Source organism: Dryobates pubescens, chromosome 5 (genome assembly GCF_014839835.1).
Source record: "Dryobates pubescens isolate bDryPub1 chromosome 5, bDryPub1.pri, whole genome shotgun sequence".
NCBI classification, from domain to species: Eukaryota; Metazoa; Chordata; class Aves; order Piciformes; family Picidae; genus Dryobates; species Dryobates pubescens.
Genome location: NC_071616.1, coordinates 22,898,217 through 23,042,395, shown reverse-complemented (window position 1 = coordinate 23,042,395; position 144,179 = coordinate 22,898,217). Strand labels below are relative to the sequence as shown.

General features: G+C 38.6%; 3 protein-coding genes across 7 annotated transcripts; 2 read left to right on the top strand and 1 right to left on the bottom strand.

Annotated features, from left to right (window-relative positions):
- Positions 1 to 6,571: 6,571 nt before the first annotated feature.
- RD3L (RD3 like) lies at positions 6,572 to 10,166 on the bottom strand. 4 transcript variants are annotated; one of them, XM_054162208.1, is made up of 4 exons: positions 9,801 to 10,166; positions 8,813 to 8,904; positions 7,856 to 8,156; positions 6,572 to 6,982 (listed from the first exon to the last, which is right to left on the bottom strand). In XM_054162208.1, the coding sequence occupies exons 1-4, from the start codon at positions 9,890 to 9,892 to the stop codon at positions 6,685 to 6,687; spliced, it is 783 nt and encodes a 260-aa protein (XP_054018183.1). In that variant the 5' UTR covers positions 9,893 to 10,166; the 3' UTR covers positions 6,572 to 6,684. The 4 variants fall into 4 exon arrangements, with proteins under 4 accessions (XP_054018183.1, XP_009903110.1, XP_054018184.1 ...); XM_009904808.2 differs by having other exon boundaries at positions 8,813 to 8,901; XM_054162209.1 differs by lacking the exon at positions 9,801 to 10,166 and adding an exon at positions 9,136 to 9,323.
- A 17,049-nt stretch (positions 10,167 to 27,215) lies between these two features.
- TDRD9 (tudor domain containing 9) lies at positions 27,216 to 71,544 on the top strand. The gene is made up of 34 exons (XM_054161777.1): positions 27,216 to 27,309; positions 27,861 to 28,082; positions 28,344 to 28,466; positions 29,318 to 29,398; positions 32,899 to 33,063; positions 37,767 to 37,870; positions 39,298 to 39,356; positions 42,259 to 42,313; positions 42,448 to 42,532; positions 43,193 to 43,250; positions 43,849 to 43,953; positions 45,105 to 45,202; positions 45,566 to 45,697; positions 46,395 to 46,557; positions 46,645 to 46,708; positions 47,213 to 47,276; positions 49,318 to 49,362; positions 50,305 to 50,358; positions 52,942 to 53,058; positions 53,619 to 53,726; positions 55,094 to 55,194; positions 55,929 to 56,096; positions 57,269 to 57,380; positions 58,722 to 58,934; positions 60,691 to 60,780; positions 62,693 to 62,953; positions 63,416 to 63,565; positions 64,522 to 64,592; positions 64,920 to 65,029; positions 65,196 to 65,292; positions 65,922 to 66,060; positions 67,109 to 67,218; positions 70,042 to 70,114; positions 71,383 to 71,544. The coding sequence occupies exons 1-34, from the start codon at positions 27,253 to 27,255 to the stop codon at positions 71,476 to 71,478; spliced, it is 3,750 nt and encodes a 1,249-aa protein (XP_054017752.1). The 5' UTR covers positions 27,216 to 27,252; the 3' UTR covers positions 71,479 to 71,544.
- Positions 71,545 to 87,242: 15,698 nt separating this feature from the next.
- ASPG (asparaginase) lies at positions 87,243 to 134,603 on the top strand. 2 transcript variants are annotated; one of them, XM_054161776.1, is made up of 16 exons: positions 87,243 to 87,275; positions 92,868 to 92,997; positions 96,463 to 96,574; positions 99,245 to 99,370; positions 100,797 to 100,880; positions 101,947 to 102,073; positions 108,175 to 108,287; positions 109,807 to 109,992; positions 112,597 to 112,710; positions 115,778 to 115,897; positions 117,148 to 117,243; positions 118,124 to 118,287; positions 124,029 to 124,115; positions 130,560 to 130,659; positions 130,946 to 131,004; positions 133,610 to 134,603. In XM_054161776.1, the coding sequence occupies exons 1-15, from the start codon at positions 87,260 to 87,262 to the stop codon at positions 130,997 to 130,999; spliced, it is 1,629 nt and encodes a 542-aa protein (XP_054017751.1). In that variant the 5' UTR covers positions 87,243 to 87,259; the 3' UTR covers positions 131,000 to 131,004; positions 133,610 to 134,603. The 2 variants fall into 2 exon arrangements, with proteins under 2 accessions (XP_054017751.1, XP_054017750.1); XM_054161775.1 differs by lacking the exon at positions 87,243 to 87,275 and adding an exon at positions 87,791 to 88,011.
- Positions 134,604 to 144,179: the final 9,576 nt, after the last annotated feature.

Sequence of the window (144,179 nt, the reverse complement as noted above, 5' to 3'; positions counted from 1 at the left end):
TACAGAAAGAGTGATTGCACATTGGAATGGGCTGCCTGGGGAGGTGGTGGAGTCGCCATCACTGGAGGTTTTTAGGAGAAGACTTGACAGGGTGCTTGGTGCTGTGGGTTAGTTGCTTGGGCGGTGTTGGATTGGTTGATGGGTTGGACGCGATGATCTTGAAGGTCTCTTCCAACCTGGTTTATTCTATGTATATGTTCTATGTATATGTATATACATATACAAATACATATATATAACACATGAAAGGTGGTTGTAGACAGGAAGGGATTGGTCTCTTCTCCCAGGCAACCAGCACCAGAACAAGGGGACACAGTCTCAAGCTGTGCCAGGGGAGGTTTAGACTCGAGGTGAGGAAAAAGTTCTTCACTGAGTCATTCGTCATTGGAATGGGCTGCCCAGGGAGGTGGTGGAGTCGCCGTCCCTGGAGGTGTTCAAGGGGAGATTGGACATGGCACTTGGTGCCATGGTCTAGTTGTGAGGTCTGTTGGGACAGGTTGGACTTGATGATCCTTGGGGTCTCTTCCAACCTTGGTTATACTGTGATACTTTGATACTGTGAAAGTCTTTTTCACTATTAGTTGGAATTACAATCTAGACTGTGTACCCTGAGGGTTGTTTTTTTGTTCTTTTCCTCTATCATGTATAGCATTATGTACCACTGTGTTTCAGGAGCTCTCTTAAAGGGTGTGCTGGCCTCTGAGGAAAAAAAAATAACATTTTGCCTAATGTCTTCAGAGGAGATATTTTTCAAGATTAGCAGAGACTGTTCAAGCCACCTGTTCCTGTTCTTGCTTTAAGGAAGAGACAAAAGTGGCACATCAAAATACCTATATACTCTCATCCTTTAGTGTAAGATTGCTGCCACTACCAAGCTCTGGATCTCTGAGAGCTGCTGGGTTTTCTGCAAGTAGGTAAAACTTCACAGACGTGACTGGACAGATTTTTATGGTTGTTTTTTTTTAAGGTTATTTTTGATGCAAGTGTAATTTCTAAACCCAATATGTATGAGATACCTGGGACTTTTCAGTCTTTATTTTGGTGCCAGTAAAATTTCAGTAGCACTTGGGAAGGGTTTGACAAAAGATTCTGGAATCCATCACAGTGTTAAAACACCCAAATGTAAATAATTAAATTATGAAGATTCATCAAGTCTTGTGTGCCTAGGCAGAGGAAGGTCTTTATCTTTTGGGTAGAGATGCCTCTTTCCATTCAAAAGCCTTAGCAGATAACTGCTTTCTGGGGTTTGCTAGTTGTGTTAACAGAGTGAAGTTATTTCTGCAGGTGTGGTGGTGTTGCCTTTTTTTTTCCTTTTGTGTTCTTTGAGATCTGTGAAAGAGGGAGAAGGGATATGTGTCCTGAATAGCCACATACGTGAGTGTGGACAGATTTTTTTTTTGTCCTTAGATGCATATAAAATATTTTCAGCATCAATGATGGATGCAATTGTGTGCCACTGCAAAATGAAAAGAACCTTTATAAGAAGGAGATGTGGGCCCAGGTGAACCTCATGAGGTTCAACAAGAGAAAGTGCAGGCTTCTGCACCTGAGCTGGAAGAATCCTCACTATCAATGCAGACTAGGGGATGAGGTGATAGCAGCCCTGTGGAAAAGGACTTGGAGATGCTGATGGACAAGAAGATGGACATGAGCTGACAGTGTGCACTTGCAGGCCAATTGCATCCTGCGCTGCCTCAAAAGATGTGTGGCCAGCAGATCGAGAGAGGTGATTCTGCCACTTTGCTCTGGTGAGACCTCACCTGGAGTACTACATCAAGGTCTGGAACTCTCAATACAGGAAGGACATGGACCTGACTGAGCAGATCCAGAGGAGGGACACGAAGATGATCAGGGGGCTGGAGCACCTCTGCTACAATGACAGGATGAGGGAGCTGGGATTGGTCAGCCTGGAGAAGAGGAGCTCCAGGGAGACCCGATAGCAGCCTTCCAGTACCTGAAGGAGGCGTACGAGAAGGATGGAGAGAAACTGTTTACAAAGGCCTGTAGTGATAGGACAAGGGGCAATGGCGTCAAACTAGGTAAGAGTAGATTTAGATTGGTTGTTAGGAACAAGTTCTTTAGCATGAGGCTAGTGAGACACTGGAACAGGTTGCCCAGGGAGGTGGCTGGGGCCTCGTCCCTGGAGATACTCGAGGTGATGTTCAACAGGGCTCTGGGCAGCCTGGTGTAGTTGAGGATATCCATGCTGACTACAGGGGTTGTTGGACTAGATGACCTTCAGAGGTCTATTCTACCCAGATCTTTCTATAATTCTAAGGTAAGTTTGCTTAGCTTTGTTTGGTTTCCCATATGTGTTTCTGTTTCACAGTTCTAGGAATGTGCTTACATTTACAGTGTTTTTGCAAAAATTGAAGAATCTTGAGGAGATTTAATTTTATTAAGACTTTTTTTTTTATTTTTTAATGTTATGTTACATACTGTTGTCTTAAAGTTTGAAGAGCTGAAACCAAAATAATTTCTCTGCTATTGTTGAGGCTGCTTTGACATCATGCTCAATATTCCCTACAAAACTTAGGAAATATAAACCCCAAATGATTACCACTTTTTCAGTTGTGTCTTTGTATTTATTTCAAGCTAGATAGACAATTATTGATGGGGACTCTCTACTACTTTTTCTAAATTTATTTGTAAGAATGTGTATGATTAGCAATTTAGTATTAATGGTAATTACAGGTGTGTTACTAAGCACAAGTTTTGTGTAATAACTCAATGTTTTACAAAAATATTACTGGAACTGCTTAATAAGATCTAAAAGCTTCACATCTCTCCTAAAAGACATACAGAATGTGTTTCATTACCAATAATACCTCATTTCCCAAGGCTTTTAAGATTATCCTCTTATCTGAACTGCTTCTAGATAGCAGCTTTAGTAATTGAACTTATTAGGGGAATGTAATAGTTCTCAGAAGTTGTGGTTGAAATTTTCATCCTTAAATAGCTTGTTGATTAACTTTTAAATTCCTCTGTTTATATTTAACTGAATTAAGAAAAACATAGACCCTTAAATCCTTCCTTATTATCAGAGCAGTTGTGGTCCCCATTAAAATATTTAAAGGCTTAAGTGTGGAAAAGCTGGTTATTCTCTTGTATTTCTTCCATTTCAAGGTGTATCTTTCACCAAGTTAGCCTTTTTTTTGTAATCAGATGGCTGTCTAAAGATATTGTGTGCTATTTGTTCTGCCTGACAACTATGCTGGTGGGAGATGTTGCCCTTCCAAATTATTACCACTTGTCTTGATGTCTCTGGAGCGGGTTTTTTTGGCTTCTTGCCTATGTCAAAGAATATCAGCTGGGTTAGTGAAAGGAACAATATAGTTTCAGATTACTGCATGCAAATCATGTAGGCCATAAATAAAAAGTGCTTGACAAAACAGACTAATCTTCAGGAGGGTAATGGTGACTGGCCTACAGCCATGTTATTGCTATCTGATACAGCTGAAATCTACATGAAAGCTAAATTCCAGAAAATGGATCATCTTAGTTGACAAACAGGTACAGATTCTCTTATAGCATGTTGTGGTAAAACCAACAGATTTCTTTTGAAATACTTCAACTTTTACAGTTTGTCTTGGTCTTACATTTTACTTTTTCTATGCTTTTCTTTTTAAGTAGAGAGGAAGTACATGATATTATCCTCAGATATAAGTGCTTGCATTCTGTAAAATATAAAAATTCATGTGATTTTAAAAATGGGACTCTGAGCATCCCAATGTAGTTGGGGATGTCCCTGCTTACTGCAGGGGAGTTGGACTAGATGACCCCTAGAGGTCCCTTCCAAACCAGTGCATTCTATGATTCTATGAAAATGGAGGGCATATTTTTACCCTTTGGATAATTTTTTTTCCCCCTGCAGTTCCCACTTAACCCAGCTCTCCTTTCCCCCAAGTGTGAGCACTAGAACAAGGTACTTATTACCAGTTTCAGCAATAAAATATGCATATGAAAGTATCTGAGCCTTTCTGTGTGCTTCCTTAACATCTCATTAGATCTAACTTAGAATTGGCTATGATGCCTAGATGCATTTTTTAACTTGTTCAGCCACTGCTTTTTAGTGTATGTTGCAGTTGGTAGCCCATGTCTCTGGACTTGAAAGATTTCATTCACTTTTATTAAAGTGAAATTGAAGTGAAATTTATGAAGAGTGGGTAGGTTGTATCTGTGGTCATCTTGTGGGGTTGGTTTGGGGTTGTTTGGTTTTTTTTCCTGCTTATTATTGATGTTTGTAAAAGTAGGCAGACCTTGTATACTGGTCTGCCATTTTCTGTAAACTACAATTTGAAACCTAATTTTTCAGTGCTTTTCTCACCTATTTTACAACAGAGAACTGTGAGGATAATATTTTACTAATTTATGTGACTTGCCATTTAAGGAATCATGCACTTTTGGCCAAATACCAGCATTGTGGATATTACTTTTCAATGTAATGCTGATTTTGCTAACACCTATTAATACATATGCTCAGTACTTGTATCTTTTCCATAGGAAAGAAAGGGACTTGAAGTTTAACTCTTTGGGGGAGCTTTACCTATATCTATATTTTGGTCTGGATGTTTTAGATTGTTTTAGAACTATATGAAAAGAATCTGATGCTCTTTCTTCTGCCTCAGTAGAGCAGAGTAAGCTGAGATCAGCACTTCTGTTATTTATTCACAATGGCACAAAAGGAGGACAAAGTTTATACCATCTCTGAGGGCAGATATGAATTGCACAGAATCACAGAATTGTCGTGGTTGGAAGGGACCTCAAGGATCACCTAGGTCCAACCCCCCTGCCATGGGCAGAGATACTTTCCACTAGATCAGGTTGCCCAGAGCCGCATTCAGCCTGGCCTTAAAAACCTTCAGAGATAGGGCCTCCACCACCTCCTTAGACAACCCTTTCCAGTATCTCTCCACCCTTATGGTGAAGAAATTCTTCCTAATGTCTAATATAAATCTCCCCCTCTATAGCTTGCATCCACTCCCCCTAGTCCTATCACTACCTGACATCCTAAAAAGTCCTTTGCCAGCGTTCTTGTAGGCCCCTTTCAGATACTGGAAGGCCATGATAAGGTCTCCTAGGAGCTTTCTCTGAACTGAACAACTCAGTCTCTCAGCATGTCCTTACAGGTGCTCCAGCACTCTGATCATCCTCTTGGCCCTTCTCTGAATTTGCATATAGTTGCAAGGTTTTGTGTATTTTGTTTATGGAAAGTGGAGGGTGAACTGCCAGTTTTTATTGTTCTAAACCTGATTCACTCTAGTTCACTAGTGCTTTGTCAGGTGTATGCAACAGTGCTGATTGTTTTACCTTCTCTGAATATTATGTTCCACTCTTCTTCATGATGAAGTTTTCCAAAGGCTTTTTACAATAGTAGTTTTTTCTTTTATGAAAATTTTGTGCCATTTGTTTCACCTAATTTGTGTTACATCAGTAATATTTTCTTTTGTGGATGGGGTCTACAGCTGTGGAGCACAAGGAAATGTTTTTCAGTTGTATGTTACCAAATTCAAGAAATCTGAATGTTGTCTCCACTGTTTGAAGAAAATCAGAGGAGCAGTTTTCCTCCTTGTTTGCAAAATAGTGCATATTGTGAATTGGGCGATGTGAATCTTGTCTGGTTTTTATGATGTAGCAGACAGGTTAAATGGAAATTTGGAGATGGGAGATGTTACATAAGACACAAAATTTTGTGGCATAGTGATGGGAGTCCAATTGGAAGTGTAGCAAACTGAGTTCTGGCATATGTTTTCATTGATTTTCTGCTCTAATTGTCTTCTCTGACCATGACTGCTATGTATCCAATCAGTCATGTAAAACTTGCTATGAACTCAGTGATAGATGCTGGCAACTGAAAAACACAGATTTTTGTTAAAATTGCCACCTCTTGCTTTGGAAACAAGTTGTTGACTCTTTTGCTTTCCTAGAAAAGTACTGCCTGTTTTGAATTAAATGTTTTAAGTTTAATGTAGAGTCTGGGTTTCAATCAGCAAACACAGCTATTTGAAATAAAATAATTCATTATTTTCATGAAGAATAGAGAGCTATTTGTTAAATGCTATTAAATATAAAAAGTTTTGATATAGTTTTTACCCTTCACGAGACTTCAGCACGTGCAGAGTACAATTCCAAAAAAATACAGAACCAGTACATGCAACATGTTATATCTTCTGACATTTCATTTTATGACTGACTTTTGAAGTTAAATAACTATTCAGCTCCAAAAAAAGTATTTAACAGTTTATTTGTTCTAATATTATATTAAACCATTTATCTTATACAATGTAAAGTTCCTAGAGAGCCTAAAAGCTATGTGACAAATACAGAAGTTTTTGCCTAACGCTTTATGGATTAATGCTATTTCAAAATGCGGAAAACCGTCTTTTCTTATTTAAATACATCAATATATATATTACTAAAAATAAAATGCTTTGGAGATTTTCAGAAACATCTACATTTTTGGCCAAAAGGTGCCTTCAAACACAACATCTTTAAGGATCTATAGAGATAAAAGGAGAGTTCATATTTTAAGCTTGTTTATTGCATACTAGCTATAATCAAGGATTTTAATTTCTTGGAAAGAAGGAAAGCGTGTCACATGTTTTATTCCTATTTTTGTGGATGGCAATCACAGGAAAGGAATGCAAGCAGCTACATAGCTTTTAGAAAGAAAGACAAGCCAACTTAACTTGAAGGGTAGTAATAGGGTAGGTTCCAGATTCTATGAGAGAAGGTGGGAAACATGCTTTGTGTGGTTTTGTCAACGTAGCTTGAAACTGTGGGGATTTCGTCTTTGTCTGATTTGTTAGAACTGTTTCCATGCAGGCTGCAATGTTCAGAGCAATTTGTATTCCATGCATCTACCAGTGAGTCTTGCTGGTTTCGTCTCTCAATGGTAGTAAGAAAATCTTGTAACACTTGCTTGAATATGTAGACTATTTCCCAAGGTAAAACATCATTTTCTGCCAAAACTTCACGAAATCTAGAAACAAAAATGAAAATCTAATCGTCAGTATTGAAAATTCTTCTGTTTCCCCTCTGGTCTTTTGAGAGAAATGGAAGAAGGAGGAAATTACTACGTTCTGGTATCATTTATTCCTTGTTGCCACATTTCCCTAAAAGACTGAGAGGAAAAGAGCTCCAACAATGCACTGGATGTAGTCCAGCTATTATAAGGATTGAAAGCTACTGTTATTGGGCATGCTTGTGCTTTGCTTTTTTTGGTTGTTTGTTGGTTTTTTTTTTTCCCCTCTTCCCTGGCCCATCTGGGTTACTTGATTTAAACTGACTTTGCCCTTAGGTATGTTCTGGGCTTTAAAAGGCATGTAGGCATATTCTGTCGTTGTTATGTGTCCCTAGAAAATGTATTTAATACGCACTTGGACATAGGAGAATTTTTCTTCACAAAATATGGATATGGTTGGTTGTTTTTTAAAAAACCAAGATTTTGTTGAGGTTTTTTTGTGGGGGGGTTTCTGTTTCTTTTCACTGATATTTTGGACATGAAGCAGGGTTTCTGCATAACTATTGCATTAGTGTTTTAATTTGCTTTTAGTTATGAGGTTACTATTTAATAAATATTTGGGATAAATAACAGAAAAAAAAATCAAATTATTTATAAGTTACATGTTTAAGCATGTGATACTTCCCTTGTTTAGGATTAGACCAGGAAAACTCAGATTAAAACTTCCTTCAATAAAGCAAAGACTTAATTTCTGTAAGACCTGTGAAAATGTGTTCCAATTCCTGATCCTTGTAACTTTAGAAGAAATAGCAGAGCCAAATATAAACTTGGATTAGGTAAAAGAAACATCCTACTTCAGATAGAATACTCAAAGCGAAATATGAAAGTTACCTGCTGAGAACAGTTCCTGTTTGGCAAGGCTGGATTTGTGAACACAGAACTTCCAGCTGCCGTTGCTCTGTTGCTGGAATGGTTGCTTGAGGGTTTTGGTTCTTCAGCCAGTTATAATCCATGCCAGTCTTCTGGACTTTTTGTTCATTTTCAATCTCTTGTATTAACCTTTCACGCTCTTTCAGGTGCCATTTCAATTCCCTCAGTAGGGTTTTTGTAACTACTTCTGATCCAGGGTATCTTGTAGATTTGTAGGGATCATTTTTTGACCATTTCATCCAGCTGAAAAGTGGCATTTTAGCTGTGAGAGAAAAAAAAAACAACAACAAACCTTATTTCTGTAATTTCTGTCTGTACACTTATACTTCCTTCTTAGCAACTGAATGTCTAAGGCAAACTATTAATGAACCTAAACTGCTTTTCAGTATGATATAAATAGTTGTAAGTGCCAAACTATAATGAAATCTGGCAATATTTTCCATCTGTTTCCTGAGTTATTATAACTGAGTAAAGTTTATAACGCTTCAAAATGCATATCTGTTATCTTGTAAACATCTATAGTCTTATTATGCTAGTATATATGGTTTTTAAAAAGCCCACAAGTAAAAACCAAAAAACCCTACAACAACCACACCTCTTCCCAGAGAAAAAACAACACCCCCCAAAAAAAACCCCCACACCCCAACAAGACTAAGCAAACAAACAAAAAAAACCCCAACACCCCCCCCCCCCCCAACCCCTCACCTTCCAAAATTTTAAGTTACCTGTACATTTAAAAAGTGATTAAATAAGTGCTGGAACTTTGTATGATCTATTTTTTTCAACTTCTGTACCAGTTTTGATTTTAAATTATCTTTTTACATAACCTGAAAACAGAAATCTCATGGAATAGGCTTTTAAAGGTTACAAATCACACAGACACAAGCAGACAAATTGGAATAAGATAACATAAATTACCTTTGCAGTTGTTTGTGAACACTGTTATTTCAGGTGACTTTGCTTGAAGGTCTCTTATTGTAGCATATCCTGTTCCCAGGCTGTTACTACTGCTGGAAGAAAATAAGGATTTTTTTTCTGTTTTGCTTTCTTTTTTCTTTTTTTTTCTTTTTCATTTACTCAAACTGTGCTTAGAAAAATGACTTTCTGTACTGAATATGACAGGTTAAGCTTTTCTGCTTTTAAAGTTCTTTTTCATCCTCTGTACCAGAGAAAAGTGGTAATCCATTTAACCTAAGATGGTCTCTCAGATACTTTCTACCAAGTCCATTAAGATCTCCTACCTTTGAACCGAGTTCTGCCGATGGCAGCAATTTACAAAAAGATGGTAACAATTTCAAATGCTTGTTGCTAAATCCATCCAAAGGTATTGGTGATAGTGAGATGAATAATGATAGTCTGAAGCAACTACAGACGTGCTTCTAGCTAAAGTTAAGGCTGTCGTATGATGTGATGCTTGGCTGTGCATAGCTGTAGGTCACAGTTTAGAGCTGTGTTTTTTATGACTGTAGAGTGCTAAAAATAACTATGTTGCTTTTATCAAACTTTGAGGCCATTGAGATGCTGGAAGACTTTTCTCCCATTAAAGGGAGATCAGGCTGTTCTATTGTCATTTTTAAACAGTTAAAAATAGTCTTATCTAGTAAAGATCATCTAAAACCTTTGTCAAGTGAGCCTTGACAGAAAAGAGCTATTTGACAGTTGCTCAGGATTCTGTTGCTATATTAAATACCTTTTCTAGATGAATTCCATCAGTCTCATGGCACTATATTTTTTCATTACTGTGCATAGCTGTTAGCATTTTTAATTAATGTTTATATATGTTTGAAGAAGCCAGTCTGTAACACCTACCATGTAAGACACATTAATCTAATTAAAGGAGTAGAGTGATAAGGAGATGCAAATTGAGGTCAAATGGATCTAAATAGCCCCAAATTGTAAGTCTTACCGTAGACTTTGCTCCTCTCTCAACTGGCTGTCAGTTGCCTGCTCTGTCTTTCCTTGATGAGTATTTTGAGCATATCCATTTTTAAGATTCATTTACAGAGACGGCACTGTGCACACTAAAGGTCGATGAAGCAGCCATTTTCCGTTCCAGTTATCTGGTCTCTTCCTATTAACCTAAACAGTAGGCAAGGTATATGAAATGCTTTCTCTTCTGCTTGCTCTTGTTTTAATGACTGTCTTTGCTCCTGTAAGTATTTTTCATTCCTACTTCTTTGCTTCTACTGGTTTGTTGAACTGTTGGGAGAACAAAGGTTCTGTAAATTTGTTCTAGATGTCATGCAACATAAAGATGACTTGTGTGGCTGTTATTAAAGCTGATACTACTTATACATTGTAAAAATTCAAATGTCATCATTAATCCTCTTCAACTGGAAGGTTTTCACATTGCATTGTATGTGGTACTAAGAAAAAGGAAGGGACCTAGGTTTATCATGACAGAACTGTCCTGACAGATTTTCAGATGAAATTAAAATGCTCCTTGCCACCTCCTTTGCAGCACAGTTAACATGTCAACACTTTTCCCCCCTCTGTATCAAATCTGCAAGTAAGCTGCTGTACAGCATAACCCCATTGTAGTGTCTTTGCAAATTAGTGATGCTTACTGGAAGGTGTGCAGATTAATTAAAGCTACAACAGTTTGGGTTTATTGCACCTATCTTTGTGTCATCAGATTTTGTCAGGTAGGATGCTGAGAATGGTGTTTCCATTGATGGGTGAAGAGTAAAGCTGAAAATTTGTATTGCTACTACTTTTTAATATATTTCAGATCTCTGTGATCAGGAAGAAATGGCTGTTCATGTGAGACTGGTATTAGGAACTGGAATTTAAATATAGAGTAGTATGTTATGCAGTTGCTAGCCAGTGGTTAATCTGAGAAGCTTTGTGGAGTGTACAATTCCATGCAGCTATCCCTGAAGAGGCTCATGGTTCTGCAGTTCTGTGTCAGGATGGAAGTTCTGACTTTCTGGTAATGGGTCTGTTCCCTGAAGACATTGCTGAGTGTGTCTTTATTAGTTTTAGGCAGTTTCTAAAACTACAAAGATAAAATTGCAAATGGTGTGAAGCCTTTACTACTTACCTTTAGATTTTTATTTTTTTTTCTTCCCCCCTCCTCTCTTTTGTGTTTGTTGACTCATTCTGGGGGGAAAATGTTTTATTTTCTTACCATTTATCTAGCAATCTTGTGTTTTCATTCAGTCAGTAAATATAGATAACTTGGAGATGCTGTGGCTTTAAATGTGATTTGTGGTCATAAGCTTCTGAACTTGTCTTTGACATTTTCTCTCTTTACTCACTTGTGGAAATTTTAGAAAATGTAGTCCTAGCACTTTCACTTTCTTAGTGTAACATACCAAACCCATATATTTATAGTTTCACTTTCTCTTTTTTGAATTTTTCTTTTCTGGTATTGGTGACTAAACCAGGTTATACTACTTGAGCGAGACCATAACGTGAGTTATGTAATGTTGAGTAATTTTTGTCTTTTTTTTTTCTCATTTATTTTGCCACTTTAGGAGAGCAGTTGTTAGCTAATTGATTTTTTTTCTCTGTAGATTAATCCTCGTTGGTTTTGTGTGTAATGTAGAATGTAGAGTGAAGATTCTTGGAAGTTTTTTTTAAGCTTTCTTTCAACCTCCATTTCCTTTGTTTTCCTGATTTCTGAGACAAGAAATGTAATGAATTCCTAATGCATCTCACATTTCTATAACTTAATTTTCTTTGAACTGTAGTGAGCATCTCCTTTTATGTATGTAAATCAGGAGTATCCTTGTTCTGTAGCGTATTTTGGACTTTGTTTCTGGTGCTGTTCCAAAATTGAACTCGGGGAGCAGAAAGAGTTGCTGAAGTCAAAATGCAGATTTCCTTTCATAAATCAATTCAGACAGTTTTAGTGGTCTTTCCTTTCTTGCTATGGCAGGTCCAGGTTCTTCAGCAAAGAACCTTATTCCAAAACAATAGGCTTACAAGAGCACATGATAATTGAATATTAATAGGATAAATAAGGAAATAAGGGTGGCAGCTAGTGGATAAAATGAGATCTCTATCCTTGCTATCTCAGTGATAGTGTATTTTTTTCCCTGTTCACTTATTGGTACAAAAAAACCCCTAATGTATTCCAAAGTGTACATGTCTTCCTCTTTCTCCTGTATTCATTATTCTCTATCCAACCCCAAGTAAATGGGAGGTTCACATCAAACAGGTCTTGCTTTTGAACTAATTGTCATTTCTGCTGGTTTCTCTCTAGGAGTCTGCATAACCTGGTGTGTGGAGATGTTAGATGATGGGAGGAGAAGAGAGAAATATCTAATTCTTTGTTTTTCTTAAGATGTTTTCTAGATGGTACCTTTTCTAGAAACTCCATTAGCAATAACCAAATGGTTGTATTGCACTGTGTGCATGACTTCCACTGCAGATTACTCTAGCTGTGCAAATGAAACATGAGCCACAGAAATTAAGGAAGTGGAACATCTTCATGTGGAAGGGCTGAGGGAGCTGGGTCTCTTCAGATTGGACAAGTGGAGACTGAGAGGTGACCATATTGATGTTTATACATATGTGAATGGTAAGTGTCTGGAAAGTGAAGCCAGGCTCTTCCCTGTGGTTCCCAATCATAGGACAACAGGTGCAAGCTGGAGCATAGAAGGTTCCGCATCAACACAAGGAAAAACTTCTCCACTGTAAGGATGATAGAACAGTGAACTGGCTGCCTGGAGAGATTGTGGAGTCTTCTGCTTTGGAGACATTTAAAACCCACCTGGATGCATTCCTGTGTGACTTACTCTAGGTAATCCTGCTCTGGCAGGATTGGGGGGTTGGACTAGGTGATCTTTCAAGTTCCCATCCAGCCCCTAACATTCAGTGGTTCTGTGATTCTCGGAAGCCTTTGTCTGAAATAGTGGTAGAAATGGAGACCCATGGAAAATTTCTAATTGTGTGGCCATGCAGCTAGATGTATTGACTTGAGTCTCATGTGCCTTCAGACCAGATGAATAATAAATGCTTCAATTTGGCTGAATAGAGCTGGCATTCTAAAAGAGTGGTTTGCATGGTAGAGCTTATGTATAAGGTTGTTAAATGCTTACATCAATATGGATGAGCAATGACAACCACACATGAAACGATGAAGCAATCTCAATGCATCTCTAGCAGTGACTGGTTTGTGGTGAGGACTTGTTGTGGGTTATGATGGATGTATGTGGTTTCCCTGTGGCTTGTAGCTGTGCTGTTTACAGGACGTTTGGCTTAGAAATACAGAAGTGAGGAATCGTTAAAGTAACTTAACTTCCAGTAGTTATGTGAGTGCGCAAAGTAAGCATGATTTGCATGAAATTACTCTAGAATAGATTAATAAGGAAAGGTGTGGGGTTTTTCCCTACTGGCTTCAGTAAACATAGCCATAGCCTCTAATTTAGCAGGTGATTCTTAAAATGACTGACTCCCTGGAGAATGAGCATGCCTTGCTTCATGTTGTAAAACAGTTCCTACTGAGGCCTTATGTTCTGTTTATTATTTTCATTCAACTTTAAAATAAATAAAATATGAGACACTGTTCAGTTATTAGGAGGCATTCTGTTACTAGCTCTTCAAAGAGAAAAGAGTCTGGTGTGGTACTAGTACATGTCATCCTTAAATAATTCCTCTTACGATGGTACTGCATCCATGGTGGCAGTTACATTCTGGGTGTGTTTTGTAGTGAATTGCACCTAAACCCAGCATTTCTCCTTAGCTTCAGAGTGGTTTTGTTTAGCCACGTGCAGCTTGGGGTGAAGGTGGGAAAGTGCAGTTCATGGCACTAATCTTTAACCTGAAAACGACTGGTACTCAAAATGTCTCATCTATTCTAAGGAATCCCTCTTTTACCTCTTCCTGTTTGACATCACAGTTGTGAGGGGAAGCTTGGTGATTAAGGTAATCTGGAAGTAAATAACCGAAGTGAGGCTGCAAGGATTAAGGATTTATTTCAAAAGCAAGTAATACTTCTGTTTAAGTTCTTTAGGGTCAAAACTTTGACTCTCTGCTTGTGAGATACAAAACTCTTACGGTTTTGTATTGTTACCAGCTGCTAGGAGTCCTCAGCTCTGTTGAAGGCACAGCCCAACTAGGGAGTAAGAATATTTATGTGTACTTGTGATGTAAGTATAACCACAACATGGGTAAATAGCTGAAACTTACCACAGGGAAATAGAATGAGTCGGTGTGAGCTGCAAGTTGTGCTGCATATACCTGGAATTTAGCTTTCATCATAAAATAGCAAAACGTAACTCCTCAGGAGTACTTGAAAAGTAACAGGTGGCTTTGTGGATGTTTCCAGGATGGCAGAAAAGAAGTGGAAGAGTAAAAGCAAGAAAAGCTGGAGTTGAGAGAAAAACTGTTGAAAGAGTGGAAGGAGAGAGAGAAAACAAAGAAAGTGGTGCAAAAGCTGTTACACATCACTTCCCACAGGCAGACCAATGCCTAACCAAACAGTAGATGGCAAGCCGAACTGAACACCCCTCTCCCACTTTTCTATTTTTGTTACTCAACATGACAGTATATGGCATGGAATATCTCTTTGGTTAGTTGAGGTTGTGCCTCCTCCTCTTGTACACCCTCAGCACTGTTCACTTGGGGGTGTACAGTGTGAGAAATGAAAAAGGCCTTGCTGCTGTGCAAATGCTGCTCACAGCAGTAACTAAAAGATTTGTGGGTTTGATCTATTGCTTTGGTCACAAAACTAAAACCAGCATTGCAGAGCTACCATGAAGAAAATTAACTCTCTCCCAGGCAGACCTAGAGTAGTTTTGTAGAAAGGTTACCAATGCTGCCAGTCAGCTGAGAAAAGCAAGATTTAATTTTTCTGGCTATTCATAGATAGCGTGTTGGATGATATGATTCCATTCATAAATGCAGCTCCACTTTGGATTTAATGATCAACTTTGCAGAGCATTTTTCTTCTGATTTGATAGAATAACTTGCTTAGCTCTTTTAAGCTGCAGACAGATGGTGAGTCTGTGTGCTCTGATTGCTTCAGACAGCTTTTGACTACGGCCTTTGTTTTTTAACAACTATGAACAAAAATTGCCATGAGCCTACACGAGAGTCCCCTCAGTAAGATTCTCTGTTTAGTCCTTTGCTGTGACAGCTAACAGCAGTAATAATTCTCTTTTAAGTGCTGACTGAAAGTTGTGTAAGTTATCGTATTACTGTTGCTCTCTGATGGATAAAATTAGGACAGTTTGTAGCATTAATGTTTCTGGTGCTGGGGGCGCTTCACTGATAGGCAGGGGAGTTACAGGTGTCAGTTTAAAATTGAGGGGATCTTGCATTTGAAAGGCATTGTGGAGAGGTTGGTGCTGGTCTTTTTCATGGATAATTAGCGATAGAACAAGAGGGAACAGCCTCAAGCTGCAACAGGTTATGTTTAGACTGGACATCAGGAAAAAAATTTTCACAGAAAGAGTGGTCAGATGTTGGAATGGGCTGCCCAGGGGGGTGGTTGAGTTACCAGCCCTGGGTGTGTTAAAAGATTGTTTAGATGTGGTGCTTTGGGATATGGTTTAGGGGCGAACTTTGTAGAGTAGGGTTCTTGGTTGGGCTTGATGATCCCAAGGGGTCTTTTTCAGCCTTGAATGTTTCTGTGATTCTGTGAATATTAGTCTTCATGGGCATTTTTTAAATTTAGTAGTCTCCTACTTGCATTCCATTTTATTTGGAGATTTATTTAAACTGGATTTTACCAAGCTGATAACCAAATGCATTTATCTGGTTTGGTTTGGTTGGTTTTTTTTTTTGGTTGGTTGGTTGTGGGGTTTTTCTTTTGCTTTTGTTACAGGGTAGTATTTGACTTTTTAAAATTCAGCCAAGTTCATAATCTTTTTGATTAGAGGGAAGGGATGAATTTTGAAGTTTGATTTTTGAAGTTTTAAAGAGTGTAGATGCTTTGTGATGTTGCTAGAGGATCAGAAACAGTACTTGACAGAGGAACTGTGCTTTTGGTTCAAGGTAATGAACAACCGTACTAATTTACAAAATTAACTGTTTCATGTGTGCTAGAGACATAGTCGCTTTGTCACCATCTGCCACAAGTTAATAGCTGCCCTCTTCCAAACCATCCCTATTTGAGCTGCGGCTCATTTCCAAGAGGAGCCAAATTCCTTGAAGCTCAGCATTTCAGTCTGGTCTCCGCCATAGATAGTAAATGCAAGGATTTGGGCTTTCATCCTGACATTTGTGGTTGGTTTTTTTCTTGGATTTTACCTTTGGGTACTGTGAAAAATGGAAGGTTGTACAGAGCTGTTGGTTTGGTAGTTAATACATATTTCTGAGATGTTCAGTTTGCATAGCATATCCAAATGTTTGCATTTGAGATTTTCAGGATTTTGTGAAGCAGTTTTAATGTGCTCCCTTTCTCCTCCCTATTCCCAGCTGTTTTAAAACAGGAGCTCTTAATAACTACTGTGAGGAAGAGTTGTGCAAGCCTTTAAGATGCCTATATATGAAAACTTTAGCACTAAATTTAGCTAATTATGTCTTAAAACAGTTCTCTTGAGTGGAACAAACAAAGCACCTCATCAGTTCTTAGAGTTGTATAATAGTCTGTAAATCACTTAAAAATTTGTATTTAGTTAATAGGTTTCACTTACTCTGAATTTAATTTATCATCTTATTTATGACTGAAACTTTTTTTAACAGTACATTATTTCATTAAAGTTATTATATTTCTGCAGGTAAGACCAGTTTTCTAAAAGTACAGAGTGCCAGCTGCCAGTTAAAAGAAATTTTTAGTATGCCCTTCAGTAAACCCAGTGGAAGGTTATGTACTGTCATGGCAAATGTTCAGTTATGTAAAGTGTCACATTATTTTAATTTCAGAAAAGAGGCTTTGAAACAGTCTACTGTATGTAGCATACTAAAACTGTACAGCAAAATATTGGTCTGTATGCTGTAAACCTAAATACTTTTCCAAGTGATTCTCCACCCCCACCCCCACCCCAGATCTCTTCAGTAGGTGAACAGCTTGCGTGTGTGGTAGAAGCCATAACTTAGGGCAGTCTTTTTCTTGTGAACTGTGAAATGAGTGTCCATAGTTTTCTGTTCAACTCCCAGTCCCAGGTGAACAGGGATTTTGTCAGATGCAGCAGAGCATAAATAAGCAAAAGTACATCTATAACAGCTTTTATAAACGCAGCCATAGAACACTTTGATTTTTCATTTGCTTATCTCTAAGATGGAAACATTCTTAAATTTATATGGCCTTGAATAGAAGCTTTTCCCCTGGAATTAAATAATTGAAACGTATCTGAAAGTGGATAAGAATGCATCTTAATCCTTGGAATTGTGTTACGTACTGGACTATTTTCTTTATACATTCAGATTTGCTGCTCTTAATTATTCCCTGGAAATAAATAAGATTGTGTGACTCTGTTCAATTAATAAGGTTTTTTATAAACAGACATGGACTGTGTTCAGTATATGCTTTGGCATGGTAGTGCATGATACTGAAAAGAGCCAAACAAATTGCATCTCACCACTATGGTTAAGATGGGCAATTAACTACATTCTATTTTATGACTTAAGTGTACGCAAAGATGCTTTGGTAAATATTTCAAATGCGAGCACTTTCTGAGTGTACTCTGTTACGATAGCCTTGTTGGCTTACTAGAGGTCATTCTATAGCTTGAAGAAAAGGAAGACCTTTCTGTAGCTGAACTGTTTTAAAGAAAGGTGTCCTCACTGCATTTGAAAGCATTTACAAACACAAGTGTCAGACGTTTCCCTTTTAGTAATTTCTGTGAAATGACAGCTGTATTGTATTTTGTTTGACACTGAATTTCCCTTTAAACTTAAATAAGAAAGGCTTAAAGATTTTTGTCCCAAATGCTCAAAATTATTTTAAGTAATGTCATGTATCTAGATCAGTCACACTTCAGAAAAATGTTACATCATGGTAAAGAATAAGGAAGGCGTCCCATAAGATAATGTTAATTCTCCTCTGAACAGAGGCATGCTGTCTTCTACATTTTGTTTGTACAGAAAGCCTCTTACTGGCCACTTGTCAGTCTCAAAGTTCCCATGTCTGCAATTACTGAGAGTATTTTTCAAAATAGGTAGGTCTGGAGAAGTGTACACCTTCAAAGGTAGCCAACAAGTTAGGTTTTACAGATGTTGGGACATGATTTTGTGTGGCTTTGTCCATTTAGAATGAACATAGTATCATATGTTTGCAGGTTCAACCACAGAAATCTGGATTGCTTTTGAGAATAAAACATTTTCTTAGTCTTTTTAAAGTGAGATGGAAAGAATTAAAACCAGAACATCTGAAGTTTCCTGTATTTCCTTAAACCAATAACTTTAACTTTTCAGTAACTCAGTAACTCTTTCTGCTGCCTCATAAGTTGGTGGAATTCTGAATGTTTCATATATGCAGTTGAAAATCTGTTTGCCAATGTTGTACAGTATTGGGGGGGTCAAAAGACCCAGGGCAGCCTAAAAGTAGATGAGTGCCAAGGCTGGAATCTGGAAAGCCTAACAACATGCTATATAGCAAGACAGGTGTCCTGAAATGTGAGTTTTTACTCTGTCAGAAAGAATAGAAATGGAGAAGAGATAACTGATGCATTAGACACACACTTCATTAACAGTCCAGAAAAGTCCCTTTATTACTGTTGTCCTTTTCTAGTCTGCAGTGGATTTGAGCTTTCTGAATCTTCTCATTCCTCTGCTATCAGCAAATCAGAAAAATGTTCCAGCCCTTTGTGTTTGTCCAGGTATATTTGGAATGATACTTCCTCCTGTTGGCTTATCAAAGATTACTTGCTTGTGTTGTTCTGATGACTTGGGAGAATGCCAAAGGGCTTTGTAATGATTTCCCCCCCCCCCGTTTGACTTCAAAAGCTTACAGAATGTTATCTTTTTAATTTTATTAAAGCAGCAAAGCTCAGCATTTAAAAAACTGAGAAATTATGTAATGAATGTTGTTTGTTCATTTCATATGACTGTGTGCAATTTTCCAATTGCATATGATTTTCCCCAAGACCAAAGCCTGATTTGGTACATTAAGTGAGCAATGTTCATACTTAATGACTGGCTATTAAATATTTTTTTGTTCATTGTGTAGCCTGAAGTATATTTACTGAATGCTATCTGAAGACAGAAAACCTATATTCTGAAAGAAAACACCTGGATATTTAAACAAAAAAATACTGTATTCTCACAAGTCACTGAAAGCATACTGTCCTTTTTCACCTGCAGCTGTGCAGGCACACGTTGAAAGCATGTACATACTTTTGTGAACCTCTTGAAATGCTTAATACTCCATCTCCCAGGAGCATTTGGTTGAATATATATCCTATTACATAAAACTTTCTTGGCCACTTCAGCTGCAACTTTAGTATTGATGGTTCTGCAAGATCCTTGCAGCAAAGGAGGAAGATAGTTCTACGTTACTCTTATCTTCTACTCTCAGTGGAAGTTTTTTATTGAAGTGGTTGGTTTGTTACCGCTTAAGGCAGTTAATAGCTCGATTAATACCTGCTCCTGCATGAAAGCATTTACTGTCATAATCAGGTGGTTTTTTTTCCTGGGGGAAATTGTACTTACTGCATAACTACATTTTGTTGTCAGAATGTATGTCCTGTGCACTTGGTAAGACTGGTCGTATGGAAATGAAGAATACCTGGTTATACCACTGAAATCTGTTGCATACAGTGTTGCCAAATGGAGATTGTGTGGTCAAGCTTCATTATGTTACTTTCAATTACTGAATGCTTGTCTTTGATGCCCTCATTATATTTTGGGGTTTTACTTGTGTTTAATGTACATTCAGTGGAATAATCTGCTCCACAAACGGTCTGACATGATGTGTATGAACTTTTCTGAATTGTACCTTGGATTCAGGCCTATCATGGAGTGTTCCTTCTCCCACCTGTTCTAGAAGTTAATTGCTAAAGTGTCGTAGTCTGCTTTGTGGAAGTGGGTCCCATAGAGATTGTGCAGAGATGGGTGCATCCTGTTGAACTCTGCATTGAGGGAAAATTGCCTTAGCTTTATAACTGAAATACTGTTAAAATCGGATAAGAAGCCACATCTTGGTGATAAATAACTGGTGTTTGCTGTAGGAGGAAATAATGACTGGATGAGTAGTCTCTAGCAGAGCCAAGCTGGCACAAAGATAGTCTTGTCATAGAGGGTGGGTCCTCTGTGGCATCAGGATACTGTCAATTACTCTATGATGAGAGCTGTATGATAGTGCCATGTTAAAAATCTCTTCTTTTTCAGATCAATTGTTTTTTGAGTTACTTTAGGTTATTACATAGATCAAGAAATAAACACAGTTGCATTGTGAACTTAATGTATAATGCTCTTATTCCCAGAAATAACCATGACTTAGATTAGGAAGCATTTATGGATTTGTCATTTCTTTCCTCTTCAGGCTACCTATCACAGAGAGTGTTAGAACTGAATATGCTGAAGAGTGCAGACAAACTGCAGAGACACAAGAGCTTGCTGCTGTTGGAAATGATCAGCATGTCAATAAACCAGGTTAATGAAAATAAACGTGTGTGCGTATGCACACTTTTTTTTGTGTTCCTGTTACAAACTCCAATAAACCTGTCCTTTTCTTCCCTGTGGTCTTTTCTCCCATCTCCTTCCCTAAACAAACCACAAACCCCTCCCCTGTGTTTCTTGTTTTTTTTTAGTGCTGTATGTGCATTTGTTTGCTTTGTATAAAGCAAAAGTAAATGCCTTAGTTTCTGGACACCAGTGTGTAATGCTGTTGCATAGATACGTGTACATACATCTTGTTTATTGTATTGATAAATGTAGATACGTGATTGAAATGTATCTGCAAGTAAATAACACCACTTATTGTATTCATGTCTTTCTCCATTCTGTTTTCCTATTTTCTGTCCATGTTCTTTCTGTGTATAGTTGTTTTGAAATGCCTTTAGAGATAATTTGATTGCACTTCTTTCCTAGGAGCTCTGGTAAAAGCAGTATAAGGCTGACGCACTTGTCAGGACTGCTCAGCTTCAAACTCTTGCTGTGCCTCTTAATTTCCAAATCTATTATTGTAGCTCATCTCCCAGGAAAGGGACATTTTGGTGTTTTGTTTGTTCTGTTGTTCTCTGTAATACCTGTTGTATCCCTTTGTTTATATGCCAAAATTTGACAAATTGAGAGATTTTTCTAGAAATTAATTCAATGCTTCTGCAAATTATGTGACCTCTGGAGCTTGGGTAAGTGATGAAGCTGTTCGTTTGGCCTGTCATCAGCTGTGAGAGACAGTAGGTGCAGTTGTCCAGCTGCAAATCTGTCCCAACCACAAAATACTGTCTCTTGTTCACTTGGCATTGTAAAATTTGTAGGAGAGGAGGGGAAGTATTGAATGGTGAAAATGGGGCAGCAAAGGGATTGGAAGAAGCTTTGAATGTTGTAGTGCAAGAATGTGGTGTTTCATAGTTTTTAATGTGCTTTACTAGCAAATGAAGGACAAACGCAGGTTGACTGAAATACCCTTGGTAATGATTAATGCAAGGAATTATTGTAGATCATTTAATGTTCTTCATCTATCAAATGAGAGTTCTACCTGAGGTAGGCCAGCAACTTCGTTTAGCAGCACTGGTGGTCTGTTAATTTTGAAAGGAACCGATGCTAGCAGTGTTCCTCTTGTAAAGAAACAGGGTTATAACTCAGGCTTCTTAGGCAGTATTTTCACATAGTCATCCCAGTTCTTTATTTTATAAATACATAATGCTTGTCTATGAAATTTATACCGTCTAATATTTATTCTTCCCTTTCAGTTGTATCTTAATAACAACATCTTAAATACTTAAATATCAGCATGTGCATTAATCCATTAGATGCTTTTTTCTGTCCTTTTCCCTGCCTCCGGCCCCTCCTACTCTTTGTCTGTGTTGTGGTGTGTAGTCTCAGTTGATTGAGGAGCTGTTCATGCAGTGTTCATGCCTGCCTTCTCTGGCTATCATTCTACTCTGAGCTGTGAGGATCTCTGATCAGACTGGGTAGTGACAGGGCTGCAAAATTCCTACTGCATTCTTGAGACCAAGCTGCTAAATCTAAATATAGAATAACACAAAAACTTCAGAAAATCCTGATTCTTGCTGGTATTAACTTTGACTTACAGATGCAGGAATATTATGTTAGGACAATATAATAAAGAAGCTCAGTGAGTGAACTTGAGATTTGTAATGTTTATTTTATAGATTGTAAATATATATGTTGTTAATGAGACTGCTGTTCTCAAATGGTAATGTGTTCATCATGCAGATTTCAAGAGCTCTAAGAACTAGTTCTGACTCTCAGCTGTATCAGTCTGGAAGGGCATGTTCTATTTAAGAATAAGCACATTGTCATAAGCGATCAAGGATTTAGCTAGACTGGGCCCTACCACTCTAGCTGTGTTGAGTACAAACGTAGTCAAGCGATAAGCTGCTCAACATGGAAATGAGAAACTGATTTGCCCTGAAGGTGTCAGAATTGAAATGCCTTCTGTTGCTTCTTTCTTTCATTCTTTCTGAATTGCTCTTGTAACTGTAGATGCCATCTTCTATATGAATTTTCAGCCTGTTTTAAATCTTGCAGAGTTAGTGAAACTGTTGTGGTGTTTGCTTGTACCTTGGTGTTTTATGAAGTTCTGTTGAGTTTCTATTTTGTGCTTTCCAATGTTTTTGAATCAGTATAAACTTGTATACTGACAGGATACACAGAACTGCCAAATCTGCTTCTCTGCTGAGAAAAGAAATCATCTGGGAACTGCATTAAGAATTCTGACTTCTGCATAACATGGTAGAAATGATACTGCTGTGAATAGAAAAAGTGATTAAATAAAAGCAGGAGAAAATTCTTTGTCACAACTGTTACTAGTGCCTTATCATTTCTTCCCTGGCCCATCAGGCTAGTTTATCAATTGGTACTAGCTGTTTCAGATTCAGAATTACACCTTTGATTCAGTGAGGTCACAGCATGTTGTGCAGCGGGAAACCTTCCAGAGCTATGCCTATGGGACATTTGCCTACTTTAAGCATCCTATGGAGAACAAATAGCACCACTACCCCCAAAATCTGGCTATTCTAAACTGTTTGCACTAAGAGTTTTAAGTAAACTTCTAAAGTCCTTAATAAATTATCATCATCTTTTTTTCTTTTTTTAAGGATGCTTCTATAATTATTTTTATGAAACTTCTATCTTTATTATTTTCACAAAATTAAAAGGGTCTCTTCTAGGTATCTTCTGGATCTTAGGTGAAGTAATTGCTTACAGAGAGGAAGAAATTTAAATGTTCCTTCTGGTTAGGTTTCTGACATATAAAAAAAATTAAGTTACAGAGTTCCTTAAATGTTTTGGATTCAAAACATGCATACAAGGAAAATTAATCATAGCACAGATCTTCATCTCAAAACATTTTGTATTCAACATATTTGCAAGCTGAGGATTGCAATGGAGAACAGAAGCCTCATGAGCAAAGACTAATTACTTGTGGCATTTTCCTAGGAATTTTAATGTCACCTACAGGCATCCCTCAGCAGTCAACACAGGACACAAAACTGTAATCTGTTTTCTCCAGTCTCGAAGGATAATAACATTTTCCAGGGTTTGGATTAAGCTCTTCAGGGCACAATCAACAGCAACTCTGTGTACTTTGCATTATGACTGAAGTAGCATGACTTATCTGAAGTCCTTGTGCTTTGTGAGTCAGTGTAGGAACCTGTTTCCAGTGCCTTTCCTTTCCCATGAACTTGCTTGCTAATGTAATTACTTTGTGTGTTTGTAGCTCAGCAGAATTATCAGTGGCATAGTAAACATCTTGTCTGACTCACCTAACAAGTACTTTCAAGTCCCATTTTAATTTGTTTAGTGGTATATTTAGGGAAGTTATGGATGCCCCCCTCTGGTAAGTGTTCAAGGCCAGGTTGGACAGGGCCTTGTGCAACCAGGGCTAGCAGAAGCTGTCCCTGCCCATGGCAGGGGGTTTGGAATTAGATGATCTTTAAGGTCTCTTCCAACCCAAACCATTCTATGAATTTGTTTCTATATACCAATGTCCAGCTGTACAGTCTTTTCTGCCTGAACTGGTGAATATAAAAATCTGTTCATGTGTTAAAGGATCTTTTCGGATTCAATTCATGCAACAGGTACCATAAGGAATACATCTGCTGTGTGGGCTACAATAACTGAGATACTGGAAAATTGCTCCTTCCTTGGGCAGTAGACTCTTATAGTCATGGCAGTCAATACATCTCCACAGAACTTCAGTAAGAGAAAAGGAAGTGAGCAGGCAAATTCATCATTCCCATAACTGAATTTTCACTTTCTTTTTGCACTGACTGAATAGAGATGTTTATATAAATATAAATGGATCCACATTAATGCTTCTTGTATACAGAAATACTTTGCTTGTCATGAAATAACGTTTGTGGGCAGTTGCATGCTACCTCAGTTTACTATTTTCAGGTTGGACGTTGCATTCTCTATATCATAGAATCATGGAATGGCTTATATTGCAAGGTACCTTCAAGATCATCTACTCCAACCTCCCTGCCATGGGCAGGGTTGCCTCTCAACTAGACTCAGAGGCTCTAGTCCTCATTCAATCTGGCCTTGTATGTCAGAATCCAAGACAAGCTCGGTGCTTACAGAGGTGCACATCTGTTGGCTTTGTTGTCCCAGTCTTAATAATGTTTTCCTGAAAGTGTAAGCTATTGAAAATTGTGCCTTACTTGCTGATAACTCCCTAGTTCTGTAGCTCTTTGAATCTGCAGATGCCTCTGTATTGGTAGAAGTTATCTCTTTTTCTTGAGACCAATTCTCATTTTAGGATCTCTTACATAGATGTTAAACAAAAAAAAAGTAATTAAAAATCCATCACCAAAACTAAAACCAAACAAGAACTTAAGGTAATTACATTGTGTGATATAGAGTCTGCAGCTGAATGTTTATTTAAATTAGTTAAATAACCTTGGAACTTTCATGAGGGTGTGTATTTAAGTATTCTGTAGCAAGTCTTCATTGTTCAGTACATCTTTAATTTAAAAAAAAAAAAAAAAAAAAAAAAAAGTGGGGGCCAGCTAAGTTTAAGGTCTTTTACCCAAATTCCCAATCCCAGTTTTGTTTTCACTAATGATCATACCAAATTTCAGGAAAAGTTTATATCTTCATTCTGTTAGCAGCCCTTACCATGGCTGTTTGGGTTGTGTCAATGTTCATTTGAAGATGCCAGTTTACTCTGAGGCCCAAGAATATACTGTTTGCTCTAGACTGATGTCTCACAGTTATCATGCTGCTAGCTCCCCGGACAAACTCAGTAAGAGCAAAAAAAAAACTAAGTTGTACAGTTCTTAGTACTTGCAGCATCTACTAAATAGTTATGTGACTAACAGTTCTCAAACTCTCCATATTGATGGTGGCTAAATATTAGATGACTGTTTACTTTTTAATAATTTTTTTCCCCAAATTCATGTGCTTAGGAGAAGGTAAGATAGTGCTGTTAGGGAACTGTCATATAAAAAGCAAGATTAAAGCAAATGTTGCATTTAATCAATGAAAAAATGAGATGTACTAAACTGATTAAATTGTTGTGATTATTTAGCAAATACATGAATACCGATCGTTGTTTCTACTGTGTTCCTTTGTGTTTTTACAGTGAAATTCTTTCAGTCAGTGGTTTGTTACTAATACACTGGGCTTCTACTGAGAGAAGGTGAATGTGAATCCTACTATTTAAAATGCTTCTTTCTATAAGCACTGTTATAGAATTGCTGCTGTCTTCTGTTGATTCCTTGTAACACGTTTCAAAATTGTGGTCATTACATGGAAAACCTGGTAGGAGTGGAAGGCTGCGTTGCTTTATCACCAGTGTGCTGGCACCAATGTCTTTTCTTCCAGCACTGGTCAAATCATGCAGACCTACTGATGTCTCAGTAGTGACATGTTTGTGCCACAGGGAAGCGCGTCAGCCTTTGCACAGCGTTGCTGTGACAGAATGCTACGTATGAATATTGCTGTGGAATATATTTAGAAACTTGTGCAAAAGTATTTTAAAGAACACAGTAAATATTTTCAAAGGATGCTGTTACTATTTTCTGGTTTGTATGTGTTTAGCAGAACTAAGTAAACCATTGTGATCACCTATTAACTTTTGCATTATGCAGAACTGAGGTAAAAGAAGCTTTATTTTTGAAGACTGGGTTTAGAGCTTTATGAAACTGTCATAATGAATTGTCCAGCTCTTGGAGGTTTCTTTAATGTGGAAATGCATCCTTTTGATTTCCTTGAGGAAAGGAAAGTTTGAGGGGTTGGAGCGTGTTGAAGTAGAGTACAGAGACAAAAGAAGCTGTTCTGCTAGCTTCTCCTTCACCGCTGTTTGAGATTGTCTGAAAAGGTTACTAACAAAGGAAGCTCTAACTGTGCAGTCATGTGTCTAGACTATAGCCTTTATTTTACAGTAAATACTGCCTTTGCAAACAAAATACCAGATTTCTTGCCCACTGCTCTATGTATTTCTTAGGGAAATAGTATGACATAAAAGTGAAGTCTTAAGTTTTTATTATCTGTATGCAAATAAGTAAATTTTACTGTAGTACCTGGTGAAACCCATTTGAAATAGCATTTCCACTTTTGATTTCAGTATAGTTGGGTTTTTCAGCCAAATTGGTAATAAATTAAAGTATTGTCCTGGTTTGCTGTTATACACCTGCCTCTACACTTTTTCAGTCTCTCTTGCTTTCCGTGGTCAAACTGGCAGCAGGCTGCTGAGCAGATATTCCTGGTAGCACTGCAAATGTTGTCCTGTGTTACCCAGTTGTAATAGTGACTAAATCCTTCCACAAGACTGCAGAGTCTAGTATCATATTGGAAGGTCATCATGATACTTGCCAGACTTGTAATTGCCAAGTGGTAGAAAACTGGTCTTCCCATCAAATTATAGGTTACTTACTTTGTACAATAGACTTTTGAAAGAAACAACCCATGGATGCTTGAATACAGCACATCTTTTCAGTATTGTTGAAAAACTTCTTGGGAACGAGTAGATTTGGCAGTTGTAATGCAAATAGTGCAAAAATACTGTTGCTTAACCCAGAGAATTTGTATCCAGAATTGTGTATGTCCTTGACACTGACAGTAGCTTATATGCAGAAGCAATGTTTTTCAAAGCTGTTGTCAGTAGGAAAGCAGCTGCACAAACACAGAAAATTTCTTCAGTCTACTAGTATTAAAAGGTATTCATTGTATTAATACTCATAAGTATGTGGCTCAAATTTGAGAAAAGCTAGATTTCAAATACTGTGATCATGTTCTTCTGCTGGTCTTTCCCTTTCTCTGTTGAAATAACTTACTTATTTTTATGCCTAGATACTGTGTTGTCTCAGTGTGAATCAAGTGATTATACTTCTATGCCAATAACTTGCCCTAAATGTGTGGATATGCCTATAGCCAAACACAGGCAAGAGGTAATTCTGTTGCACTTTTATCTCATTAGGGAACAAAGCTGAAAATATTTTGTTTTGTACTTTGTGTGGTTTTGTTTGTTTTGTTTTGGGTCGGTTTTTCAATGTGTGTGGTTTTTTTTGTTTGGGTTGGGGTTTTTTTATTGGTTGGTTTGTTGTTGGTTTTGTTTGTGGTTTGTTGTTTCTTTGTGTTTTTTGGTTTTTTTTTTTTCAGAAGGAAACTTCTGTTCCTGTTTTAAGCATGGTCCAAAACCTGTGTTTATTATGCAAAACCATTGTATAAAAAAAATCTTAGAGAAAGAAACAGTACTTTTATACTTTCTCTTTACAGGTATTTATGTAGAATACGTGAGGAAGTGCATGCCTATGTTCTTTTCTGTGATGTTGTAATGTGTTTTAGGAGTCCAGTTATCTACAGATGCTTAGGAGATGATGTAGCAGTGTTTTACAGAGGTTTGATATGTGGACTATAAGCTATTGTTATTTCAAATCCATTTGAAATCTGGTTTGAGTTGTTCTGCAGACTTATGAGTTTTCTTGAAAAATTGTTTCAGATAGTGTCTCTGATAGAAAGTAATTCAGTTACAATTGTACAAGGAGCAACTGGCAGTGGTAAGAGCACGCAGATTCCACAGTATGTTTTGGATGACTGTATTCAGCGTTCTATCTACTGCAACATCGCTGTTGCCCAGCCTCGGAAAATTGGTGCCAGCAGCATTGCCAGGTGGATTAGCAAGGAGCGATCCTGGATGCTGGGTGGATTTGTAGGATACCAGGTATAAGAAAATTTTAAATGGTATTAAAAAAATATATTAAAGTACTGTATCTTCTTACTTGATGACTTTCAAGTGTATCTAGTGTGCTGAACAAATGACATCTCTGGGCTTTAGGAACATGTTTGTACAGAAGCTTTTACAGGTCTGAGTGAATAATTTTTGATGGGTTTACACTATATTTTATTTTGGAGTTTTCAGATGCATCTCCCTGTAGTTATATTTAATGTGTTCCCATCTATAACAGTTTTCTTAATGTATTAGGTAGGTTTGGAGAACGTTTCCACAAAGGATACAAGGTTGTTGTATGTGACAACTGGAGTTCTTCTTCAGAAAATAGTTTTTGCCAGAAGCCTAGCTGAATTCACGCACATTTTCATTGATGAAGTAAGTTGGTGGAAATAAGTTTCAATATTATATTCATAAAACTTTCTTCTCTTTGTCATGCTAGAGAAAGAAAAACGCGCACGTCTTTCTTGTAAAGATGCTTTGTGTAAGTCATCTAAGCTAAAATTTCTTGAAATAGGCTTGGTCCAGTGATCCTTTAAGGAACAAAATTTAGAGCTGAAAGTTTGGGGAGTGTTTTTGAGACTGCTTAGTTTTTGTGTGTGTCTCAACAGGTTTTGTGAGTTACACCATGTGGATTTCAAAAATATATCTGTCTAGGCCTTACTGGGAAGAAGCAGCTAGTTTTTACTTACTTGGCTATTACTGGCCTTAGAAAAGACTTCATTCTTCAGGGATGTCCTGAAAAATAAAATAGCCTTTGAAAATTAGCTGTCTTCTGTCCAAGATTAACAATCTACTCATGTGGGTTCATTACTGCTGCTACTTCACTAAAAAGCTGAAGAAAAAAGACTTGTAGGTTTTTTTGTAATTTGTGTATTTTTACATGTTCATATGCTTATTTTTGTGATAAGCAGTATTCAGTGCTGAGCAGATGTGGAACCGTGAATGTAAAAGTTCTTCACAGAAAGAGTGATTGTCCATTGGAATGTGCTGCCCAGGGAGTGGTGGAGTCACCATCACTGGAGGTGTTTAAGAAGAGAATGGATGGGGTGCTTGGTGCCATGGTTTAGTTGATTAGGTGGTGTTGGGTGGTAGGTTGGCTGTGTTTTCTTCTGTGAAAATGCAGAAAATGTATTGTTGTTCCAAGTTATAAAACCACAACATTAAACTGAATAGCAAAGGATGAATACATGCATTAATGAAATTGAAATTGTGGATAATGTCTTCAGGTGCATGAGCGTACTGAAGAAATGGATTTCTTGCTCTTGGTGATTCGTAAACTGTTGCATGCAAATCCACAGTCTGTAAAGGTAAGTTCAAAGTATATTCTGGTACTTTTTTAATGCAAGAATAATTTTTTATGTGTTTTTGATCTAGAAAGAGCATGTTTTAAAGAACTGGCCATACATGTGGCATTACTTTTACTAAAATATTACTTGGTTTGCCATTCCTCATAAGCAAGTAAGCTACAGGGCATTCTTTTCCTGGCTGCTATAATGTGTTCTGAGAGATGTTTTTTCCCTCATGTTAAAACGCATTAGTTTCTAAAGTCTGCTTAGGGCTAAAAAATGTGAGATGGATATTTGACTAGAATTACATATTGTGTATTGAGGGCAGTGCTTATCCTTGGTTAAGCATGACATACTTAGTCATAGTGGTCTCTAGGTAATGAACTCTTGAGTGGTACAAAATTAAATGCAATTGATAGAGTAAGGCTGACAGTATATTTTTGTGCAGCTGTTTGGGACTGCTGAAACTTTGAGACTCTCTAAGTGCTTCAGTTAATTGTTTGATTAGTGTGAACTGTTTCTAGTCAAAGCAGACATAACTTGAGTCTATGATGACTGATTTTGTTGCTATTAGAAGGTAATCTGTGTTCTTCCCTACAGTCAACCACATTGATTCAAACTCAGATAACTTAGTCTTTAGATCTTCCTAGCATGTTCTCACTGAAAGTACCCTTCCAGTTGGCATAGGTCCCGACTGTAAACTTCACATCTTTTCCTCCCTTTTCTTGCTGATAAGAAGGCCACTTGTACTTAAATTCAGACACAGTACTGTGAAACTATTCAGGCTTTCTTGGCTTTGCCTACTGAGAATACCAAATAATCTGATGATAATCATTTTGGTAAGATTTTATCCATGATGCTGATTATCTGTTTGGCATCAGTTTCAAGAATCCATACAGGTCCTGTCATTTCTGTTAAACAAAAAAAACCCACAAAAAAACCCAACCAAGAAACAAAAAATTAAAATTCTTTTATAGGTTCCTGAAAGTTTTGTTTTGTTTTTCTATTATTCTGATTAGATCTCTCAAAATTGTCACTGGAAGACATTATCTGCTTTGTATCCTTCTCTGCAGTTTTTTCTTCATATGATGGTTTCATATAGTATAAATCTGAGGCAGTGTTACATCTGAAAGAGGAGTGAGTTTCTCTTTGAGTATTTTGTTTTATGATGTTTTATCAGCAGAACAGATAATTCTGTTTAAATCTGTACACCAAGCCCAGTGTCTACACCTCCATCAATTTTCATCCCCTTCTGAAAAACCATAAGGGAAGGGAGCTTTGTTCATGTGGTAAATTAATTTAGAAATTGCACAGTTCTGTTCCCATCTCCTCTATACTGATGAAACAGATTCCAGTGCAGACATGATTGACTGTTGTATGGTTGATCTTGATGATATAGACTTGCTGCTACAGTCACAGAAAACCTGTGATTTTAAGAATGGCTGTATTTGGTTGGACCAAACAGGATAAGAATAGTAACATTTCCAAGTTCTAGCAAATTGCTATTCAAGGACAAGGCAAGAAGTTGTTACTGTACATATTTTTGGTATTATCTAGTGGGGCTTTAGACATATCCACACTGCACAAGTGGTTTTCAACTGCTTCATCTTGAAGAGCTGTCTACTTTGATTACACTGTGTTCCTCTGCTATATTGGTCATACACGCTTGCTGAATTTTTGATTCAGGAGTAGAGCACATTTTTTATAGGATGTGACCATTCAGACACACTGTTAGGAACCTATGGTTTTTCCTTCCAGTGTGGAAGGACTCTGTGTACATTATGGCCTGGAAATTATGAAGATTGTCTAGAAGAGGTAATTTAATATTCCTTGCCTCTAACTGCAAATATGATAATTTAGATGGGATTTTGTTTCAGTAGCATACAAGCAGGGTTAGCCTATTTTCCTAGCATAGGTGAGCCATGAGGCAGTTCATGCTGTAGTGAAACAGGTTTTGTATAATATTTGGAGAATTACGTCCCTTCAGATTTCCCTTCCTACCCCTCCCCTCTTTTCAGGATCAGATGAAATACAGTATCACAGTAACTAAGGTTGGAAGAGACCCCAAGGATCATCAAGTCCAACCTGTTCCAACAGACCTCACAACTAGACCATGGCACCAAGTGCCACGTCCAATCTCCCCTTGAACACCTCCAGGGACGGCGACTCCACCACCTCCCTGGGCAGCCCATTCCAATGACGAATGACTCTCTTGGTGAAGAACTTTTTCCTCACCTCGAGTCTAAACCTCCCCTGGCACAGCTTGAGACTGTGTCCCCTTGTTCTGGTGCTGGTTGCCTGGGAGAAGAGACCAATCCCTTCCTGTCTACAACCACCTTTCAGGTAGTTGTAGAGGGCAATGAGGTCACCTCTGATCCTTCTCTTCTCCAGGCTAATCTGACTTAATCTGTCTTAATCTGACTTAATCTGTCTTCTCCATGTATTCCTTCAGATGGGCTTTGGAGGTGAGCACATCGGTGCAATGCTCACATCATTAGCTTGCCCACCTATCACTTCATTGAGAGGACACTCTATTTCACTGCATCTTTGTCTTGAGTGTTGATGTCTTTATGTCATTCTACTTTTAGATTTATGCAATGTGTTAGAACAGCAACAGAAGACAGACCATATCCTGGTTTATTGCTTAGCGTGGTTGAGGAACCTGATGATAAAGAAGCTGAACATGACACAGTTCATTGTAACTCCTTGGCTCTTCATTCTTTTTCAAGCTGAAGCTGTGTTTTTCTAGCTGGCTGTGCTAAGTGGTGGGAATAAATTCCAAATAGAGGTGTTACAGGATAAATAGTCATCGCCACTAAGTTACGTCATTCCTCTTTGCCTTATTCTGCATGTATCATGTTGTATAACCAGGGAGAAAACAGCAAAGCTGTAAGTTCTGAATTTCCTAGTAAATGAAAGTAAAGATGTCATCGTGGAGCAAATACAATTTCTTTCCTTCTGTTTAGATAAATACAGGTCAGGAGTATTGGCAGAATCAGCAGAGTGAGGATCTCGGTGTGATCCTTGAGTTTTAAGTTGCAGAAGTTAATTGAAACTGAGAGGAAAAACTTACTGACATATTTCAAAATCATCATAGTAATGTTTTTAAGGCTTTTTATCAATACAGTTACTGCTCTTATAGGAGTAAGCTCATCTTGATAGACTTAAAGGCACTGTCTAATTTAACTCTTCAGTAGAACAGTTGAAAATACTTGGTATACTTCCTCAAGCTACATAGTACTCAAAAGAAGAGTATGATATATTTGCAGCTTGAGCTTTTACCACAGGAAAGTTTTTCATGTTGTCTGCCTTTGACATCTAGCCTCAAATGTACTCATACAAGCGCTTACCTTTTGCCACATGCTGCATAGGCAATCTTAAGATTTGTCTTAAATGTGCATAGGCTACATACCTGTAGAAATCAAAATTAGATCATTTTAGCATAAAGTGGAAATTTCAAAATAGTGTGGCATTTTCTGTTAAAAATAATGTTTTACATCTATTTTGCAATTTTTTAACAGGTAATACTGATGTCAGCTTCCATCAACTGTAAAGAATTTGCTGATTACTTTGCGCTTCCCCTTTCTAATGGTCTGAATCCAGCCTATGTATTTAAGGTGGAAGGCAAACCTTACACAATTGAAGAATATTATCTTGATGATTTGAAACACATTGTTCATTTCAAGGTATGGAAAATATAACTGTATTTCTGTTCCTATACTAAGAAAGAAATAGACAATTGAAAGCTGAGTAATAAAGTTACAAATAACCGATTATACATTACTGTTCTAGAAAAGAATTAATATATGATGATAAAACAGTCTCCTTACCAGCAGCCTTGTTGGTTTTTTTTTGTTTTTTTTTTATGTAATAGAAATGGAATGTAAAGGGCCGGGAATCTAAGTAGTATGTGACATTTTCTTTGGTAGTTTGTATGTAAGATGAACAATGTAAAAGTCTGTGCAGAAAGTAACATGAGGGTTTATACATCTCTTTGATTACCAACTCAGGGAATATTTCCTGGGTTACTTTGTGTTGCTGTTATACATGAGAGGCTGAAAGAGCCTCAGGAGTAGCCACATAGGCAATTGTGGCAAATATGTAATTTTGAGTTACTAAATATGTTAGATATTCACCAAATCTTTGTCAGCCACTTAAGAGCCATTATGGCTGCACTGAAGAATTGCTGCTCTAATGCCTAAGGAGGGCAATGAAGTCTGAAGACTCATTTGCTTTGTCAATTCTTGTCTTACAAACTGTGCAGTATGTTTTTTGTAGAGCTCCTGACATACTATTGTACAGCATGTATCTGCATAGTCAATGGATAAGGAATGGATAAGTAAGTTCAAATTTATCTGTGTTTTTTTCAGTAGAAGTTGAATTTACACAACTGTGTGAGAATTGACTTGAGTGCCTGAGCTCCTCCAATATTACCATCCAAGGCAATGTAAACAAAGTAGAACAAATACACTCAGGCCTTAATAGTGACCAGCATTCTAAAAATAACAGAGGCATGAGACTAATTGTTGGTCAGTTTTGATAATTCAGAACACTGTTGTAATGTTAAGTCCGTGAAGAAAATCAGGAACATAATCTTATTATTTAGCTTTCACCTATGAATTCTGCCAAAACTGAATGAGAGGAATAAAAGAAACAGGTAGTTTGTGGGAAACTCGGAATAAAACAACTGCTAATGCTGTACACAGCACAGCGTTGGTTAGGCCTCAACACAGGCAAGCTAAAATAAAAAGTTGTCAGCCACTGAAGTTCTTTCAAATGCATACAACAGTTGACCTGTCAGTTTTCATACTTTGGTATGTCAGCTCAGAGGGATAACAGAGAGCAGATTATATAAGATACGATTTTTTTAAAAGAAACTTTTGGTGATAGGTGACAACAAAAAGATTACTAAGAAATTCAGTGAGAAGTCTACTTCAGTCAAGCTGCATTTGTCATATCAGTGCTTTGAGCTGAATGTCAGCTGCCACACCTTTCACCTTGGAGATCACAGAACAAAGGGAACTGCTTTCAGTGCTTATGCCTTTTTGTATTTTCTTTTCTCTGTGTATATGAGCATTTAGCTTTGTTTTTATACTTTTATGTTGTTTTTATCTATTTCTTTATGTTGCATTGTCCTAATCATAGCCATTCTGTTATTCAGTAGGAGAAGACTCTGGTTGTCCAAGCAGTTACTTTTACCTTGGGGCAATAATAGAAGCACATAAGTGCCCCTGAAGTGTTTTTGTTTTGTTGTCTTTTTCTTTAATATATGGGGAAAAGAGAAGATGTTGAATTAGAAAGCAGTGATGTTTGGTCTTGCATCATATTTGTTACAGTCCTATGTGTTGAGATGTTCTCTGAATAGTAGCTTTATTTTAAAAAATACTTAAAAGCATGGAAGGTCAAAGAAGATTGTGTAACACATAAACAAAAATGAAAGGAAAGCCTGAATGTTAAGGCAGTTAATGAGTTAACACTGCCATATGGAAGTAGAGGCACATCTTTCATCATGCTCAAATCAAAATCAGTGAGATAACTGCCTGAGATACAGGCTTCAGGCTTTAGTTTTTTTTTTTGCCAATAAAAGCCTGTAAAATTCACAAAAATACAGAAGCTAAAAAAAAAAAAGGCAAACAGTCTGTACTTTTTATACCCTCTAAGCCCCAAAGAATCAGTGAGAGACAGGTGTTGATTAAAAATGCAAGAAAGCTGTATCTATAGACAAACACAAAACTCTGTGTAAATGGTTACCTATTACTGTAATGCAGTATTGGAGATATTAATTGAAAATTAACTGTATAGTTAATTCTGTGAGCAGATTTAAAATGTAACCAGTTAGGGGGTGTTAGTCTTTGGCACTAAATCTGTGAAATCACATATTTCTACTTCATACCTAAGGCAAAAAGAAGAGTCCCATTTTTGGCTTGCAAATACAAAAATTCCTTCACATCCTGGAACTGAAGTCAGAGTCCTTATGAAAAGTAGCAAACTCCTGTCAAAAGCTGTTTCAATTGTGTTGTGTTGTTTCAGTCAGCTCTGATGGGGCTTTTGGATTTGCCTTTTATCACATGGTTACTTTTTAATAGGAGCAGCCTTGTATTAAGGAATACTAAAGGTACAATTGATAACAAAATTGAAAAGAGAGATTTAAGAGTTAAGCAGAGATAAAAACACAAAAAAATTCTGTTAAAGCACAGAAAAGATAAATTCCTTACAATATCACATGTACTGGGGGGAGAAAAGCACTGCTGCTTGTCTGTACTTTCTCATGGACTAGTCAGGCTTCATTGGAAAAACATTATAGTGGGTGTGAAATGCAATTAAGAAGCACTGGGATTGACAGAGTTGTACGCTTGAAAGGTCTGCCTGGCTATTTGATTCAAGGGGGTCACAAAAGTGGAAAGAATATTACCAAGAATTTACAGATCACTTGATTATCCAAGCTATCATTTACCCAGAAGAAAGTAGGAAATTTTTCTCAATATTTTCAGAAACCAAATGTGCAGATACTAATCCATCCTAGGGTTGACATGTTGTAAAGTTACACATCGGTTGTTAAGAATTGAAAAGACAAGGACTGAGGTTGCAATAGCGAAAACTGGTGTAAATCAGTGTTTCCACAAATGGGTGCTAGCAGTAGTGCTTTTGTGATTGTCATGTGTTCCCTCAGAAGGGGAAATGAGTAGAAAAACAAATAACTACATTTTAATAGCTAATTTAGATACATCTGTATTAGTCAAATCTATACATTTGCAGGCGAGATTTTGGATTAGATGAAAGCTCCCTTGGCACTGGACCTTGAATTTCAATGTTGTGTCCAGTGCTGGAGCTGGGAAAGAAGCAAATGAAAGGGCATTTTTACTCTCTCTGCCTTTTCTCCCAAGAGCACCTTGGGACAGTGACAGGTTAGAGCCAAAACTGTTTGGGTTTAGTTTGGTTGGTTTAGTAGTTGGGGTTTTTTTAGATTATAATAGCTCTCTCCATCTCACATTCTTGAATAGGTTTATAGGTAGCAGTAATACTTTGTTCTGACTTTCGTTTTGTTTTGTTAGATAGGTAGGTCTTTTTGCAACAAAGTCTCTTCGTTCTTTTGGTCATTGAAGTAGTCAAAATACCTGTTTCAACTGATCTTAAAACCTGATAAAAACTGTAGGTATATTGTCAGTCCCCAACAGTTTCCCCAGCATGACAAACCAAGTATCCCTTGGCTTCAAGAGTTCTTTTACATCAAAAGCTGGCATGTATGATGGCTAGAAACTTAGGCAAGACCTGAGTCACTTCAGAGTGAGGGGCAGTTTTTTACAGTGTTGCTTTAACACCTTGCAGTCTTAGAAGGACCTTTCTCGTTCTGAGGTCGTGTTTGCCTTTCAGCAGTATTACATTGGAAGGTAACTATTTCCCTGTGATCTAAGTAGCTGGTACAGGTGATTCTTTACTTTCAAACAATACACCATCTGCTTGTATACAGAATTTGTAGTCCTCGGATGAATAGGTTTGCTTGTTGTCATACTAGATTTTTGTCTCACTTCAGACAGGTGAAGGTTACATTATATGCGTGATACTCTTATCAGTACACATATAATGCATTCCGACTTTATCACTATATCCTTTTTTATTAGCTTTATTACTTACCAAAAACTTGTGCAGAATCCTCATTTTCTTATACGTAACTGTGTTTGATTACATATGTAGTCTTAATTTTATGCTTGATTAAAATAAGTGCAAATCTCTGTGAAATGGAGACAGTTGATAAGTATCTTCCTACATGATTAAGTTCCTGTCTTTACTCTGAAGATTTGATGGCTTGCGTTATTTAAATATGAAAACCCCAGTTTTGTGACAGAACGCTAGGAAAAAAGTGTTGACAGAATCATGATTATATTATGTCCAATAGAACCATAATTGCTTGACAGAATATGACCTAAATGACGAGATCTGTAAAATGCAAAAACAATCTAAATGAGAGGTACATGATTTCTTTGGCAATCAGGTAGAGACCTGCCTTATAGCACCTGTGCAAAGTAACGTGTCTGCTTCTACAAATTCCCCTCCTTGTCATCCTGTTCCCATGGGTCATGATTAGTCTCATGTGCTTAACACTTACGGATAAGGAGTATGTCCTGCAAATGTTAGGGAGTGGAGTAAGTGCTAGTGCTTATCTTATGCAATTAAATATCAGAAGTATTTCTTTAGCATTAGAATGGTAGGGATGCTTGAAGGAAAATTTTGTTTAGAAGGTAACAAATGCTCCGCATAATTACTTCTTTGAACAGCTTCTGTACTGGATCAGTTTTAATCAAAAAGCAATTGACCAACTGACACACATAGGTGATCTACAGTCTTTTGTCAGTTATACTGTGATAACTTTAATACTTTCTTCTGCCCACAGCTTCCTTCTCAAAAAGTTGAGGAACCAGTGATAGCAATGGCAATGTATGAAGCAGCAGTGTCTTTGATTGAGTCATTTGATGAGTTAGAGATGAAGAGCAATAAGTAAGATGTAGTTCAATATTTGCAAAGTTGTTCTTTGGGGAAATTATACTAATGACGGAACAGCAGCAGATTGTGATTATAATTTACTGGTAACTTCATTTTATATGCATCATTCAAGCCAGCCATGTCATATGGAAACTATTAGATACTTTGGTGCAAACCAGAGCTGAATATTATTTATAGGAAGAATGAAACTAGGGCTACTATTTTGTATTGTAGTAGAAAATATACAGTAAGCCATGGAAAAAAGAATACTATCAAGGCATTAATTTTCACTGGCTAATGCTTAACTTTCTTTTGAGATAAGTAAATACTGATTTATGTTATTTTCTGTGTTTTTTAAGTGTAAGTTTAGTAACTGAAAACAAAGTTGCTTCTACAACTTTGGTCTGATACTGAGTCCATATTTAGTATAGGGATGCCTTATTTTTCTCCTATTTAATCTAACAATTTCTAAATGTATGATGAAAAAACAGTTTTGTATTAGTGTAGTATTACATAAACTTTGAAATTTCAAGTAAGCTGTACTTAAGTGCCCCTGAGCAATTGTCAACTGAACCACAGAAGTACAAGTTTTCATGGAGGTACATAAATAAAAATTTTTGGCACTAACTTTTTTTATAATATATAGCAACTTCTGAGCTTTTTTCTTTTGATTACTTCAGATAGGCAATTTTAGTGTAGTTTAGAATAGTCAAACTACCTTTTACTAATAAGCTACCTTTTGTAAAACAAGGTATTAGCATTTAAGCTTTCAAATAATAAAATGGCTATTATGACCATCCATTGTTAAGTACCTTTCATTAAAAAATAAAATCTTTCTATTATATAGTTTGAGAGTAGAGTTTTCAAACACCTGAAAAAAAAGTTTACATCACGAATGATTACAGCAACAACAAAAATCTATATTACATCCTACGCTATGTTATGGTGATTTTAACTTCTTGACTCATAACATTAATTGAAGTTGTCCCCCTTTAAGTTTGCAGTGACCTGTAGTTTTTGATTATGGCTAGCTTTTTATACATACAACATGGGGTTTTTTTAAAGGTATCTAGTGATATATTTAGAATGTAAGAATATTACATACACTTGAAAAATTGCTGAATTAAGTTTGCATAGAATTTTACAGTAGAATACTGTATTGTAATTTTAAGAACTTTGGCAACCTAGTTTTGATTTATTTCATTGCTAAATAAGAATGCTTCTGTTTTGATATAATCTTGGAAGACAATGCTAAAGCAATGTTTATGTACCCTGTTTTTCAGAAAGTGTAATTGCAAATAATGTTTTGAATTTCTTCAGGAGTTCTCAATATTACAAGTTATAAAAAAAATGTGCAGTTTTGTTTGTCCTTTCAGAATAAAATATCTGGTGGTAATAAAGTAGACTGAGGTAAAACTAATGAAATTGCTTATTCTTATTAGGGAGGAAAAAAAATTGACCGTTATATCAGAACGGGGAAGTGTGCTAGTGTTTTTACCAGGTGAGTATACATCTTAACTTTCTTTTTCCTTGATTGTTGTCTAATGAACTTTGAAGGTTGATTTGTCTATTTGGGCTCAAAAATATACTCCACTTGCAGGGCAGCTTTCAGTGGGGAGTGCTCTCTGCCCCCTGAAATGCATTTACAGCTGCCTTTCTTGGAGCTACCCTCTTTATAAAATCGGTGGTTAGAAGGCATTTCTCCATCCTTGTCACTGTAAAACCCATTCCAGTTTGCCATTAATGAAGTAGGGAGACTATCTCTGTTGCCTCCAGCCTCTCATATTGGTGTTTGTGCTTTCAGACTGCCTCAAGCCTTCCAAGTCTTCATTTCAGGACACAATTACTCTTTTGCACTTTTGGTCCTAAATCTTTTCTTATCTTTAACTTTGAAGAGCTAGTGTTTTTTGTTGGCTGGTTGGTTGGGTTTTTTCCTTGGTGGTGGTTTTGTTTGGTTTTGGGGTTTTGTGTTTTGTTTGTTTTAGTTTCTTGAGTGGTTTGCTGTGGTTTGATTTGTTTGGTTGAGTGGGGTTTTTTAATCTGTGCTGCTATCCTGTCGTAGTTTGGGCTGGGTGCCCTCTGCTACAGGGGTGTTTCCTGTGTCCAGAAGTCCATCCCAGTGGGTGGACTCAGGAAATTAGGTATTTCTACCATAATCCCTTGCACCACTATAAATTTTGCGGTGGGGTCTGGCACTTCCTCTTTCCTTCCCTCTCCGAGACTTGGTAACTGGGGGAGAGATCTCCTGGCCATGGGCCTGATTGGGCCCAAGGCCACAGGGGGCTGGGCAGTCTCAGGCCTGGCCAGCTGAGACTAGCCCAGCAGAGGGAGGGGGAAGAAGGAGCCCTGGGGGTTTTGGATGCACCCTCAGGTGGGAATGAGATGCCTCTGGGTTTGCTTTGGGATCTTTGTCACTGCGCTTTGGGTTTTCTGTAACATTCACTGCTCTCTATTTAAACTCTCCACTACTTTTGCAATCAGTTTGTCTGAGTCGTTATTTCTGCCTGTGGTGGGGAGGGGATCTGCCCCAACCCATTACATATCCCCTACAGTTTATAACTACAATTGATAAAATTGAACTTACTTTTACTTTGGTGCATTTAGTAACCTGTCTTTTTGAATGAGCTGACACTCAGGTTTGGAGGAGTTTTTTGTTTGTTCATATTTTGGCATTGGTCTGGTTTACAACCGGATGTTCAAGACCGATCTTGAACATAGTATTAGCTAATGCTTCTTGAAATTTTCTTCACAAACAGTCTTGAGACAGAAATGGAGAAAAGTGGAAGAGTGGCCTTAGTTAGCAAGAAGGCAGATGAGACAGATTTGGGTAAAAATAACCTCTATGTTTAGGATGCTGATTTTGAGATGCTTAAGTTTTTTGAGTGCTTACGATTATATAGCATTTTGTATACTGCAAATAACATTGCTATTGACATTTCAAGCTGAGTAGGCATTAGCAACCAGAAAGAGTAGTGTTGTGCTGAGGAGTACCATTAAGTGGTTTTGCCAGCTGTATCAGTAAGTAATCACTAGACTGATTAGTAATTGCTATTAATATTGGTTATGCAGAGTCTGCTTCTACCAATCATGGATTAAGCTTCTTTTAATTGTTTTAAAACATAAATTGGGTTTAAGCCTTGATGTCTTAGTTACATAAATGTATGCATGGCAGGGAGGAAGCATTGTACAGAGGTAGTTGAGCAATACCTAGTGGGGATCAAGTAGTTCTGGCAGACTGCATCCAAACAGACCATATGATGGTGTTCTTATTTCCTCTGTATCTTTTAATTACATACTCTAGTTCATGAACAGGCAATTTTTAATATATTAATGTTAAAAGCAGTACTGTGTTTCTGTTTCCCAGTCTGTATGGTTTTGTCTGTAGTCCTGAAAATATTTTTCTTAGGGCTTTGTTAATCCCTTCATTATTCTGCTAGCCGTTAGGTTTTTATTCAGCCAGTTATTTGCAATCTCAAGTGCTCTTACTTCACCTGAGCTGTGTAAAGTAGGCTTTCCTGGCTGTGGTCTTCAGGTATTAATGGCATTACTTTTCCCTGTAGTGGCTTCACATGAAGGACATCTCTGAAACTTTCAGTTTTCCCTCTGATTACACCCTACTTCCCATTCCCCCTGCCTCCTTCAATTCACCTGTTCTCCTCCCAACTCTGACTTGTGTTATCTCCCTTACCTGTAGTGACTTCCCTTCATTTTCCAGTTTCAGTCTTTCTGACTCCATGTTCCCCTGCAGTTGCATTTTCAAGTCAACCTTGTTTCCACATAAACATAAGGAAAACCTTTTGCATTAAGCATGACAGAGCACTGGAACAGGCTGCCCAGAGAGGCTGTGGTGTCTCCCTGAAGGAGACATTCAAAGCCTTTCAATAAGAAGTAAATGAGGTCTCTCTGAAAGGTGGTAGTATTCAGAAAGACACAAAAAATTGCTCAGTCATGAGATATCCTGTGGAAGACATGGCTGAGGCAGAAATAGCTAATCTTTTTAAATGTCTAAAATTTTTTTTTTGTCCTTGGCACTGCTTTTGGAAACAGCTTGTTTTGGCTGAAATATCCAAATTTATCTTAAAGCAGATATTGAACATCTGGTCAGTATTGTCAGTCATATGAAACTGAAGCAAGGGCTAATAGTGCCACTCAGACAGGGCCTTTATATTTAATATTGCCACTGTAGTAAGTGTTAAAATTATGCGCAATGACTCTTGAAAAATAGACTCAGTATTTCAATGACTCATTACTACCTTTACTATTTAACTCTTCTGCTGATTTATTATCTATGTTGAAAAGGAGGTAATAATGAAAGTCAATTAAGAACTTAAGTAGATGTGAGAATTGGTTTTAGGATTGGTAGTGATCACTAAAAAGAGAACTCTTCATTTCTTCTTCCCTAGGTTTGAATGAAATAAGCTACATGCATTCGCATCTCTCAAATATGTTTAACAAGAGGTAAGTTTAACCACATCTGTTTCTGTTCAATTAAGCTTCAGCTTTGTGTTCTAAGCACATAATATGATTAAGCACAAAGGTGTAATTAATGTTTATATTCTTGCATCAGTAAATACTTAATATATTATTTTCAGGTGGCAAGTGTATCCTCTTCACTCATGTGTGACATTAGAGGAACAAAGTAATGTATTTTTGCCTACAGTGCCTGGCTACAGAAAAGTAAGTACTGTTGAATCATTTCTAAGCATGTGAAATCTTTTGCTGGAGTAATAATAGCAAATAGTAATGTATATAAATTAATATTAATTGTGCCAACTCAAACCACTATGTGAGGGCAAAGCATGTTTGATGTTTTTCAAGATGTGGACTGATTGCCTTTCTTACTGGGCTGTTGCTTTGACTGCTGTTCAGAGCTCAAAAGAAACATTATAACATACTGCATTACATTGTTTTTATCTTTCAGAATAAGGTGTCTATTCTTGGCACTGCATGACAGCAGTATGGTGCTGGTGACACTGCATGTCAAAGTCCCCCTAGTTTGGGGGTATCTCACCTGCTTTGTACTCCACATTTTGTCTAATGTCTTGTTTTTCTTTATCGCTGCTGACAGGGTGATGTTTTGTTGTGACAAAGGCATAAGAAGATACTTCCATTTTTCCTCTATGTTGTCATATACTATACTACTTTATTATGCCTTTTGGACCTTAAGAGAACAAAATACAAGTTTTCTGCTGTACTGCTCATTTTTTTAGTATTTAGAGCAGAAATAGTATGTTGCCATTATGTTTATATTTCTTCATAGCAAGTTGGTTCTTTTCATGTAGAAATATTTTTTTCTTTATTCATTTTTTTTTCTCTTCTATTTCCTTCAAAATGCAGGTTATTCTGTCTACAAACATAGCTGAGAGCTCTGTAACAGTACCTGATGTTAAATATGGTAAGTCATCTAAATCTTCTATTCTACACACTGCATATGTAATGTTTTCCTTACTTGTGCTGGGCTAAATATCTGTATTTCACCATTTCAAAAAGCATTGCTGTTGGAGTTTAATTCTGACAGTTGTCAAGTTCATTCTTTTACAACAGAGAATTAAATCTGAATGTACAAATAAATACTAGAGCTAGTGTTTGGGGTATTGGGGTATCTTCAGGGGGATAACTTTACATACCATAACATGCAGAATCAGACCTCACATCACAAGTACCTTAAGCTTTTTATTCACATTCTGGCTATATTTTGAAATAATTGCATTAGATTAAAAGAATTCTGGTACAGAACATCTAAATTTGAAATTATTGCCTTTTAATACTTGTAACTTACTCTATTTATAGTATTTATACTAAAATCTATTTGCAGTTCTTTTTGTATTCGTAATATCCTGAGTCTGAATGTTTAGAAATCTAATGTTCTCTTGGTTTTCAAATAATTGAAACTTTCTTTTTCTGGTAGCACAAAATAAACCAGTATTTTTTCCCATTACCATGAGGATAAACTGTTTTGCAGCAGTCTTCTTTTTTTGTTGTTTTCATCTTAGTGATAGATTTCTGCTTAATGAGAACTTTGGTTTGTGATGAGGAAACTAATTATCGAAGCTTGAGACTTTGCTGGGCATCCAAAACAAACTGTAATCAAAGAAAAGGTAAGATGATAATTTGTTATGGAAAGGAATTTTAGAAGCTAACCTTCATGGAGAATTCTGTGTTGCTTTTCATTTTACTAACAGTGAAAAGCACAGATTTTTGCCAATTATTTTGCCATTATTTTATAAAAAATTGTAATTCTTTACCTTGTCAGGATATTAAAATGCAATTAAATGACTATGCCTTAATGTTTTCTTTTGATCAAGTATTTTTACAGAGGAATATTTTGTATTGAAAAATACTTGAAGTGCACAAACCATAGAAACCTACAGGGATTCTTTGTTACTCAGCAATCTTTTCTTGTATTATTGGCCATTTTAAAAAATGGGGGGTGGGTACTGCTAGGTATCTATTAAGTGCTTCTGAATTTCAACAGTAAAAGAAACTTCCATGTGTATTTATTGCTCTTGTATCATTTGAAATATCAACAGCCTGCCAGTATTTGCAGCACACAGTTAAGTAAAATTTCATACCGGCTCTACTAATAAGACAGTAGTCTTAAATATCAACATCTTTTAGTTTCCATTCAGAAGAATAAATTAGGATGATACAAAAATACTCTACTTTTTAAACATTACAAAGACTTCACAATTACAGCCTGCAGTAGGTTGACCTTGGCTGAATGCCACATGCCTACCCAAGCAGCTCTAGAACTCCCCTCCTCAACTGGGACAGAAGGGGAAAACTGGTGATGAAAGGCTCCTAAATAAAGACAAGGACAGGGAGATCGTTCAGCAATTGCCATCACAGGCAAAACAGACTGTCTTAGGGAAATTAATTGAACTTACTACCAATCACATCAGAGTAGGATAATGAGAAATAAAGCTGAATCTTTAAATACTTTCCCCTCCACATTTCCCTTCTTTGGCTCAACTTGGCTCCCACTTCTCTACCTCCTCTCTCTGAGCAATACAGGGTGGATGGGAAATGAGGGTTGTGGTCAGTTCATCACATGTTTTCTCTGCTACTCCTTCCTCCGCAGGGGAACTCCTCACATTCTTCCCCTGCTCCAAGAGCAAAATAATGGTCAGCCTGCAACATCAGCTGTTGTGTGCTGCTTAGCTGCCCAGAAGGCTTGTAGGTGGATGGGTTTTGAACAGCCTGAAGCTTGTTCCTTTTATAAATTGGTGATTTATTGTTTTATGTGAAGGTCGTGCTGGACGTGTTTCCCAAGGGTATTGTTACAGGCTTGTATACAAGGACTTCTGGACAAACTTTATTCCAGAGAAGCCAATACCTGAGATACTGGTAAGCCTTTTGGGGAACATGTTGTTTGATGCATGCAGCCACAGCAGAGCCATTTTACCTTACCTTCTCTGATGACAGTGTACAGTTTGAATAATTATTAGTAACTCTAATACTGAAGGAGACTCATGTTGTTAAATAATTGACAAAGACCATTCCACATAGTTTTCTTCATAGAAAGAGATGTATTATTACACTAAAATGGATACAGATTAGAAATATGCAATCTGTTAAAAGAAAAACAGAAAAATCCTCAATTACACAAAATTTATTCCAGGCTTTACAGAATTGTAGACTTAAACTTTTTTTCATATTCAGCATGCTTCCCGTGTGGGAAAAATAACAGTGACACTATCTTTACTTCAGCGTTGTCCATTGGGAGCTACAGTCTTAAAAATAAAAATGCTTGATATGGGAGGACCAAAAGATTTGCTGTTGACAGCTCTTTCCCCACCAGCTGTACATGATATTGAACGTACCATACTTCAGCTGAAAGAGGTAGGCATTCTTTTCGCGTTAAGGTAATAAAAATGTACAGTAGAAGTGATTATCTTTGTATTTAGGATAGTAGTATCCTTAGCTGGGATACCAAACAGGAGCTGTGTCTGAAGAATATTTTTTCACATTTGAATGTTGTTTGGATACTGTCCTCTTCAGCATAATTTGTGCAGCTATTTCATTACAACAAGATTACAATTTCATCAGGGAATAATGATACTGTTTGTGAACTAATATCTGTGATGAGACAGAATTGGAAAAAAACATGAGAACTTGAACTCCATAGGTGAAATTGTTTATTAATAAGTAGCAAAATCTTACATTTCGCCTAATAATGCCTAGGGAGCACCCTGATGATCCCTTTGTGATCTTGGTGAGGAAGTTGGTGATCATGCTTTTCAGTTAGAAAGTTTGTATGGGGGTGAGCATTCACTGTGTTAAACTTCTCCAAAGTGTGTAAGAAATGGTAATTTTATCATTTGTAGCTTGCTTTTTATATTAAGTGTATGCACTGGGAGCTTTGGTTTCAAAATACTAAGCTTTTAAAATTGATTCAAGAACTTCAACTTAATTACAGTTTTGATACTAATTGATGTTGCTTTGAGATAATTGCTTGCTTCTTGTCTGTTTTGTCACAAACAACGGGTGTTATCTACTTTGTCAGCTTTCACAAGTGAATCCATTTCAATTTCTTTAGCTGGGAGCATTAACCACCTGTGTGCAAACTGAAGAAAATCCATATGATGGTGAGCTGACTTTCCTTGGAAAGGTATTGGCACACTTGCCAGTGGACCTGCATCTTGGAAAACTGATAGTCCTTGGGCACGTGTTCGGGTGTTTAGAAGAATGTCTTATTATAGGTAACTGAAAGAAAAACATATTTGCAAAGAAAAGTTCTGGCAAGTGATTTGCAGGGTTTCATTTTGATACTTTTTTTCTTCTTGTAGCTGCAGCCCTTTCTTTGCGGAATTTTTTTGCTGTGCCTTTCAAACACCACATCGATGGATACAGGTATAACCCTAGGTGTTTTACAACTTCCTGACTAAATATGGGGGCAGAGGGCTGATCTGACCACTAAATATAGTTTTCCGTATCACAAGTCTTAATTTTTGGTTGAAGTGCCAAGCAGTGCAAAAGGAGGCATTTCCAGGGCAGCTGACGTACTGATACCTGGTTTTATGTCAACCAACTAGTATCACTGAGCTAACTCATCCTTTTTTGGACTACAAGATCTGATTCTTCATTTTTGCCCTTCTGATGTGAATATGGCTGTTAGTGTTATTTTTTTTTTTTAATGTAAGATGGTTTTGGGTTGTTTTTTTTCAATCCTACTCATCTTCCCTTCAGTAAGGAGATGTGAATAAGAACGAGTAATTATAGTAAACATATTAACCTTATATATTGAAGTCCTGGAAGGTGGTTAGAAGTGTAGCATTCTGAGCTGTATAACATATTCAAGAAATAAGGGGAAAAAAAGTAAAATTGGTTGATAGTTCTTTTCATTTCTATTCCCAGGAACAAACTGTTTTTTGCTGAGAATTGTAAGAGTGACTGTGTTGCGATTGTGAATGCATTTAAGGTAAGTCATTTTTCTGGCATATCTTCCTGTGAAATCTGATAGATTGAGGCAGAGCATCTCAGCTTTGTGGGATCAGTGCAGTGTTTGTGCTTTGAAATTGTTAAAAGCTTCACATCACTCCTATTGTAGTGATACTTTTTGAAGGCGGTGTCCCACTCTCTGATACTGCTAGTTCTGATTGTCTCTATGTAGTAACCAAAAATAAAATTCCAGAGACTCAGTGCTGTTGTTAGCTCCCTTTTAACCAAGGGCTGTTTGGACCTGTAAATTCTAGTAGAAAGTGAGTTTGGTGTCCTTTCTCCAGACTTCATAGCACTGACTTGATAATTTTTTTATTTTTTTTGGTCCAAATGTGATTTTTGTGTACTCTTGGCTGGTAGTAATCCAGTACCATGGACAGTAGTCAGCCTCTGTTCCAGGTGGAGCTGGTATAGCACACAAAGATTTCTTCTGGAGGAACTTGCTCTTGAGACTCCAGTGTTTTAGTTATGAATGATCTGACATGTTCTGTAATCTTCTGGAGACTCTGAAATATTCAGATCCAGGTTGAATTTTTTCCATTTTGTGTGTGTTGGCCTTTTTCCCTTTGGTGAAAGCAGGCTCCTCTTTTCTGTACTCATGTCATCATTTTTACGGCATATTAGCAGGCTTGGGTATGGAAGTGGTGGATGTCAAAAGCAGTATTTAAAATCAGTACATAGAAAGCCTTGATCAAAGTAAGGACCTGCAGTCTGGTGCTTCAACTATATTAATATTGTCCTAAGTAAGCTAAACAATTGTACTATGAGGTGGCTTGCTGTCAAACTACAAGTGGATTTTGCAGGCAGCTGTCACAGATTTGCTGCCTAATAGTGAGATTATCTTCATTAACATTCTGAGTGTGTTAATTTCTCTACCAGAGAGAGACATCCTTGTTGGAACTGTGTCTGAATCACTCAGTTCACTTTTGTCTCAAAGCAAGGAGAAAAGAGGTTCTGAAGGTAGCCTGCTTTATTACAGCATCAAATCATTTAAGTTGTTCATTTTATTTATGAATGTTTGCATGTGCTTTAATAATCAGGCTGTCTCCTCTCAGAAACCTAGAGGCATAGCCTGTTGTATGTTGCTGTGTTATCAGGTAGTTATCGTACCTCTCCCAGCACAAATTAGGGCTTAGTCTTTTAAAGCCTTGAAACATAAAATCCTCAGTTGGCTTTTGGAGTGCACCAAGATCCAGAATCTCTAAGCTACATCCAGAAATTCAGTGACCTAAATGCTATTTTTCCAATTTAGTTGCAGGAGCTGATGGCAAGTTTGAGGCAGTATATGCAATTACAATTAATCCAATAGTGCTTAAACTGCTTTTCAGTCTGTAGATGCATGCCTCTAAGCTGACTTGAAGGCAGAGTGGTTATCTTCCTACAGCAATTTCTTGTTCTTTAGCATGTTGTGATACAACATTTATAACCCTGCCACACTTTCAGGTCTCAAGTAACACATTCTTAGAATCACATTTTGCAGCCACTCCACTTTGTCTACTCACATATGAGCAAAGGAAAACCTGGAGTTCTTGCCCACTCTCAACAAAATTTAGTAAGGCTACTCGTTAGAGTGAGAAGTACTTATCTGCATAGGAACCAACCAGGCAAGCCTTATTTTAGACTATAATCACTAAATAATAAAGGATCGAAAGGAGCTCAGGTGGTCTGTAATCAGGTCTCCAGCACAGAGCAGGTATAGCCATGAAGGTCTGTCAAGGTTTCTAGGTTTTATAGACAAAACCCTCAGAAATCTGATCTAAATTGGCCCTGCTGTGCAGGACATAAGTACAGTTGAAGTCTCCTCCAACCTAAATTACTGTGATTCAGATTTCATTGCACTCTCTTATGCTTAAATGTTTATAGTCTGGGTTAGCCCCAGGTTTTTAAATGGGTGTTACAAAATTATCTACAGTGTAAGTATGGAGGAAACTCTGTAGTGTTAAATGCAACATTAATATTTGTAATAAGTATTACTAAAGCACTACAATTTGTGCCTGAATACCACACCACTTCTTTCTTAGGCATGGCAGGCCTGCAGACAAAGAGGAGAGCTGAAAAATCCTAAGGTTAGTTAAACTTTTTTTCTGTTAAAGGTTTTCCATTAAATGTTGGATTCCATCGCTGGAGTGGTTTGTATGCTTAGTAAGAAATTTTTGCTAGCAATCTTTCTCTGTAATAGTTAGGATTTAAGATTCTTCATAAGTAAATGGGCTTTGGGAGAACATGAATCTTTGAATCCAGTGCTGAGAATCTGAAGGCAATCCTATGTAGTCCCTTTCACATATGAATCAACAGTGGCCAGAGAGTTTGAAACCAAATCTGAAAAGGGAAAGTGAGTTGTAGTTGAAAGAAATATTTTTAATATGTGTGTCTTTTTTTCCTCCCAAAGAAACACACAAATCTCCCTATCCCTCCCAAAAATCCCCCAGACCCTGAAAGATGGAAGATACTGTGTGTGCATCAGTCACAACCCCTCCCAGTAGTATGCACACAACAATTGCCTGCAGTCTTCTGTTTGTCTGTATAAGATAAATGCTTTTTTTATTTCTCTGCTTTTTTCAGAGCTTACTATGCCTTATGAACACCAGTGCATAATATACACTGGATTATGATGAGTAGGTCAGAATCTGTCTGATAAGGTTATGCATCCAGATAAACAAGTCTGATCTTTTTGGAAAAAATGTCCATCTTTAAGCAGATTCTGTAGTAACACCACACAGTAGGTGGGCTTGTGGGTTTATATGAAAAATTCAGATGACTCATAGCTGCGCTGCTGGTAATCAGAGTGTAGTTTATTAGTCAAATGTGTAATTGGCTTGTATTTTCATACATGTCACAACATTAGATTGATAGGAGTGCAAAGGAAGATGTGAAATGAGATCAAATTCTTCAATCACTCTATATAGTTATTATTTGTGTCCACACAAACAACGAGAGAAAGCTTGCTAGCACATGAAGAAACAAGTTTCTGACAATTTTTCATTCACATTTTTCACTTTCTTTTCCAGAGAGAGCTTGAGTGGGGTCGATTGAATTATATTCATATCAAGAGGATCAGAGAGGTATGCTGCAATAGAAAATAAATTTTTATGAGCAGAAAGATTTAACTTCCCATATTTTCTACTTCTTTTATTTTTAAGATCTTGGGTAAACCTCTTGTATTATTACATATTTATATAGAGATGCATATTTTCTTCATGCATTTTTGTATTTTGTTTGTTTGGAGAAGGAGGGGTAGTACTATTAATTATTTGCCAATACAATTTCAGGCAGAAACTTTATTACCTGTGGCCATAGTGAACACTTGGGTAGTATTTCCCCCTCTTTTCTCTCAAGTAGTTGCAGAGACCCCATTTATATATGGTTTCAAAAAACAGGAAAGAAATTAGGAAAGTAACTGTAATACTAACCAAGCCAGATGTCCATTCTTCAGAAGAATGGATGTTATATAGCCATTTATGCATTAATAAGGCCAAATACTCAGATCTAAGAGACATGGACTCTAAGTAGCTAATTGACTCTGCAGCAGGACCTTGACAGGCTGGACAGATGGGCAGAGTCCAATGGCATGAGATTTAACACTTCTAAGTGCTGGGTTCTACACATTGGCCACGAACAACCCCCTGCAGTGCTACAGGCTGGGGTCAGAGTGGCTGGAGAGAGGCCAGGCAGAAAGGGACCTGAGGGTACTGGTTGATAGTAGGCTGAACATGAGCCAGCAGTGTGCTCAGGTGGCCAAGAAGCATTGTGGCCTATATCAGGAATAGTGTGACCAGCAGGAGCAGGGAAGTCATTGTGCCCCTGTACCCAGTACTGGTTAGGCCACACCTTGAGTACTGTGTCCAGTTCTGGGCCCCTCAGTTTAGGAAACATGTTGACTTGCTGGAATGTGTCCAGAGAAGGGCAACAAAAGCTGTTGAGGGGTTTGGATTACAAACCCTATGAGGAGAGACTGAGGGAGCTGGGGTTGCTTAGTCTGGAGAGGAGGAGGCTCAGGGGAGACCTTACTGCTGTCTGCAACTCCTTGAAGGGAGGTTGTAGCCAGGTGGGGGTTGGTCTCTTCTCCCAGGCAGCCAGCACCAGAACAAGAGGACACAGTCTCAAGCTGTGCCAGGGGAGGTTTAAGCTGGATGTTAGGAAGAAGTTCTTCACAGAAAGAGTGATTGGCCATTGGAATGGGCTGCCCAGGGAGGTGGTGGAGTCACCATCAGTGGAAGTGTTTAGGAAGAGACTGGAGAAGGCACTTGGTGCCATGGTTTAGTTGATTAGATGGTGTTGGGTGATAGGTTGGACTTGATGATCTTGAAGGTCTTTTCTAACCTGGTTAATTCTATTCTATTGACACCATGGAGAGATGGCTCTTGGTAAAGCCTGTAGATGTGCTGCCTTGAGTATTATTTTAGCTCAGAAACAGAGGTTGAAAGCAGACTGCTGACTTTTAGATAAACAGGGTGGTTTTTTGTTTGTTTTTTAACATAAACAATGTGGAATTGAGAGGCTGAGGGAGTTGGGATTGTTTAGCCTGGAGAAGAGAAGGATCAGGGGTGACCTCATTGCCCTCTGCAACTACCTGGAAGGTGGTTGTAGACAGGAAGGGGTTGGTCTCTTCTCCCAGGCAACCAGCACCAGAACAAGGGGACACAGTCTCAAGCTGTGCCAGGGGAGGTTTAGACTCGAGGTGAGGAAAAAGTTCTTCACCGAGCGAGTCGTTCGCCATTGGAATGGGCTCCCCAGGGAGGTGGTGGAGTCGCCGTCCCTGGAGGTGTTCAAGGGGAGATTGGACGTGGCACTTGGTGCCATGGTCTAGTTGTGAGGTCTGTTGGAACAGGTTGGACTTGATGATCCTTGGGGTCTCTTCCAACCTTGGTTATACTGTGATACTGTGAATTAAATTCTTGACTGTTTAACATACTTTTAATATTTTTTGGAAGAGACCTCTGGTATTTGCTAGTTTTGTAGGTCCCTTAAATATGCTGGCTCTAGTGTGACTGCTCTCTCTTGTTACATAACTTTCATTCTATACTTAGGGTCAATGTATCATAGTATCAGTCAGGGTTGGAAGGGACCACGAGGATCATCTAGTTCCAACCCCCCTGCCATGGGCAGGGACATCCCACACTGGATCAGGCTGGTCCGAGCCTCATCCAGCCTGGTCTTAAACACCTCCAGGGATGGGGCCTCAACCACCTCCCTGGACAACCCATTACAGGGCTTCACCACTCTCATGGTGAAGAACTTCCTCCTCACATCCAGCCTGAATCTCCCCACCTCCAGCTTCATTCTGTTCCCCCTAGTTCTATCACTACCTGATATCCTGAGAAGTCCCTCCCCAGCCTTCTTGTAGGCCCCCTTCAGATACTGGAAGGCCACAATTAGGTCACCTTGGAGCCTTCTCTTCTCCAGACTGAACAGTCCCAACTCCTTCAGTCTGTCCTCATAGGAGAGGTGCTCCAGCCCTCTGACCATCCTCATGGCCCTTCTCTGGACACGTTCCAGCATGTCCATATCCCTCTTGTAATAGGGGCTCCAGAACTGGCCACAGGAGGGGAGTTTGCATACTTTTTTAGACTTCTACAAACAGCTTTTGTTTTGATTTATGGACAGTTTGGATCTGTTCAATGTGTAACTTAAAGTTCAAATTTCAGGTGTCAGAGTTATTTCACAATTTGAAAGTGCGAGTCAAAGCATTTAACATGTATGTTAATACTCAACCGTCTGCTGTGGATCAGGAATTTGTATACAAACAGCGCTTCATTTTGCAGGTAATGCTTTGTTGACTTTTCAGGGGAAACCAATACTTGCAATAGTTATAACTGGATTTTCATACACTAGTATTGATGATCTAGTACACTCATGTTTCAAAATTCTCAGTAGATTTTCAGATTGCAGATGAAAAAAAAACTTGTTTTGGACAACTTGGAAGGATAATTAATGATACTTTTAGCGGTTCAGAATTTACACTAAGCTGGTCCCTTGTCTGTTACTTTACTTCTGACAGTTCATCAAAACAATCCCAGGTCAGAGTGAGCTTAATTCAACAGTGTATCTAGACTAATCTTTGTCAAAGACTAATAATTAAAGTTTTCATAGAGCAAGTCTACATAGAGCTGAGCTGATGTAAAATTGTTCCAGAAATTGAATTCTTTTCATGAAAGGATATTTTTAAGGGTCCCCATTATTCAACATTAAGCTTGCAATTACAGTAATCCCTGGAAAGAGACAGGAAAACAAGTCTTCATATGAAAATCTCTTGGTATTTCTTTATGTTGCTAGTGTATCTTTTTGCAAGAAAACAAATAACAAACATTTGTGTTGACTTCAGGTTGTAATAGCTGGTGCTTTCTATCCGAACTACTTTACTTTTGGAAGATGTGACAAAGAAATTGCTATGAAGAACCTTGCTGGCAAAGATCCGAAAACCACTGTCATGGTATGTTAAGAAGGTGAATGACTAATAAAGAATCAAGTAGTAAAGATATGTAGTGTTTGGGTGGTATATTTAAGTTTTGTTCTGTCTTGGGCAAGAACAGAAATACTTACCTCCTCTGATCCTCACTTGGTAAGTTGTCTTCTCTTCTATCTCCCTTTCTTTAGCAAAACAAATATTGTGTGGGTGGGCAGTTTTAGAAGAATTGCTAGAGATCTGCCCCTGTGCCATTTTTGCTAGTCTTCCACAGGCCAACAAATTTCATAGAACTAATAAAAGGTTTAAAAAATAACACAGGACTATCAAGGATACCTTTTAATGAGTATTTATGAATTGCGCTATTGCAACATTGTTACTGCTTTGCCATCTACTTGATAGTGCACATATGCTTGTTGCTTTTAGGCTGCTCTAGTATTGTGCTCTGCTTACTTTTTACCTTCTTTGGAATTTTTTTTTTTCAGTCAGGGTAAGTGCAAGTTCAAAATGGCTATGCTGATTTTGCAAAATAGTACACAACCTAAACGAGGAAAATGTTTGGTCTATCTGAATTAGGTATAACACTGTGAAATAACCATGACTTATGCTTAAAAAAACAGACCTACAAACCAGTGGGCCTCAAAGAATAGACTTTTATTGGCACAAGAAAATAATTCAGTGAGAAGGTAGGAGAGGAACTCATAAAAGCTCACTGAAAAGGACAGGAATTTTTTTGTGCGCTTTTCTGATTACCCAAGACACAGGCTAGCTCTGTACTGAAGGAGACACTGGCATGGTAATACATGGACACAAACACATTTATGTATGTTTTTAGCATACTATTTAAAGTTATTGAAGCAAAATTTCATGCTAGATGCAATCTTGTGGCATGAAGATAAGATTAAACTGCTAACTTTAAGGACCTATTTACTTTCAATGTATGTAACAATCTTTTCATATATCAACTGCTTGTTATCTTGAAGGAAAAAGTAACTGCAATATTTTCATCAGTGTCAGTGGTCTTCTTGGGCACAAGTGTTGCAAGTTCCTCAAGCTCTCAATATGAGAGACTGTTCTCACAGCTGTTACGGTGTGTATAGTTCCTAATGGTGTGTGACAAGGATGTAAAAAGTCCTCTGACTACTTTTATCCTGACCTGGGTCTCATTAGTCTACTCCATGTAAGAGCACCTTGTAGGAAGACCAGGAGGTTGCTCTGTCTGTCATCCTTAAGAAGCATGTACCCATCCATAACCATTCTGCAGGTGTGCAAGCTGTTGTGCCTTAACTCGGTAATTCACTATTGCAGCTTAGGTGAAGGAGGGAGGAAGCTATTTAGGTGAACTGAATGTGTATAATTGAATGTATCTAAATTTAACTGATTTTTCTTAACAGTTGAGGAATATTCCTCCATATGGATATCTATACCATAAACAGTTGCAATCACTGTTTAGACAATGTGGGCAGGTAAAATCTATTGCCTATGATGGATCAAAGTAAGTATAAAATATTTTTAAGTATCCAGCCTTCCTCATGCTCTCAGTTATGAATGTGGTAATCAATTTCCTTCTTTGTCAGGGATGCACTGACAAAATGATTTATTTATTCTCAACACTTCTAATTTCCTTCTAATGTCTAGAGTAAAAAAGGTGATTTTGAAGTTTGATGTGCATTGGTTGGAATAACATTAGCTAAACTAGCTGAGTTAGAGACTGCCTTCTGTTTTGTCTCTTCTGTTGGCTAACAGTGGACCTTACTTGCAGCTGATTTGTCTGTATTTCTGACTTGTACAGATGAGCTAAATTCAGTATATAGTCAGATGGTTATGCACAACATGCACACAACTGGCTATTTCAGCAAATTGTCTGGCCAACTCAGGGCTACAACTGTCCAAACTTAATTCATGTAGCCCTTCTTATGCCTTTTCCAATCTTTAATTCTTTTCTCATGTATGTTTTTGCAGCCTTCCTATTTGTACTAAATATGCGTAGTAAATCTGGTATGTGCTTGTGAGAATGTTAGAAAGTTGTCTTCCAGCTAGCATGACAAAGTTTTAAGGTGCATGAGAGCAGTAGACAAAACCTGTAAGGAACCTGAGTTTTGCTGTTTGCTGGACTGACAAGATAGAGACAGAGAGAAGAAATTATGGGCTTTGTGGGGATTTTCATTGGGTTTTGATTCCTTGTCAAGTATTTGTTGCAGTTTTATTTGGTGGGGTTTTTTGGAACAGGGCTTTTGTGGAGTTTTCTCGTGACCCCATGGAGGGCTTTAAGATTCTTCCTGCAGTGTACCTGTCAGTCAAGATGTCACAACTGAAAATTCCTCTGGAGCTGGATGTTCATTTTCCAGAGGATATTGGAAGGCAAATGCAAGATGGGACAGGTGTGAAGTATCAAAGGTAATTGTATGGCATATGGAAAATGGGTTTCTTTGCAGTGAAATGAGGTTTGCTGGATTCAGTGGGAATTTCCTTGGAAGTGTCACCAAGGAGGACATTTTAAGTTCAAAGAACAGGTGTGTAAACTTCATATAAGCAGAATGTTTTTGCAAGACTTGAAGTAATGTGATTGTGCTAAGTATTTATTTATTATTTAATGATGTTTTAAGAGAACTCTGTGTCTGCACTGGGGGGTTGTAAGGTTCTAGGCCATGCCATTTGCCTTTGGTACATTGAATATAGGTGCTCAAATGTATTTCCATTTGTGCTAGAGACAATGTGGGAATTGCTAGTACCAAAATAAATAAGGGGTGGCATTTGGGGATATAAAAGAAAGGGGAAAATGGGGAGACATATAACAAAATACGGTGGAGTGTGTGTAGTGCGTTTCTCTTGTCTGCACCTGCTCTTGCTAGAAAAATCTGACTTGTGTGTTTCTTAAATATTACATGCTATCTGTGATTCTCTGCTTCAGGTCATACAAGTAACTTGCTAAAATGATAATCTGCCTAACTTCTGATGGATCTGCAGTCATTTTAATATTTTAAAATAAGAAATCTAAAATACGGAGGCAGGAGTGGAGTGGAAAGGTTAAAGTGCCCGTGAATATGTCAGTTTAAGTTGATGGTTTTTAATTTGTAATAAAAAGTTAGCAGTTTCACTGTGCCCAGAACAACACAGTCTTTGTGAAAATTAATTTTTGAGAGGAATCCTTCTCGGCTGAAAGACTAATTTGAATTCTCAGCTTTTCTCAAGAGTATTTTATATCTAAAAAGAAGATAGATTTTGTGCTGTAGTGTACTCAGTTTATGTAAGGGGAAAAAAAGCTTAGAAAGCATACCTTCTCAAAAGTCCTCACTATCAATTCCCTGGATTTCTAGTAAGTCAATGTCACAGTTTCATCTTGGTGTTTTATCTTCCTGTATTTGGTCATACTAAGATTCAAACTGTCTCTGTAGTATTTTTGTTCTGCATGGTCATTTTACATTCAAATTGATTTCATCTATTTGTAAACAGAGTCAGTAAGTGTGTAAATGTGCCCTAGGGACACCTTGAGAAGCAAATGAAAACAAACTTTTGAGTTTTTACTCGTAAGTGAAGCGTTTAGCATGTTTATTCTGCAAACTTCTTAGAGTAAATGTGGACTATCAGAAGAAGACAGTGGAGCCTGTGGAAGTTTCATTTGGTACTTTACAGCAGTCAAAGATGATCCCAGATCACCTTCTGTCTATCAAGATAACAGAGGTAAGAATGTCCTACATCTAAAGCAGGTCATGGCTAATAATTGGTACTTGGATAACATTGTAGACATGATCCTGCAAGCTTAACTGTGAAGAATGGGGACTAATAATGTTTTTAGCATAGAGTGATCTTTAAAAGGTGTGGAGAACATTGGTATAATTTGTAGTGTAGTTCTTTGTTAAACAGCTTGTGGCAAATTTCAGACATTTAAATATATTTGCACTTGGCAAAATTTGTGGGATTTGCTAGCAGTAGATGTTAGTTGGAAGTAGACAAAGAGGATTAATGGGAAAGGTAAAATATTTGTGTACACTATAGAAAAGGAGAATTAGTAGGTACTTGGGCCATTTGCCTGGTTATTATTGATTGGTAGTTTTCTTCAGCAACTATAGGCATGAAAGATTAGATGAAGTTATGGTACTGCATGCTCACTGGGAAAAATATTGCATGTACAAATGATGCTGTGTTGGGGGGAACTATCTGTATATATAAATATTTCTGAATTCTCAAGCTGAGAGTTTGTATGCCTTGTATTAACTGTCATCTGAACAAATTAAGTAATAGCAAGCAATATACATGCTCCTGAAATAATACTAATGAGAAAATACAAACCACTGAGCCAGTGGAAAGTATAGGCTGCAGTGTTAAAACAGCTCTTGATAGTGATGCATTTAGCAAGTGCAGAAAATAGCTTCTTTTTGTTCAGCGAGTCTCTCGGACCAAATTTATGCATGGATTTGATTTAGACACATTCCAGTCACGTAACTCTCTATGCTACTCCTGTTTAATACTAAAGATTCTTTTTTTATTATGAACATTTGTTACAGCATCAGAAATGTATTATATGAGATCAGTAAGGCGCTTGAAAAGACTACTTATTTTATTCAGTTGTGTTTAAATAGTAGTGTGTTCTTGTCAGTTTCTTAAAGGATGGCTAATCCAAGTGGTATATATGCTGATTTGTTGATAGATGTTGCCGCTCCTGCATTACTAAGAGAAGTGCTCTCAATCTGTATGCATCTGTCTAATCAACTGTTTTCTGAATGTTAATTTGTTTTAGAAACATATAGGCAGTCTTTCCTTAATTTTCTGTGTTTTAGTAATGCTTATATCAGGATTTGTTTAGATTGAAAGTGCATTGCAGTTGCACAGCAAATAAACATTTTCAAATCGCATCTAATTACGAGGGAGAAATGCTCACTGCATTATTGCAGTATGAGAACACTCCTATGTCTGTCAGAAGTAGGAGTGCTTTCATTTATTTTGCTTAGATATGTTTTATATGTGATGCAGAAGAATGAAATATGAAATCTGATTTTTATCTTAATTATTTTATACTTCAAGATAGTGGAAGTTGGACACTTCTGGGGTTACAGGATCAATGAGAAAAATAGGAAAGCACTCCAGGATCTAACTGCTGAAATTAACTACCAGAACCTGATGGATTTACCAGTGTCTCCACATCCGGAGTTGGTTTGTCTGGCTCCATTCACTGCTGCAGAAAATGGAGGATACTATAGAGCTCGTATTCTGTGTGTTTGCGGAGATTTTGCTGAGGTACAGTAATATGTTATGTCATACTGAATTGATAGGATGTAATTGAGTTAACAATCTTGAAGCCGTGCTTTTGTTTTTTGACTTTACAAAGCACTATGTTCATGATTCTAAATATTCCATCAAAGAAATACATAGAATTAGAACTGAAGATCAGTAAACATCAGTAGAATGTTGCCAGAAATGATGTATGAAGGTGGTTTTTTCCCCCAGAGCATAGGAATATTTTAGTACTAAATTGAGAAACTATTGTTGATACGCTAAAGACTTGTGTGCTGAAGCAGACCGAAGCAAACTAAAGACTGAAACCTCCAGTAACACTGAAAACGTGGTAAGGAATGCTGAGATCAGAGTCCAGTGTTGCATTGCTGGCACCAGCCCTATCACTTTCTCTTCATAAATATATTAAGATCTATTTGAGTAGTAAGTTTCTTGCCCTCACTGTATTGGCAGTTTTTAGTAATTCGTGACCAGTTTGCCTAAGCTTCTTGTTCTGCCAGTGGTTCTTCATCTCATTTACATTTTTTTTTCTTCTTTTATTCCCCTTCATTTTTTTGTCTTCTTGCATTTTATTTTGCTGATAGAAGCATGTTGTTCTCTGTTGTCTGTACCACACTGACTTTCTGTTCACCTGGTCTTCATCTATTTTGTTTTGACCTCCGTTTTAAGCAGCAGAATTATGCATGCTTCCATATTTAGAGCTGTGCCTTTGCTTATGCAGTGACGCTAGTATTGCCCTTCCAGCAATGTTTCTCCTCTGCATTCAAAAATACTTCATGTGGTACATGCTACATTTGCCTTTTCACAGCTTTTTTGCATGAATGACCTCCTGTCATCTTATACTCAGTTCTTTCTCCTTGATAAATTTAATTAGAATTGATAAATAATAATGGAATATTTTTAGAAGAAATGGTTAAAAATTCCAAAGGATATGATTTTATTTTTTTTTAACTTCATACCATTTTGTTTTCTCTGTTCATGTTGAGTTCTTATGTCCATTCAATGTGATCTTTTTATACCAGTATTTATGTTGCTGAGTTCCTACATTATCAGCAAATTTGTGGGCATGTTTTGACTTTCTGTGTGGGGATCAGTAAGAAAAATTAATGGCACTGTTCAAAATTGGTATTCATTTCTCAGTCTCACTGTTCTTTTCAGCAGTTACCCACAGATTTTGTTATTGTAATATTTGCCTTTGCACAGCACATTCCCCACCTTGAATATCTTGTTTTCTGAACGTAGCTGGTGTCACTTCTATAGAGGAAATACTGAACACTGTCATCCATTTAAAATCATGGAAAATTAGTGAATAATAGTGCTAATCTCATAACCTTCTCTTTGATCCATGTTAATATCTGCTTATCTAAAAGCAATTATTAGGTAGTATCACTCACTTAAGAAATAAGTTTGTATAGATTTAATTGCAGGGGAAGAATTAGAACTTTTCAGAGAAATTTCTTTTCTGTATTTAGCAGATTATTTGTGTTATCAATGGATGTTTAAGCCAAGTCATCAAATAATATGCATGATAAGTTTTGACCTATTATATTTCTATTATTCTTGAGATTATTTCATTTGTGTGTTTTGCAGACTGAATTTGCTGCCAATTCACTTAAGATTGTGTTGTACTATAATTGTTAAATTGTTGCTTTGCTTCCCCCAAGAGTGACACTTCTAATGTTGTGGAGTCTCTGCAGATGCTCTTGGTTTTTGCATTTATTTGTTTTGGTTGGTTTGGTTGGTGTTTTTCTTTCCCCAGGTTTTTTATGTGGATTATGGCAATAGATCAAAAGTGCCCTTAAAGAATTTAAAAGAGATTCCCAGCCATCTTCGAGAGCTTCCCTTCCAGGTAGGTGATGCTATTTACTGCTGTTTAATAGGTATTTTCATGTCTTGTCTGGCTAACAGAGGAGCACTTCAAAGCATGATGCTTTTCAGAATAATAATGAAGTAACATCTATTTTGTTAATAGGAGTACCTACTAATCACCTTCACTAATAGGTGGATATGTTTTCTACAGATGTGTACACACAGAGCAATAATTCTCAGTGCAACTGAATTGCATTGCATTTAATTGCAGGAAAAGTTATCTTCCTTGTGTTTTCAGGGATACTTGCAAGAGAAGGTTAAAAAAAGAAAGAAAAGAAAGCCTGGATTTGCTACCTGACCAGCTATAAAAACCATCATTGTTTGTATTCTTTTGTTTGTTTTTAGCTGCATATTTGAGCTAGTCCTGTTTCTGTGGGGTCAACATAGTGGGATCTTCCTTCCCACCTGTAATCACAGTAATAGTAGCAGTAGAGAGGAAATTGCTCTAACAGCTGCCTTTTGATGCTTGTTGCTTTTGGTTATCAGTTTCTTTGTGATCTATCAGTTGTATGCGAAGTAGAACACAGGAGAATGTTGTTCTGGTTCTGCTATTGCTTGCTTATATGGAAAGCTCAGGAGTAACAGAGCAATAGGTCAGCTTTGCTTCAGTTTAACAAAGCTCTGAGCAAATGATAGAGGTTTATAGAGCCTAGAAAACAGCCCAGAGATGAGAAACTATCAGTGAGTACTTTAATCTAGTGTTGAGCTTAGTATCTCTTCCTGCCTGCAAGGCACACGTCTCCATGGGCAAATACCTTGCATACAGTTACTGTGCAGAGTGATTGCTCCATCAAAGCTCCTGCTCTCCTACACTATAGTTACAGGACAAATATGTAGGAGATGCTGGACATAAATTTAACAAAGCTAGAAGTCTCTGGTTTTGCCTTGTGCTGCTTTGCTGTTCTTTGAACTACTTACTGGCTTTATGTGGATCTTTTCAGACAGAATTGTCTCGATAATTAAACAGTGATCTGTAACATAAATCTGAGGGTCTTTTAAAATATCTTTTCAGAAAAAATACTCTAGAGCTGTATTTACAAATAAAATAGCTAAGGCTTAAAGTGAAATTCTGCTTTCCAGGCCTCATTCAGATTTTTTAAAAGTTAATTAAAACAGATCTATCATACTAACTTTATTCTGAGGCTTTTAATGATGAAAATGAGAAGTAAACAAGCAGAAATATGGGTTTATTTATGTTTTCTAACTATTATGTCTTCACAGGGTTAATTTTATTTGTTTTTCTTTTATAATTGCTTTTGTAAAATAAAATTAGTTTTGGCAAGAGGCATCCTTTTTTGGTTGGGGGCGGGGGGTGGTTTGTTGTGGAGATTTTCTTTGTTTCGGATTTACTAAAGGGAAGTGTTATTTTCACCTCAGGCCTAATCTTTTAATGGCCAATTTTAATGACTGGCTAGAAAAAAACTTTAGTTTTTGTTGTAAATTTATTCAAAGGCATTATTACATATAGTGAGAACTTAATTAACTCTTGCCTGCCAGGGACAGGATAGCTGCAGTGGTCTGGGCACATTTTCCGTTACCTTAGTCGAACAGAACCATTGATTGTAAAGATTTTTCCAGAGAAGACATCTCTACACTCCAAAGATTTTCATGTGGATTGTGAATTAATACTGAATTATCTTTTATTTGTGCTGTTTCCCTTGATTCATCAGCAACTATCTACAACATCAAACAATATGAGCTGTAATGTGTAACTGTGTTAGCAGTAACTGAATTGGAATTAGGCCAGTAGCTTTACAGCAGTCTTAGGAATGAACATAAGCCACTGCAATAATTAAGTCATTTATCATTATTAATTCAAACAGTTTGAGAAAAAACATTTTCATTCTGATTCTTTACTCAGGTAAGCATTGTTTTCAATGTTCTTCCTCTAGGCTTTAGAATTCAAGATATGCAAGATGCGTCCATCTGCAAAATCTCTTGTGTGTGGGGAATGGTGGAGTTACAGTGCTAGCCAGAGATTTGCCTCACTAGTAAATGGCTATACTCTTCTAGCCAAGGTGCATTCATTTGTGCATGGTGTCCTGCATGTGGATGTTTTTCATCACTCAAAGTTCAAAGAGCTTGTGAATATTCGAGATGTGCTTATTGAAGAATGTTATGCTGAACTAGCAGTAGAATCATGTGAATCACAAGTACGTATTGAGTAAGCTGCTTCTACTCTCCTTCGACTAATGTATTTCAGCTCAGACTGTCCTGAGAAGTTGAGCTCTAGTCTTCACTGATGCCATGGGATTTGGCAAGATTAAAACTTGAATGGGACAATAGGTTTCTGTGTTGTGTTATAATTCATATTGAGCTGTTGGACAAAAGCATTGCTGCTTTGAAACATCTTTTGAAAGAGATGTTTTCCAGGAGATGATTCCATCAATTGGACTGCTACGCTAGTCTTTGAAATGTTGAAAAAATGTAACCGTTTCACAGTTTTAACTGTCTTCCATTTTTATGTTCTATATAATCTGAAAGGTGATAAGAGCATTGGGTTTTGGAGTCATATGCAGCCATGCATGTTCTTTTAGTAGGACCTCAAGTTTGTAAAATTTTTGACAAACATATCAGCTGTGCCATGGCTTTAATGCTCTTCCATTACTACATAGCAAAGCCACGATTCGCTTGAGAGTTTTTCTTTGGACCAAGTAACAAAAGAAGAGAATGTGGCTGTACCTTCAAGAGAGAACAAAAAGAATCTCATTGAGAGATTGCTAAACTGTTTTTCTGACAATCAATGCAAAGTGCCAACCCATAAGGTAACTCTGTTTTGATATGTTGCTACACACCTCTGCTTCTCATGTTACAATGGAGATAATGCCTTTCATAGTGCATTCTACTTTCTATTGGTAGAAAGCCATGTGACCATCATTACAGGCATCTGTTGCAGCTTTTTAAAAGTTTTGAATTATAGCCTAAGAGCTAATTGAACCAACTTGTCTAACATCCTAAAGCAGCACTTTGAACCACTGCAGAATGAAGGTGAAGCTGAGATGAATTCAGTATCCACACCATGGTAGTCTTCATTATATGAGCTGCAGCAAAAAGCTGGATTTACAATCCTATTGATTTTTCATGAAATGTGAACATTTTGGTTTTACTACACATAGTGGTTTGTTCTTCCTCAGCTGGTGATAGGTAAGCAGCTAGGATAGGTGGTGCAGTGGGCTCTCCAGCAACTGGTACTAATGGAGTGAGTGTTTCTTCTGCTGCCAATTCCAAACTCAGAATTTATTCATACTTACACATTTTGAGATACCTAGTCACATCTAAACTGGAATGTTCTGCATTCTAGTTACATGTTTATCCTCATCTACATTGTAATTGTTCTCATTTCAGATTTTATGAATTTCCAGATTTTGAAGCACCTAATCATGTTCAGTTTACCCACAGGAGTAGTCCTGTTTAACTACTCAGTTACATACATTTTAATGTTTTCATGGTTAAATACCCTCCTCATGTGAACAAAAATAACCTACTTTGTTAGATGCTCTATGAAGTCTGAACTTATGGTTGTTTTTAAGCGAGATGAAGTTGGAAAACCCCTGCACCTGTGAAAATACAGTATCTTTATTTAGGTGCCTCAACAAGCAAGGGTAGCTTCAGATGCAAAATGAAAATACTGTTTATCAATTCATTGTTACTCAGCACATGTTGAAGTGTGGAGAGATCCAGGTGCTGGCTCCTTAGAATATAATTTGTTCTCTTTTTGAAGGTGACAGTCTTTGGCCCCTTCACTCCTTATGAGGTGAAATGCTACACTATGACAAGAGTGTCCCAGTTCAGGTAGGAGAAGACTTCTACTGTGAAGTATAGGCATGTTCTCAAGTATTATTTTTGATAAATAAGAAAAACTCATCCTAGTTCTCTTACAGATTTTTACAGAATTTGTATTCATTGAAAAAGCTAAATTGCATTCATATGCATGCTACTGCTATGTAAAATGTCAAGAATAATTTTATTAAAGTTACTTACAAACATTATGTAACTACTATAGGCAGTGTTACATGGTATTCAGGTAATGTTCAGCCAGTAACTGCTATTTATTGAGATTTCATTGTTTTACATGTTTGTACAGTTTTCTAATGTTGAAAATATTTATTTCCTCCTCAGAATGGTTTTGATACAAAAGGAAAGCATAAACTCTGTTGTTGTCTGTGATGCTCCAGAAGATCCCTTTCAGCAGTTGTTGGTTGCTGCTTCTGTATCAGCAAATACAACTGGTAATGCTTAATAAAAACGTCTGGTCAGTTTCTCTAGGCTTTTGGTTTTATATGAATAGCTTTACAAGCTAAAGATGCCACTGTAGTTCTATACTACATCTTGTTGAGGTTTCATTTCCATTAGTTACTCCTTAGATTTTATTTTTTTCTTTTCTTTTTGTGGCAGGATCTACTGTGATTTTAGAGGAAACATCTTTAATGCCTCCTATTCCTGGCCTGCTTGCACTCCTCAGTATGCTGTTTGCTCCTGCTATAGAGCTCAGGTATCATACATTTAAAAAAGTGGTGGTTCTTTTCTTTTATTTGAGACTCTTGAAAATTGATGATAGAATTTTATTTTTATCTTCTTAAGTTCTTGATTTTCTTAATTTAAGTTCTCTTTCTGTTCATGTAATTCTAGTATAGTAGTACCTAAGGTAACTTGTTTCCTGAACTTCTGAATTGATGCTGCAGGCTATATGCTCATTATAAGGCAATATACTTCCTGAAAATCATGCTGAAAGCCTAGAAAGATAAACTGTAGAATCTGGCATGTTTGAAATCTATATGAGGAGAGAAACCTGAATAAATTTTGTAAAAATTGAATTCTGAATTGCTTTAAGTTCTGCACCTATAGACTGTCACTTTAACATAGTGAAGCTAGCTTTTACTTTTGCATGTGTATGGTTTTCTTAAGTTTTGTGATGGTATGTTTTCATAACCAGAACTTCAGTTGTGCTTTGTCACTATATTTAAAAAACAGTTTAATTAGGTGTAAATGCCTCTGAATGTTTTTTAGTTTCTTTAAAACACCTGTATCTTGGTTGGCATGGCTTAGACCATTCCTTTAAGTCTGTCTATATGTGTGTTTAATTTCAGCATTTCTAGGCAAGGCTCTTTTTTCTTCATACAGGGTTGATAAAAGTGGAAAGCATTTTACTGGTGTTCTGTGTGGCTTGGGTTGGAGTCAAACTTGTGGGGCTCCACTATTTCCAGAAAATGACATGGAACTGACATTTGATGTGCATTTTGGAATGGAAGATATATCAGAGGTAAAACATGCACAAGAATTTTCACCATGTTACGAAATAAGTAGAATCCAGTGTGTCAGAGCTTGTCATTTTTTAAGAGTTAGTATAACTCATTTTAAGCTGTGGTTTTGTTGCTTGATTTGTTGAAATTTTTTTTTAGTGTACTACCTGTTTATGGCTTTGGATTCTTATCGGAGGAAAGAGAGTTACTCCTCCATACACTTTGAAAAAAATAAAATACTGTAGAACAATAGTTTGTACACCTTCCAAAACAACAGCATCAGTTTTGCCCTAGTCAGTTTTTACTAGTCAGCCTAGCATTACTGCTTTGCAATTTTCAGTTGGATTTTACATCTCTAAGCTGTCTGTATCAAGCTGCTTCTCTCACAGCAGATTAACTACACAAACAATGAAACTCCCTACATTCGTCATTTACAGCCTTTCTGCAACTTGTAGACAAAAATCTGCCAGAGGCAAGTAAGTACATACACTGTTGTGCAGAACAGTAAGCTATGTTTGACCTGTGCTTCAGACAGTGAAAGACTGTACATGCCTTCATTAGTTCTTTGTACAGAGCAGGTACATTAGGTAATGACTAGTCATTTCTAGAGGCTTTTAAAGGACACAGTGGACATGCTGGTAAACTTACTGTGAGCTGTTGTTTGCTGAAAACACTGATTTGGTGTATGTGATGTCTGTATTCATGACACTTTAGCCTTGGTAACACCAAGCTGTTGTGCGTATGAAAATTATGGACAGATACGGGTCCTCAAAGCTTTTACAGAAGGAATTGCATGTTGGAAATAATCAAGGCAAGTGGGAGCCTCTGGTTTATGGCATATCTGAGTAACCTTGAAGACTGTGATAACAAATGGCTGAGCATAATATCTTTGAGCAGCTGGAGGAAGAAGCACTTCTAAAGCTTCAGATAATTTTTTGCTTATGTTAACAATATTCCGTTTGAAGTTTGGTGGCATGGGTGCTATAATCGCCTTCATGCCAGTATAATATAATCCAAAACTAGTGCTGATTTAGAGTGCCTTGTATTCTGTCACTGGTATTTTTACAGATAAACATCCTAAGGACAGCCATTAATAAGCTGCTCTGTGAATGTGCAGTGTGTTCTGGACAAGAGATAATGACACAGCTGCAGGAGAACGTTCGTCAGAAACTTCTGTGGTAATAATTTGGTAGAAATAAGATCTTCTGTTTCACAGTCTCAGCAAAACCAAAATAAATGATTGCTTGAAGCATAGCTTAGATTAGGCTTTGGGGAAATAATATATGTTCTCATTTAATGATGCATTTAATTTACTTTGTTTATTTATAAAGCAGTATACTCAACAACTTTAGACTTCTTGTGGAAACACTGGTTCTTCAAGGAAGCCTGATTGCTTAAGAGTCATAAAACCTAGATTGTAAAACCTGTTGTACGGGATACCAGTTCTGATGTATCTTTGCTTTGTGTGCCCAGGACAAACCTAATAATGTCCTATGGCATGGAAGTGCAGAAAGATTTATATTATTATTTTTTCCTGTACATTAAATTTAAATTGTGTGTTGCTTTTCCTCCCTCAACAGCCTTGTGTAGTAGGATAGGTGTTGGCCAAGTTAATGGCTAGAAGTTACAGGTTAATTTATTACCTGCTTTTTTTCCAGTAGGCCTCCCTGCTTCTTGTGGAGTGCTTCTGAAAGAAGTATTGTGGATCAGTGCAGCCAGTCTTGAGAATTTTTTCAGCTTGTGGTGTGTGGGAAGTGTTTAGGGGAGCTCATTTAGTATAGTATTCCTGTAACAGCTCCTTCTAATGTCTGCCACTTCTGAGTATGCTGTGAAAAATCTTCTCCTGCATGTAAATGTGCTTTAGTGCTGTCTGCATCAGCAGTAGACGTTTCCCATCCTGACCTGGCTCTGTACTGAGCAGATTTAAGAAAGAGCTCTGGCTCGGTGTGAATTGAGTTGCGTTATGCCCTCAAATATTTGCCTCCTCTGTGAGATGTGCCATTTCTGGCAAATAGAGCTTTTCTAAAGTAACTTTATCCCAAAGTGAGGCACTTCCTCATACTGATAAAGATCAGATGCCTTTAAGTTCAGCAGCCCTTCCTCTACACTATCAGATGGATTATCAGTGAGTGGCTGTGTTGGTGCCAGCTGGAGTTGAATTGTGACACTTGTTTCTGAACATACATGTTCAGTTAATTTCCCCCCTGCCTTCCCCCCCCCCCCCCCCCTTCTACCATTCCCATCTATGGGGGGGCAGGAAATTACACTGCTTTTAGTTGAAAGCAAGTACCTATACTTCTAATTTCCAAAGCTCAAAAGGAAATTTGATGTGGAGTATTTCATAGTTTAACATGCATCAGGGAAGTCAGCCTTAACCTTTTGAGGGCACTGGAAATGAAGTTAAGAGCATAAACAACTGCCAGATGTGGAGATACCTAATATGTTGTCTGACCAGCAGACATTTTGGATATGATGAGGGAGCAGAGTGATTACTTTTGGTTTGTGTGTTACATTGTGCATGCTGCCAGTGTGTCAGCAGCTTCCAGCTGCAGTGGGTTGTGTGTGCTTCCAGAAGCAGTAGTACAGCTTCACAAAGGCTGCAGCTCAGAGATGTATGCTGCTTGTCCTTTCAACTTAAGAAGCATGAGGGCAGACTGACAGCAAGCTGAATACATTTCCTGTCTAGAAGATTTTTGGTAAAATACCAGCTGTGGAGCATGCTGCTGATGCAATATTTAATTTCCTGTTTATATCAAAATACCTCGGGCCAGTTGGTGTATGCATTGCTTTTGGACACTGCCATGTAGTGCCATGCTTAAACTTCAAAAACGAACAGTTTGCTTGTGATTCATACTGTAACAAGTGTAGGGAGGAGTCAAGGAAAGTAGAGAGAAGCCAAACCACAAAGCATTTTTGAAGGGGACTGTGACAATAATGGGAGCTTATGCTTGGACATCAACACTTAGATGCTGGATTCAAGGCACAAAAATGTCACTGCTGTTTCTTTAGATATGTGAACACTTGGCTGCTGTTCTGGCTCCTTTTTTAGTTGATGGTTCAGACAGCTCCAGCCAGTTGTGAGGGGAAGGAGCAGCCAGCATAGGTCTTCAGTGTTGGTATGTTCCCCTGTGCAGTCAGTGCCAACTGTCTGACTTTGTCATTCTCATCACTCTTCTCTGCTGCTTTTTCTTAAGGATTTTATACCTTTTTGGAGTAGAGCGAATTGGAATCTTTGTGCTTTTACTGATTCTGCTTCAGTGATCCTACAGATAGTTTTTACTCTTCAACCTTTTTGAAGTAGTAGTAGTTTGGTTATTGTCATGATGTCTTCTGTTCCTTTGTGTAAAATATTTTTTCATTTTGAATACTTTTTTTTTCCTTGATTGTACTTTGTTTTATGTCTTGGAAAAATACTGACCTTTTATTAGCAAGAGTAAATATGTAAAAAATTTATCCTGAACAGTCTTACGTAATTTTTTTTTTTCCATTTTTCAAAAGCTCATTTTATTTACAACATGTCACCACTACTTACGACTAAAATCAGTGTTTGAAAAACACATCTAGACAGAATTAATTAAAGTCTACTACTGTTGTACTTGGTACAGCTTGAGGAAATAACTGGAGCAGACAGACAATCTATAGTAATTGAGTTGTCATGCAAAACAAAATACTCTAAAAATAACTATATTATACATTCTAGTGCATAAACTTATGAAATAAAAGAGAGTTTACTTTGTAAATTAAAAATACCTGAAGCGTTATTTTCTTTGTAAGAAAATACATTCTGGCATGCTTAATGTCTCTGAAAATTTGTATTTTGGCTTCCTGCATTAGAGGGGCAAAGTACAGAGAAGCGAACAAATCTGATTAACAGGGGAATTCAAGATTCCCTTCAGTACAGACACCTTGTAAATGCAGAGTTGTATCTAATATAATCATTCTTTTGTCTTTATAATTAATCAAATAGTGTGTTTCTGAAGACTTTTTTGATGTAATTTCAGTTTAATCTGCAAACCAAAGCCTCGAGATAGAATTGTTCCTACATGGTATGAGAAGCCATATGCATGGAATCAGGTAAGAGCACAGAGAAAAAAATATTTTTCCTTAAGAAGCATAGTTCAAGATCCACAATACAGTTAGTTAAGTGCTCAAAGGGAAAGGTTCCTTTGTAGGGATATCTTTTTTAAGAGTATTGAATTTTCAAATACTGACAGCATTTTAGAGTCAAATTTAAGACATAAGAACTATTGTGTGTACATTTGTCTCTATTAATACTTTTGTAGTCTGCTCAGTTTGGATGTTTTGTTTAATTTTGTGTGTATATGAATGTTTAGGCTTTTCAAACAGAACACTTCATGATTTTTAAGGGTGAGAGAGACTGTAAAGGCAACTTTTGTTGGATGTTAAAATTTCGTATTCTTTCTGTTAAACAGCCATGGCCTAAACAAAAGACTGATACACTTGCCTTGTTTAGAATTTACCTGAATGCAGTGCATTTCAGTTTTGGTTTGGGTTGCTGTGCCTTCAGGTAGCTTTTCCCTTTTAAAGAGGCAGAAACGTGGCTTGCTTTAGAATGGATGTGGTGGAATCAGATAAGAGGCAAATTTTCTTGAAACCCAGGAAGGGTTCACAAAGCTGAAAAGTTTAGCTTCCTACTCTGAAAATTTTGTCTGTCTTTCTGTAAGAAATTCTGTAGGCTAATAATTTCCTCATGTAGCTGTGCATTTTCTTAAGTAACAGGGGCTGAGGAATTACTGGTTGCAGGAGTAACATTTCTACGTGCACCCCTCCTGTGCTTCTTCCCCTACAATCCCAAGTCATACAAGTTGAGGGGTACTGCTCTCCTTGAAAAGATTGACAACAGTAACCAAGCACCAAGGGCATGTATTTCTAGTTGACATTCACCAAGGGATTAGGGTGTGTTTTGGTATACTGCCTGAAGACAAAATGTTTCTATTTTCATGTTTCAAATTCAGTTATCCTTGGTAGTATGAAGATAATCTCCCATTCAGTTATATTGGTGCTTCTATAGCAAGTTAATGAATAGACCTTGGATCAGAATTTTCCCCACTGCATCTGAAGAATCTCAGGACATTTTTCTTACATAATCCCATAAAATACTACCTATAGTGCTTTGGAATTGGTTGTAGAATAGTATTCTGACTCAATGAAACCATGAGGTAGAACATTTTTGTAGTGCTTGACATGTGGGGCATGGAACTGAAAATTTCTGTATGATTTGAAACTCTCAAAACTCTTGAAGACTCTCTTCCTTAACTATGTTATATAGGAAAACATTCTTAAGTATGTGTTCTGAATTTCATCTTACTTCTTTTGATTAGGTGGATTCTCAGCATCTTATTGACCAGTCCAAAATGCAGTCTGAAAAAGGAAATGGTCTTTATCAGCTACATAAGCTTGTTGTATTGAATGTTTAAGTACTTCCAGAAGTCTTTCACAGGATGAAGTATTGCAACTAGTCTAAAAAATAGTTCTGTCTTCTGTGTAACTGTTGGACACTTGTTTTGCAGGACTGTTCCTTAAGATTAGGGTGAGGATACTAAACTACAGGTTGGAATATTTTAATCTTTTTTGCAGAAGGTTAAGGTTTGCTGACCTTGCACAGGGAGAGTTTATGTATAAAACAAACTAATGTAAAGCAGTTTTTGTTTCAATAATACTTCTGTGCAGGCTTACCACAATGTATGGGAAAGGCAAAGCAAATCTAGGTTTAGTTCATTGCCTGCCTAAAAGCATATAAGTCATGGAGTGTGATTATTTTTTTTTTTTAAACACCCTCCCCCCACCCCTTAACTGTGAGTTGCATTTTCCTGCTTAGTTTTGCCACTGCATTTTGAAAAAGCCATACAATAAAGGCGTTTGGGGGTGTTTATTAACTAAAAACTAGAAGTGAAAGGAAACTGATGATCTAGATTGTTCTGATCCGAACTATAACTTCATATACTGGATACAAATTTTTATTAAATTTTCATACAGCAAAATGTAATAAATGCCTTTTTTTCCCCCTTCATTTATGGCAGAAGAATATTTTTCAGTTAGTGATTCATGGCACCTTTGTTTCATCCTTTCCTGTTATATTTGCCCATGAAATCTTTATTCCTAAAATTTAGGTCATCGGTTTCAGAATAAAATGCAGAAGTTAAATAAATTGTGTTTGCCTCTTCTGTTGTGCAATCATGCTTAGTAAAAGCTAAATTTAGTTATTAATGGTATGTGGTTGCATTCATGAAATACATGAATACAAACACAGTATATGAAAACATACCAATCTGTTCTTGTTCACTCAGTGTTTTGAAGATCATGTAATATGCAGTCATCCTCTGAAGAATGGAGAGAATCACAAAAATGCAGTAGATTTAGAAGAAAAAATGGGGATGATTGAAGTGAGAAATTATTTTGAGCCATATATAACCAGAGAGCCAACCATATAATAGGCAATTTCTGTGGCTTATTCTAAGCATTACTTCCTTAGATCCATTTTACTGATTACAATTTACTAATTGTGAATTAGAAAACATCATATAGTGAGATAGGTTTGATAGAAGAATTGCATCTCAGGTGGCTTAGCAAGCAGTACATCTCAGCTGAGTGTTGTATGCAAATAAGTGTTGCAGTGAAACAGGCAGAATGTCAGGTCTTTGCTTTGCCTGCAAGACAAGGTAACTTGGCAGCACCAGAAGGCATGACCGTGCAACTGAAGGGATTCTCCTCTTAGGTCGGGAGGATTAGAATGGTCCTGTGTCCTGGTGCGTTTGTGGGCATGTGCTGCCATCTGCTGAGCAGTTACTGATGTGCTGCTGCTTCACCTTGGAAGGTCTCTACTGCATGTTGAGATGTTCTCCAGTGGTGCATGTCATAATGAAACGGAATGATTCTTGCTGATGTCCTTAGGATGAGAGGAATAGGGAATGCTAACTAACACCCCACCTGCAGACCAATAACCCATAACCTGCCATTGGTCAATTGAGCAATGAGAACTGTATTAGCTCTCAATAGCTCCCAGTTTTGTTCTGCACTTGTAGATGAGATACCTGGTGGGTTATCCTTGAAGGAAGCAGAGCATCTTACAAGTTAGCCTTGCTGGCATGAAAATGTAGAACTAAAATTTTAAGCTGCAGCAGTTGTATTTTATGGTTTAATTTGGGTTTCAAAGAACATTACAAAGTTGCTTAAACAAGTTTGAGGTAGACAGCTGCAGGTTTTCTCCCTTCAAGGTTAATAATATGCAGCTCAGGAGAAAAAAAGTATTGTAAAAGAGCAGTTGGTGTGTTGCTATATATCCACTCCCAGGGGTTACTTCCATAAGAAAAAGGTCTGCTCCCCAGGATTGCTTTTATCTCCAGGCATTCATCAGCATCTATCAGAATGAGATTTAACTTACTATAGTTTATTAGTGATCATCCACATTTATGTATTTCTTCCACCACTGAGTGCAAGGTAGAAATATTTGAATCCATAAAGGGTCAGATGGGTGCTTCTGAAGTCTGAAAACCTGCATTCACTGTTGTACATCGTTTCCCCCACAGCTACAATAAAATTAAGTAGCAGTTCTCAATCAAAAGGAATTTTTTGGCATTGTGTATAATTGATTTTGGAATTTGCTGCCACAGGCTGCGCTCAAAACCAAATATAGAAACAAATACAAAAAGGAACTGGAATTCCAGGGAAAGCAGATCCTTAATAGCTGTTAAAACAAACTGAGAAACTCAACTTCCTACCCTATTGAATTTCAGAACCTGAGAAAATATACTGAAAGAATGCCTATTCTTGCCCTTTCCAAGGTATTTCCTTTTGGTATATACAAGGGTGGAGAGTATTGTGTATGCATCCTTTTAAAGATGCTGCAACAACATCAGACTAATAATCTGTGAAACATTCTGGAATCACTAACAGCAGATTTGCCATAGCATGGATGTTTACTAGAAGGAGATGTGATTCAACAAAGTCTACATTCAAGAGAGCTGTTCAGGATATGTATATAGCCTGTGCTTCTTGCTTGTTTTCTGCTGTCTCATAACTCTTCTTCTACAGGACGCTATTAATAGGAGGTGCTGATAATAGAACAGAATTGTTTAGGTTGGAAAATAACCTTTTAAGACCATCCAGTCCAACTGTAAATCTAAGACTGCAAAGTCCATCACTAAACCACATCCATAAGCACCACATCTACACACCTTTTCACTACTTCCATAGATGGTGACTCAGCCACTTTCCTGGGCAGGCTGCTCCAGTGCTTGGCAACCCTTTGAAGAAGTTTTTCCTAATTTCCAGTGTAAACCTCCCCTCCTTCAAATCTTATGTAGGAAGTGTAGAACTTCCAGGGTGCAGGTGTACCATGCTGCTGTATGTATGCCTGGCCAAAAGGATTCCAACTAGAGCCTAAGGTGAATTCATCTCAGTAGCTAGGTGTGATTATGGACAAGTAATAACTTCCAAAAAAAATTCTACTTCATTTGTGATCAATGACTTCTTGTTTCTTTTATAAATTAATATCTGAAAAGAACTTCAATAAATTAATGTGAGCTAATAATAGATTTGGAAAGGACCCCAGAGTTTCTGGTTTACACCGAAATCTTTCATTTTGCCTAGAGTACTACTTATTATGGTTACTTGGGGATGAGATGAATTAAACAAGATTTACAGAAGACTTGCCAAATGATTCTTGAGATCGTTAAATCATAAAAAGGATAGTGTCAAAAAACAATAGAACATGTGAAATGCAACACCTTTTGCAACTACAGGTCAAAAAATGCACTTTCTGAAATCTGTGACTCTGGAGGAAGTTTGAGAATCCTAAAGTGGAGTGTTCTGTATCTGCTAGAATTTATGACCTATGATGATCATAGTGAGAGTGTCACACAGTGATCTGGAATTTGTTTGGCTGAACCAACTTTAGTCTTCATTTGAGGTGTGTCATTCTTGCCCCAAGAGAAAATGATGATACTATTATTCTTCAATGACAAGAAAATGTTTATAATCTTTTTGAGTTCTTTTAAGCTATTCTGAACAGTAGTAGCTTAATGAACAGTGTTGGGTCAGCCCAAGTCAGCTGAAGATGGACCCAGGTGCAGTACAAATGCAAGAGGCAGTGAGCACAAACTGAAACACAGGAGGTCCCACTTAAACACCAGGAAACATCACTGTGATTGAGCAGTGGCACCTGTTGCTCACAGAGGCTGTGGAGGTGTCATTCCTGGAGGTAGTCAAAAGCCATCTGGATGTAGTCTTAATTACACAGGAGATTTGAGATCATCTCCAGAGGTCCTTCCAAACTCAGCCTTTCTGTGGAGGCTTTTCTAAAAGCGGATGTAGAAAAGGATGAAGCCAGTTGTGATCCATTGTCTGAGAAATGAGTGCCTGTAAAGAGAGAAACTGTTTTTTAAAAACAAGCAGGGCTAGTGCTTCCAGTAGTTAAATGCCAGTTGAAGACTGAGATATCCAAGAGGACCAAAGTATCATAAGATGTGCTTCTGAATTTATTTGAAGTAAATTTCTGTGGCTCTGCCCCTAATGAAGAAGGGAACTCTGATAACTATGTATGTGTGTTTTACATAGCCTGTTGCTGCGCTCTCCGACTTGGGGTATGCAGGTCACCCTAGAGTAGCATAATGACCTTTTGTGGTCTTACAATTCTGATTTTGTTAACTAGTATTGATGAAGGTGATAGGCTCTTCATTCCTGCTGAATGATCGATCTTAGACATGTCTTTAAAATAACTTGAGAGAACAGGACAATGTTAAAGGCCTTTTTTCTGTAAATGCCTGCGAGCACTAACAGCCTCTCCAGTTCAAAAGTTCTTCTTTATTCCAGTCCCATAAATCACTAATCCACATAAAAATAAAATGTACAAGACAAGCCCCACCCCTAAAGAGAAGGGAATAAGAGAACTGAAGATCAGGTCTAGTACTACCTCAGAACACTTGGCTATTTTGGCCAAGTCTCCTATTGTCACGTTACATGAATCAAGCAGTAGTGCATATTCTAAAATTGCACAGATAATCCATCTTGGTTTTAGAAAGACTATAAAGAACAAAAGTATGTAATAATAATAAAAATATCTACTGTAAACTGTAGTCACTGAGCTACTTCTTACAGCAGATAATATGGCCCTAAGACATAATCTCCCCCTAGAATTAATCAGGATGGAAAAGACCTTTGAGATGGAGTCCAACCTATCATCCAACACTAATCAACTAAACCATGGCACCAAGCGCCCCATCCAGTCTCTTCCTAAACATCTCCAGTGATGGTGACTCCACCACCTCCCTGGGCAGCCCATTCCAATGGCCACTCTTTCTATGAAGACCTTCTTCCTAACATCCAGTCTAAACCTCCCCTGGCACAGCTTGAGACTGTGTCCTCTTGTTCTGGTGCTGGTTGCCTGGGAGAAGAGACCAACCCCCACCTGGCTACAACCTCCCTTCAGGGAGTTATAGACAGCAATAATGTCTCCCCTGAGCCACCTCCTCCTCTCCAGGCTAAGCAACCCCAGCTCTACCTCAGTTCAAATAAATTGAAAAACAATAACTTGAAACCTGGCAGCAATAAAGACAATAGAATAGAATAAGACCAGGTTGGAAGAGACCTTCAAGATCATCACGTCCAACCCATCAACCAATCCAACCCACCTAAACAACTAACCCATGGCACCAAGCACCCCATCAAGTCTCCTCTTGAAAACCTCCAATGATAGTGACTCCACCACCTCCCAGGCAGCTCATTCCTTACATGTCAGTATGAAATTCATAGCAGCATCAGTGAATTCTTTCAAAAGGATGACACAAAGTTTTGAGTTGAACTTGCTGGTTTGCATGCAGACAGAGAAAATATGCAGGAAGTCCTTGCCGTTCTGATTCTAGTCTATGGTACAAAGGTTTACAGCCCAGCATTTCAAAACATCCATCTCTAGAAGCGTTTTGCTATAATTTAGAAGTTTCGCCCCAAAGCACCCATTGAGCAAGTCTAAAATCTTGCTTCCAGAAGCACTTCAGTCTTTTATGGAAGCTTGTAAGTATCATGGACTGTGCTTCCCTGTGTAGATTCCTCATCCTCTATCATTCACATTTTGGGGGGGTGGAGGTCAACACTAACATACTACCTTCAGTAACTTCTAATTTTGGGACTTGCTATCAGCAGCAATCACTTTGGGAATTTCCCCAGTGTATTTTCTACTTTCTTATCCTCTGTTTCATAAATAAAATCTGAGAACTATCTATTCCTTAGAGCACATGTAAAATAGTCTCCCAACTTAACTGGTGATTGGGCAGGAGGAGTTGCTTACGCATGGTTGCTATCCAAATCAAGTAAAAGTAGTCCAAGAAAGAGCTAACATTTTAAGTTAGAAGAGGAACTCCCTACAGCTATTTTCTATGATCTCTTGCAACATGCACTGTGGAAGATACTCTCCATATCAAGAATTCTAATCTAATCTTGCCTACTTTCCTGTCTTTTTAGTGTGGATTTTCTGTCCTTACTAAAAAGATAGACCCCAAAAAGCCTGAGAGATACACATGCATCCTTTGTGCCATTCATTTACTGATTATGCAGTCTAGGTTTTCACTACTAACAGGCAAAAAAAAAAAAGCTTTGTAAATGTTGAATTATTGCTGATGGCTGCACTGATTCTTTCTTAAAACACAAGTATCCAGGGAGCAAGTTACCCCTGGGTCTTTTTTTCCTCTGTTGAGGATGAAAATGAGAGAAGTGAAAGATTCAAAACCCTCTGTGGAGTTCATGAAGATCAAATACAGGAGGACAAAAGAAAATCATCACAGTGATGTGTGTGTGGAGCAACTGGGGCTCATCACTCTGACTGGCAGGAGAGAGGAGACAAATTCGTAAGTGTTGTATGAGAAGGATGTGAACTAACCCAGCAGTGAAAGAAGAAATTGTGACTGCAGTGTTTTTGAGAAGAAAGCATTCTCTGCAATTTTTGGAGAGTAAGAGGAGATAGGTGCCTGCATCTGGAGTATACTGTTTACCTTTCTCCTTCCCCTAAAGTTTCAACTCCACTTCTCTCTGTCCCCAGGTGACCCACGGGGACGGAGGGACTTGCTTGGGAGAAGTGAAAGCTATAAGCCCTCAGGAAGGCACCTGGTGCATGCAGCTCACTTCTGCCCTGCTTACCTCAACTTGTTCTGCGCTCTGCCCCTTCTGAAAAAGCCCCCAGGTGCCCCATTAGCATAAGAGAGAGCCAAGAGCTCATGCCAAAAAAGAGCTGCCAGAACCTCCTCATCATGAGGATGTGAAATTACTAAATGAGTGAGTACCCTCCCTTGATGGGGGGTACTTCTGAGAGGGTCTGTTACACAGAACGGAAGAGCCCCCTTCAGCAGAGGCAGTGACCACTGTACTTTCTGCTTCCCCAAAGGATTTGTCATAGCTTCTACCAGACTAGACATTTCTGGAGCTTGAATGAAACATTAGGAGCATCAGAGAAGAGATGACCACCTAACCATGGGGCTGTGGTCAGTGCCTAAGGAAAGAGCAATCTACCGTTCTACGGATTGACCTGATAATTTCAGAGGTTCCCTCAACATCTCTTTGGAGGTATCTTTCTCCTTCAGGTATGTCCTGTTTGCCTCAGGTTTTTTTCCTTTATTAATCTTTTTCCAGTTTCATGTGTTTTTCTGCAGGTTCTTTTATGGTAAGGATGCTCCAAGCCAAACCATACATACTTGGGGGGGTGGGGGGAAAGTTATGTGGGTGTTTTTCTGTTCTATCCCTTTCTATAGGCAAAGGTAGACCCCTGTTACTATTCCCACTGAAAATGTGCTAATCATTTTCCTAAATCAGCATAACTCCTGTCACACCTTGTGACAACAGAATCATGTAGAATCACATAATAGTAGGGGTTGAAAGGGTACTCTGGGGATCATCTAGTCTGCCCCCACCCGCTAACACAGATTCACCTAGATCAGGTTGCACAGGAACATACACAGATGCATTCTGAAAGTTTCCAGAGAACAGACTCCACAACCTCTCTGGCAGCCTGTTCCAGTGTTCTGTCACCCTCACAGTGAAGTTTTTCCTTATACTTAGACAGAACTTCCTGTATTATAGGTTGTACCTGTTGCCCCTTGTCCTATCAGTGGACACCAATGAAAAGAGACAGGCCCCATCATCTTAACACCGTCCCTTTAGATACCTATAAGCATTGATAAATCCCCTCTCAGTATTCTCTCCAGGCTAAATATCCCCAGGTCTCTCAGCCTCTCCTCATATGAGCAATGTTCCACTCCCCTGATCATCTTTGTAGCACTCTGTTGGACTCTTCAGTAGTTCCGTGTCTCTCTTGATCTGAGGAGCCTAGAACTAGACACAGTACTCCAAATGTGCCCTGACTAGCGCAGAGCAGAGTAGGAGGAGAACCTCCCTTTACCTGCTAGTCACGCTCTTTTTAATGCACCACCATTTGTATTCTGGTTTAAACCAATTCTCCTAATCCACATGGCTTTTTCTGACATTGGTATGTAGACTGGTATCTCCATCTAATCTGTTGAAAGATGAGTGCCAGTGTGCACCATCCTGAGTGTTTCTGTTTGAAAAACAGACAAGAAAATGGAGCCCTAAGAACAGGCTATTTCCTGTAAAACTTAAGTAGTTCAGGAGTTTCAAGGACCAACCCAGGTATTTCTGGAGCTACAGTTCAAAATTTATCCAGACAGGCTCCTCGTTCCTGATCTGTGCTGACATGAAGGCTATTTCTTATTTAATCAAATAGACTAAAACTTGGGGCATGGAGAAAGCCCTGAAAATCTCACTACTGGTGATTTTCTTCCCAAGATTATACAAAGTCTTCACAAATCTCAGGTTTAGAGAGACATCTTGTCTTTGGTTAGCAAGCTGCAGCATTTCCATAGTTTCTCTATGGCAATTTTTTTCACTTGGATCATCATCTGCCTCCGTGGCTGATTCAATAGTCCTTTGTCTCACAAAAGTTCTCATTCTGGGCACGTCAGAGTTACAAAGAAGTGAGATGGTTACTGTAAATAAACCTGAGACATCTGACTGTAGGTTAAGCAAGGCAGAGCCTGTTGTGACTGCTCTCATTGTGCTCAATAAAATCACCTTAGGATAAAGTTTCCATCCCTTCATTATTCAAATTCTATCCCCTGCCATCCTTTTCCTCTGAACTGTCAACTCTATGTCTGCATGCTCTTGCAAAATCCATGACCAAGCTTTAGAAACAGGTAGCTCAGATGCCTGCAGCCACACAACTGCACAGGGAAGACTGGGGTTTCTAAAGTAAACATGGGCACTCACCTGTACCTCCCAAAATCACATACAGCTAGAAAAGGACAACCCTGTTTTCCATGGAAGTAAACCACTTAAGATGATTATGGATGACAATTTAAATTTCTACACTCCCACTCAGTGCAGAGACTGCCGTTTTGCAAGCGTTCTGTAGCCTCAGCAGGAGATCTGTAGGGTTCATTGAAACTACCCAGGGCCCTGCTAATGCACTTTGGGGGAAAGGAAGTGCGAACCCCCTACCCTTGCTTTGTGATCAGTTCTTGATTTCCACAAGGAAGGCCAAACTCATTTGAAATTGCTCAGTTTTGCAACTACAGGTATATTAGAGGCTAGAACAACTCCTGTCTCTGATTCCCCATAGCAAATGCAGTGATAAAATGTCCAGGTGTACTACTTCTGCTAGTTCTATCCATTTATCTTCTGCTGTGTGAAGCTGTACATCATAACAGCATGTTTCTACTGACATAGGCATAGAGCAAGTGCTCTCAAGCACTGCAAGAATCAGTTCAGGGAGCAGAGACAATGTCTCCCTAACCTTTGTGTTTGACAGCTGTCTCTGTACTTGGGGTAGCAGCTGGTATAGCCAAGAGCCATATGACCTTAAGCCAACTGCACTTTGAAAAGACATAAAAATAAAGCTGGAGCCAGGTAGAACTCTTAGCACCCCAAGCACCATCAGACTAGCAATAGTCTCTATCATGACATCAGTGCAGATTCATTTCTCTTCCCCAGCTCCCTTACCAACCTCCACCAAAATGCTTTATGGGTGGCCCTTAAAGATACAGAACCCCCTTGAGCAAAACCATGAGCTTAGCTATGTGATCAGCCTCTGACCATTTCTTAACCCTGCCATTGACTTTCAACCATCAGATCAGCAAGGAAAGCTGCACTTTCTTGTTGCTTTCATCACTTTTCTTCATTTTGCCTGTCTTCAACATGCTTCTGTGTTCAAAAATTATCTTACACGTTCATCTACCCACCACACAATCAAATCCATTCCATCTCCCCAAATCCTCTCCCAGAGCTATGAGATTCCCTCTCATCTTGATATGCAGACAGGAATTGTCTTGCTTAAATTGGAGGTAATCTACCAGCAGTGTGCAGAGGAAAGGAGAAAACACATATTCTTCCAGCTTGCTACTGTGGCTGCTTGCCCTGTTCAACAGTACAGACAACTATACTGTGAATTATTTCTGTCAGGCCCAAGATCACCTTCATCACCTTCATCAATACTTGTTAAATAAATCAGAATTGTAAGACCACAAAAGGTCATTATGATATTATAGGGTGACCTGCATACCCCAAGTTGCAGAGTGTACCAAAAGGCAGCGTTAAACGCACATCACAGACATGGTTATCAGAGTTCCCTTCTTCATTATGGGCAGGGCCACAGAAATTTACTCCAAATAAATTCAGAAGCACATCTTAAGATCTTCTAGTCCTCTTGTCTATCCCAGCTCTCAACTGGCACTTAACTACTGCAGACTTTAGTCCTCATTTTCAAAATCCAGTTTCCCTCCTTACAGGCACTAATTTGTCAGAGAATGGGTAACAGATGGCTTCATCTTTATCTACAAAGCATTTAGAAAAGCCTCTTCAGTGGAATGTCACAGAAAGGTTGAGTTTATAAGGACATCTGGAGATGATTTTATCAAACCTTCTGTGTACATGTCCAGATCACTTCTGAGTACCTTCAGACACACATCTTCCACAGTCTTTGTGGGCAATATGTGCCCATGTGTGGTCACCATTACAGTGAAAAATGTTTCTTGATGTTCAGATGGGATCTCCTGTGTTTCAGTTTGTGCCCACTGCCTCTTGCACTTGCACCAGGAAACCATTTTTTCAAAAGAATGTAGGATTGGTTGTTTCTTTAACTGCGTTTCCACTTCCACTCACTTCACAATCTTTTTAATCCTCTTTGATCCACAATGGTTAACAAGAGTAAATGGCAGAAAGTTCAGTCATTAAACTTTCCTTTCTAATTCTGAATAAAAAGAGGGAGAAGCAGCTGTGACTAAGACTACCAGGTACTTGTTTCATTGTTTCATGTAAACCAATTCAGATAAATAACTTTTTTTTTTTTCTTTCTTGAGATAGATGCTGTTGACCTCTTCTATAAGACTGATTTTCTGAATCATTGGGAATTCTTGGACTCCTGTCTCGTGAAAAAGGCGATGATGCTAGCACTACTCTTGCTTCCTGTCACTTCAGGACAAGCTAAATTTCAGATATCCTTATACTACTCTTAATTGTGGTTTTGTAAATTGTTCATCTAAAGCCCAGTGAGAGTTCTGTCTGACAGAGAAGCAGCAACATATTTGCCAACGGGCTTACAAAATTATTGAGGGAGACTTTAAGTTAGGTCCATCACTGGGTAGAAGCACACAAAGAGCTGTCCAACAGGGAAAGTTCTCTCCCATCCAAGGAGGCTGGACAACCAAGGGCCTGTCTCAAGTGCTGGTATACTAATGAATACAGCTTGGGAAACCAGTAGGAGAAACCAGATGTCTGTGTGCAGCTGAGGAGTTGTGATGATACAAGAATTAGAGATATGATGGAAGAGCTCATGTGAAGCACTGTATAGGTACAAGTGCTCTTTCACAAAGACAAGGTGAGGGCTGTGTATGGTTTTACTCTTTGTGTAAAGGGATGCATACAGAGTGCTATAGACTAATGTTTAGAGACTTCCTGAGTGCTTTCTAGTCAGACTGCAGTGGCAACATCATGATTGGTGCCACCTCATCAGAGACAGGAGGTGAAAGAAGCTCCCTTCAGCTAGGGAGAAGTCATTGATTGCAGGTCCTGATTTTCATGGAGGAATCTACAACCCCAGCATGTGTGTGGCAGTGTGGAGAAGGGACAAGGAATCTAAAAGATTTTATGGAGTATGAGAAGAATTCTTTTAACAAAGGTGCTGGACAAGCTGAAGATGCAAGATGCTCTCCTTGATCTGCTACTCACAACTAAGAAGGATCTGGTCAGGGAATGCCCATATAGCCTTGACTGAGGTGGCTGAGATTGCAGCATGTAGGACCCTCAGGAAAAAGTGCAGCTGTTACTACTGGGGAAACGGACTGCTGTGATGGGGCTTTTTCTTAGCAGGTGAGTCTCAGATAAGCACTGATTTATGCTGCACCTACAAAGTAATCCATCTGTTACTAACTAAAAATTAAGCATTAATCAAACATTAGTCAAGGCCTATTAGGTATATGATACCAGGAGTCCGATGCCGAGCTGTTGGCTGCAATTGCTGCTGTCTTTAGTTCTTGGTCAGGTATTGGTCAGCAAGCAGGTATTACAAATATTTCCTGCTTTCAGTAAAGCAGTTTGGTGGGGTATCTGGGTGCAAGGCTATGGTGGTACACACACCACCCCTCACCCCCTTCCCTTGCCATTGTGTTCTTGTTCTAGTACAAAATACAGTGGGCTGGGATATCTTAGTACTTTCTGATCTAGCCTAATGAGGCAGTGAGTTGAAGCAGTCCATTATGTTCCCATCCTGGGTACAAGTCCAGTGTGCTGTAATGACTAGGCACTTCCTAACTGTACATTAAGATCCTGTTGCCTGGGAAACATACCCCTGACTCCTCCTGCCTGGATCATAGCACACTTTGAAGAGTGCCAAGATTGCCTGACAAGAAAAAATTGGCACAATGAAAAAGTGCTGACCGAAGTCAATCATACTGTGATCCTGTAATTGCTGATCCTAAGTGAAGCCCCTTAGAGTTCCCTCGGATTGCATCCGGCTGTGTCTTGGCACCTTCCCATGAGCTGAGATGATTCTCAGGCCAGACTCAGGCTGTCCACTGTTAAAACCAATGAAGGGACAGTCTGTCCACTTGTAGAATCTGATGACGGGAGACAGAAGTAATTAACTTCAATTGTATTTTGTAAAATTCTACAGATCAGTAGGTACCAAAGCTTACTATAATCTGCAGAAAAGGAAATAAATTAATTAAGTGTGTCGGCATGTATCTCTCTGTATGTGTGATTTGCTCAGAGAACTTTGTTAAATCCTAATCTAAATCACTGTATTATCATAGCCATTTTATTAGAATAGAATAGAATTAACCAGGTTGGAAAAGACCTTTGAGGTCATCAAGTGCAACCCATCTAATCAACTAAACCATGGCACCAAGTGCCTCATCCATTTATTGATTATTGACTAATTAAGCATTGCTATGTAATCTTATGATAATGAATTCTAAACTGTTCCTACCTTGACCCAGGACCCACATGTTAAATCACTATCACCAGAATCCCTGCCCTTGTACCCATATTCTCTGACTCATCAACCATTGGTCAAGTCTGGGACTAAGATTTGATCTAGCTACAATTAGACTCCTCTCTGAGAAGGAGTTTAGAGAGCAAGGGGGGTCCACTCTGAACCTCATGACTCAAGAAGGCCTCCCTTACCTCTTTCATTCCCAGTCTATGTGTAAAATTGTTCTAGCCCAACTCCAAGCTGCTTTTCCTTTCTCTATTATTCCCACATAGTAAGTGAGTGAACTTTGCCATTGAACTTTAATTACATTTTTACAAATTTGTATTAAAATGTTTTTTGTATTATCTTTGACTATGATTCTTTAAGTGATTTAAAATGCTCCTCCATGATAAAGGCAAACAGGGTACATTTCATGAGTGGGCCTTCAGATTACATAATTGCGGAAGAGATGCAATAGACTAAATAAAGGCTCTGACTTTAGAGGAGCAGACTTAGGCATTTCCAGCAATCTAGTAGGCAAGGTATCTTGGGAGGCCATCCTGAAGTGCAAAGGAGCCCAGGAGAGCTAGCTGGCTGATCTGGCTGATCTTCCGTGAAAAAAATAAAATCAGAGTAATAGTCCAACCTGAAAGGCAGGGCAGGACCACATCAGGCTGGAGGAATGGGTAGATGTGAACCTCGTAAAGTTCAGCAAAGCCAAATGCAGCAAAACCTGTACCTGAGACAGAATAACTGTGTAGATCAGTACGGGCTGCAGACTGAGAAACTGAATACATAGAATACATAGAATAAACCAGGTTGGAAGAGACCTTCAAGATCATCGCGTCCAACCCATCAACCAATCCAACTCCGCCCAAGCAACTAACCCACAGCACCAATAGCAGCTGTGCAAAAAGGGCTTGGGGGTCCTATGGACAAATCAAGTATCAGTCAGCAAAGAGCTCTTGCAGTGATGAAAGCTAAGAGAAATCTAATAGGCTGGGCTGCATTAGTAAGACAATTCAGCCATCAGATCAAGAGGAATTATTACTCTCTTCTATTTGGCATTCGTGAGGCTGTATCTGGAATTCTGTGCCACATTTTAGGCCACCCAGTACAAGAGAGAGATTGACAACTTGAAGGGAGTGCACAAAACGTATTTCTCTTAGAATAGTAAGTCATAGAAATTGGAAGCAAAAGAAATAGTTTTGACAATGCCATCATACATATTTTTATCTAGAATTTCAGTCAAATTTTATCTAAAAGTTGCAACAGAGGGTACAAATTAAGTTCATATTACTTGGAACCAAAAATCCCTGCCACTTTGGCTTACTGAATAACTCAGGGACTTAGGCTACATGTTTTGCCTCAAGGTATTTCTGTGGCAGCTTGTTCTCAGCTCATGCAGACTGTGCTTCTCAGCAATTACAGTCCTCAGTAGCTGGCTCATGGATTTTAGCCAGTTATTTTGCTTTAGAATTGGCCAGTAACAACAAATCTCATGACAATAGACCTCAAGACTTAGCAGACTCCCTTGAAACCAGCTTCAGGCTCCTTATACTCCATTTCATGCCTGATCTTCAAAAGAAACTACTACGTATTTTCCAAACATGACTCTTAGAAGTCAAAACATTATCCAAGCCAGGCCTTAATACAGGTAATTTTGCTTTATTGTAGAGCTTAATCTACCTCCCTTCCCAAAATTAATCTCTTTGAGTCCAGGGTCTGTAAGGGTATCAACTGTTTTTACCTAGACACTACAGCCTAAATTTATTATGTTTTGAAGCTTAATGCTTCTGTTTTGAAGCATTTGTGTTGAAAAGGGTTTGTGTCCTTGAATGCTTGGGAGAACTCTTACAGGAAGAAGAAAGGAGTAAAAAACAAGGGATGCCTGGCATGTTGTTGATAACAAACAGGTGAAACATAAACTGGAGCTCAGTGAAGCTTACAATTTGCAATAGGTTGGGCATGAGTCTTCTGTGCCCTAAAATGGTAATTCAACAGTTTTTCTGTTATGAATTTATTACAAGTAACAGGTCTGTTCTCACCAGTTCAGCATTGTAAGTGCTAAGGACTAGAAGAACTGCTGGTATTTTAAGATCAGAACACATCCCTGTTTTCTCTGGCCTTATGAATTTCAGCATTACTCCACCTATTTTGATATTAGCAATTCTACTACAGCACTACCATCAGCAGGGCTATGGGCAATAATACTGTGCCATTTTTCATGAAGCACTGAAATAAGGTAGATGTGTATGCATTGCCACTTGTTTCCTAACCTGTTTCTTCTGTCTTCTCTGCATCAACAAAGAAGCTCACATATTCCTACTGCATGGAAAAAGTCCATTTCAGGATCACGGTATTCAGCTCCTGGTGATACCCAGCTTTTTGCAGATACGGCCAACAGAGAGTTTGTGGCCTAATACTACTCTACAGTCTGCAAGAGAGGGCTGTATATGGATGCCTGATTTAATGTAAGAGATCAGTCTGGATAGGCTGTGTGTTTGCAGACTTCTGTTGCTTATTCCACAGCCCTCATCTTTGCCCAAGGATACCTTTACAGCACCATCCTTATTTTCTGTATCACTGTCATTAGCAGGCAGTATTGTACCAGAATCTCCACACTTGTGGCCCAGGCCTCGATGTGCAGCCTGATGGTGGAAACTCTATTCCTTTCTACCAAGGAAACCTGGATGAAACACGAGGGGCCACATTAGGAAGCTGAAATTGTAGGAATGAGTCACCTCAGAGGTGAGGTAAGCAAAGTTCCCACCTTCTTCCTCAAGAGCTTTCTGAAAACAAGAGGGGATCAGAGATCTTTTTGCCGGGGCTGCCGTTGAACCCTTTTTTACTCCCTTTCTCCCCTCCAGGCCTAAACCGTGCTGCTGCTCTTTGCTTCTCCTTCAAGCATGAAAGACCTTGACTTTTCCACGGGGGTCGAGGCTGCCCCGCGGCCGCAGCGGAGCAAAGTACAAGGGGTGGTGCCGCATCCTGGAGGCGGTGTCGGGGCTCGCCCCAGCCAAGCCCGGCCTATCTTCCTCACCGCCCCCCGGGCCCCGCCGCCCTCCAGCTGTACTTCACGGCCGCCCTACAGCCCGCGAGCTCCGGCCATCGCCACCTCGCTGCCCGCTCCTATGCGCGCCATGGTGGCTCTCCCCGCCTCTGGGGGCAGCACCGCGGCCCGGGCAGGCCCCACCCCGCTGCCGGCCCTGACGGCAGGGCGGGAAGGGGCGGCCCCGCAGCGGCCCTATAACTCTGCTTTTGCCGGTTGGGTGGCGGTAGCGGTTTCTCAGGAACGGGATGGAGGCAGCAGCAGCGGCGAGACAGCATCCTCCTGGGGTGCGCTCTCTGGGTAAAGCTCTGGCTGGCACCCGTCCCCAGGAGCGCCCCGGCTACCTCCCGGCCTCCGCCGATGGCTCCAAGGCTGAGGCGCGGGTGCTGGTCATCAACACGGGCGGCACCATTGGCATGGTGCAGGACGTCAAGGGTGAGGGGGCCGCCGGGGGGAGTGGGCGACGGAGGCGGGCTCTCCCTCAGGTTACGCTACGAAACCGGGCAGGGGTGGGTGCTGGCAGGGCGTTGGGCTGCGGCGTGCACCGCTTGGTGAACTGCGTCTGAAGCTGCCGCTTTAAGTGATAGCCTTGCGTTGTGACCGCGCTGCCCGGCGTGGTCTACAGTGAAACATCCCCGGGTTTCTCGAAACTGATACGAGCGATGCCAGAGCCGTCTGTACCCTCCTCTAACTCTCTGTTTCTACCAGCTGGTTAGCTTGGCTGATAGGCATCATTGTGACAAGTGAGCCTCATGGCTAGTTAGAGCAGGTTTTAGCAGACAACGTGTTTCCTGAAGTATGACTCCTTTCTGCCTTCTTTGACGTGCTGAAAATGAAACGAGCTTAATCATACTAGTCATGCAGTCTTTTTATAGCCCCAAAAGAGCCACCATCCCAGGCTGCCTCACGTTCCCACTAGGAAGAGCGTGGGCTGTTTGGAGTTGTTGGCCACCTAGAGGATTTTCAAGTGGTGACCTGACAGATAGAGCTGATGCAAGTGTGGCAGCAAGCCTGCCGCCAAGCGTCATACACACGAGATCAGATACAGCAGCATCTGTGCTCACCTGCCTATGGCCAGGCTTCTGCTGCTGTCCTACCAGCTCTTGACTTCATTCAAGAGTGTTTTTTTGTTTGGTTGGTTGGGGTTTTTTATGCCTGTCACCTTTGCATTTAAACTGTCACAGATTTTTTTTTTAAAGGTGCATACTTCAAATGATATATGGTGACTTTCCTCTCTTTGTCTGCATTGTCTATACTAAAATGTCAACTTTTATTTTCTCAGTTTCCTAACACCATTTAAATGCAAATAAAATAAAATCCCATCTCATTCTTGTATAAATGAACTCCATAACTTCTCATATTGTATGCCTTTTTTCCCTTTTGCTTAAACAAGTGTCAGTCATTAAAACATGTGCAAATAATAATAATGTCCGAATAATAAAGCAAATGATACTGGCTTGCTGCATCCTGGTGAGGGTTTCATCCTGTTTTTCATACACAGATCTAGCAGCTGAGCAGCCAGAGTACCTCTTTCAGAACATTTGGCAGTCTTAGCGTTCAGGCAGAAACTGGTGAAAGGGCATGGGAAAGGCAGCTTGCTTCAACAGAAAAAAATGTACTTGCCTTTTTTTTCCCCTTTTTTTTTAATTAATCAATGGATAGAAAATACCTGTTTACAACCATACGAAGAAATACAAGTGTTTTATTTCAAGTGAACAGGAGTAGCCCCCCTGAACTGCACGAAACCTTTCATAGAGCACCTGCTAAAAGTGAGGAGATCCAGCTAGGTTTATACCTAACTCCTTTCTGTCTAGGCTTACAAGCTTTTCTATGGCCTTTGTAGGAATATGTTCCTGTTCAAAACTACCCCCACGTACAAGGCTGATAGAGTCAAATTCCGTGGGCTCATTGTGTCTGTGTGGAGTAGTTATCACTGTGGTATCTGATTGTAAACCTCCTGCAGAGGTTCTGCAGTTGGCATGTGTATGTGTGGCAGCACCAGCATTTTTTGGACTTGTTGGACTTTTTGCACACCTACAGGTTACCTCTGCGTGAGTAATCTTCAGAGGATGGATAGTGTATTTCTGAATATGTGAGTTGAGTGACAACCAGACTTAGCTGCAGACTCTCTCAGTATTCATGTTTTTGCTGTCAAATAAGCCATTTAAGTGAGTTTTAAAAAATTCTTCCTTCTACTTCCTCCTACTTAATTCTTCCTACAGCATTTTTTTTCTGGCTTCTCAGTAGCTCATTTTAGAAAGAGTATCTTTCTGCACTTAGTGAGGTTACTGTGATACTAATCTTTGCTTCACCCTTTTGTTTATGTTCCTCCTGGCTGGTGCCTTTGGGGAGATCTTTTACTTGGGCTTGTAGGCTGGATCTCTGTCCTACCTTTTACTGAGATATTAAGAATAAAACCACCCAGCAAATATAAATAGAACTAAGCTGAGTCCCATTTGAAGGATTACTTATCTTGGAATATAGTCTGCCTGGATGACTTAGTTAATTATCTGTCTTTAGATGTGCTAGGCTGACAAAGAACTGACTGCTGTAGTCTAAGCCTTTTTCTGTTTGAAAACTATGCACCTCACTTCCAAAAGCTCCAAGTACTACAGCTGAAGAAATTGGCATTTTGACAAACTTTCTGCTTCTCAGCCTTTGCGAAATGTAATCATTACTTTTGGGCACAGTATGTGGATATGGCATTTCTGTTGATATTCCTATAGGTAAAAACTGGTTTAGTGAAGTCCTTTGTGTTCTTCGGCATGGAGAGTTTGTTAGTGTTGGGAATGATGTCCTCAGCCCGTGAATTTTCTTGAGTACAGAGCCCTGCTGACACAGCTGCATCAGACTTTTCCAGCTCCCTGTTCTCTGCCGCAGCATAAGTGATGAGATATCTTGATTGGCAAGTAGCAATAACTGTGTTATCTACAGCATCAGAGTGAAAAACAGAGTCCTCGGCTGTAGATGAGACAGAACCATACTTGCTGTCCTCGGCCACAGTTGCTTGTTTGCTGTTCTGCCTTTGTCTGCTTTGTGATGCTGGGGTTGGCCAGGTAAAGAAGGAAAAGACAGGAATTGATGAGAGCTATTTGGACAAGTTGCACAGAGTGCCTCTTCTCTGCAGGAGTGAAGTTGCTTCAAGTACTTGGTTAACAAGCTTCGCTCACAAAAGATGTTTTTCATGCATAATGAAGTAGAAGTGTTCTTAAAACAGTTGCACTTGAGTAGAAGAGACTGCTAAATGTGGATGCATTTATGGGACTGCATAGATTGTAAGTGGGCCATGTTGGGTACATCTGCCAAATATCTTTTTTAAAAAAAAGTTTAAGTTAGTGCAAGTAATTACAGAAAAATCCCAACAGATTTGTGATTAAGAGTTGAGGAACTGCCCCTTTTAAAGAAGGGATTTAAGGATATTAACCTACATCAGCTCTTTGGTTCCTGAGACAAATACAAAAAGTAAACAGTCTAACCGTTGCCAATATTCAGAGCAAGATGAACATTGAACAGACAGAAGAATAATAAGAAAACACTGAGTAAACACTTGAAACTGGGCTGCATTTCGGAGCCAAAATAATTCTATGCCCAAGTGCAGCAGAAGTGGCCATTTGTGATTAAACTAGGAACATCCTCAACAGGAAAAGCTGTGATTATAGCTGAATGAATGAAACATCCGAAACTTGAAAGCATGTTAAGTATATTCTGTAAAACAAAGTGTTCCAGCAGGAATCCAAACAAAGCCACTCAAATGCTGGTGCCGTCCTGTGAGAGAGTTGGCTGTGAGGAGGCCTGCTATTTCATTTAAGGCGAGCCAGGAGGGAGGTTAGGGAGTTCTTAAGGATTTTCCCATCAGTTTGGAAAGTAAGTGGGAAAAGATAGAAATACTGCTGAAAATGTTCTCTGGGCTTTAAAAAACATTTTAAATAAACTTTGCTGTTTGAAAGTGGAGCAAAAAAATCCCGACAGAACAGATGCTGAATTGGGTGAGATTCACGTTTAAACAGCAGAACTAGGAAGTAGCCTCAAATTAGGAATAATTAGAACTAGCAGAGTAGAATAAAGAGATCTGAGAGTTTGTTCGTCTTCTGAACAGATGGTATAAAACACATTCACTGAGATCAAACTGAACTGGACAGCAATGCCAGAAGAGGCTTGAAGTCCATGAGGAAGTACCTCTAATGGAAGTTTCTTGAATAAAAAAGTCTCAAAAGTCAAAACCAGAATGGCCTCTGCTGGTAAATGCCAACACTGTTGCTGTCCATCCTGAAAGAGGATACTGGGAGATGAGTTGCAAGATCTACCAATGAACTCAGTTCTATGATGCTAAGGACTATAACATCAGTAATTTAGGTCCCTTTCTTTCTAACAGAATGGCATGTGGATTCTTTTTGAAATATGTGATGCAACCAGAATGCCTGCAGATTCAACAAACGCTAGATGTACTTAGAATAATTTAAGCCCCAACGGTCTTAGGGCTCCTGCCACGGAGAGTAAGACAACATCACAAGAAGGGACAGAGATTAAGATCTGCCTGTGGTTTTGGCTTTTTTTTCAGCAGCTATGCAACTTCACTACCTCTTGTCAGTTGAGATGTTCAGTCATAAACCTGCTAGTGGGAAGGACCTGTTCAGGAGGGAGTGATTTGAGCACTTAGTTAAGACTGTTTTGGGAAGCTGAGGTTTCTCTATCTTGGTATATATAGAGAGGTAGATAGATCTTTGTGTATATCTGGCAGTGCACAATAACTGCTGTGGGATTTGCTTTACCTTTCTCTCTTACTTTTTTTTTTCTGTGAAAATGCTATTGCCACTGACAATGAGACACAGCATGCAACTTTACAACAGTCATACTAGTAGCTTGCTATTTGTGACAATAACACTGCAGGCTAATAAGCTTAGCTAAAAATATCACAACTTTATATTACAAAATAAGGCTCAATGTTTCATAAGTCTCTTGCCACCAGGTAGAGAGTGGCTTTGGCAAATGTAAAAAGAGAGTGGTAGCTTCTTGCTACAGTTGTAAAAGTTGCATAAATTTTTGCAACGAAGGAGATTTGTATCATTATTTATTTAAATAAAGGATTTAGTTATTTCAAGTCAAGAAAGTAACTGCAGAGATGTATTGCTTATATTTCATTTTTCATGTTCCTGCAGTGGCAATTGACTATTTACATTTCATTTGAAGGCTGGGAAAACTGTTGAATAGCTTGACTTCTTCCCTCCTTACTACATCACTTGATTCCTCCATCCCTGCTCCTTTATTTACTTCCTTTATTCTTTATCTTTAAGGACTTGCTCCTGAAGCCAATAAATTAGTAAGCAACTTGAAAACTATGCCGATGCTGCATGACGAGGCATATGCCCAGGAAACAAAACTGAACAACTACCATGAATTTCCAGATAACACATTGGTGCTCCCGTAAGTATATGTTCCTTGGAGAGGGAAGGATAGGAAATAGCTTGTTAATTACATCTCCAACTATTTAATGTGAAGAATACATTATGAGATTAGCAAAAATGCTTATGTTGACTTACAAGGAATAAGCTTTCTGTGTCTGACATGATAGAAAATGTCTGTTTTCGTATATTTGCAATGAAGTATCATACAACTGCTTAAGAAATAACTTTTAATTTAGGTAACTATTCTGGGCACCTTAATCTTGCATTTTTTTCTGTGAATGTTAAAATACTGTATAGAAATTAAGAAACTGTCTATACAGCTCTGTGTGAATTATTGTTGGCATATGTCTGAAAAAGTAGCATCTAATTAATGCATCTGTGAATGGGCCTCATGGCTTTAATTCTGCAGGCCTTCTGGCTTAAAAAAACTCTTAAGAACTGATTGTCTTTCCCAAATTTATGCAACATTATGATAATAAGCGATGATCTTACAATTTGCTTTGCTTCTTAACTGCTGGGCAATGATTAATAGGCTTATAGGTTTTATTTAGAGGGCAGTATGCTAATTTGAGATATTCCCCAGCTGTGATGAATGACTCTACTCCTGTAAACATGTTAACTTTGCACGAAGGATGATTTTACACAGTCATTCAAAGATAAATGGGACTGTAGTTGTTTTGCTATAAGTGTAAAACTGGATATTCTTTAATCTTTAAGAAGAAAGTTAGGACATACAAAGAAAATGTAAGGTTTATTTATTTATTTCTATTTTGTGTTGAGGTCTCTGTGTAAAGCTTTTAGAAGTAACCTTGTAAAAGGCAGATAGCAGGAAAGGGGTATGGGAAAATGAAATGAACTCTTGGTGGAGTAGTGTTGATATGAACATACAGTTTGTGCTAAATATGATGATACTAAGAAAAATGGAGCTCTGTTATGGTACTTGTATTTTGTACGGTATTTTGCTTGTAACAAAATAACTTAAAAATACCTCAAAGGATTTGAAATATAGCAAAACCATACTAATATACCCTTTTGAGTCCTAAATATACTTCTCCTGACACACTTTTTCCATGAAGAAAAGATTAAAACAATTATTCACATAAAAATCAAGGTTTTAAAAAACAATCTTTGTTTCTTTGTTTGTTTGTTTTTCTTTTCTGGCACTGCTTAGTGTTATTTGTTGTTAGTAGTGGCAATGTGCCATTTTCTCTTCTGTGCTACCTGAGTGATATTTTAACTAGGCAGTTGAGAAATACTGTGAGTTTCTCAGGAGAGAGAAAATAGGAGGATTTTGTAAACTTTGTATGCCTGTGTGATATCTTTGATCTAAGAGGAACGATATAGTCTCTTTTTGGAGAGAGGAATCAAAATTGATGTACTAGGCTGGTCTCTGGGGTGAGTATGTTGTGTTGTATTTAAGCAGCACATCCTCGGGAGTTTTCACAGATATTTTTTTCCCAACTGACTTCAAAAGTTACTCTTAGCATGCAAATATAATATCCAACAAGGCAATTTTTCATATGAAATTTAACTTTTTATGTTCAATTTATCAGCTGTTTATGAATGAAAACTACACATTGTTTAAATGCTCTCACTGCTGTATGCAGCTGTCTTGCATACCCCATACAGGGAGCAGGTCTGCAGATATTATTAGCTGAAGAACTGATAACTGACTCTTTTTTGCATATTTTGTATTGCTATAAATATATACAGGAATAGAAAGTGGGAACAAAACACTACTTTGTATTCTGGGGGAAGGTAATCAACTTTTCTGTACAGTAAACACCTTATTTAGGGAACTTTTATACATCCATGCAGTGTCCTGGTCTTTTCTATAGCCTTTGACTGTCTTCCACTGTAAGTGCTGCAATATCTGTCTCAGTTACATCTGGCAGGGAACTTCACATCACCCTCAGGCAGTGGAAGAGCACTGAGAATGCTCTGAAGGTGATCCTGTTTAAACATGCTCCAGATGGTTGCCTGAAAAGAACAAGTAGGAAGGGCAGAGCTGGCCCACCAGCAGCTTTTTGGTAGCTGCTCATTGACCACACCATGCGTGAAAATGGTGAATATCCTCTTTCAAGCTTCTGAAAGGTAGCATAAAATAGTAGTAGTAGTGTTATTGTATTACTCCAAATCTTAACTGTAAAGTTGAATTTATTTGGACAGGTTAGAAAATTCATATGGAGAAATAAGCACGTTTTGTGGGGTGAAACACGTGCTCTGTATGCAGTTCCTTTGGCTGTCAAATCAAAGGTCCTTGAAGATTCAGATCTCTTGAGATAGACAGATGGAGAAAGGGAGACTTGTGATTGGAGGCAGAGAGGGCAGACAGCAGGCTTATAGCCAGAACAGTCCTAATGTGGTTGCTCACCATCATCATCTTTGATAAGTCCCCTGTAAATTTGAGGTGGAGTAAAATGCTTAGTGTCTAGACAGTTTTTAATCTTTGGCCTCCATCTGCTGGGCAACACACTGCATGATGTTTGAAAGTGGTATGTTTCTCAGCCTCATAGGTACTTTATCCTATTGCTTGATGTTTTGGTTTGTTTTGGTTTTGTGGGATTTTTTTTCTCTCTTGCATACTTGCTTTGTCTTGTTCTTATTGTACTTTGATTGGTCTTTTCCTAGCTGTCAAGGTTGCACTTGCTCAGTGGCCAATAACTGATCGCCAGTGGGTTGTTTATAGTACTGAGGTCTCTGATTTCAACCTGTGTCAGTATTTTAAGATCCTTGCTACTATGACAAGCTTTAGTTCTGCATTGTAAGAGACAGCTGGTACCATGTAGCAAGCTTTCTTACTGAAGTGTCAACAGGCCAAATAGGCTAGGACTGGAATTTTGCAATGTTAGCCTTTTACTAGCAAAGGCAACAGTGCACTTGAAGATCTTAACTAACTAAGAGTTATTTCTGAAATATGAGGTCAGAGAAACTGGGAAGAGTGGATCTTCTAAAGGTCACAAAAATTAATCCCAGTCACAACTCTCAAGAGAAGATGCCATTTGTGTCAGGAAAAAATGTCTGTTTATAGGGTATCTATTTATATTTGTCAAAGGATCAGAAAGTTATTGCAACTCTTCTGCTGACTTCCTATAACTCTTGGGAGCTTTATAGATTCCTCTCAATAGCTTAGGAAGCGGTTTTTTTAACCTTAAGGCTTTGTATCAACTTTTGCTAGAACTCAGTTCCAAACTTTAAAAAATCTGGGATCATCTTTTCTGTCTTTAGTTTTTCTGGCCCCTCTCCACCTCTCAAGTTATTGTTATTAAATTTAATTTAGGGATTTGTGCTTTAAACCACATCAGTCCTTGAACTTATAAACTTAGTGTTCTGAATTTAAGACCTTTTTTCCTGACTGGCGATGGGGAGGAAAAGTGTAAAAACTATTGATTTAAAGAAAAAAAACAGAAGCTATGGACTGATGTTAGCATTAAGATTTAAACTTTTTTTTTTCCCCCTTTAAACTTTTTTTCTTTATTCATAGTCTCTCTAAGGAAAACAAAAGAATTTTTTACACAATCCTGGAGCTCTCACCACTGCTTGATTCTTCCAACATGACACCGGATGATTGGGCCAAAATTGCAAAGAAACTTGAGGTACTACAGTGTGGAATAAGAATTAATTTGCTTCAATGAAGCCATCAGTGCATGTAGTGTACTTAGTAACATAGAATATTTCAGTAGTGCTATATGGATATACTTGATTGTTTAAAATGTAAATGTTATATGCCTTGATTGCTTACTTGCAAAGTAACAAGTACTCTGCTTGCAAGGCTTGCTGATTTTATCTTTTTGTCCTTTCAAAAATGTTGCAAACTCATTGAAATTAGGTAGCTCTTCCAATGATAAGTCGTATGATAATTCCATACAAGAAAATAAACAAGAAAGTTACAGCTATGATAGAGTAAGATATGTAATATGTAGGTTGATATGTTCTGAAATTTTGACTTAAAATCACTGTCCAAAAATGTTGAAGAAAATCCTTAGGTATAGGTAACTTTAACTGAATGTTGCTTAGTTACACATCACTTTAGTGTTGAAGTAGCCTAATAATTGACTATTAACATAAAATAATTCCACTCTTTTGTGCTTTTCTTACTCTGGACAAAGACAGACTTGACTAGCTTTGGCTTTGCAGTCAGCAGAAAAAATGCTATCCTGGTTAGGTTTCCCACAGTGGAAAATGTGTAAAGCCCTGAATATTTCTGTATATATAGATACATTAATTGTATCCTTCTCTAGATTAACATCAGCATTTCTCTGTGTCTGTCCCCATGTCTGAACTTAGCTGTCTGCTTTTAAGAAAGTAAGAATGCAAAGCATTTCAAATACTTCCCACCAGGAATTCATATATAGCTGTTGGAAATAAGTAAGTGTGGCATAGTAAGATATTCTCTTCCATTGCTGCTAGCTCTGTGACAGTGAGCTTTGTAGTGTAAATTTCCACGTTTGACCAAGCTGTCAGAATGCATGTGAACAGTAAAGTCGTGCAGGGTTTGATGCTGAAGATTCAGCTAACAGTCCTTCACCTCTAGGTCTTCTAATCCTGAAACCACCAAACCAAGGATGGTGCTCCTCCTATCAAATGCATCTTTTCAGGTCAGAGAAGAGACAAAGCTGGTGTGTTGATAGAGAGCCTCTAGAATGGAGCATGCACGCAGATGGGAAAAACCCAGGGCCAAGAGTAAAAGGCAGTAATCCCAAAGTGAACAGGAGAGAATTCACCTTTCCTCCTTAATGGCATATTTGTTTTATTATACAAAAAGTGTTTCTTTCCTGTACGCCGTGTGTAGCTTCTCTGTATATAAAAATATGCACTAAGTGAAAGTGCTGAGAATGGGGAACAAACCTCACTTCAACTATCTGGCTTAAGTATAGACACTGCCACTTTGTGTTGGACATGTACTTGGCAGAGATGTAACATGCTGATGACTTTCCAGACTGAAACATACTAATGTATTTCTGTGGGATGCATCCTTAAATGCCAGCCTGATCTTTTATGTTATAAAGCTTAAACCAAGCTATGTTGTTCTGCATCTAATAAGGTACATAGGGCTGAAAATATTTGTGAGTGTACTGATTAAGTTAGAGAGGGCTATTTCTGTAATCTCAGCCCTTCTTGATACTTAATCTTGTTACTGTATTGGTGGATAATTTACAGCATGCTTCCTGCATCGTGCTGTAGTCTGGCCTACAGAAAGATCAGGCAGCGCTGGTGGTGTTCTGCTTGAAACATCCAGTAGGTAGCAACACGTAAGCATGAATATCAGTGAAGACATAGTGAAAGGACAAATAGAAATCTGTAGGTTAGTTTGGAGGTCATCTTATTATCATGAGATGCCAAGCATGTAGCATAACAATTGTCAATAAAAATAAATGTAGTTCTATGGCAACTCCCCTTTTATTGCCCATGCTGGCACTTCATCTATCTGCTTTGACTTCTGTGTAATCATTTCCGTATTACCAAGCTGCATCAGAGACAGTGTCTTTCACTAGTATGTTTACTTTGTGCATCACGTACTAATGTGGGGAGGAAACACTTTTTCCTCCAAAAGCCAGCAAGATGAACCACGTCATTCATGGTTTTGCATTTTAAAAAGCTCCTGTGTGGAATTATATGTAGATTAAAGTTATTATAAATTTCCTTTTTGCATCTGTACATGCCTGAAAGTCTAAGGGGCTTTTCAAAACCCAGCAAGTGTATGTACCTTTAATGAGCACTAATAAGCCTCTTCACCTCTCTCTGCTGCAGAAGTCACATGTTGCTGCAGAGGATCTTCTCGACAGAAGAGGGCAATCTTACACTGGCAATTTGCCTGTCTGCCACCCGGACTAAATGGACATTTTTTTCTATACATTATCATAGCCTTGGTTTGCCTAATCTGTTCCTGTAAATGGTGTAATCCCTAAAGCAAAAGCAGCAACAAGAAATCAGACTATGCAACTAATTTGCATATGTTAACATTTCTGTTTAAAGCCATTGCTAAGCTTTTCTTAATTAGCAGTCTTCTGGTTTAAAAATGCTGCATTAATATGTACGCATAGAAGAATCTCTTTGACTGTTCTGTAATTGGAATGACTGGCTCTAGTGTCTACTGTCCTGTTAACCCTTAAACTGAAAACAGGATAACTTTGGGAGGAATTGAGTGTGGTGCTTTTTAAAGAATATGCTGATGCTTGCAACAGTGAAAATAATGCACTGTGTACCCCACTTGCTGATACCAGTGCATTACTCTAACAGTGTGGAAACTGCCTCTCCATCTCCAGGAGCATTATGAAAAGTATGATGGTTTTGTGATCCTTCACGGTACTGATACCATGGCCTACACAGCTTCAGCCTTATCCTTCATGTGTGAGAACCTGGGTAAAACTGTTGTTCTGACAGGATCTCAGGTAATGGACTTAATCTGAAGTTGAATTCAAAAGTTTGCTTTCTTTTTTTTTTTTTTTTATTTGTAAAACTAGGTAGTATCCTGTTTGTCACTGTGTAATTTAGTACAGGGCAGGCCTCAGGCCAGGGTGAGTGAACACAGTGATGGTCAAAATTAGTGAGAATTTATGGGCTTACCAGCTGAGGATCTGCCCCATAATTTTGTCATTAATGACTTTACAACTCTGTACCAAATCAGACCAGTAGTTCATTATGTCTGGGACCAGATGCTTCAGAGAAAGATACAAGAGCCTCTCAGTGGCCATTGTGTATTAATCGGTTTATATGAGAAAAATCTTCCCAGCCTCAGGTGGCTGCTGGTTGTTAGCTGCCTTTTTTTCTTGTAAAGCCCTGAAGCTTACTGCGTTTTGCTTCATCAGTTGTTGTCCTGTTTAATATTACTCATTGGTGCATTCTTTCTTTCTTTCCTTTTTTACAAAAAGCATTAGATGCATTTTTGATGATTTCTGTTCCACAAAGCATGCAGTATGGTCTGTTTCCTTTCCTCTAAGGACTGTATTTATTAATTTTCATTCTCTTAGCTGGAGATCAGCCCTTTGCATATTGTCTGAGGGGGAGGGATTGTCTTAGAAGAATAGCATGCTTGAATGTAAAATACAGCTCTAATCACAAAGAAGAGATGAAACATCACACTGTAAAATTCCCCTCCTCCATTTCATAACTTCCCTTTCACATGTGGTCTATTTGAAGTCAGAATACAAAAGTCTAGTGAGGAGCAGGCTCCCACTTAATGTTTTGACATGGGAGAGTCTAGTCGTGATACATCATATTCATGGTTTTACTTTCTTTTTGGCTTTATTGCTTGAAAATCTGCCTGACATATGATCCAGCAATGGAGCATGTGATTTTTTTTTTTTTTTCATTGCTAAAAGGACATCTGACTCTTTTAATAAATTGGCAATCTGAAAAGACAAAGAAATCAGCAGACCAAATTTCTGGTTTTCATCTTGTCCTTTTGGTAATAACTTGCTGGCTCAGTTTTTCTATCCTGTTGAGGAAAGATGGTGCAAGAGAGCTGTTGTGAAGCCCGTAGTGGCAGTTTTGTATGATCTGGAGGTGTTTCTTTTTCTCTGTGCACCCACTTCTTCTCTGTGCCTGCTATTTTTTGTATTTTTCCTGAATCAGTCTTTTAATCTGCTTAATCACACTACAATCATCTCTTGATTAGCTTTTTAAGCGCTTAAAGAAGTCTGTTTAGCACAGAGAGAAATCCTGCCATCTGCTGCAGTCTGAAATGGTCTGAAGAAGGAAACTTTATTTGTCATAAATCATTGTTATCTAAATTATTCATGTGCTTTTATTAAATAAGTGGAATATATTTTTTTCTGCTGTGTAGGACAGAGTGTAATTTCAGTCTCTGCTCTTTAGGTGCCCATATACGAGTTGCAAAATGATGGCCGAGCCAACCTTCTGGGGGCACTGCTGATTGCTGGGCAGTTCGTGATTCCTGAGGTCTGTTTGCCTGTGAAGACATCTCAGAAACTGCTTTTCTTCCTCCAACCAAGACATATACTTACATACTCAAAGTATCTGGTAGGCAGAAAGGAATTGCACTTAAACAGGAAGATAAAAGGATTCCACTGAGGTAACAGGCACTTACATGGCAAAGCACTTGCTGTTTTCTCACAAGCCGTATCCTGTTTTGCTTGTATACAATCTGTAAAGACTATCCAGTCTGAAATGTAGCTTGAAGCAGACTTGAAATCAGAGGTTCCCTTGCAAATATGTGGAATCTGAAACACTCCTAAGTCAATTTTAGAATTTCAAAGTAACTTTCAGTTAAAAAGTCTCTCCAGAAGTGGAACAAGCATATTCTCCCTCTAATTCCTGAAGACTGAAGTGTCAAGGATGTTACATACAATGGAATGAAAGTACCTCCATGGTTTCAGCACCCTGCCTTTAAAGTTGTTGCTGTGCAGCCCAAAAATCAGGAGACAAAACTGGTCAGGTTATACCTCATTTCATTTGTGCCATGTGCCAAAAGCTGCTTCTTGTAAGACAACAGCAATAGCTGACTGACCAAGATCTTCATAATTAATAACAGCTTTGAGGTATCTCTTTTCCTTTGAATTCCAATTGACAAACTTTAAGAGACTTGACAAGGGACTTAGTTATTTATGAGTGGTAACTCTTTTGAAAGTTGTCCTCATTTTCACCAGGTCTTTTGTTAAGGTTTTGGACTATGAATTTAAATATAACTGATGGACTTTTTAATAAGTCTTATTTCTTTCCTCTATCTCTGAAGTGGACTCAGGCAAATTTGCTGTCTGCTAGACTATGCCTCCTGAGAGGATTACGAAACTAGTTAGCTCTTGACTTGTTTTGTTCTGAATTCTTAAACCAATATGACAGATGTGCCAACTCTTTTTGAAAGGGTAAGATCTGTAAACATCTGCTAGCCTCCAAGTTACTTTAAAGATTTAGAAAACACTTTATAAAGGATGGACTATAGTATTTATCTACTGAATCTTTTAATTACTGGCTTATTCATAGACCTGTTTCTTTACTTGTCTTGCAGGTGTGCCTGTATTTTTATAATAAACTGTACAGGGGAAATAGGGTGACTAAGGTGGATGCTGGGAGTTTCAATGCCTTTTCCTCACCTAACCTGCCTCCACTTGCAAATGCTGAGGTTGATATTACAAGTAAGCAACATCATCTCTTAAGCCTTGTAATTTATGCCTCATGCAATAGAACTCTAGCTGAAAAGGATCTGTGCCTATGTGGTTGAAATGCTAAGTCTGAACTCAAATATCTTTGAAAGCACTGTAGCTTGATTCCAGTTTATCTGCTCTGAACTGTTTATCTATTAGTAAGACTGAGAATTTGTGACTCAATTGCATTTATCTATTGCTTATAGATGTGAGCTAGACTGACTTTGACTAAAGGTCTAGGCTAACCAGGGGGAATGTTGCCCCCATGTCATGAAAGTGCTTGCTCTGAAGATCAAAATGAGGGAGTGAGGACTGAAAGAACAAAGAGTTTAATCTTGTTAATGACCATGCTGGATTCCAAAATCAGGCAAAAGAGTCATTGCAGAGTACTTGCAGCTTCAACAGACTCTCTGTTTGATGCATGTGATTGTTAAGATCTTTTACCAGACATTTTGAATCTGTCTAAATTGCAATCACACTGAAAAGAACAGAGTATGTGCTGTGTGATGTTGGTGTTTTGGTTTTTTTCCTCAGACTTACTCAGACTCCCAGTAATTTCTGTGTCTTGATTTTTAAGGAGGGGGAAAATGGCATCAAGATTTCAGTGCCTATTTGCAAAGTCATTAACACACAGATGTCTGTTCTTGGATAAATGGTACCCTGTCTTTGGGAGGGGAGAAAAGAGACACATTTGGAACCTAGTCAAATGAGGAGTTGACAGGAAAAAAGTTTAGAATTATGTAAACTACTTTTGGAGAGGCTGGGAATGTTTTGAAGGAGTAGAACTTGGTGATGGTCTAAAAAAGGGAACAGAAGGAGGTTTCCAAACTAAGGGCAATTAGTGGCAGTAGTTGATGTAGCTCTGTGCCATTCTGAATGGTTTCTACTAGTAGAAAGACATTGTACAATTTGGAAAAATAAACTTTTCCTTTCCAGCTAATGAGTGGGAGTTCCTTAACAAAGTTTCACGATCTGAGTGATGTGTTTATAGCAGCCAGATACAAAGTGAGAAAGCCTGGGAATACAGTAGTGGTCTGTAAGACATCTCTCAGGTAATGCTGTTGTGTTACTGTGCCATGGTATCTGAAATGAACAGAAGTGCTGTCAGTTGATTGTTGCAGTTGATGGGGGAGAATCTCCTTTCTTAGGGTTTTATAACTGTATCAAATAGGGTATAAATAAATTCTGTTTACTGGCTGATCAATGGTGAAATCAAGCTGCAAATTGCATGCTATTTCTCTCTTGGATTTGAATGAACTGTTTTGTGATTTCTTGCCTATAGAAAAAGAAGAAAGTTAAGTACTTCCCCTGACCCATTTTGGTTCCCATTATCTTTTCAGTAGAATGCCCCTTTGAGATCAGTGGGGATTTCTGACTTAAAAACTAATGGTGTGATAAGCTCTCTTTTTATTTGATTATTGATAGTTGATTACCCAGTTAGAGTAGCATCACTTACCTGAGATGACAGTGTCAGTATTGAAGGATTGTTTGGCTTTGAGAAAACATAGAGTATGGGTAATCTACTAGTGCTGCTTTATTTTGTCCAAAGTAATTGTGTGAAACATTACTGTCTCTCTTGAGTTTGCTTGTACAATCCTTATCCTCATAAGTTTTCAGGGAGACAAGGAACCACTTTGGCTTTTATAAACCAAACAAATCTAACATCTTATAACTTTTTTTGTTCCCATATGACTTTGTGTAATATTTCCTAATCCTCTCTAGATGCAGCTCTCTTCATAATTTATTTTAGCCATTTTTCACCTTGTTGGCTCTTCAGGTGAGGCCCTCAGTGTGGATATCTGATCTCATCAAATGACTGTGTTCTTGACCCCATCCTTAACTGCTAGAAACACCTAAGAGTCCCATTATCCAGGTTTATATGAGCAAGTTTGTCAGCTTCCTCAAGAATTTCAGTTTAGTGCAAGAAATTCCTGTAAGAAGTAAGAAATTGTAACTTCCTCTCAAGATGAAACCCAGTGCCAGTGTTGGGTTTTTTTTCAACTGAAACAGAAATCCCTATATGAAATGGGCAATATAAAACAAAAAAAAATTCTAAAATCTTAAATAAGATTTCTCCCATATTTTGAAAACAGAAGAGAGGAGGACTGTTTCTCATGACATGTAAAGAGTCTCAGTATATTTCATAACTGATTACCCTCCTCTGTTCTCAATTGCTCTAATGAAGCAAATGTGACACTTGCATTGTTATTATGGCTGGACTTTCTTCATCACACATGCGTGTAACTCCTGGGAGTGGTGCACATGTACAGGACGGTATGAGGCCTTTTGGGGCTCCTCTACTCACCAGGCTCATTAGAGAGAAGTTAATTGTCACTGGCCATGTCTGTGTCTTGCTTGGCAGTTTTGGTTATCTATAGTAAAAAGCTCAAGTCATTTATATTTTAGGGCAAATGCCTGTGCTCTTCACTGAAGTGCTTTTTGGGCCTCCCCACCCCCACCCCAAGCAGGCATGTTGAGTCTTGCAACACCACCATTCAATTTAAATATCCATTTCAAAAGGTGTGTGTGGATTGTTTTATAACAAACTACCAAAAAAGGGGGTCTATGTTTGCTGCCCTTCTTCAGGAATTTGCACTCATGGGCTAGCCTGTGCTCCCCACCCCTTGGATGCCACTGTGAATTGTAATGAACACTGGGGCAGCTTATATAATGGCAGGGCTTGCCCATAGCCCTGCAGAGAATGATGAGAAGAAAGTATTGCTGTTTGTCTGGAGCTCTGCAGTCACAAAAAGCTGTATTTCTTGTTTGATTTCATAACTCAGAGTTCAGCCACCACTCCTAAGGGAGGTGTCGCTCTTAGTTATAAGTTAAAACCTGCATTGTGGCACAGGGCATAGCGGGGTTGTGCTGCTTGCTAGACTGTGTGGAGCTGCTCCTTGTTTTTTATTTTCAGTCAGGTTGATGTTTTTTGTTCTACACTAGCCCTATAACCACAGTTCTGTGTGTGAGAATAAAGCTGAATAAGACAAATATGTGGGTTTAGAGATGTTATTTTAAATGCTGTAGTGCTTGGTAAGGAGGGGGAGATTGGGAACAGCAGAGTATTGTTTGTGATGGTTTTGTTTGGAAGAATAAACAAAAGGCCCTAATATCTTGAACACAGTCTCCTTCAAGAATGCAATATTTTCTATCCCAGGCCACTTTGGATACACTATATAAATAGCCATTACCTCTTTGTTTTATGTATATTGCTTTAAAAACTTTCTGGTCTGCAACATGAGTAGCTATTTTACATTTGTTCCTCAGCTTTGTATCAATATTTACATGATGCGGGACACCATAACAGCTAAACTCTTTACAAGAAAAGGCCATCCAAGTCAGAACAGGTTACTGTTTTTCCTGTGCCAAAACTGAATATCCTTAATTAGTCACTCTAATCCATAGGATAAAAAAATCTCTTATGAACACCAATATATGCATTTTTTTATATTTCTCCTGCTTATGTATGAATTTCTTACTTAAGAACTGTGATTCTTAGTATTTTGTTGGTTTGGTGTGGTTTTTATTTAAGAAAAAAGATTGCTGTGTATGACCATAGGCTGCAAGACAGATATTTTATTCATTATAATATAGATGCTTGAACTTAGCTATGTGACAGAAATATTCTTCCTGTTTAGGAATGTAATCTTTGAGATGGAGGATGAAGAGTGTGTTCTAAATTTCTTTTTCCCCTGTGTGTTCTGCTTCAGTTACAACAGTTCTGAATAAATCTGAGATGAAGTCAGGCTCTAATGTGTGTTTGTCTTTGGCTCTTGCATCACACTTGCCTTTTGTTCTGCTTTTTGGACTCATTTGTCTAATGGAAAACTGACATCTGTGGAGCCTGCAGTACCAAGCATGTTACGTAGGCTGACAAGGTTCATGACCAAAAGAGTTTTAACTCAGGGACAATCTTTAGTTAATTCCTTTTTTTAAAAATACAATTTGGAATTACATCACTGCACTATGTCTACATGCATCACATTTATCTTGAAGATAAGACATTATTTGGTATTGTGTGCTCCAAGTGTACAGGTATAGGCCTGGTCTAGGTCTGACTTCTGAACCTATCCTCTGATCTCTCTCCTTGGTCTGCTACCTTTGGCAGTATATTAGTGATCCATGTCAAAGCAGGTTTCCTCAGTTCATTCTTCAAGTTTGTTGCAGGCATTAGGGATGCTAATAGATGCCAAACATAAGAGACTCCTAGCTTGTGGAGGATAAAGAAAAGAAAGCTCTCATACAATTTTATTGCCATCCCTTCTTACAGAGGAGGCTGCTTGTGAAGAATTAATCTTGTTTAGAAGGTTGAAAGGATTTGCTATATTGCTGAGCACTGCTGCTTAAAGCACAGTGCTCATGAGTGGACATGGTTAGCCAGGCTTTAAGCAGAACAAATGTACAGCATTCTGCACTCACCTGTGTAACTCCTGCAAGTCTCTAACTTGCTCTGGAAAGCTAATGGAGGCCTTTAAGAGCTGCTTGGCTAACTACTAAATCCAGCCAGGTGGTTTAAGTTCCATTCAAGCCAGCTTAACACAAAGAAAGGGACTGTAGAAACTATCTATATTTCTATTCTGCTATTCCCAGGGCATTAGGAATCAATGTGCTGAAGCATGGCTGATTGGACAAATGCGATGCCAAGCCACCTGAGGCCTGTTTAACAATGTGTGGTACTTTTTTGAGAAAGAACATACAGAGGCTCTAGGTGCTAAGATGGAATAACAATGAGAAAGTTCATAAAGTCTTATAGTGTTAGTCTTATAGGTGGCTGCTATTTCTGTCCCAACTTAATGGATTATGTAGTTTTTAGTATCTCTGTAGTGGGGCAAGGGAGCAGGTTTTAGTGGCAGCTTTTGAATGTACTCTTTGGCTGGCTGCTGATTCTAAGAGATTGCAGCAGTAATTGGTGTGAATAACTCTCCTCGTGGCTGAGAGCAAGTCAGATTTATGCATGCAGATCTTTTATCTGTCTTGCTGCTTGAGAGTTTCTCCAAAATCTAAAAAGCTTAAATTGTAATGGGAAAACGAGTAGCTTTATGGCATGGTCTGCATTCACTGAAGCATGACTCTTTGAGCTTTTGGCTGCTGTTTGTTAAACCTATTCACTGCCTTGTAGGAGCCATCAGCATAACCAGTGCTACCCAACTACACTGAAGTAGTGTAATTTTGAAATCAATAATGCATGACTTGGCTTCTAATAATGCAACACAAACAATTAGTTAAACAGCTGGCTTCTGGCTCTAAATGTATAATCGGAGTTAATTGAATCCTTGCTATTTTATTTAATTGTTAGTAACTACCTAATAAACTCTGGAGGTGATTAGTGGCAATAGTAACTGCATTTGTCATCTCTTACATCTGGGAAGATGAAGGTCTGTTTTCTAAACATGAATCCAGACTGGTATCTGGCCAGCTATGTAACAATGAAGTTTGGGTCAGTGTGTGACAAGTAAATATTGCACCTATGCTAGATTTGCACAAGATGCTGCTGGTTGAGACTCTGTGAGCACTCTGAACTGGGAAAGCTGGCATTAACAGGACATGTTCTGCATGTGAACTGATCAGGTCTAGAACTCAGATGCTTTTTACAGCTATCAGACTTCTATTTTTAAGAGATTCAGAGAGGTACACAGTTTTGTGTCTGATAGATCATCCTGGTCAGTAATTGTCATTTAATTAAAGTATCTATTTTGGAAATCTTTGCTAAAAAATGCTATTAAACTGAAGCAAGCATACATGTTAAATATCTCCTTGAAGTGCACTAACATAGAAATACTGATGAGTAATACTGATGCATCTTGGAATCTAGACTATTTTGGAGTTAAAGTGAAAATATAACACAGTTGAGCCTGCCTGAAGTATAGCTTTGAAGATGTATTTTGGGGCATCTAACAAATAAGGTGTGTTGGATCAGCTGCTGTCGCTGCTGTCTTAAATGTGTCTTAATTTCCTCTTCTCAAAAATACTGTCTTTCATGAATGCCCTACATAAGAAACAGTTTTAAAGACAATGTTGTAAATGCACAGTGTTACAAGTGTATTTATTATTATAACTTAATATTAAATTTAAAAGGCCATCTTTCTAAACAGTAAACTGGGAAACGGTGTGGAGAGCCAATACCAAAAAGAAATTTCGAGTTCACACCAATATGAACAGGAATGTTGGGCTTCTGAGAATCTTCCCAGGAATCACTGCTGCTGCTGTAAGTTTCACCACTTCATTTTGGAAAAGGGGTGAGATGATGCTCAAAAACTTGATTAGTGAGTTGAAGTAGGGTAGCAGTATTGTTTGTAGTAGTGGTTGGGGTTTTGGAGGGAAGGGAAAGGATCTATGTCCTTCTGATCAATGTTTTTTGGAATATCAGAGCATTCAAAGACTATTTTTGATATGCCATAAGCTATTGATAAAGGTTTTTCAAATATCATTTGTCTAAACCACCTGTGTTTTGAAACTTAAAATTAATTTCTTATCAGGGCTCATAAATAGGTCAAACGTGCTTTTCCAGACAGGTGCAGCAGGCTAGAGTGACCATGGAAATGCTCTCTTGCTGCATATTGAGACACATTAATAACTATCTTGTCAAAGAATACACAATATGATGGGTGGAGAGAAGTCTATTTCTGCAACTCATGCTTCTTTTTTAAGGTTCATTTTGTTGCACACTGGTGGTTAACATGACCCTCAGCATTCATACAGAGCTGAAACTGAGAATTGGGATTTTTTTGCCTTCTGAAATTATTTTGCAGAACTACAGTTTTAGGTAGATATGTCTTTATGGTTTTGTCTAATACTAGCTCCATTAAACTGACAGGTCTTTTGTGGCTGTTGCCATCTTAAATTGAATCCAGTAGTTTAAGTGGCACTCCTCAATTATACTATCATTCTTTTTAGGTGGCTATGAACAGATGGAAAGGCAGAGGGGTGGTATATTTGCAATAAAACTCCAACTGCAGTTAGCCTCATGGGGGGTTGCAGCGTATTGCATTTAGCATATGTGATCAGCAAGGAAATGTCTAGGTTGTTTAAAATACATCTATCTAGGAAGAGGACTTTGCTAGGCATTCTCTTACAGTGAGGCACAACAGCAACCTCATTAACAACTGGCCCAGAATATAGTAGTGCCTCTTCCTTTTTTTGACTGCATTAAGTTAAATCAATGGGGTTTTGAGTTGAAAAACTACAGGTTTCATTAGAATGTTCTTTCCTAAAACCTGAGATACTCTCTCATAGGCAGACATTTGTTAATAAAGCTCTTTGCTAAAGTAACCTGTCTGGGCAAGGTGGGCATTTTCATCTCAATTAATAATTCTGCATTTATTTCATAAGGGTAAATCTACCTTTTTGTTCTGCTGTGGTACTATGGTATAGCCAGTTAACAGCACTTTTTCCCACTGAGGTCATGACTGTAGAAAATAGCAAATATTTCAAATCGATCCCTTTTAGGAATTTTAAAGGAAACTACACAGTGAAATTTACTTTCTTTTTTCCTTTCACCCTTTTTTCATTTGTCCTTCCTCCTTCTTCAATAATATGCTACATTTTGGAAGCAGGGAGCACAGAAGGGCATGAGAAAATTGTAAACCATGAGAACCTGTAAGACTAGAACAAGAATAGACCATTTTAAACTCTGTGCCATACATTAAAATCTTAATGTGAGTTAAACACACTTATCTCTCCCCCCACTCCCTCCTCCCCCCACTTCCCTTTTTATTATTAAACAGGTCAAAGCATTTCTTCAGCCTCCAATTGAGGGCATTGTACTTGAAACTTATGGAAGCGGCAATGCCCCAAACAACAGAGAAGACTTGCTGGAAGAACTGAAGAAAGCAGCTGAACGAAAAGTAGTGATTCTAAACTGTACCCAGTGCTTACGAGGGGCTGTTAAAACAGTCTACGCGACAGGGCAGGTGAGGACTGTGCAATGATTTCAGACTCTACTGCTGTGCAAAAGAATCGTCCCACTGATACAAATTGATTATGTACTTCTAGTAGTCCCAATACATAAAACCAGATTTATTTAATGTATGCAAGGAAGAGTCTGTCTTGCTGAATGGAAATCTGTTGTGTTCAACCCATGAAGGCTAGCTTAAAGCAGGCTTTGTGTAGATACTATTCAGGGCATTTTGTATTGAGTTTCTTAATTGTGTATTGAGACATGGCTTCACTGGGACTAATAACTCCAAGTCATGTAAGAGGATGTGTTGCATATAGTAGTGTGAAGGAAGCTGGTTTAACTGGCCTTTATAAAAAGGCTACCCACTAAGTAGCTAAGAAGCACTGCCAGAGGATGATTCATCCCCCTGTTTTAGACACCTGGTTTTGTTGGGAGCAAACACCCGTCTGGCAGAGCCAGCCTCTTCATTGACTGTAAGGCAACCTAGATAATCTAGTCTGGTGCTGGAACCTGCCTCTTTAGTATTGGTTTTGACACGGCTTTAGATTTTATTTGCTTCAGAATCTCATAGTCTGCTATGAGGAGAAAGAAAAGGAGACTGTAAGATTTTCTTTCCACCTCTTCAGTATCCAAATTCAATGTTTTCTGAATTGGATAGTCATTTGGATATTGGTAAAGCTTTTGCTTAACATAATGGTTATGTTTTGAAAAATAGTAACGCTTACAAAGATCCTGTGCTCTGTAGCAAATACAGTAAGAATACATAGACTATATAGAAGACTTCGCACGAAGGGAAGAAAGCAGTAAAGTCAATAGAAAACATCAAACATACTTGAAAAAACAATAAGAAAATGTGATTTTCTGATTAAAGTGAACTGCTAAAATGCATGGAAAGAAGAACATTTCCCTCTTCCCCCCTGTCCCCCCATACTCTGGCCAAAAGATTGTCCTAGTAGACACCACTAAAATGGCTTTTGGTGCTCTGATCCAGACTGTTGATATGCTGAACTGAAAAATTCTGCTCTGGTCTTACCAAGTGACTGTAAGGCTGTGTGGCAATGTGTGCACTTTTGAGTCCCATTTTTTTATATGCAGCATGTATTATGTTGCTTCACCATCTATTGATGGAGGCTGCCTTATTTTCTTGGCATCTTTTGAGGAAAATGCATACAGAGCCAAGTTCTGTGAAATTACTTCATTGTTTCATAAAAAGCTGCTTGTGTATCATGGGTGAAATCTTGCAGATTGCTGTATTGTTAACTTTACTTTGTTTTTTCTTTAAATAAAATCTTCTGCAGACCTTTTCATATGGCTATGCCATTTTTTACTCATTCAAGCTAGCCAGGTGGGTCAGCTGAGTCCCTGGTTGCCCTTGAAGTGTTCGTTTTAATTAACTTAATGTCTGCCCTCTCATCCATCTGCACAGTTGAAACTTAAAGTTGAGGGGGCTTTAGGTATAGGAAGGAATCTGGGAAATCTCTTCCTCCTCTTCTTTCTCAAACCTGCTGAAAGAACTCTAGCTGTTCTTTGGCTAGCTCTGCAATACAGAAAGTACTTCTTACCTTATTTGTAGTGTTTTCTCATGGCACTCTTAAAAACGTTATTCTGAGTCTCTTGGAGGTGGTTAATGAGCTGATTAAGGCCTTATATCTTGTTAAAAATATTAGTTAAGCTACAAAAAGCTTCAAAGTTGAAGTTTATATACAAGGTATTTAAAGTAAAATGCAGTGTAAAGAGCCTTCTGCAGGATGCTTAAGTGTAAGACGTCATATTTTGGCAAAGATGAAGATCTGTGGTTTAGAGAAGCCCAAGTATTTGCCCAGGTACAATTCAGTGACAAGAGATCTGAAATCTCCTTTGTCTTTGTCTCTTGCTTACTGTATATTTATGGGGCTTGCTGACCATAGCAAAGATCTTTCTGCTTTTAGCTTTGGTTCAGATAGTTGGGGTTTGGTTTTTTGTGGTGTTTTTTCACTTGGTTTTGGTGTTTGTTTGTTGGTTTGGTTTGGTTTTTTAACTACCAGAATGGTAGTTTTCAATTGTTCTTGTCAGAACTGTATAAATTACATATTTTAGTTGTACATTGTAAATCTTACACTGCTAGTGCAGCCTGAAAGGATCTTGAAAACACTCCTGCTGTGAGCAAAATGTAGTGCTGGAATTCATCCAAAGTAATGCCCCATTAAAGAATGGTAAATATGTCTGTGTGAGAACAGCCTACTTGGCAATGTTCAATATGCCACTGGGTTAAAACAGTAACTGCAGCTTTTCAATAAAGGGAATCTGACAACTCCGCAGACAGCTTGTATGGAAATTGTAACCTTGCCCTGTAGCATAGTAAGTGACCATGGAAAGCGTTTGAGTGAATTCTTCAATGTTATTGCATGAAGAGGAATTTAAAATAAAAGTCATCTTTATTTTGCTGTTTCTAGTATTTGTTTGGTATTTGATAACTAAAATTACAAAAATTACAGTGGCAGTAGGAGGAGCAAGAGAGTGGAGGCATGGCTGCGTACTGCATTCTGTGTAGCTGCTCATTATTCTTACATGTTTTTAATTCATGCACGTATTTCAGAATGCTATGCTAACTGGAAGCATTACTCTTTTTTTTATTCAGACTCTTGCTGATGTTGGAGTGATTCCTGGAGGTGATATGACACCAGAGGCAGCCCTGGCAAAACTGTCATACACTCTCAGCAAGAGTAAGCTTAGCTGGGAGGAGAAAAGGCAGGTAAATATTTCAGTGTGACCTTGAATGGCTTTAACTTTCTCATCTACTGTGCTAACTTCTTGTGGTAGTTTCAGGCTACGCCTGGAAAATTTTCCACAGATCATTCACAGAAAGCAGTAGAATGTAAATAAATCGCCATTGAGTGTAAAAAGGAAAATGATGATAAGCTCTGAATAATCCCATTGGACAGAATGTGAACGTTACATGTTTTTTCCTTAAAGAAGGTACTGTCAGGCAAATGAACATATGTAGACTGGAAGAGAAGAGTTCTCTGCATAAGTCAGGTGAAGACCGTGACTGAGCCACAAAAATACCAGATTTAAATGGTAGTAGTCTACCTTGGACATTTCTGTGATAAAACCCTATATGTGGAAATTCACATAGGAGACAGAATCTCAGCTCTACTGAAGTCAGCAGAGATCTTGTCATTGATCTTAATGTAGTAAAGATTTTATCCAAGACTCATTCACATAAGGCTAATTCTGAAAATTAATATTGCCTAGAGCTTCTTCCTTTACAGTGTTACTCATGGTGGTGTTAGATTTTTGTTTCTTGAGAAAGAGATACATTTTACAGGCATGAAAAATGGAGGATTGTTATATGAACCATTTCCAATTTTAAAATCACAACACCTTACTGTTCCTTGGTGCTTAATCAAAGCTTTTTTCCCCAAAAATGATATATTTTGTGTATCATGTTCCTTTTATACAACTAACATAGCTCTGAGTTAGATAGGGGAGCAATAATCTGCAGGAATGCATGTGTTTCTATGCTTGTATGTAGTGAAATCATAATCCTGACACTCTGGGAGATTACATCATGATGAGTCACTCTAGACTTAAGCACTGCATGTACATGTGCAATTTATGATGGTATTTTGGTTTTATTAAAACAGAAATTTGGCCTTTATTTCATGCTCAATATCTTCCAGTCAGTTAAGGCAAACATATTTGGATACCTATGAGCCTAAGTACTACTTACCATGCTTAGAGTTTCAGACTTTGAGCTTTCAGTTGTTTGCTGAAGCCCCAAGTCTGAAAAATGAGAGGAGGAAAAGCTGCATGTTTCTTTTGATGAGGATGGCAAGGGCATACTCTGTGCAAGACCATGCTTGACAGGTGACAGTGCTGTGTGAAGAGTATTACATGCATTTATGTATATACGTTTTAGAAACAGGCTCTTCACTGATGCCCCTTTGATACACTCACTGACACTGGATCAGACGTATACTAGCCTTTGTTTTTTTTAATGCAGACTTTAATCTTCTTACACAGAGGATTATTTGACCTGAGACAGGAGAAACTTTCCCAGCTGGCTTCCTGCCTAAATGTCTGAGTTAAAACTTAATTTGAGGTACAGTTTGCTGATGTGAGATAGCTCAGCAGGTGAGGACTTGGTGATAGCTCATTTTATGTACATAAGGTACTCCTGCATCTTCACATGCTGCCCTTCAGAATGTGCTGCACAGTGTTTTGGTGGTGGTGCTGGGACCTCTCTTATATGCTTTGAAAAACAAAATAACTCTTGCAATGTCTTTGAGTTAAGCAGGACCGATTTTCTCATTTGACTCATTGTACAGACCCACAAACAATTGTGTTGGCACAACTAAAGGAGCAGCACACTGCATTGCCTGGGCAGGAATGAATGGTAGAGGCCAGGAGAAGAAGAAAGCCTGGAAATATGTTGTCTGTGGCAATATCTTCAGCTAAACATATCACCAAACAATAGTCTCCCAAGAGACGAAAGCTCTCCTGAAGCTGGCGTGGTTATTTTAGGATTCTCTTTCAACACGAAGAAGCAAGGAATGTGCCCCCAGACACATGCAAATGGCTGCAGAGCTGGTAGGACTGAGTAAGGCATGTAGGGCTTTGCACTGGGTGCATTTAGCACAGGTGCCAATTGCTAAGGTAACCTGTACAAAGCAATGATCTCAACCTGTCAAACTCTAGAAGTGCGCCAAAGCAGTTGATATCCTCTGAGTTGCAGGTAGCTGGGACTATTCCAGCAGACAGCTACAAGTGTTGTCAGCACTGGGAGTTTTGTGTTGTTGGGTTTTTGGTGGTGGTGGTGGGTTTGGTTTGGGTTTTTTTTGTTGTTGTTGTTGTTGTTTTAATAAAGGGCATGCCTAGACATAAGTAAACCTGGGGCATTCCTCTTTCCAACATCACATCTGTTTCTTACGAACTTTCACAATCGTGCATTTAAAATTTCTAATTGAAATAACTACATGCTTTATAGCTGCATCAGCAACCTTTGGTGAAACAGTGCCAGTATGTAGAATTGTCAGAAATCAGGAAAGCAGTTCCTTAATAACTGGCTTCTCTGTCTGTTCTCCAGGTTACCCAGAACCTGTCTTTTGGAATATTTTCACTTCTTTATTGCCATACTCAAGCACATTCTACATAGGATTTGACTGACTTTTTGGTTTGTTTTTTTTGTTCCTGGTTAAGTTGGATGCGCCCATCCTGCAACCTGTTAGATGCCTGATTTAATACTGAATGACTGGTACTACTGTAGATTCTGCATTTAAAGCTGGCTCTATGGCCAGATTTTAAGAACAGCTAATGAAGCTGTTTGAAAATCTATCAAAATACATGATCATCCACAGGCAGCACTGAGCTTTGTTTTGAGGCCTATGTACACTGTCTGTGTAGGAGTTCTGAGGTTTGGGAATGCTAGCAAAAGGCAGCATTTCAGAATATTCTGGTTTTCTGCCTCACTCTGCTAATTATTCACTATCTTTGCCTTTTTAAGTAGGCTGCAGCTTACCCCACTAGGAAACTTTTGTCTGCATACTCCAAAAATTGGGGTGTTTTGTTATGTGCTTATTTTGGTTTCTTTACTTCGGAAGAAAATTTTAATTGCCTGTCTCTGTTTTTCCCTCCTTTTGTCTTTTCAAAATTGCAATCTTCATGGGACAGTAACTATTTCTTTAATCTTTTGTCTGCATTCAATTAGTTTCCATAATTCCCCCCAAACAATTTTCTAACTTCATCCTAAGTTTTTTTTATTAAACTACTACAGTATTTTTCTCTCCTAACAAAGGATTTGATTGCTTGTTTTTCAGATGCTGAGTGAGAATCTAAGAGGAGAAATGACTGTTGTACCTAGAGGAGCCAAGATCTCGCTGAGAGATAGCAAGTTTATTCAAGTGATTGCCAAATCTCTAAGTATCAGCAGCAAGGAGGTATATTCTTAAATATTTAAAATTGAACTGATGTAAAGCTGTAAAGTCAATAAAATGAACCTGGCTTAAAGATGAACAGCAAAGCTGAAAAGGAAATGGAACATTGGACCTTCTTTATTATTCTTTTTTTAGTACAGTGCCACAGCTAACCAGTTGGGTTAGGGAGAAAGGACACAATCACAAACATAACATTAAAATGTTTTTTAATTAAAAACATACCAAGTTTTTTTCCCCTGTCTTTGTAGCTCCATCTTGAGTTTATTTTCTTGTCTGTCTGGTTGCAATAGCAAGTCTGAGACAGACAGTTGCTGTAATTCAGGGTATCAGTGATATAAAAAAGTGCTTTGTATTTTTGCGGTCAAATATATTGACAGTTTGGAGCAATCCAAATTATAATGGGTAAAAAAGCTTCATTGTACATGCACTTCCAGAAGGCTGATACTGAGGAAGCACTGTACAAGCTTGGTGCCATGGTTCAGTTGATTAGATAGTGTTGGATGATAGGTTGGCCTCAATAATCTGAAAGGTCTTTTCCAACCTGGTTCATTCCATTCCATTCCATTCCATTCCATTCCATTCCATTCCATTCCATTCCATTCCATTCCATTCCATTCCATTCCATTCCATTCCATTCGTAATTTGTGGTGTTTAGTATTAGTCCTTCCCAACTAGAAAAATCGGAACACACAGTATTTGTTGTAAGGTAGAAGCATTTGCTTTTCTTTTGGCTTGGTTTCAAGGAAGATGGGATTTTCAGTAGCTAATGAATACTGAATGTGTGATTCTTTAGTATGTGTGGGAAATGGGAGAATATTTAGGAGGCCTATAGGTCTTGTCAGTGAAGGTTTGGAAGTACAGGTTACACAGTTAACTGAGGAATCACATAAATAAAGTTGAGCCAATCTTGAGGAGACTGGACTATATGTTTTTTTCCAACTCGTACCAGCACTGTTTCACTTACTGTACTGATGTGTAACTGTGGCAGCAGAGAGATGGCAATTTGTGCATGCACCATAAATGATATATAGAGAGATCGGGTAATTATAGTGATGCCAGGGAGGATGTGAGACCAACAAACTTTAAAATAAGCATGAAGCGTCTTTCCTTCCAAAAATTAAGTGCTACCATTTTTTAATATCCAAATGACTAATTTGGAAACTCAAAGTTGGGGCAATGGTTTTTATGATTTGGACATCATTGACCTTAGATGCAAGGATGATATTAAATGTTTAATTTTATTTGTTTTTCAGGAGTTAGAAGCTGTAAGAGATGTTTTAATTCCACCTTTGGCTTGTGCTGCAGCTAAACTGGGTGACATAGATGCTCTAAGAGCCATAGCAGAAATGGTAATGTAAAAAATAACAGTTTGTACAAAATAAGTGATTTTTAAATAGGGACATGTGTGATGGGAGGAAGCCATGCTCACTGGGAAGCAACTACCTAAGTCTTATGATCAAGGTGCTTTGACTAATACAATTTGTTTCTAGGCTCCTCAGTCTTTGCCTTTCAAAACTGGTACGTTTTTTCCCCTACCTGGTTCTCAACTGTTTACATTTTCTTTTGAACTGTGAAAATACAGGTAAATTAAAATGCAAGTTCTTATCTGCTAACTTTGGAACACTTTAAAATGGTTTGTGCTGCTTTCTTTCATTTAGCTTTCTTTATGCATATTCATAATATCTACCTTTTGGATGTAAATCTGTTGCAATTCAAAAGAAGAATTGAAAATGCTATTTATACAAAACACAGTGCAGTGCTAATTCAGGGTTTGGTCTCTCCCCATAGCTGTAGATTGGGTTATACCTGAAATAAGAAGCAGGCATTTCCCTGTATCATCTTATACACTTCCCCACCCCCCTCTTTGCTTGGTATATCCTACTCTTGAAACTTGGGTAATTAGTCTCAAGAAAGGATTAATATGTCTTGAAAATACCAAAGTAAAGCAACTAAAATTGGCAGACTATAGGCACAAAGTTATGGTACAGCATACTGGAAAAGAGAGCATATCCAAAGGGTCTGCAATAAGAATATATGTGCAGGGGAACATGCAGAAGGCAGAATAAATATCTCTTTGTGCTAAAACAACAGTGCAAGATAAACTTTAAATTGACAAGCTTAAGACTTTGGTGGCAGAATTAAAACATAGTGTGTGCGTCTGCTGTTGTACCAACAACTCAATGTGTAGTCGTCGTCTTTTCAGCATGTGAAGGGTCTGTTCTTTTGCAGGGTGGAAACTTGAGCTGTGGAGACTATGATGGCCGAACTCCACTTCATATTGCAGCCTCTGAAGGGCATTTACCATTAGTTGAGTACTTGTTGACATCTGGTGCCACTGTTTATGCTAGAGACAGATACGGATCTACCCCACTGATGAACGCGATCAAGTTCAGGTAACACCACTCTATGTAAAGTTTATAAACCATTTTGGATTTAAAGTCCATCCCTGTGTTTTGGTCTTTTTATGTCTCAGCAGTCATATGTAAATGTTAGCTTCATTTCAAAGGATGTGACTCACCTAAATTAATTTTTAAAAAATAATATTAAATGAAAGCAAACAAGCTGGTATGCATGCAGAGTTTTAGCATAAAGTAACTTGTGACTGCTTTCTCACCAAGACTTCTTCCCCTGATTTCAGGGCTTCACTCTTTGTTACGAGGTTTCCTTATAAAATAGAGCCAAAGTGATTACTCCTTTTGACTGTCAGAAGTGAGTGCAGGACCAAGGGTTGTCTGTTCTTTCTACCTTCCCCTTTTTCCATCAAGACCAGACTGTTTCAGTTGGTACAAAATACACCAGTAGGTTGTCATGTTTTAATCTTTCCCTTCCACCAGTGCTTTCCTGAGTCTCTTGCTGGGTGACTTTTTAAAATTTATTTATTGTTTTTATTATTTTTTTTCCTTCCACCCACTCATAATTATATGGAATAGCTGCATGGCTCTGCCTGCTTTGTGGATTTCCTCTTCCTGTTGTTCTGTATGTCAGCAGTTCTTGAATGGTGGTCATGGACATGCAATTTACTGGTCTTCTCCGTGTTGTATAGTTCTGAGGAATGGCTGTAGTACAGAACTTAAAACTTATCAGTTATCAAAATTTAATTTAAAAATACTTACTTTCTATAGCCTGGGAATTCATAGAGCCATTGGTCTTCTAACATGTTACAAACTGCATGCCCTAATCTCTCCTTGTTTCTTTGATCCACTTTCAGCTCCTTATCTCATACTCAGTCTGTATAATGGCAGGAGAGAACCTCTTTTCTGTAAAGGAGCTTGGAGTTCATAGATTTCCCCATCATGATCATCATGGATGTCTGTCCCCAGATATTCCCAGAGCTTTCTAATGTTGACAAGTTCACCTGGTCTGTCAGGCTGGAATTAGCTCCCTGGGAGGTCTGACAGTCTGATTTTGCATTGGCTGCAGGAGCAACTTGGAAGGTTTTTTTCTGTCTGGAAGACCAAATGTAGAAAGCGCAACAGACTCTATTCACCTAAGACCTGAAGTCCTGAGTGGCCACACTGTGCAATTGCCGTACCTACTGCACAGTCCTTTATAGCTTTGTAGTTGTTGCTTTATCTCAGGAATATATAAGCCCTTCAGTGGCAAACCCTGAAAGACTTAAAGCAAAAACAAGCCCAACAGCAAATCAAACAAATAACCTCGCAGTTGAATACAGGTGGCTCTGGTCCAATGTGAGAAAATGCTAAAGCATTAGATACCATTAGATGTTCCTGCAAATCAGGCACCTACTTTTTTTTTGCCGCACCCATCTACCGCCTGAGGAATTTCACATGAGCTTGTTGTTTGGATTCCTCAGCATTGCCACTCCTGCATTAGACTCCTACTATGACTCTTAAGCTCTTTAAAACTGCACACCCATTTTGATAGAGGGAATTGTAAAAGGAAACTGCACCATAACCATTTTCAGTTTCTCTTTTTGTTTCTACCATTGGAATGAGAGTAAGAGTTGACTTAGAACTAATCTCATAAATGTGTGTACATGATCTGCTGTGTACTCACACTGCATTTCACACTGATTCGCGCATAAAGGGGTATGGTAAAGATCAGACAGCTGCGTATGTGCGTAATTGGATACACACTAAAAAAGACTCCTGCTACAGAAATATTTAAGTTCTATTTATTAAACATCTTTATGCTGAAAGTGAAGAGATTATCCTGATGCAGTGTACAAAGTGGCAGAGAGGGAAAGGGAAAACTGATCTTAATTGAGCACTCAATGCTTTAAACTGCTTAGTATTGTAACTTTCTCAGTTTTACTGAATATTGCATCAGCCTAATCCCATTTTATGAGAATTAATATGTGTTTAATTGACATTTAACTGCAGTACAGTAGCAACTCATCTTAAATATAGCTTTCTTCCAGTTTTTTATATCACATTTCTCAGTGGTTTGCCTTTTAACCTAGCATGAAAATGTATGTAATGATGACTGATTTCTCTTCTCCATTTAATAATTTGTAAGGGCGATGAGGAATTATGTCTTTTCATAAAAGCTTCCTAACATAGCACTGTCAGCTGGTGGACTAGCAACTTGATCTGTGTCAATGATAGATTTTTTTAAATTCTTTTCTTCTTTTTTACTTTAAGTGGCTGTTTCTGTTTGTTTAGATGGTAAAATGTAGAGTCCCCTTCTAAATAAGAAATAAACTACTGCATTTCCACTTCTTCCTTTGTAACTCTGCAACTTGTATGTAGTCTCATTCACTTCATGCATGAAGCTAAACAGACCACTGTTAATGTAGGCCAGTTGCTTGACATATCAAAATTAGTAGCATTCCTTTAACTTCTTAGAGTGCCCTCAAGGGATAATTCATTTTCAAAACAATAGAATAATATTTTTTTTATAATAGAAACTCTCCAAGCAGGAAAATGTCTTGAATAAAAATGGTGTATATTTTATGTAATAAAAACACTTCCATTTACTTGTAGAGCAGTGGTAAAAGGTTGAAAATGGGGAGCTGCTCATACGGTGCTGTGAGAACATCAGATTAGAGGCAGTAAAATCACCTCCCACATAAATATGAATTTAAATATTTGATATTTCGCAAGGTTACATTTACATTATTTCAGGAAATCTAAGGCAGAGTGAAAATCTAGCAACCACTGGCTCTGGAAGTGCACTGAAGCCTGTTCTTACACTATTTGAGCATAAAATTCCCACTGATACCATGTAGAAAACCAAACAAGTGAAACTAAGCTGATTCTGCCATAACCATTCCAGCTGCTAGAGGAGCAAGTATTAAAAAGAATGAAGCCAGTCAAGTTTGGATACACATTACACCTGCATTTCTTTAAAGAGGTGGTGGAAGGTGTGCACCCTAAGGCCCCAGTCCTGCAAACTCTTACATGTGTGTTAATTTCACATGTGTGATTCATCCCTTTTGAAGTTGATTCACTTACTAAGTGTCTGCCAAGGCCTAGGATGATATGTACTGTATGGCACCTTGATTCCTGTGAATCCAGCGCCCTCACAAACTGGTAAAAGTTTAGATGTCTTAATCTGTAACTCAGGATGTGCTCAGAGCAGTGAGTGTTGAAGACCAAACTGAATCATTTTGCTATTAACCCATTAAAATATGGATTCAATATGTTGTGCTATCAATAATGGAATCTAGCAAGGAGGAGACACTAGAAACACTTTCGGTCTGTTTGGGTTTTTCATTCAGAGAGCAGATAAATGACAGTGGTTGTATTGAAACGCTAACTGAAGTAACATATGCAAAATAGCATTGTTTCTTTAGCCTATGTCCAACCAAAAGCCATAGTTTGGTAACAGAGTGAGCTAAGAAGAGAGAGACCCAGGAAGAGTTCATGGGGGACAACAGCTCCTCAAATGTTTGCTTATCAGATGGGCCTAAAGTGGACAAGCAGCTCTGCAACTCAGGCTAACATGATGGTATTGGCCTTTCCTCCTCACTTTAAACTTTCATTGTCCAGCAGTTGCTCTCTTCCTGGTTTTGCGCTGTCACCTCAGGACAGGAATAGAACTCACACTGTTTCCAAGGTCATTGCTCATGACATGAGCTGAACTTCAGTTAAACTGTGACCCTTCTGAGGCTTTTGTAAAACCACAGGAGAGCAGTGCTTAAAGGAACAACTTCTGAAGACAAGTACCTCTCAAGTGCCGAAGACATAACTCAGAAATTCACAGCCAGTCTCTTGAAATATGAATAATGCTCTTTGTGGTAGGTACAAGACAGCAGAAGTGGTACTCTGGATAGGGCTTAAGTTTCTGCAGAATGTAGATATAATTTAGGTGCAAGTAGGAACAAGCTGTAGTGCAACTTATGTGCCACATAGTTTTCATATTGAGTGATGGGAAGGTAAGAAGTGGTCAGTTTTCTTACAGTACCAAATTTGGCACTTTGAAGTTATACATTATTATTATTTGTCCCTATTCTTCCACTCTCTTACCCTTCCCTTAACAAGCAGTGGTATACAACACTTAAAACACATCCTCTATACTGAGAAACATGATTTTGAATTAATCCCATTCATTGGGACATTGCACTTTTATTTAGAAAGGTTTTATTCTAGGCATTGTTAGTTTCATTGCTTCATTGCTTAAAGATTTATTTCAAACAACCCCTTTCCTTACTTAAATTTGCTGTATGAAATGTGGGGTAAATGGCCCCCAAATCTGTCTGTGAAAGATTATAGAGTCCCACTCAGAGCAGTAATGGCTGTGTGTTGTAAGTGGGACATGAAGTGCTCTGAAGGGAATCTTACTGCCAGAAGGGAGTAAACAGTTGCAGAAGGGGGAAAGAAAAGCCTGGCTGCTGGAATCCAGAGATGGGGACTTCAGAGAAGGAGCACACTGAGGGAAGATACATTGCATGCTTTACTGCATTTTGTCTTTTAGTGCTGTTCCATAGCATAGCTTTAATTTTAAAAAGCATTAGTTTAATGCTGTGATTTTGAGTATAAGGTGGGAAATGAGAAATAATCCAGGACAGCTGTTGGAGGGTAAGCAAACACTCCCCATCTTCAGTCCTGATACCCAATGTGAGCTAGAGTGAACCAAAATGTTCTACTTTAATCTATTTTTCAGTCAACTTTCTTTTCAGCTAATTACTATCCTGCTTAAGATTGAAATAAAAATTTTATAGATGCAGAATTCATTCTTCCCCACAGATTGAAAACCAGAAAGCTGCGCCATTTTATGATGCTTGTGGATGACTAGCCATGACATAAAGGACCCACCTGAGAAAATATTTCAGATAACTGAACAAACTTGCAGCATGTGCTGTTCCAGCAGAGCTTTGCCATGAAGGAAAGAAATGTTTTTTGGGTGTTTGGCTGTCAATTGAAACAAAGTGCAGTTGAAAAAAAAATGAAATCTGTCTGATTAGGTTTATTCTATGTTGGATAAAGGAAGATGATTTCTTTTAGTTCGTAAATTAAGATCTTATACAAAACATATAAGCTTACATAGGCTTAATATGAATAATAGTGAAATAATTTCTAAAATGGAAAGGCACATGGGTACCTCCAAGAAAATGCAAGTGATTAAGCATAACAAGTATGTGAGCTTATCTTTTAGAAATAATTAGTTAATAAAGATGAGATTTTAGGTAATGGGCTGGGAAAAGGTGTGTTTTCATGGGAGGTTCATAATGATTCTTACCACACTTTTGAAGCCCTAAAAAATATGATCAGCTTCTACATTAACCTAAGATTCAGCACATATCTGCAAGATACTAGTTTTATTTGACTGATATAGATGAGCATTGTATTCTGTAAAATGCAGGAATGATGCTATGTAGTATATGTTGTCACCATTTGCATGTATTTCAGTCACTAATTTCAAGTGTTCATTTAAGCTAGGACTAAGGTAGAGCCAGAAATTCTTTGAAGAGAATCATTGTCAGAGGCAAAGTTAATACTTTCATGAGATTAGTATGTGAATGATTTTTTTTGGCAGAGGGCAGATCTTTTTATTACATCTGTCACCTTGGAGAAGATTCATTGGTTCTGTGATGGTGGTGAATGCTGACTGCTTATGTGTATGCATAATATGGGAAAAAACCTCAATGTGGGGGGAAAAAAAACTACCGCTCAAAATATTTTCTCTGTTTTCTTTTTTTCTCCCCCACCCCCCTATTCCTTACATATAGGCACATGCAAGTGATTAATTTGTTACGAGAAACAGGAGCACACCTTTCAAGCCATGACTTGGAGAACATTGGAACAATACTCTGCAGGTAAATGTGATATAAGGTGAGGTGGCCCTAAGATTGGGGTGGAGTGGGATGATTTTTCAGAAGAGACTCTCAGCATGTATACACCTTCAAAGAAACATTTGGGTCCCTGGCACAAGACAGTGATTTCTGTGCTGGACTAATAATAAGGAAACAAGTGAAGTGATGAAATTAAGAATCAACAGCAGCAACTCAAGAGAGCTTCAAAGTAGAGAGAATTGTGGGATAACTGAACTGAAAGCAAATACGCCCCATTTTTCCCAAGCACTTTCACCAAAGAAGGATGAAGAGGAAGCTGTGCAAGGTGTGATTTAATACCATCTCTGAGACCAAAGCTGCACACAGTGCATCTTTTTTTTTTAATTTTCTTGAAATCCACTTTTTGCTCATATGGGAATGGCTTCTACTCTAATTAACATATAGCAGTGTTCCTAAAAATAACTAAATAAATAGACAAATAGGTTTAACCTCAAAACTTTTGAACAACTGCTCAACATCTCTACATACCCTTAAATAGAATCCTCTGTTATAGCTATTTTTCCATACAGTTGCTTTTTATATGTGAGGTGTTTTAATTATATCATCATATATTTATAAAAAGTGGCTCAGTTGGTAGCTCATAAGACCCTTGAAGGTCATGAGTTCAAGCCTGCTAGTGGGCAGTAGTGTCCTCCCTACTCCAGTCATGAGGTCTGTGGTGACAGGTTGGACTCGATGATCTTTGAGGTCTCTTCCAACCTTAGTGATACTGAATATTATGAAAATAAATAAATGCTTGATTTCCCACCCCACCCACCCCACCCCGTACTGGTCCCAAATTGCAAATTACTCTGAAAATTGTAAGGGAGTTTAATATATTTCCTAAAATTACTTACAATTTTTACTTCATTTATTATTCTTTTTTCAAAAAAAACACCAAACCAACCACAGAAAAACCACCCCTGAGTACTGGCTTTTATATCAGGACTTGACAGGAAACCATGAGACTCACAGAGAATAGCCAGTGCTGCATATTGTCTGCAATACTATAAGATCAAGGTAAAGCTTATGTGTGGTCTCTGTGGTGGCTGGAATCTGTCTTCTGAGTAGTTTTGGACTCAGTAAATACTATCTGGAGTGTTTCCGTTGCTGTAACACCCTTAGAGGAGATCGGGTAATAACACTTCTACTATGAAGTTAAAACATGGGCTTCTCAGGACAATTCAAGTGGTAGGACAGAACAAACCCCTTGGTTTACATAGTTTCCATAAGCCTAGAAGGCAGGAGGAGTGGCTTAGGGAAGGACACTCACTGCAAATAAATTGGCTTCCTACTTAGCTCTGCTGCCTCATGCAGAACCAGTTTGGCTAGCTGACCTGGCACTACTATGTGTGTGTTGTCCCCTCCAAAAATAAAAAATATTAAAAAAGGAAAAAAGAGCATGAGTCCTTTAAACAAAAAAAAAAACGGTTCTAATGCTGTTCCATCATTTAAAAGAGGAATATTGACCCTTCATCTGTAATTCATGCTCTCCTGTTTTTCCAAGATGGTATTTTGTTAAACATAAGATATCTTAAACTTGCATTGGTAGTAATAAGTTTAGTATAAAAACAACAGATCTTCCAGATCAATTGCAGGAGTGCCCTTGTGTCCAGAGGCCGAGTGAGGACTCGGCATGGAGTGATATACTCAGGGTAGGAGGCTCTCCCACCTTGGTACAGGTCAGGAGCCAGGGCTCTGGCTCTCTGCTGGCTGGTGGCTGGAGTAGTGGCTGGGGGCACACCCACTGACAGCCATCACTGCATGGCCTGTATCAGGAGCACAGTCAGCCTGAGGCAGCAGTCAGGCTTCAAAACAGTGCCTAAGTGTCTGTGAATGGTGGCTCTTCCTTACACTGCTTATGCAGAGCTGAAGGGCTTGCTTTCCTCTTGCAGTTCTAGAGGGCCTGAGTCTTTTGCATCAAAGTGGACTTTTTCCATAGAGCATTACTCAGATGTCTAAAAGTTATTAAATCTGAGGTACTGGTGTTTGTCCTCCTGCCAGAATGTCTCAGATACTTTTGGAGTATCCTCAGATGACCTGACTGATACACTAATTTTTCCAGCATGCTCAGACTCACCTCTCTGTCCTACCTCTTACCTCTGCCTTTTGAGCCTTCTCTTTGCAGGCACTGGCACCTTCATGACAGTCAGTGTGTTCACACGTTCAAGCTGTTTGAAGAACACTGTTTACAGTATCTTTACTCTAATTTGGGCTATTTTCCTACATGTATCTTGTAACGTGCTGCAATTTGTATCAGTCTGAATTTATCACCAAAGCAATAAGTGAACTTCCTGGGGTTTAGAAGGACAAAGCTACTTACTTTCTGAAAAGCTCTGAGATCCTGCACTTAGCTAAGAACATTTTTGTCCCATGCAGTTCTCTCTGAATTAGAAGCTATAATCAAGTTTCCCCCCTTGCTACTTACTTCCTCAAACAAAATGGCTTTCATAAAAGACCGTGAACAGGGATTTTTGTGTTCTAATACTGTTGCCTCAGCTTCCTTCTGTTTAGACTCATGATTTTAGAATAGAATAGTTCAGTTGGAAGATTTTGGAGATAAAATAAATGTGCTCCTTTGGCATTAGTGATGTTTGAGAGGGAAAGAAATACCAGCCACAAATGAAGAACTGAGAGCTGAGGAGTATCAGCAGGAACTCTTATGTAGAAAGTGGAGATAACACATAAGTGAAGCCAAGATGCCTTAGTTATTAAATTCTTCATGGTTTCATTTGCTGGTTTTTGTTTTTTTCAGGAAGTGAGAGGTGTTAGTCTGCTTTTTTAAATCACTTTGTTGATGTTTGGTATCTGGTTCGTGGCTTTATTTTGAACTGAGAAAGATCTCAGTGTTAGTAATCTGTTAACAATGTCAGAATCTCTTCTCATGTTGCAGTAGTATTGTCATCTGTCTGCAAAACAAAACAATGATGAGATAAATTAGGACATGTAGACATTCTGAAGGCTTGTCAAGTTCTGGGGTTGGTAAACAGTAGCTTTGTGTGTTTTTGAAAAGACGAATGCCTGTATAGAAGGCATTGAGATGTTCTGTTCAAGTCTGTACTTCACAAAATTAAATAGTGGCATAAAGCCAAACCAGCTTTCTCTTTCATAGTCTTAGATTTCATAAAATGATATGATATAATATACAAGGGTGAAGCATTTAAAAACCAGCAACTCTGAGAACAAGATGCCTCTTCAATCTAACATAAACTTGAGGGGGAAGGCTGGAGAAGGAAGGATAAATACGACTCTACAGGAATTAGGAATAAGCTATCTTTCAAAGAAGTCTGTCACCATTGAGAGAGATGTGGTGACACTAGCTAAGAACAGCACTCCAAAATGTGTTCAAGATAGAACAAACCATGCCTTGTGCTGGACTTTCAACTTGGTTTTTGCAGATTGTGATTTTTTTAATTTTTTTGTTTTTAAATCTCTTCTGTCAGGTTGAATAATATGCCTTTAAAACAGATTTTTTTTTTCTAATAACTTTATATGGACAGCATTAAAGGAGAATTGCTGAAAAAGCAGAGCTTTGCAGCCCTAGGAGACATAAAATCCTAATGCCTGAGGAAAAAAGGAGGAAATCCCAAGGTATCATTTCACTGTCCTAGTTACTTCCCAGATCTAGAGCTCGATTGTCCTTTGTCCTTCTAAATTCTTTGAGACCTGAGCAGCTTGGCTTCAGTACCTTGACAATAACAGAGCACCCCTTAAACAGCAGCTCCTGTGACTCAGTTTGCTTGATGCTATCATGACAGAAATCCCAAACCAGAATAGAATAGAATTAACCAGGCTGGAAATATCTTAGCTCTGTCACTGTCATGGCTAATGTAGATTAGCCATGCTGAAACTGTGGAATAGATACTTCTATTTTTTTTCTAAATGCAATAGTAATGATAGGCAGCACTTCTGGGATTCGGTTAGGTGCCTTAGTAAAATGTCAACAAAGCAGGTTTTAAGCATCCTGATAAGTTTAGATTGAAGTTATTTTTATTCCATTTGATGATAGAAAAGCAATGGATTTACTGCTTAGAGCATGCACTTGTAGTTGGAATTGCTGGCGAAAGTATCTTTGAGAAAAATTCAGAATTCTATGTATATATATTTGACTATATGACAGTGTGTAAAGGAAATGCAGATGTGTTTGGCTTGACTACGGAGGTCTGCAATTGGAGAAAAATACTTTGTGGTGTCCTTGATTAGAATCAATTTAGTGAATAGTAAGTATCTTCTGTTTAGAGTGGCATTTAAATTTTCTTGCAAGCTGCATCACTTTTTGTTCAGGTTGCAGTCCTCATAGGATACATTTCTCACTTGATCAGTAAATGGCTGCTTCAAAATTGAAGATACTTCTGTGCATTAGAAATGTTCTAATATCGTGGAAAGAGACCATCTCACAGTTTTGACCTCTGTCAGTGTGGATTAAATTGCTCTTTCTGAACAAGAGCTATCAGGCAGTTAATTTCCAAGTGTGTGCAGTAGCCCTTGTTTATTGCTTACAGTGATGCTTGCTGAATTGTCCAGCTTATATACATCAGTAACACTCCTAAATGTACTGATCTTTGCCCACAAGGGTTTCCACTTTGCACATGGCTGACAGTGAGATGCTGTTTGGTTTTCCTGGGCAGTGTTGGAGATGCTTGTAACTCTCACTTGCTAGGTAGGCTTTTTGTTTGTTCCATGATTATGGAACCTTCCAGTGTCAAAGGCAAGAGATTTGTGTTCCAGTAGTGGCCGCTAAGCAATTTCTTCTCCATTTTACTAATGCTTACACATTTTCTTTACTAATGCTTACTTTTTCCTACAATTTCTTCAAGGACTTCCTCCTGAGGTACATCTTGTTATATGTACCTTGCCTTCATCTGTTTCCTTGTTGATTGTGAGGGACCTTTTTTGTGATGGCAGTTTTCATTAATGATTTATTGATCCTTTGCTTCATGATGTCAGATTGAAGCACTATTAAACCTCATAGCACCCCACTGTTACTTCCCTGCCCCCCAAAAGCCCCAGCTATAGATTTCCTGCCCTGCCGCAGTGTTGGTGGCATTACATGGAGGAACACAGAGATTGTTTGCTTTCCTTTTATGTGCTTAGACTTTGATACTGCTGCAAGCAAACTCTGACTTTCTTCTCAGACTTCTGCAATTAGAGGCTTCCGTTCCCCTGAAAACATTTTTTCAGGTACTTAAGGAGATTCAGTCCACAACAGAAGTGATTTTAGCCTAGGATGAGAAGTGAATGTTAGAGCCCTGCTTTCAGGGATTTTTCCATAAGCTTACCTGACTGCACCTTGCATCTTTCAGCCTTCTCCACTCTTCATCAGGTCTGCCTGGGTTGGTTGTCATACCCAGGAGCCCATCACCATACTCCGTCCAGGCTGCCAGCAGTGTGCCTTTCCCTTACAGTGAGCACTGTTTAAGGCAGCAAACTTTGAACTTAATGGGTTTGGGGAGGGTTCCCCCTTTCTTAATGAGATTCAACCTCACTTGATGATTATCATCATGGTTCTGCTGAAACAATCTGTGAGCTAATGGCAAGCTCAGGTCTGACACCTGACAGATGTTGGTATCTTGAGAAACCTGAAGGTAGTCCTTCCAGCCTGCTGTCCATAACCTTGGTACAAATGATCATGCTTTTATTGTGTACAGGCTGTTAGCTTTTCCTTTACCTAAATAGAAGTTTAAAACAAGCCTTAAGTGTTATGGATGAGACCACCAGCAAAATGTGCAAAATTCCAGTCTGGTGTACATTCCTCTGAAAAGTTTAACTAGCTCATTTGTGTACGATTCATTTTGATCCTTGCTATTGCTTGTTGTACATGGCAGATAGAGGTCTTCTTCGAAAAGCTTTCTGTTTTGTGTACCTCCCATTTAAAATATTACAAATTACCTTAAGACTCAAAGAAATGTAGCTACATTACTGTCCAAATGATATCACATAAATATGCTGTCATAACTTCTCACAGCAAGCATAGCCATGCAAACTTGAGAAGGGGATTTCTTAGCTGTTTTAAGTAAGGCACACTGATTGCTAGCACATCACGTGCTGTCGCTTACTCAGGTGCATCTTGATTTAGCCATTGCCCTCCCCCCAACTCATTTCATGAGATAAATATTGTGTTGTGAAATATGAAACTGCATGACTTTTTTTACCCTTTGGTCATAGTCACACCCACTATGTGAAACTAGCCTGTTGTAAGTACTTACAGCACAGCCCTATTAATTTAAGGAACTGATTCATCAAGCTGTGCTGCTTGCTCAGCTGTTCAAAGCTGTTGTAACAGTGTTCCTTTCCTTACCTCTCTACCCTGGCAGCCATGTTGAGTCTGCTCTGGTTCAGTGTTTGCCTGCTGAGCTAAGTGACAGGACTCAGAAGCACACCAAAATTGACTGAAAGATTCAGAACCAATATTAATTATTGTTTTTCCAGCCTCACAGCTAAAGGTGACGTGGATGGGCTGTATGCCTGGTACCTAGCTGGTGCAGACCTGGAGCAAACTGGTTACGATGGCAGGAAACCCCTACAAGTAGTAAGTGTGCACATGGCTGTACTCCATGTTGGGCAGCATTAGTTTGGGAAGAGTAAATGATGCTTTGGGAACTGCAAACCAGACTAGAATGTTACAAACTCAAGTCTGGTGCTATTCCAAAGTAATACATTGTTGGAGATAGAATTTTTCTCATCTGTGTCAGAGGAATTAAAATTTAAATTGGATTTTAATTATTTTGTGGTTATATGTTCTTGTTTCCCACAAGTAAATATTTGCATGTCCTGGTGCACAGGATGGCAGGATTTATTCATGTTTCTACTTACAGGCAGAGGCTACAGGGCATAAGGAGGTTCTTGACTTCTTTAGACAAAAACAGTAAAGAAGGTAAGATCTTGTTTTAAAGTGCCAGATTTCTGAGATCTACGGGTCAGCACATACAGGTATGAAGGGGGATTATGTATTTAACCCCTAGTTCACCCTAAACCATGTGGGTTCAGCTGCTGTCCCTGCTACAGTTTCTGACAAAACTCGGAGGACTTTAGCCGCACTCTACAAAGAAGGATTGGTGTTTATTCCTCCTCCTGCCTGAGCCTGGAAGTGCTTTTTTTATGGTGTGTTCCACAGTGTGGTTCTGAACCTGTTTGGGAACCTAGTGGGAACCAGTGGCGTCCCCCAGGGAGCAGTGCTGGGCCCCATCCTCTTCAACATCTTCATTGACGATATGGATGAGGGGGTTGAGTCAGTCATCAGCAAGTTTGCAGATGACACCAAGTTGGGAACGGATGTTAGTCAGTTAGAAGGTAGAAAGGCTCTGCAGAGGGACCGCGACCGACTGGACAGATGGGCAGAGTCCAATGGGATGGCATTTAACAAGTCCAAGTGCCAGGTGCTGCACTTTGGCCACGGCAACCCCATGCAGAGCTACAGGCTGGGGTCAGAGTGGCTGGAGAGTTGCCAAACAGAGAGGGACCTGGGGGTGCTGATTGACACCTGCCTAAACATGAGCCAGCAGTGTGCCCAGGTGGCCAAGAGGGCCAATGGCATCCTGGCCTGTATTAGGAATAGTGTAGCCAGCAGGAGCAGGGAGGTCATTGTGCCCCTGTACTCTGCATTGGTTAGGCCACACCGTGAGTACTGTGTCCAGTTCTGGGCCCCTCAGTTTAAGGACATCGAGACACTTGAACGTGTCCAGAGAAGGGCAACAAGGCTGGTGAGAGGCCTTGAGCACAAGCCCTATGAGGAGAGGCTGAGGGAGCTGGGATTGTTTAGCCTGGAGAAGAGAAGGATCAGGGGTGACCTCATTGCCCTCTACAACTACCTGAAAGGTGGTTGTAGACAGGAAGGGGTTGGTCTCTTCTCCCAGGCAACCAGCACCAGAACAAGGGGACACAGTCTCAAGCTGTGCCAGGGGAGGTTTAGACTCGAGGTGAGGAAAAAGTTCTTCACCGAGCGAGTCATTCGTCATTGGAATGGGCTCCCTAGGGAGGTGGTGGAGTCGCCGTCCCTGGAGGTGTTCAAGGGGAGATTGGACGTGGCACTTGGTGCCATGGTCTAGTTGTGGGGTCTGTTGGGACAGGTTGGACTTGATGATCCTTGGGGTCACTTCCAACCTTGGTTATACTGTGATACTAAAAGATACTAAAAGGCAGGCATTGAGAGCAGCAGTCTTTTTCCTTTGGCCCATTGCAACAAACTGTTCCTCAATCTTGTCTACCTTAGATGCACAATGCCTTTTATTGCACTCTTTGCCAGGCCTAGTTTTCAGGGTGCTATACCCACAGCACAGGAGCATATCCTTCTCTGGTAGAGCTGCGAGGCGATAGCAGCCATTTGGCTTCACAGTCTCTCACTCAGGAGGTGCTACTGTGGTACAGCACTTCCAGCTGTGTTCTCACTGCCTTTTAAGGGAGCACTGTATACCAGCCCACCAGTGGGGCAGATTTCTAATATGCAGGATTTAGTTGCACTGAACACATGGACTGCAGAAGAATCCCTTTCAACTGAGAGCTCTGCCAAGGGTTTGCTCCCCCTCAGAGCACAGAATAGGGCAGTACCACGGCCTCTGTCTTACTCAGACTTCAGATGTAGCTGCCTGGTTGTCACTGACATGGACTCGCAGCACAAATCTCTCCTGTGCTGCTAATACACAGGGTATGTTTCCCTAGAAATGTGCATGAGGCAGGTGTGAGCCTTTTGTTCAGTACATCAGATCTGATAAGCCTCTCTATAGGAAACTTGTCTGGGCGTTTGACCTCCAGTGCTGTGCTGCAACTGGAGACATTTAGAACATTTCCCTTTCATTTCCCAGAACTCCTTTCTGATGCAATATGTTGTTGATTTAGGTGTCTCTTCACCAATATGTTGGCAAATCTTTGTCCAATTTAAATATTGGGAGGAGATGGTCTCCTTTATTAAATAAAAATTAACATAAAATTTAATTAACGGGTTTGCTGCATCTATGGCTACCTTGCCACTTGTGTGTTCCATGTGATCAACGTGAGGGAATTCATGTGTATGTAAGTGGGGAACTGCAGCTGAAAGAATAACATTTTTGAGTCATTGTTTCCTAGTTTATATTAACCTAGAACAGAATCAGGCAATTTTTACTTTCCTGTAAAGTTTTGGGGGTTTCTTTATTTGAGCCAAAGTAGAAGGATTAGATACAATCAATCTCAAGCATTTAAATGAAAGTTTTCTAATGTCTGAGATGAAGGTGCTAAAAATACCTTCAGAATGATGTTGTGAAGTTATTTCCATTTTCAGTTAAGTATGTCTGCAGAAGTTGTTTCATTTGTAAACTGAATTTGTTAAATCCTCAATTCCTTCATGGATCATCTTTTAATTCCCTTGAACTGAGCCACCAGTAGTATAGGCAGTCTGAAAGAAGTGTCCAATACCACATGAAAGCTTGTTTGAGAGGCTACAAGGTTATTTCTTGGGGCGCTTTTCATACTGCCTAGTTCTAAACATCCATTTTCTGTTTCTCCAGAGGCTGCAGAAGATGGTCACTCCTCTTCAGAAATATCAGCTTTGAACACGTTAAGTGGTTATGGGAGGAAAAGAGAAAAGGAACAATGGTAGCTGCACTTGGAGCATACAGGGAAGATAGATCTTAGAAATATTCTTTATTTTGAATCACAATAAGTTCTTACTGATTCTCTGGAAATTATTTTCTGCTTTATATTTAGTAACTTTAAATATTTTTTGAAACAAATGATACTGGAATGTATTGATTTTACTGTACAAGTTTGTTGGGGTTTTTTTAAGAGGCCTTTCAAACTGTCTTATGTTAAATCAGTGAGGACAGTATTTCAGACATAACAAACAGAAATGCTGTGGTGAATTCATACCACGAAAAAACAGTGGATTGTGCATTTCTGGGTTTCAAGTAATAAAATCTCTGAGGAACAATGTTGGTTTCACTTTGTCTGGTTTTTGCGATGGCTTGTATCACTCCAGTTGCAATTACAGCAATTGTGAGTGTCAGTGCAAACAATTGAATCAGTCATGGGCATCTGCCTGCAGTTGTGTACTAATCTTCACCAATGTGTCACTATAAAACCTCACTTAAAATGAGTAGGAGGCAGATGCCATAAAGCATGTTTGTGGGACTGTGTAAGTGAATTGATTGTTTTGTTTCTAATAGCATCTTTCCCACATCCTGACCGGAATATAATCAAGATTGCTACATGCTGGACACATAATTCTTTGGACTGTAAATGTGATCTCAGTATTAACAGACTCCAAATTTAAAGTCCCAACACTTTCACACTAAAGAAGAAAGCACTATCTACCTTTACAGCTGTGTCTTCCCTAGAATATGTAAGCATAAAGAATACTTCAGGCAAATGCATATATTGAAGATGACAACTTTTAATTTCACCTACAGCTTCTGCAATAATCTATGGGGATTTTCTATCTGCTTCATCTGAAGGGTATCTTTGAAGTGCAGATAGTTTTGTTGTTCATTGGGTTGGTTTGGGGTTTTGGATTTTTTTTTTTTGTGGGGTGGTTTTGTTTTGTTTTTCTTTCTTTCTTCCTTTTTTTCTTTTTCCTCTTCATACTCTTCAGCCTTCCCACAGCTATTCTTACCATGGAGAAAAGTTGCATATCACATCCCCCTAAAACAAGGCAACTATGCGTGTAGTCTGAAGAAATGCTGTATATGCTCTAGTTAAAAACAACAAGAACAAAAATCCCAACCATAAACGTGTATGATTTCTCTTTTTTAAGGTGAAGATAGTACACCTCATTATTCTTCAAAAATTTACAACTATGCTATCTTATTATTATTTACATAGTAGTAAACATACTTTAGATTGAATAAAATTAATACTTCAGTAAATGAGATCTAATAACTAAAGGCCATGTATGTAACAAAGTAATGTTTGTGGGAAATCTTTACAATCAGGAGAAAAACCATGCACTAAATTCCTGTGGTATTTAGACCTGCTATCTTAACTCTTGTCTACTAAATAGTCTAAAAGTTCATGCATTGAACTAGAAAATCCCCAATAAACTGCAAGTGAATTTCTTGAGAGTAGAAACTTTTACTTTATTTTCTAATGATTCTCAGATGCAATAATTTGCCCATAGCAGCATCCATTCCTTATGTCTGTACCAGAATGACTGACTACAGCATATACAATGTTTGCTTATACTTTTCAATAAAGGTCATTTGATCTACAGAAAACTTACTAAATAATGTTGTTATTTCTAACACACCCACCTAAAGTACAAAACATACTTTTTTTTTTCCTTCTTCTTCTTTCCCCCTGCCCCTGTTTTCTTTTGAACAAAGGTATTCTGGTGTGAATTGCTGAAATAGGTCTTAACAGTAAAACCAAAGTAGGAGAGGTAAGAAAACAACCATTTTCTTCCCACATATGAACCAGGTAAAGCTGCAAATGACAACACTTAGAAAGGTGGTCCAGTTATAAAATTTTCAGTTAGAGGCTCATACAGCTAAAATTAAATTATTTGGGCTGTGTTTACAGTGAGAATAAAGCAGTATTAGATTCTTTCTGTCAAACATTTACAGAAATGTGTATCTTGTTACTCTTGCAGGTGCAGGGATTAAAGAAGTAAAAGTCACCCAATCAAGGCCAAAGACTTTGGCTCTTGATTCAGTGTTGGGGGTGAAATTCAAACAACATCTTTGAGATGGAGTTTGTCTTGTTAGTCTATTACACCCTTTGCTATCTGCAGTGGATTTAATAATCATAATTATACTCTCTGTGATAACTCCCAAGCTTATGATGAATCTATTTCTGTGTACCAGCCTTTAAGCTTTACATAGTTATTGGTCAAAAGCAAAATCTTGTTATTAGTAAGGAATGAAAATTCTACCTATTTGTTTCAATTACTATAAGCAGACAAGTGTCCTTCATTAGTTAAAGTATGCTAGACATTCCAGAGGTAGCTTAATTTTTGAAAACATCCTGGTTTTTCTTCTTCAGATATCTCTGCAAAGATCAAATACACTCTGCTTTTAACAAGCAGAAAATTGTTGGATAAATGGTTTTGCAGATTAAGCAGCAATACAGGGCCATTGTTGTAGTGTGATGGCTTAACTCACCCACATAAACAAAAGCTCAGCTAAGCCCAGTCGGAGAAGCAAATGAAGCTGTATTTTACAAGCAATAATGGAATGCAATGAATATATACAAAATACACAGTATTTACAATATTGTACAAGAATTTACAAAAAGGAAACAACACAGAAATCCTCATTGGGAGGAGGATTCCACCTCGCCTCTCCCCCAACCTCTATAGTCCCTCTTCCCTCTGTTAATTAGAAGAAAAGAGGGAAGATGTTAGGGGAATTTCAGTTAGCTCAAAGTGTTGTTAAGAAGTTAGTTTTGCTTATCGCGTTTGCTGATTACCGGTCTCTGTCCAAGGGCAGCATGCATGCATTCCAGCAGGAAGAGACAGAGTGAGTGAGAACAGAATGTAAGATTGTAAAACTACATCCCACTCATCTACCAGTGAAATTCATTTGGAATTATCGCACTCTTGTTTTCCTTTTTATGCCAACTGTAGCTCCTAGCTTAAAGGCACAGCCTAACCTGTCACAATTACCCCTTCTAAACAATTTCATTGGCTGTTAGTAGTGTCCATTTAATCTAAAACAGTATCTACAATTTGTAAGTAAAGTTCACCGTCCATTCTGGCTGTTCTCAGACGTAGATGATTCAGAAGTCCAAGAAAACCAAGAAACAGGAAAAATAGAAAAGTTTCTCTCTTTGCAGATGAAGCAAAGAAAAAGAATCAGGCAGAGGTAAAAGCCGTCCAGCTAGCTCTTGACATAGCCGATTGCTCATCTATTGCTGGGATGAGCTGTGAGTCCATTCTATAACTTCTGTAACAGCTTAACTCCAGTCACCCATGATGTCCATGTACCCTTTCATATCTGCACCCAATTCTAGTTACATCTAGCACACACTGCAAGGCCCGTCTGTAGATCTGTGCTTGATACACATTGGAATAGCACAGTAGAAGCTGGATAAAGTAATTTTTGCCCCCCCTTTTTTTTTTTGGTGCAGAAAACCTAGTGATATTTTGTGGTATCAGTTTTTAACCCTTACTGGGACATAAAGATGACATTTCAGTTTCTATTAGAAAACAGCAGTGTCTCCCATTCTTTACGAACCTTCATTCTAATGATGGTTTGGCTGTAGCTTTCCTTGCCCTAAAAAAATCACCAACATATGAAATGCCATTTCAGGAAAGTGCATAGGCTCCTGAGACAGCCTCCTCATGTGTGAGTGAGTGTCAGAGAGACTGTAGGTCAACAACCAGCCTGATGTACACAGTTTCAGCAGTGACTATAAAACAGCATAAGCCCATAGTCAATAACATGAGGCTCGTAGATGCTGCACAAATGTTGGATTTGTTTCCAGTGTTGGATCTTCTAAGTTGCAGTGGTGTTCTGGGAATGAGTGCTAGTGCTGGAGGTTCTGCCATGTCTCCAAAGAGGAGACACAATGAATGCCTCCTGTAAAGTCAAACATTACATCAATTCTAGTTTTCTTCACTTGAAAGCCAACACCCAGCTTCCACTTTGTTTCTTTTTCCTAATGATCCAGCTAATACCGCCAAGGGATAGGGACTACTTGGCCTGTGTCAGCACTTCCCTACCACTGCAGAAAGCAGGCATTTGCACAACTAACGTTTCCAAGTTCCTGTCTGAATTGAGTTACAGCTTTCCTTTCCTGAATGCAACCACTTTCTTTTTACTGACATTTGAAAACATTAAGTTATTGTTTGGAAATGCTCTTATAAAACTTTTTCTGATGGAAGGGCATTTTTAATTATTAAAAAAAATCAGCATGTGCTTTCTCTCTTACTGCATGGCATCTTCATAAGCTGTTAACATCTGTCAAGGCTGGCTGACCCACTGACAAATTGACTGTGTCTGATCAGTATTCGCTGAATTGCATCAGCTGTTCAGCAAGACTGAAGTATCTGTTTGTTCTCCTTAAATTCCTAAATAACTCCAGTTCTGCAGATCTTTAACTTAGAATTACTATGTTGTAGTATGTCTCAGTTGTCTCATACAAGGATTTTGGTGTTCAGCAATGAGCAATAAGGAAATCTCTCATCTGGAACTAACCCCTTTTATCCTCCTTGAATCAGAGTTTCTTTATTTGCAGTTTTCTGAATGGAGTGATTTACAGGGATTCTTCCAAAAAGACTGTGATTGATTTGGCAGACTCCTCAGTTTTTAAGGTGGGTTCAAGTAGGGAAATTGCTAAGGAGGGAGATGTATACTTTTTACACAAGCTAAAATACACCTAGTTCCACCTAAACACAACATATTAATGAACCCATAGCATGACTAAATTCTGCCATAGATGTAATCCCCTTCTCCAGATACCTGTGCTGATCCCTGCATAGAAGCTGCCACAGCAGTGTAAGAATAAAATGCTTGTAATTTCTAGCATCACCATTTATTAGATCACTGATCTGTACCTGAAGTAATTGTCTGAAGGGTGAAAACAAGGAATTCTAAAGAACTGATCAAATATGCAGAGTATATGTCATCACAAGCATTGTTGATACATTTATGTTTCTTCCACGTAGACTCTATCAGCAGTATAATCATCTCCTTGACTAGTAAGACTAGTCTTTCCATGCTTCTTTAACAATGCTTTATGCCATTGTGGTGCTTGATTGCATGGTTGTAACACCACTTTCATTTTAGTGAGTCTTAGAAAAGTTACTAATGTAGAAAGCTTGTAAGATATGTAAAATACTCTCCTGAACCATACAAATGAATCTGTGAGACTCAAATGTTGCCACCTTAGATAGTCCATGAGTCAGAATGAAATCTGGTACTACCAGATTTATTATTTGTGCAAAGTGTCTTCCTGAGAATTACATTAGAAACTTCATTAGACACGCATTTGTTTACCTGTGATCAGGTGAATGGGAAAAGGCAGAAGCCTGCATCTCAAAAGCGCAGCTGAGACAAGTGTCCTGAACCATAGAAACAAAATGAAATGTCTAGCCTAAACCACACAAAATAGCACTACTTAATGTGGCTCTGTTTGGAAGAGTTGACACAAATCACCTGGTGAAAGGATTTGGTTCTTGATGTCCAAATCTATGTTAGTGCCTGTCCAAAACTGCTGCTGTAACAGGAGGACATAACATGTGGGGACCAGGACTCCTCGCAGACTCTGTTGGCAAGGAAGAGGCAGTGCCCTTTTCCCCCTCACCCAGCCCTGCCAAGACTCGCCTGTTCAGGCACGCTCAGCTGGGGCTTATCTTGTGCACTCCCACTGGTGTTTTGAAGCTTCACACCGGCACCTCCCTTCCACTCCAGGATGATGCACATCAGAGAGAGATGTCAGCCAAATCCATGGGAAGGTGCCAACCAACAACATCCTGCAGCTTTGCTCTGCTGCCTCCTCCATACACAGGCGCTGCCAGGCTTCAGCAGTGTGCAACCTGCTGTGCAGCACGTTGCACAAGACAGGAAAAGGCCTAGAGATTGTTCTCTCTCTTGCAGCAGCAGCAATAAATATCACAAAAAGTAACCACTGTCTCAAGCCATGGTACTCCTTCACACCTCCTTGGCTTTAAAATGGGACCAGAAGAATGGTGGCCAAGGGAAATATTACCTGGCCAGAACTGCCTGCTTAGTAGCATATGCAGCATTTCTGAGTACAGATGAGCCCTGTTAATTACATGTTTATGTGCATAATAAATGTGTTTCTTCTGTAGTGCCACTGTTGTAAATATTATTAGGCTCTTGTGGTTGGTGTTGAACAGTCACAGACCCTAGTTTTAAGAGCCTATGAGTAAAATTAGATGAGCCTCCACACAGTGAAAGGTGATGAAAAAGGGGTAAGAAAATGACAGGGATGTTTGTTTATGTCAGCTGGTTATTTCTACACCTTGATTTCTAGTTATTTAACATTAAAGGATTAATTATTAGCATAAAAGGCGAATGACAGTGCTGAAAACTCTGTAACAATTGTCACATATAGCAAAGAAAAGAATTTCAAGATAAAGAAAAAAAATCTTAATGGCAATCTTTTGCTAAAAGATAAGGAATAATCACAATTAGAACAGAGTTGTAAATTAATCCTATCATATGAAAGAAGCTTCTGCATTGGACAGATTCTCTGAAGGTTTTCCCTGTGCATGAATAATCGTACTTGCATCTTTCAGTGTGTTGCCTCTTTGCTGGTTATATTTTACTGTGGATCTTTGTGGCCAGGGCCTTGTAAAAGTGGGATTTCAATGGATCAAATATTTTCTATCGCTCATCTGAATTTCTGATTCTCACTGAAGGGTCAATTTGGGGTGACATGATTCCTAGCACCAATGAGGAAAGACACCCATCAGAGACCCTGCTGACTGACAAGAGTGTAATGTGAAAGAAATCAGTTTATTTGGACTGCTTTGACCAAGCTCTCTGCCCACAACTATGTCACCATTCACCACTCATTTGGAAAGTTCCACATTCAAGGACATAAAACCAGAAATACAAGATTATGCTAAAAATTGCCACACTGCTTCAGTGCAAAGTCACACTCTGATTCTATCTTTGATGGCTTGAACCAACAAGTATTTAGGAAATCTCAATACATGGTCAAACCATTAGTAGTTACTCTTTTCTGATGGCTTTATGGGGCAGGACATGTAATTCTGCTCACCCTGAAAAACCATCTGGATGGTGAACATGAAAAATAAAGTTGCTACAAGGTTTGTGATGGCTATCACAATTAGGCATTGCAATCAATTACAAAGCTATTAAAGCACACTTAGTGCAGCTAATCTTAAATATTGATTGCTTGGCTGAAATGTTTAGAAAAAGCTAGTGATTTCAAGTGTCAGCTTTGAGGGTCTTACCTGAACAGTAAAACAGAAGATAGCTGGCATGTAACCATGTGAAGTTTTCCTGAAATTTGGCAAAAATTCTGGGAAAACAGAACTTGGCAGATTCCGTTCAGATATGCACATCTCCAACAGTCATCTCAACAGCATTGCTGTGGCTCCTAAGCTTCCAGTGGAAAGTCAAGTCAAAGTATGAGCTACCCAGGCTTGCAGAAGTGCCTCCTTATTGTTTGCAATTTGCTTTTCCTAGCACTTTTTAAGGGCTCTTGTGGTTTCAGTTCAAGCTTCCCATTAATATTGAGCTCTTAGTGCAGAGGCTGATGGATTTCCTAGGAAATGCCTGCTTGACAGCTTGTGCGCCATTTCTGCAGCACAAGGAACAGTTTTGACACTTTCTTTCCCTGAGTCCCCCCACCAGCTGCTGACGCACAGGTAATTGTACCCACTGATCCAGCATCAGTGTGCAAAGCCGTGGGAGCTCCTTATTCTAGACTGGTTATTCAAAGAAAGGAAATGTTTAACAATTAAATCAAAAATATGAAGTAGAAAATGGACAATTTATACTACTAATTATCATGGAATCAGAATGCCTTAGTTGGAAGGGACCTTTAAAGCTCATCTAGTCCAACTCCCCTGCAGTGAGCAGGCATATCTTTAACTAGGTAAGGTTGCTCAGAGCTCCATCCAATGTGACCTTGAATGTTTCCAGGAACGGGGCTTCTACCACCTCTCCAAGCAACCTGTGCCAGTGTTTCACCACGTTCATTGTAAAAAATTCCTCCTTATATCTAGTTTAGTTTAAAACCATCACCCCTTGTCCTATCAGAACAGGCTCTGCTAAAAAGACTGAGGCTTTACTTAAAGTCTGAATAAGGTCTCACTGGAGCTTCCTCCAGGCTGAATGAACCCAATTCTCTCAGTGTTTCTTCACAGGAAGTCCTCTGATCACTTTTGTGGCCTACTCTGGACCTGCTCCATGAGGTCCGTGTCTTTCTTACACAGCAGCCAACAGAGATGGACACTGCACTGCAGATGAGGTCTCACTGGAGTGGGATAAAGCAGCAGAATCACCTCCCTTGTCCTGCTGGCTGCACTTCTTTTGCTGCAGCCCAGGATACTGTTAGCCTCCTGGGTTGCAAGGGCACATTGTTGGCTCACATCCAGCTTTTCATCTCTCAGCATCTCCAAGTCCTCCACAGGGCTGCTCTCAATCACATCAACCCCCAGCCTGTACTGACGGTGAGGTCCAGGACTTGCTAGCTGTTGTGCTACTGTATAGAGGCTTGAGAAAATTCTCACTAAAATGAAAAGAGTACATGAATTTGTATAATGTAATTTAGAGAGTTAACTTCTGGAATGAACAAGATATTAAATCGGGACAAGGAAAATAGCAAAGAGTGGTATTACATACTAAATGGATATGTAAACTTTGTAGTGCTCAGGGACAATGAACTGTCTGTTTAGACAGGGCACATGACATACAAACTCCTCTCTTGCTAAATTGATAATTTTGGATTCAATCAAAATTTTGTGCATAGAGCGGTGGTATTGTCCAAGAACATGTGAATTCTTAGCTTTGTAGGAAGACATTAATCATATTTTAATTTCTAACATGTCTTTATTAATTTAACTACTTCATGGCAAATCCCTACTCTTGCTAAAAGTTCTGGGCTGGAAAAACATCCCACCCCCAGCCCATTTCTCTATAAATCACTCGATGTTACTTAGGCAGTAATCTCAAAAGGCTTCCTATTTATGAGGAAGCATTAGGCCATCTCTCTAGGTGTTTATTAGTCCAAGACAAGTTACTATCAAGCTATTATTATTCTTGCATGTGACACATAGTGGGCTGCTATATTGACAAATGAGTTTGAACCAACTAAAGTAAACAAGAAGTTGCCTCATCAGTGTTTGCTATGAACATATGGAATGCCGATTGCCCAGAGTGGGAGAAAATCCACTTGCACAGGGTTTTTTTCTGTGTACCAGGCTCAAGAATATGACAGGAACTTTAGAGGACATGTCAGACTCTGTGTCTTTGCTTAAAATTCCAGCCTAATTTTAGGTGAGCAATAATGAGCAAAAATAGCAAGTTAGTAGGGAAATGATGACGAAAGTAAAAATGGTAAGGAAAGAAACTATAAGCTTCATGTCTGAACTTAGTTTGTTTCTGGATTCATTTTAAGTTAAGCATTGTCAGATAAAACATTTTGTAGTGCAAGTAATAGTATTTTGGGTTGCCTTCCATGACATTACCTGTGGAGTAAAGTATTGGCTCCCTTTGCCAAATGAGTGTGGGGATATTGATGGATAATAATGATAGCACCTCCCGGTCATTTTTCATATTTTTTTTTCAAAAGCAGAACTTCCTTGAAATATAATCTTCCTCTTGCTGCCACAGCATTCATGATCTTCCATATTCTGCCAGGCAAACAGCACATCCTTTTATGTCCTCCCACAAGCTTACCCTTCATCTTCACTTCCTCCCTGGCCAGCTCTTTGTCTCTTAAAACCACCCCTGGCATTATGTCTCCTTTTGTGGTGCCCTCTTTGTTTGACACTATCAGGTGATTAGTATTTGCTTACCCTTTCTATGAAAACTCTGTCTGCTGTACAAGGTACTCAAGACACCTTCCACCTTACAGTGTGCTGCTCCTCCATGTTACAGGAGTGTCAGTGCAACTGGAGAGTTCTCAACACATAGAGCAATGAGTCCACACTGGTGAACAGCATTGTCCTTTTCACTGAGTTTGTGCTCCTGGACTGCAAACCCATGGGAGATACACCTGCTGCTTGCTTAACAGGGCCATTTATTGCACTGTGATCACTTAAAAATCAAGCACAGAACTACTGTAGTCACACACAAGCATCTGAAAAGAGCAGGATATAAACAGTACCTAGTTTAACCATCAATAGAAATTAAGGACTAATTACTATTCCTTCTAATACAACTACATTTTCCCCTTTATAGAATTACTGAACCAATTCTATTGTACCTTTACAGAGGAAGAACCAAACCATGAACACACAACTTACCCCTTGCATGATGCTACCTGCCATTTCTGCTGCCAGGCACCTCTACTTTTCTACATTTTAAAGCCTTCAGTTATGCTGTGAGCCTGCCTAGCTAAAGGAAGTAGCAGGATGTCAGCTTTCTTATTTTTACAATTGGGGGTATATAAGTGAGAAACAGAATTTATTAACTAATT

Coding starts and splice junctions, on each gene's coding strand:
- RD3L (XM_054162208.1), bottom strand. CDS start 9,892: ATGAATCTTAAAAATGGATATGCTCAAAATACTCATCAAGGAAAGACA. Junction 8,157..8,812: donor GTTCACAAACAACTGCAAAG/GTAATTTATGTT, acceptor TTTCTCTCACAG/CTAAAATGCCACTTTTCAGC. Junction 6,983..7,855: donor ACAGGAACTGTTCTCAGCAG/GTAACTTTCATA, acceptor TTTTGTTTCTAG/ATTTCGTGAAGTTTTGGCAG.
- TDRD9 (XM_054161777.1), top strand. CDS start 27,253: ATGCCAATAACTTGCCCTAAATGTGTGGATATGCCTATAGCCAAACAC. Junction 45,203..45,565: donor AGCCAATACCTGAGATACTG/GTAAGCCTTTTG, acceptor TCTTTACTTCAG/CGTTGTCCATTGGGAGCTAC. Junction 65,293..65,921: donor GCTCCTGCTATAGAGCTCAG/GTATCATACATT, acceptor TTCTTCATACAG/GGTTGATAAAAGTGGAAAGC.
- ASPG (XM_054161775.1), top strand. CDS start 87,825: ATGGAGGCAGCAGCAGCGGCGAGACAGCATCCTCCTGGGGTGCGCTCT. Junction 92,998..96,462: donor GATAACACATTGGTGCTCCC/GTAAGTATATGT, acceptor CTTTATTCATAG/TCTCTCTAAGGAAAACAAAA. Junction 99,371..100,796: donor TTGTTCTGACAGGATCTCAG/GTAATGGACTTA, acceptor TCTGCTCTTTAG/GTGCCCATATACGAGTTGCA.